Source organism: Notolabrus celidotus, chromosome 12 (assembly GCF_009762535.1).
Source record: "Notolabrus celidotus isolate fNotCel1 chromosome 12, fNotCel1.pri, whole genome shotgun sequence".
NCBI lineage: Eukaryota > Metazoa > Chordata > Actinopteri > Labriformes > Labridae > Notolabrus > Notolabrus celidotus.
In genome coordinates, this window is record NC_048283.1 from 2,061,183 (window position 1) to 2,205,361 (window position 144,179).

At 40.9% G+C, this 144,179-nt stretch overlaps 3 protein-coding genes and 1 long non-coding RNA gene across 7 annotated transcripts; 3 read left to right on the forward strand and 1 right to left on the reverse strand.

The window, feature by feature from the left end:
* Window positions 1–2,157: 2,157 nt before the first annotated feature.
* hormad1 (HORMA domain containing 1) lies at window positions 2,158–15,085 on the reverse strand. Of its 4 annotated transcripts, none has more exons than XM_034697144.1 (15): window positions 14,920–15,085; window positions 12,407–12,551; window positions 12,243–12,306; window positions 10,102–10,138; window positions 9,948–9,968; window positions 9,793–9,819; window positions 9,652–9,719; window positions 7,973–8,121; window positions 7,460–7,617; window positions 7,186–7,287; window positions 4,998–5,058; window positions 4,696–4,748; window positions 3,332–3,415; window positions 2,880–2,933; window positions 2,158–2,530 (listed from the first exon to the last, which is right to left on the reverse strand). In XM_034697144.1, the coding sequence occupies exons 1-15, from the start codon at window positions 14,950–14,952 to the stop codon at window positions 2,429–2,431; spliced, it is 1,158 nt and encodes a 385-aa protein (XP_034553035.1). In that variant the 5' UTR covers window positions 14,953–15,085; the 3' UTR covers window positions 2,158–2,428. The 4 variants fall into 4 exon arrangements, with proteins under 4 accessions (XP_034553035.1, XP_034553036.1, XP_034553034.1 ...); XM_034697145.1 differs by having other exon boundaries at window positions 7,219–7,287; window positions 7,973–8,124; XM_034697143.1 differs by having other exon boundaries at window positions 7,973–8,124.
* A 310-nt stretch (window positions 15,086–15,395) lies between these two features.
* ensab (endosulfine alpha b) lies at window positions 15,396–30,251 on the forward strand. The gene is made up of 3 exons (XM_034697147.1): window positions 15,396–15,659; window positions 21,844–21,966; window positions 26,744–30,251. Exons 1-3 carry the CDS (start codon window positions 15,411–15,413, stop codon window positions 26,912–26,914), a joined length of 543 nt encoding a protein of 180 aa, XP_034553038.1. The 5' UTR covers window positions 15,396–15,410; the 3' UTR covers window positions 26,915–30,251.
* Window positions 30,252–33,049: 2,798 nt separating this feature from the next.
* Window positions 33,050–36,101, forward strand: mcl1b (MCL1 apoptosis regulator, BCL2 family member b). The gene is made up of 3 exons (XM_034697634.1): window positions 33,050–33,720; window positions 34,867–35,117; window positions 35,265–36,101. The coding sequence occupies exons 1-3, from the start codon at window positions 33,237–33,239 to the stop codon at window positions 35,379–35,381; spliced, it is 852 nt and encodes a 283-aa protein (XP_034553525.1). The 5' UTR covers window positions 33,050–33,236; the 3' UTR covers window positions 35,382–36,101.
* Window positions 36,102–55,248: 19,147 nt separating this feature from the next.
* On the forward strand, window positions 55,249–103,288 carry LOC117823299. Its single transcript, XR_004633361.1, has 2 exons — window positions 55,249–55,324; window positions 103,067–103,288. It is a non-coding gene; the product is annotated as an uncharacterized LOC117823299 (long non-coding RNA).
* The last annotated feature ends 40,891 nt before the right edge of the window (window positions 103,289–144,179 follow it).

Below are 144,179 nucleotides of genomic sequence, written 5' to 3' on the forward strand. Positions count from 1 at the left end.
GCTACTTTACAGAATCTAAAATATAAAACATATTCTGCTTTGTTTAACACTTTTTTGTAAATTAAATAATTCCATATATGTTCTTTCATAGTTTTGATGTCTTCAGTATTAATCTACAGCAGGGGTGTCAAACATGCGGCCCGCGGGCCAAAACCGGCCCGCCAGAGGTTCCAATCCGGCCCGCATAACGACTTTGCAAAGTGGAAAAATGACAGAGAAGACATTAACTGGAAGTTTTCAACAAAAGTAACTACTATTTCAAATTTGTCCTCTGGGGGTCGCATATAATCATAATGCTGACGGAGCGCCCTGAACGGCACTTTTTTTCTCAAAGTGAGAAATCAGATGACTTGCTGTTTGCATATTCCGTTTGAGATTCATAAAGACTCTTTAGAGCACTATAAGATGATCCACTAAATACTAACACTAGCACTACACCTCTGCATACAACAACTGGGGGGTCAAAAATAATAAACTTTACCTTGTTCATTATTATAATCTCTGTTCTTCTGTCATTACACTCTGGTGTCAGGTGAATGGGTAACCTGTGTGTTTGGTGTGTTAGAGTAAAATATTCTGCCCCACTATGAGACTCATCATGGCAAAAAATACAACAGCTGTTTTTGTTCAAAGATTTAGTTCATTAAATGTGAACATTTTCAGAATGTACTTGTACTTTTTTGCACTAAAACAAAGGGGAAAATGTAGAGTTGTTGTTATTTATAGGTTATTATGTTGTGATTTTACTGGTCCGGCCCACTTCAGATCAACTTGGGCTGTATGTGGCCCCTGAAGTGAAATGAGTTTGGCACCCCTGCTCTACAGTGTTTACAATACTTGAAATAAATAAAAACCCTTGAATGAGAAGGTGTTTCCAAACTTTTGACTGTAGTTAAAGGGGACATATCACGCTTTTTTCATCAATATATATTGGTCTAAGAGGTCCCCAAAACATGTCTTTAAAGTTTATGCTCAAAAAAACACTTTGAAATCAGATTTTGGTCTGCCTGAAAAGCCCTCTTCTTCAGTCCTCCTCAGAACACTCTGTTTTCTCTCTGACCACGCCCCCTCAGGAAGTGGATGTGCCTCGGCTCTCCAGCACGTTGATCTAATGTTTACATGTTGGCTGAATATACACGGCTGCTCAGAGATCGCGTTACTTCAACCCTCTGAATCTGATCCAGAATCTGATCCTGACGGAGAGGCGCCTGCAGCAGGACCTTTCTGAAGGATTGGTCACAGATTTAGTGTTTCTTGTTGTTTTTATTTATCAGTATGTCGACGTGTGTCTTGGTACACAGCTACAGCTACAGCTATGAACATGTAGCTATGTAGCTATGCTAACTAGTGCTAGCACTTATCCATGACAAATAAAAATCATCCACTAGATCTTCAAATCTGCAGACGTGGGGAGTAAAACCGACCTTTGTGTTTATTAAGACAGCCTACAACTAGCATGCCTCCCTCCTAAGCTCCTTGTTAGCACACGTGTGCAGGTAATGAAAAACGGAGGAGGGGTTGAGTTGTATTTTATACAGTCTATGGGCTGAACAAGCTCCGAGCTCTGACTCCGTGACAGACCGGATATTGTTGTTACGTAACAAAAACACTGAAGTCTGAAACGGCTCGTTTTACACGCATTTACAGAAAGGTGGAGAAATCAGAACAGGGGCAGAATGGATTCTTTTCATTCTCGGGGGGTTTGTAGACAGGGACACATATTTCAGGTAGAGAACCTTTAAAAAGTCCATTTTGCATGATATGTCACCTTTAAAATACAAACATTTTGGTCTGAATAAAAACACTTATTTTTCTTTGCAATACACGTGAAAAAATGGTAGAATCTTATTTTCAGAGCCTCATATTTTTAAACACCAATATACGTTCAAGATGTAGCTGTGAAGTACCACATTTTTTACGTTCACACGTCACATTTTTGCTGCTTCTGAACTGGTTTCAGATCAGACACTGGCTCCAAACCAGCCCTGGATCTGACTTGGAGGAAAAGGAGTAAAAGTGTGGTTGTTCTGACAGAGAGCTTCAGTTTGCCTTCAGGGTATTTGATGAACACAATAGACTGTAAATGAAGCCAACCTGGATTTAATTGAATAACTGCAACACCTGATTTATTTTAGCACTTTATTCAAGTATGAAATCCTTCTTTGTGAATATATAACTCTGACTTGTAACATGTAAACAAGTGTAATTGTAAATTGTAAGAGCAGTTCATCAGCATTTGAACTCAAATCTGTAAATGGTTCATTTTAATGTATTTAACTAAACAGTAGAGCAAACAACCTAACAAAAATAACACTAAAATGAGTCAAACTCTTTAAAAAAAAAACAGTCTGGAAACTTGAGATCCAAAGCAAAATTTAAAAAGCACAAATGTGAACTAAAGCAGCTGCGGTAATGGTTTCCTGTGAGGTCAGATGCGTCCTTTGGGTTCGCTGAATTTGCGCTTCTTCGCGGGGGCTGCGACGCTGGAGGACGTCGATTCCTGGCTGGTGGGGATGTCGTACTGAGAAAACTGAAAGCAGCAGAGGAAACATTCAGCTAACAACAAGCTAACCACTGAATTTTTATGAGTGTACCGACAGACAACATCCCACTCAGAAACCAAAGTGATCAGCGCTGACTCATCTGTGGAGCAAACGGGGATCCTACGCAGTTTCCATTTTAAGACCCATCTCGGTAGAAACACTCTATTTGTTGAAGAACAGCTGTTAAACCAGCAGAAATCCAAAACACACAGGCTGGGTTTCAAACCAACTCATGCAAGGGAACCAAACTGAAGCTCTTAATAATTCATACTTTAAGAAGTGTCTTTATGTTACAGCTGCAGGAACAGATTCGTATTTATATGTAGAGTTTCTCACCTCCTTGGACCTTGTAGCCATCACTCTGTTGTTGTTCACAGTCAGGTTTGTCTCCTGTCCACACACACATTCACACTCATCAACACAGTTATCATGAGAGGAAATAATCTGCTGCATTTATGAGCTTGTGTTTATTATTTTATCTTTAAAACCTGAATTTCTTTCTTCTGCTGTTCATAATTCTAGAGATATTTCCACTTCAGCTCTCACTGAAACCACAGAGGCTCTACTCATGTAAACAATACTCAAATAGCCAGCTGTAGTGTGCTGTATTAAACAAAACAAATGATGCAAAACAACTTAAGTGAACCCCTTGTTTTATTGCATAAAAGGTCTCTCACTAACAGGTCACAAAAGACCCAAATTCAAAGGGTCAAAGGGTCTCAGGTTGTCTAGCTGTCTGTTCAAAGAGAGAATAAGTAACCCCGTTGAGGTGTGAGAGGCTGACTGACCGTGGTGGATTTGATGACCCGTCCACTCCTGGTCCTCTTCAGACCCACCTCCATGCCGGAGGCCTCCTTCACCAGAGTGTCCATCTGAGAGGGGACAGATGGTCCGTAACGCCTTCGACCTTAAAGTGCACTTAGGGCTGCTCTCTGCTCCGTGTTTACACAGAGTCTGCAGTCACTTCACTTATTTAAGAAGACCTTTCAGAGCTTTGAAGTGGGCTCAGTTGTGTCTCCATATATGACTGTGTGCTCCTTGTTTTTTATGTAATGTTGCATGATAGTGCCTGTGTTGTATTGTTCTGTTGGTGTCATTGTTAAGTTTGTTTATTTTGCATCAGTTGATGGCTTTTGTGTGTTTTTAAAGACCCATCTAGGAGCAGGCACTGCAAGCTTAACCTACAAATGCTGTGGAGTGTGTGCTTCATACTTGTTTCTATACAAATAATCAATAAATGATTACATTCAAATGTTTCTATTTTTATTTTTGCTGTTTCTCCATCTTGTGTGGAAACTAACTACAACAAAGTGCATTTAACTGAATGTTTAAAACCCTTTCAAAATGTTTTCTGCTCTTAAAATAAGCAATAAATCTTTGGTATGCCAAAGCACAAAACTGCAAGCAAAAATTGTGATCCCTTAAAAGGTACAGCGTAGAAATGGGAATATTCAGGGATATCTAGGGGACAGATTCTAGACTGAAGTGCTCCCCTGCTCACCACTCCCATCAGTGAAGCAACAGTGGCATTGGAGGGCAAGAAGCTCCTATGATTATCCATAGACTGTATAAATAATGGACGTAGTATCCTATCAATCTCTACAAAGAAACTTAAACCATGAGCGGTGGTGATGATAGCAGCAGGGTTCAAAGTTGTGACATTAGTTTATTTTTAAAGGTGTGTGAAGCGCAGAGCTCAGAGAAGAAGGAGAGCTGGATGAGGACAGTTTCATGTTCAATCCACCGCAACAGGCAGATAAGAATCCATCACCATGGAACGCTAACTGGCGGGTAATGAGTGGAATAATGTATGGTTAGCAGGTTGTTATGGAAAGAAGGAACATGATCCCTTACTTAAAAAAAAACTCCTCCTGTATCTGGGTTTGATACAAACTGATTATAAGTAAAATTCTAATTACAAGACGTTATAACTGAAAGCCTGTGTCAAAGGCTAACACTGTGTAGAGCGGGGAAAGACGCTGCAGCGGAAACACTCAGTGTGTGTAAATCACAGGCTTGCAAAAAGCAGCCGTTAACTGAGGCGGGTGCACACAGTTGGAGGTTGGCAGATTCTCCCGTCTTACCTTCTGCAGCAGAGTGTGCACACTCGTTTGATATGCGTTGTGGTCAGTGTAGCTTATATCACACCTACCTCTGTGACTTCTTCACAGCTCTCGATCTTCTCTTGGTGACTCATCTGGATCTCTGCATGTAGAGAAAGAAAGACGCTCTCATGTTTGCACAGATTCACAACTCCAGTTCAAGTATCTGAGGAATGTTTTCTGGATACTGAAGATTTCTAGAACTTAAGGAGGAAACTGTTGTGTTATAACGTGATCTATTTTGTAGGTTTTAGGTCCAATCTTTTATATCTTCACGATCTTCACTCCAAAATCACTGATAAACACAAACTTTGAGGAACAAACAAGCAGGAAGTGAAGTGTGAAGATTTACCCGTGTTATCCAAGTCAATGCTCTCATTGTCAGGCTTCTCCACGTCCTCAATCACATGGCTCTGAAGATAAAAACATAACATCATGATGTGATAACACGATGTAAAGACACTGACATCAACTAAAAACTATCTGTCTGACCTGAAGCCTGCAGGTCAACGTTTCAGCATTTCCCAACTCCAACATCAATAATGAAGCTAATCAACACACTGCACACTGAATAAAAATCAATAAGAGATACTAAATCTTGGGAATTTCCCTCAGTGTGTTGTTTCAGTCTGCAGCTGTGCAATGTGATGTAACGGCTGCAGGATAATCCTTAATACAGCTAATCAAAGTACGCTGAAATTTGAGATTACAGACCGTCACAGATTTCTACACCGTCAGTTGTGATCTTCAAATACTCCAGACTTCACTGACAATTTTTTTTTTACCTTTTAGATAAAGCTGCTTGAGTCTTGATCTATTTTTTCTTGGTATTTTGTGAAACATGTCACATATTTTCAAGCCTAACAAACTATTTAGACTCAGAAGTAGGGGTGACCCCAAATAGTCGAATATTGGACGATTCGTTCTAAGGAGTCTTAGTCGACTGCCAATCTCATAGTTGAATATTTGCATATGAAACGTGGATCATTCCATTCAAACCATGGGGGTGCTCAATGTCTAATTTTACATTATTTTCCTGTTTTCCGTAAAAATAGTGTCTCATTTATCCTATTTTGATATAAACATAAACTTATTTAATGTAATTCTGAGAGCATCTCTTGAAGTGTTAAATCTCCTTAAAGTGGTAATTAAATCTCCCCTGGTAATTAAAGGTGGACTCTCCCATTTAGCAGGACCTGTGGAGCAGACGTACCTCAGCTGGCCTTTAAATCTTTCTACGTTCATGGCAGCTCAAAATGTCAGGAAATAAAACTTCAGTTCATCCTAAAAAATATTAATGAAGATGAGGAGCAGCTTCATGAAGAGGTCTGTAAGATCAAGGATTACCGGACCACACAAAAACTGTACGGGGCCAAAAGAACCAGGAGGGATACCCAAAGCTGTCTGAAGCCTCAAAACAATCCACAGCATCCCATCCACCTCCACATCATCAGAGAGGATATTCTCAAAGACAGGATTTACAGTCAACAAAGCAAGGAGCACACTTCTGCCCGTACACACGATGGTTTTCCTCACGTTCAATTTGAAAAGACTCAAGCAGACAAAGACGAGATGAAAGAATGTTTTAAAAGGTTCTGTTAAGAGATTTAAAAACCCTTTAGCTGGTTCAGGTTTGATTTTGAACATTATACAAATGTTTAGTCTTAAGTTGGACAGACTACCCTCTGCAGTGCTGCTCTCTGCTGTGTGAACACTGTTTAAATATCTCCTGATTCCTTTCTCTATAGTGGAGCGTTGTTCCATGTTTAACTGATGGTGGCCTTATTTGAGTTTTCTCTCCTTCATCACCTCGTTGTTTTTGCAACATAGATTTAAAAAATCTAAGTTTTATACTTATAATATTCTGTTGTCCCTTTTACTTTAAGCTATGAGTCTCTTAATTGTAAATGGTTATGCGTAATATTGTCATGAGGTCACCATCATGCAGACTTTGGGTCAATAAGGAAAAACAACAAACACTCCACTATTCGTCGACTATGGGCAGAATCTGATGAATCAGATTCGACTAAGCAAATCCTTAGTGGGGCTCACCCCTACTCAGAAGCAAACCAATGACACATTGATCCGGGGTAGATCACAGACTCTGATGTTCTGCAGAGAAGAACAGAACGATGTAACGCTTGTTTTGGGGTAAAAAAAAAAGGTTGTGAGACCCTTGAGGAGCAAAAATCATCATTAATACAGAGTGCTATGTGTCCTTTTAATCTTGTACTGTGATTTTATTTCATTTAACTGACTGTCCTCGCCGTACAGCAGTCTGGTCAACATGAGTTGTTTATAAATGTGCTTTAAAGATGAATCTGTTTCGACCTGATTGAGTTTATACAGGAAATACTTTGAAGAGTGCATAATCCTGCAGCTATCATAGTCTGACTAATGAAGCAAACTTCAGGGGTTATTCCAAAACCTTGAGATCCCAGCATATGTGTTAGAGGACCCAGCAGTTAAAAAAGATGACCCTGGTATGGAGCACATCACTTTAAACTAAGAACAAAGCAGTAAATATGATGGTAAATTACTTTTCCCATCTTTCCCTGTGTCGGCGTGCTGACCTCCGAAAAGACGCCCCCCTCCTCCATTTTCAGAACCCACTTCTGTTTCACACAAAGACTCTCCTCCACCTGCAGACATTTAACAACATGCACATGTGTCATTGACAAATCAGCTCCCAGAGGTGCTGACTGCAGGGAACCTTGTTACCAGGAGACAAAGGTCAGAAAGCTGTCCACTTAAGACGGTGCATATAAAACTCTGAGACAGTGAACAGGACTGAGTGTATATAAGGTTCAACACCTGCTCCAGTCGCTGTCTCTCTGTGGTCATGTCCAGCTCCAGGGTGTGGAAGGGAGTGACCACCTCGCCCATGGTGAGTCGGACCGGCTCCCTCTCGAACTCCATGGTGTCGCCATCGGCCTCCTTGAAGCCCGGCGGCTGGTAGTCCTGAGGAGTGACTGCAAACAGCAGAATAAACAGAGACAGAGGGAACAAAAACTTAAGTTTAAAATCATCTGGAAGAAGAAAAAGTGACATTTATCAGATTTAATCTCAGTTTAAAAACACTAAAGATACAGTCCATACAGAGAAACTTGTCTTTAACATTTTAAATATTGTAAACAATGAAATATAGCTTTGCAGCAACTCTGTGAATCTTAACAAACTCACACACAAAGAGCCCGAAACAAGCTCAGGAGAAAATAAGCATGTTAACTTAATAAACTGAGTGGGTGATGAATTTATATAAATCATCATTATGTGACATTCGTGTGTGTGAGTGTGTGTGTGTGTGTTTGTGTGTGTTTGTGTCACCGTTTTCATAGTAAGCCAGCTTCATGTTGAGGCACACGTTGTCCGGCAGAGGTCCGAGGTTCTGCATCAGCATGTAGAGCTTCCTCACCAGCAGGATGCTCGCCTTCTTTGTGCTCCCGCTCGACATCGACATCATGTTGTTGTTGTTGTTGCTGAAGAAATAAATAGGACAGTTTGTCATTATTCAAAGCAACAGTTAGCCAAGATGCCAGATTTTTTAAAACATCCTTAAATGCTGTGAAATTATTTTAGTGTGTCCTTCTTTGTTTGTTTGATATTATTTGTTTCTGTATTATAATTATTATTTTTCTTTATTTTATTTTTTGTTAGGTGCATTCTCTGTTATTAACTTTGCATAAATGTACTAATTTGCTTGTCTCTGTTTGTCTTACTGCAGTTTTTAAATGTTAAAATGAATAAAATTTGGTTTAAAAAAAAAAAAATATATATATATATAGTTTAGTGGTAGCTTTTGGTCATATCATCAGCCAGTATGAACTTTCATTCCATTCTTATGCCGACGACACCCAGCTGTACATCAAAACCAACTCAACTGCTCCATCACCTCTCTCAACACTCACCACCTGCCTGGAGGAGATGAAGGCGTGGATGAGCCAAAATTTCCTTCAATTAAACTGCTCCAAATCCGAAGCCATACTTATTGGCACCCCCCACCAGGTCCAATCATCCCCCATAACCACCATCACCTTTTCTGGACAATCTATCCCCATTTCATCTGCTGTCACCAACCTCGGTGTGAGACTGGACCCTCACCTAACATTCGACAACCACATCAAACACCTGTCCAAATCCTGCTTTTTTCACTTAAGGAACATTGCCAAACTCCGCCCCTCCCTCACCGTATCTGACGCTGAAAAGCTCGTCCACGCCTTCATCTCCTCCAGGCTCGATTACTGCAATGCCCTCCTCATCGGGACCCCCATCAAAAATCTCCACAAACTCCAACTAATTCAGAACACCGCAGCCAGGATCCTACTCAGAGTCAGAAAACACGAACACATCACCCCAGTACTCCGCACACTTCACTGGCTTCCCGTCACCGCAAGAATCAACTACAAAATCGCACTCATCACCCATCAGTGCATCTATGGAAACGCCCCACTCTACCTAAAAGAACTCCTCACCCAGCAAACCCCAACCCGGAACTCACGCACTCCACATCAGAACCTCCTCCACCCTCCCAGAACCAAGCTCCGGACCATGGGAGATCGGGCCTTTTGTGCTGCTGCACCACGTCTGTGGAATTCCCTGACCAGCCACCTCAGAACCCCACAGACTGTGGATGCTTTTAAAAAACATTTAAAGACCTTCCTCTTTAAAGAGGCTTTTAACTGATTTTAAGTACTGCTTTTAAAAGTTTGTTTTTACTGTGTGCCTGTAGCACTTTGAGATTTCTAGAAATGAAAAGTGCGTTATAAATAAAATTTATTATTATTATTATTTATGGCTATACATTTACTTGTTTTTTTTGTGCAGATAAATTGACCTAAGTATGCTAGCAGCTAAAATTACATCAAGATGAACTGACCAAAGAAAAAATACATAATTGTCTGTGTAAAGTCAACTTTGTTTTCTTGTCCTGCATTGATTTGAGGTCACATCAGTGCATTTCAAAGACATGTTCATGAGTGTCAATTAAACCAAAAGGGAAAACCCACCTTTCAAATTCCATCTGCGCTCCTTCATCGGTGTACTGGATCTTAAACTGATAAAACTCAGTCACTTTCTGAAAGATAAGAACACATGAAACCTCAGCGCTGTTACACATCAACAAAGACAAGAGACGGCCTGCACATCACCTGAGGGTTCTCCTGGTTGGTGTAGATCTATAAAAAAAAAGCCAAACAGAATAAATATGATCAACATGAAAAGTTCTTTTAGTTTAAGTTCTATTAAAGTGAAGAATAAAAATCACTGAACATAAGAGGATGACACAGATTAAAGAAGTACTTACAGACATGATCACCGCCCGCAGCTGGAGAGAGTAGAACAGGATTAAGTTTGATAACATTATTAAATATGAGGCACAGGATAATGTATATGAGGCCTGCTGTGGTCTACCTTTATGAAGCATACATAACTAATCATCTGACTCAGGTGGGACTTACATATCTCTTCTCGATGGCCTCAAAACAACCCTGCATCCTGGAAGCACAACAGTGACTACGGTAAGAGTGAACTTAAAGTCATTGTTTAAGAGTTCTGGCATCTCAGCAAGACGATACTGCATGACATTAGACACGATATAATGTTCAGTAGAGAAGTGATTTCTAGGTATAACTGGCTGTACGTGAGCTGCACTCGATGGTATATAAAAGCCTTGCTGAAGACGTGACAGATGCACTCCAGTTTCTCCAAAACTCACCTCGGACATATCCCTCATGGACTGAGTAAATACGATGCTTACCTGCAAATGATGAAGCCAGTAAAATATATTGGCTTCAGAAAAGCTGCCCTACCTCTGGCCTCTTCATCTAAATATTCTAAACATCTATATATTTTATAACAAATGATCTATTCCATATACGTAGCTCCAAAGAACACCAGGGGAGAACTGAGTATTTATTTACCCAGTGAAAAACATCTTTCATGATTTAGTATATATATCTCACTTGAATGAGGCAAAAGTTGCTTTCATTGTTAGGATAACTTTATGACCTCATGTCAACTTGTTCCCTGTTTTTTTTCTCTTCAATCTTTATAAGAACTATGATTTAATTTAAAAAGTTCATAAAGTTAAAAACAAACAAACAAAAAAAAGCTGTTATGTAAATCTTTCCAGTCATAAGACAAACCGGACTTTCCAAAAGGTTCCCAAAAAACTGCTCAAGTGTTGCAATAAATCAAGGATTGTTACAGCACAAATGATCATAGTTATCATCATTGTTACATGTGCCATTCATTTGTTTTTGTACCTCTGTTGGTATTGGTTTAATAAATTCGTTTTGATCGCACATGGTCTGAAAAGTGTTGGAACTTGTTGACCAGATTTTGGCCAGAGGCATAAAAGTCAGGCAGCTTCATCTCCACTACCAGTCAAAAGTTTGGAAACACCTTCTCATTCAAGGGTTTGTATTTATTTTAATTATTGTAAACACTGTAGATTAATACCAAACACATCAAAACTATAAAAGAACATATATGGAATTATTTAATTTTAAAAAAAGTGTTCAACAAAGCAGAATATGTTTAATATTTTAGATTCTGTAAAGTAGCCCCCTTTTTCCTTCATGACAGCTTTGCACACTCTTGGTATTCTCTCAGTCTGCTTCATGAAGTGGTCTCCTGGAATGGTTTCTAATTAACATGAGCCTTGTCAAGAGTTCATTTGTAGAATGACTTGCCTTCTTAATGTGTTTGAGACCATCAGTTGTGTTGTTCAGAGGTAGGGTTAGTACACAGTGGATAGCCCTATTTGACTACTGTTGTAATCCAGATTATGGTGAAACCAGATTATTTCATAGTTTTGATGTCTTCAGTATTAATCTACAATGTTGGAAATAATTAAAATAAATAAAAACCATTGAATGAGAAGGTGTGTCCAAACTTCTGACTGGTAGTGTACATTACATAGAAAACAAAATAATAATAACTCAGAGTATCAGACTTTGTTTGGATGCATTGAGATCATTTTTCAAGACATAAATATAGAATTACAGTCTAAGAAATTCTCCTCTGCTTAATTTGACTCAACTTTGAATAACAACATGTATCATTTTGTGTTTCAAAAAAAAAGTTTCTTCATGCGGCACAAATACGGATTGATTAGAGGTTGAACGGATCATAATATCACCTGCACCAGAGTTCAGAAGGGCACCAATACACCACTGTATGTTTGAAGTGACGCCTCAAAGATATGATTCACAGCCTTTTCGTGTTATATCTGTGATTGAATGCATTGCTGTAGCAGACTGAAGTGAACAGTGGATGTTTCTAGAAGGCTGTTCATAATATTTACACCACTGATATTCTTATTTGACACAATAGGACCATGTACGGCTATTATATGAACGTAATTAGCCTTGCAAACTGTCATATAACTCTTATAACAGGCATGTTGATGGTCAAAGTTGTGCCAAAAATGCTGCGTTGTATATTCAGTGTCTTGACTCAATGAGACATTGTTTAATAATAGGTATTATTTCCTGATTTGAACACTAAAGGCAAGACAAAACCAGAACACTGCTTCCCAAGTGGAGCTGATTCATGACTTTGTCTAGTAAGTGGTTATTAGGTTGTTAATATTTACCACTCGACAATCTGACTGGCCCCAGGACAGCTGCGCTCCTCTCTGAGTATCATCACTTTCTGATCTGTGGGAAGAAAAACAGCAAAGAAAGAATCTCCTTTGTACATATTTCCACATGTAAAAGTGGAGCTTGATAGCCACTGTTAGCCCATCAGTAATCTAACCTTCAACATATTTGCTCCCATAGGCTTTCTCTGGGAACAGGCCCCGGAGGTAGGTGATGCCAGACACTGCAATGGCCAGCAGCTTCTTCATCAAAACCAAAGACTGCTGCTCGGAGATAACCTGATTGGGTAACAGCTGAGTATCCTGCAGGAGAGAGACGGATGAATCACATATAGGGAGGTCTGCTTACTCATTACAGTCAACACAAACAGCGGAAATGAGCCAACAGCTGCATCTGAAACATTGACACAACACCTCGACTGTTCATGCAAATAAAGTCTGCAATGTTTGCACAACTTATGTAAGCTTTTATCTCTGGAAAAAAAACATCAACAGAATATTTTAAATGACTGTCTTTTGCGTATTTACCCACTCAACTTTATGATGCATGTTTATCCCACATATTTAACTATGCTGCAGGAGTCTGAAGGTTTAAAAGACTCCAAAAATGTAGACACTGTGCAGAAAAGAACTATGCAATGCTTTCTGGGGGTTCAAAGATTTGCTCTGATGCCAGAAATTCAGATTCAAATGATCTGACGGTGGAATTGATAAAAAAAAACAGAGGACAAAATAAACAAGAATGCATTTATGTGGAGCAACATTATATCTAAAGGAATAATCTGTGCTCTAATGTTGACTCCATGAAAAATAAGCTTTTCTGACATTTAAAGAAAAATGGTTTGACCACTTTCTGTGTGAACATATGTACAGATCAAAAGGAATTTGAGCTCTGAATCATGTGTAACATCTCATGTATCTAGAAGCCAAAGATTCCTGGTGGAGCAGGTAAGGTCTGGTGTTTTTCCTCTGACCTTTAAAGTCAGTTGATTTTATAAAATATTCCAGAAGAAAACAGACTTTGAGATGTGGGATTTATTCAGTTGTTGTTTCATGAAGTCACTCATCAAAACCCTGGAATATCATGGAGTCCAGGTGAGCAAAAACATGAATGGCTGTCTAAGTTTGATGTGTTTATACTTGCTATGTTTGTCCCAAAAGGAAGATGACAAGATATTCTCTTTAATTCATAGATATTTCGTTTATATTGTATTATTCTTCCTGTTCCATCACAATGAATAGACCTGCTATGGACCTTTGACTGCTGGCTGGGCGTATACACTGCAAAATCTCAAAACTCAGAATAATAATAATACCTTTATTTCTAAAGCACCTTTTAAAAACCATGGTTTACAAAGTGCTTGACAAACAACTGGGCACATATGGAAAACAAACACAAAAGACCCAAACAATGATTCAACCCAGGCAACACAAGAACCCAGCGATATTTACTGAGACCAGAAGGACCAAGAAAGTAGGACCATTAAAAATATAAAAGGAAAGAAAGAATAAAAAGGGGCTACAAGCAGTAAAAGAGGGGTAAAAGCAATAAGGTGAAATAATGCAACACAGAGATAAAATCATCAATATAGATAAAGCATTTAAAGATAAAAGTAATAGAATAAATAAAAGCTAAGAAGCTAAAAGACAATAACAAGAGATAAAGTAAAATAAATAAATAAATCAAGATGAATAAAATCAATAAAGGCTGTAAATGAGATATTAAGAGAGTAAAACAATTAAAGGAAAATAAGATGGGATAGAAAGTGCAATGATAAGATAAGCAGTAAGAAGACGACATCACATAAAAGCAAGTCTATAAAAGTGAGTTTTAAGAAGTAATTTAATATGTTAGAAGTTATTTTGTCTTACACTAATAAGAAATAGCTTATAATGACTAAAAAAGCTACCTATGAACAACTCATTTTTAAGGTAAATAACAGACAGGAGATGTTTTTTATGGATATAATAAAATACGGAATAACTACCTTTGTTTATGAGTGTAATGAGAATGTGTGAGTGGTTGCGATGCACTGAGCTCTTGTGAGAAATTAGCTTGTTGTTTGTTTATTTTATTTTATTTATTTACTTATTTTTGTTTTTATTACTGTTTGTTTGGTAGTGTTATGTCTTTCTTTTGTCATTGGCCTTATTACTACCTTTTATGTGAAATGTATTTGTTTTCTGTATTGTTTTATTTCTTCTTGAATTTTTCACTTTTTTGAAAACAATAAAAAAAAGTGAATTATATAAAAAAAAAAAAACTCTTATAAGGCTTAATATGAGAAAAAAAACACCTTACAGGACGAAAATAATGGAATAAGACTTAAAAAGATTATTTTTTAGCATTTCAGGCCTTATTTTTTTTACTCATAATACCTTGAAATAAGACATTTTTTCTGGTTTGTGCCTCAAATGAAGTCTAACAAGACATTTAACCAGAAAAAATATTTTAAAAAACACTAGTTTGTTTTGAGTTTTTGCATCAATCATTATTCAAATATTACTAAAACCATTCAACTCTCTCTCTGCATGCAGCATTAGCATAATTAGCATAATTGGCATAATTTGCATCATTAGTATCATTAGCATTATTAGTGATTTGTAAACTTAGCTAACAAGCTTTTAAAACACTGATTTCACATTAGCAAGCAATCTAAAACATATTCACCTGTGAAGTTCGCACTTTTTGAACACACGCCATTGCTTTGTTGAAAGATAAGACGAGAAAAAGCAGTAAAATAAAAGATAAATTGAGTTTAGATAATGTTAGCTAGCTAGCTGTGAAAACTTGCTAACACTCGTTCCCGCTCAACGTTTGATTAGTGGGCGGGGCCATCTTCATAAAGCAGCCAATCAGGGAGCAGAGTGCTTGTTCTGAGTGTATAACAAAAAACAACATAAATGACAACTATCACTGTTTGACGAGCCTGAAATGTATTAATGTGTTGCAATAATGTAAACTGTGTTGAATAAAATGCACACAAGTTTCGTGGTTAGTGTACATTTTGTGTCAAAAAGGTGCTTTGTGTTGATGCAGTGCGGCCATACATAAAGAACGCTGATTGGACAACAGAGCTGTCAATCACAGGGCTCGAGCTCCCATTGGCTCCGAGCGAACGGCTGCCTCTCTCCTATTGGTTACTGTAATCCGTCAATCACATGCAGGGAAAACCTACCCTAGCTGCTGATGTCACAGCTCGTTACGCCATCTTTGTTGGGGAGCAGCAGCAGCAGCAGTCGTGTCTAGAAAAGGAGGATTACAGTCCAGGTACATCTAACGGTGCCTTGTGTTCTCATCTCTGTGAGCTGTCCGTTGAACGGGACACTTGCTTTATCTCACACACACACACCATGTCGACGGAAAACCTGGACTCCGACACGCAGGTGGACTACGAGGACGAAAAACAGGTGGGTTCCTTCTCTCTCTGCTGTCTCAGTGTTGTTGGCTAACCACCGAGCATGCTAACACCAGCTAGCTTAAGTAAACTGTGTTTGCTCAGCAGAAGCAGGGGAGACTTTAAAGCTGGGGTGAATATATATGTGTGTCTGAAATGTCACCACTGTGTCTGACCCTGCTGGAAGAGCACCTTGCTAGTGTGTCACTTTGTTTTGTCCCCTTGCCTTGTGTCATTGGCTGGGAAGTCCACAACAGCTCGGGGCCTCATTGGTCTGTCCTGGAAGGGTCTGAAAACATGCCATGACAGGCCGAAAGTCACTAAATAAAGGCAGTAATGTGGCTAATTAAGTAAGTGGTCTTCGATCCAGTGGAGACGCATGCATCAGGGAGGCCAGTTTAACTCTTAGTCCTGGCTGTCACATGGCCTGAGACTCCAGATGGTCTTCCCCCCCTGTCTGTGACAACATCTGCAATGTGACAGAGGTAGTTCCGCATTTCCACAGTGTCATAACAACGACAGAGATGTGCACTTTTTTTTTATCAGACTACATTATGGGATAGAAAATGCATCCAGTAGCATAGGGCCTGCTATTTATGTCTGCTGTTTTTGTGTCGTAGGATCAGTTTGCACAATGCGAAAACAGGCTAACAGGATCCAAAAGTAAGCTAGTCTGCAGAACTCTGTGAAAAATCTGGAAGAAATTGGGCCTGCAATATATTATACAACATAGACTGCATTATAATGATGCAAATGTGATGATAAATTGATGCATTACTTGTGTTAACAACTTGTTTTTCCAGGCATTTTTCTGCACTTATTTGCACAAATTGATAAACTTCACTGATAGCTACCTTCATTTTTTTATCTGACTGCTTCAAAAAGCATGCTCACTATCCTGAGGCCTGTCATATGCAAGCCTGCATGCATGTTTTTCTCACCTGCATGCATCACATCAGATCATTTTCAATCCAGATGCCCTTCTTAATGTTTATTTTGAGCCTTTTTATGTCTTTATTGGAGGATAGGACAGTGGTTACACTAGGAACTTGGAAAGAGAGAGAGAGAGAGAGGGGGGAATGACATGCAGTAAAGTGCTGCAGGTTGGAATCAAACCTGTGCCGCCCATTTGGAGGGCGAGGCCAAACCTGTGCAGCCCTGAAGCGCTCCATAAAACTGTAAGATATCAGATAAGGCCTTTAGTTGCTTGATAATTCACATATCTTTATTGCCAGTCTTTAAAAACACCTGGATGTACATGACAGATGAATAACACATGTGGATGTTACACCTTGTCCTTGGGTTTACTTTACTGGTTGCACAGCAGGTTACAGATTGGCGCGTCTCCTCACACACCTATTGGCCATCCCTTACCTGTTGTAGTGTGAAACAGGTTTGATGAGGCACTGGGAACAAGCAGAGGCATTATTGAGCGACACTCGACAGCATGGAAGCAACATAAACTCTCAGATATGATCACAACACGTCCATTCGGTCGGCACACGCTGTACAGGGGGTGAGGGATTTCATAACGCTGTAATTTCAAAGATATTGAGATTACTAGTCTTCCAATGAGAGGCACAGCTGACTTGACTGACAGGCGGGAACACTGTAGCCGTTGGCGAGGAGGCTCAAAGCCCGCCTCTTTACGTCACAATCGCACGACATCAGCAATATGGCTGCCACCGACTATTGGCCAGATCCCAGAAACAGATGGGCGACGTCACGGATACTACGTCCATATTTTATACAGTCTATGCATACAGCTAATGTGAGCTGCTTCTCTAGTGTGCGACCAGACTTGCCAAACACTCTTCCCATTGATGCTGGAATGAAAGAGTCGTCATGTGGGTTCAGTTTCTTTCCACAGGCTCTGGAAAATCTGTGGACAGGTGTTAGCTTGAGGTCAGACTCTGCAGGGCCTCAGCTCTTTCAGAGCGTAACAACTGAGGACACTGAAACAAGCAGGAAGTCAAACTTTGAAACTACCTCAGGTTTCTTTTTTCTCCCCCTGTTCTGCCATTAAAAACCGATCCACTGGTTTTGGGTTCTGCCGCCTCCCTGCATTGGGGTCAAATATAGTATCTCATAAATTTCTCCTCATGAACCCAAGTGAATCAGCACACTCAGTACCACCACCCCTCCACCCCCTTCTCCTGAGGGACTCAGTTCATTGGCTTCCATGTCCTGAGTCACATTTTCGCCCCGGCCCTGGCAGGCTGTTCCAGGCTGAGTGCCCTATCTCGCCTGCACCGCGTGTTGCCCGGGAGCTCCAGGTGTGTGTGAAGAGAGTGCAGAAATGGCCTCTGCTGTAGCTGTTCATGCCTGTACACCTTCTTTAACCTGACAGAGTGTGAATGTGCAGTCAGAGCCAATGATTCACATTCACCTGCACAAACAAGGTGTGTTCCGATGGCTTGAATTACTGACTTCAGTTTACACCTGTCAGGGACTTGAATGGCTGGTACCTTCCAGTTTGGCTGGTGGTGTTAACGAAGAGCAACACAAACGTCTGTTGTGTATACAAAAGGCCACCTCATGCTTTTGTTATTGCTTCCTGGCGTCTTAAGAACCAGAATGCTTTGTCAACTTCATTCTTTGTGACCTCAATTTCAGGATTCTTTATGAGTGATCATAAAAACGTCACCAGTGAATGCAGATGAGAAGACAGCAGGGATTAAACTGTGAACTTTGTCATCAATGGCTTCTTAAGTGTTACACCGAGGACACAAAAGGCGCTTTTCAACCGGAGGAACTTTACCCCTGAACTACGTGCGTTTTGACCGGTGGAGCCAGGTTCTAAATTTAGTTCAGGGGTAAAAAATCTTCCCCCTAAAAAGCCTCTGCTCTGGGGTAGTACTTTTCAAAGGTCCCAGGACTTTCGGGGGGGCAGGGCCTGCAATGCTGAACGTGTCTGATTGGTAGATTAACCGCAGTGTTTTTATTCCGACCTCCGTCCACAATAACATCACACACATCTGTGATTCTCTTGATTTCTCTTTCTTTCATTAGTTTTTATTTGTTCTATCTTTTTTGTATGTGTGTGTACTTTTCAAAAGAAGAAGCTGTGATTCTCTTGATTTAGCAGCTTGTAACAGTAGTCTTCTCTCAGCCCACCGTGAATGCGTCTCTCCTCCCGGTGTTCCGGTTTTAAAAGTGACCCTGTAAACTGTAGACCTTCAGCTGAACGTGTCAGTGTTTGTGGAGTTTACACAGCTGTTGAAACACAGAGGGAGTTCCTGGGAATGCAAACTAGTTTAGTTTTTATTAAGATTTCCAAATATCCTCATCAGATATTTAATGATCGTCTAAAGACGTTTATGAGGGATGCATCCGGCTGGGAGTCTCCAGTTAACAGGGTCGCTGTTTAAACCAAAACGCCGGCCGATCTCTGCCACGGCTTTTTGAGTTCAAAAGGATTTTAAAGCCGTGTTGAAACGTCTTTGCTACTCGCGCTTATCTCCTCTCTCGTGTTGATTCATTCATTGCTTTTTCCATGTTTTAACCGCAGGCGCAAAATTTTCAAATCTTTTCATGTTTTTCTGCTTTTGGAGCACAATTTCAAATTTGAGGAAAACTATTTTTTTTCGACAGGCTCCGGGTCAACTTTTTTGTCAAATTTATTTTTGTGAAAAAAAAATGTAATTTTTTTTTTTCAAACTTTTTTGCCAATTTTTTTTTTTATTTTTTCAAATTTTGTTAGTCAAATTTTTTTTTTCAAAATTTTTGTCAATTCTTTTTGTCAAATTTTTTTTCCCAAAAATTTTTTTTTCAATTTTTTGTTTTTCAATTTTTTGTTTTTCAATTTTTTGTTTTTCAATTTTTTTTGTCAATTATTTTTTGATAAATTTTTTATTCAAAAGGATTTTAAAGCCGTGTTGAAACGTCTTTGCTACTCGCGCTTATCTCCTCTCACGTGTTGATTCAGTGAATCCATCTGTGATGAAATATAGCACCATCTAAAACAGACCAGCTGAGTCTCTTCATGCTAACAGGCTAACTGTTGTGTTGCTCATAATGATACCTGCCTGTCCGTCTGCTTCTATGGTGTCATCTGTGATGAATGGCATTCGTCTTTGTTTTACTGCCCTCTACTGGTCTGGTGGTGTAGTGCATTTACTATTTTTCCCCTCCATACATCACTGGCCTGATTTGCACAATCTACCCAGGACTTCAGCCCACGGTCGAAAAGCAGACAACAATGGGGGCACAGGAACCTTTTAGGTCCGGGTAAAGTAGTTCTGGGGGCTAAAAGACCCCAGAACTCTTGGTCGAAATGCACCTTAAGTCTGACACCTAGGACACAAAATAAAGCTTGTCATGTGGAAACTTATCAAGAAGAAGAAGCGGTTTACTGCCGTCTTGATTATCACACTGAAAGGCATGACGAGCTGCTCTTTCAGGTTTCTAATGTTAACTGGCTCCAGTTTATTATTGTTAAAGAGTGATTATGATTGCCTCATATTATTGCTCCATGCATAGATCATTTGCAAAGACAGATAAGACGCTGTCATTTAGAAAAGGAGACCAGAAAGCGAAGTAAACACAAAGATCACAGATGAAGTGATCCCTGTTCATGTCTGAACATGCTCTGGAAATAGAAATAGCTTATGAGCGTTAAATTATACAACCATTCCACTCTGCCGTATGTCATAGCTGCTTTCAACTCTTCATATCGGCAATACAAAAGTAGAAGGTGAGTCATTCTCAGGTTGTCCTTATTCCCGTAACCTGCTGACCTCCTTCATGTTTTTATTTGTGATCTGACGTTAATGTCAAAGGATGGGTTCTGGTATTCCCCGTGTGACTGCAGCACTTTGAGTCCTTGCTAACTTTGCTCTATCATGACGCTCGATGCCACAGGCAGAGGACTTGTGATGACATGTGTGGATCAGTCTGCTCTCAAATGTTAATTAAAGACGCAAGCGGCAATGAACGGGCCCTCGCACACCTGCAACCACCACCTGATGTGCGCCACGGCCTGATGAGCAGCAGGTGTTGCTGTGTACCGTAAAAGTATGCACCCCTACTTGGGGGGGCCATTTTTCACATTCAAAGCTAGGTGGCGCTCCTTCTGTTGGTTTTAGGATATGGGTGCAAGAGGCTTTTTTGTGCGCCCTGATGCCCTGAATATGCATATTCCAAATCGTGCACATAGCTCAAAAAAAACTCTATGGGGAGGTTTTTTTTACCCTTTTTTTTAATCCTTAAGGGGGTGCTATGGAGCAGATATAGAATTTTTTGGACAAGAGTTCCAAAATATATAAATGGGATGCGCGGCCGATGCGTGTGGTCGATTTGGTGAGAATCTGTGCATTTTAAAGCCCCCAAAAATCCATTTCCTGTTTATGGCGAGATATGTGCATTTGATGCATCGCCTGAATGTCTGCCACGCCCACAATTTTTAGATGTCTTGAAACTTTTCGGATAACTTTGAATCTTCAATGTGTCTACTACAAAATGTGCGTGGTTTGGACTTGATCAGAGAAAAGGACTAGGGCCAGATCTCTTAAATACATACCCTTGCCAATCAGGTGAAAAACTGAAAGAAAAGAAAGATGGCCGACTTCCTGTTGGGATTTCACTAAGACATTATGGATCTTTTTTGTAGGTCTTGGCCTGATAGATATGTGAAAAAGAATGTCATGCATGTAAGTTGAACCGTGTTGAAGGGATGCCCAGTTGGAAAGAAGGGGGCGCTATTAAGCCATTTTTTGGGACTTTTTGCACGGGACCAAAAGAATATCAAGAGTTGTTGAATTTCAGTACAAGCTTCTAAAAGTCCTTTTCAGGTTTGTTTGTTCCAAGCTTTGTCCTCCTTTTAGAGGTTTCTCCTCTCAGGCATGATGGGGAGAAGAGACTCTGTAATGAAAGAACAATCACACTGTGACTCATGCTAACATAAAGTAGCTCCAGTTCCCACCAGTCACTGTCGTAGCTTTAAAGCCCGGCTCACAGCAGAGCGTTTCCAAGTGCTGTTTTGGAGTGTCCGTGTTTACCCCCCGGTAGATGTTTCTGCAGGAATGTCGGTGTTTCAGCATTTCTGGGATTGCAGGCTTGACCGTAAACGAGCGCCTGTCACACAAGCATCTGGTCCAGCTGTGCTTCCTGAAGACGTATGATGAGCTGAACATGTGAAGGGTCCCTGTTTGCTGCAGAGGAGAGGTGTTTACCTCCGTTTGTTTTTGTCTCCACAGGACTGTCAGGAGAAGAATGCGAACCCAGTGAAGGCGGAGGAGGCCAAGCTGAAAGCCAAGTACCCCCAACTCAACCACAAGCCCGGAGGATCAGAATTTTTGATGAAGAGACTACAGAAAGGGGTGAGTGACCATGAGTATAACGTGGCCCGGGATGAGGACAGGGAAGTGACGAGGATGTGTCTCATTAAAAACTACAAACATCACGTATTTGAAAGTGTTTCAGCTCGTGCTCTGTGATCATTTAAAGGGTGATTCCACTATTTTTAAACTTGAGCTCTACCTTTACATCATTATGACGACTTCATTGAAGTAGGCTCTCTAAAGGTGTTTGTTTTTGCCTCTGACAGGCTCAGTCTGTTACACGGGACTTCCACCAGATCCGTGTCTGGTCCGTCTCTGATCCGCAGCAGTCATGCTGGAGTCATGTGACCGAGGTTTCCCGCGATAATTACTGCATTAATTAATATCCGACTCCTCTCCTCATCCATGTTGTCTTTCTGGTCCTCTGAAAACCTCTGACCTGATGACTCCAGGCCTGGCTCTGACAGTTTTTTTGTTGTAGTTAAAGGTGACATATCATGCAAAATGGACTTTTTAATGGTTCTCTACCTGAAATATGTGTCCCTGTCTACTTTTTGTTACGTAACAACAATATCCGGTCTGTCACGGAGTCAGAGCTCGGAGTTTGTTCAGCCCATAGACTGTATAAAATACAACTCAACCCCTCCTCCGTTTTTCATTACCTGCACACGTGTGCTAACAAGGAGCTTAGGAGGGAGGCATGCTAGTTGTAGGCTGTCTTAATAAACACAAAGGTCGCTTTGACTCCCCACGTCTGCAGATTTGAAGATCTAGTGGATGATTTTTATTTATCATGGATAAGTGCTAGCGCTAGTTAGCATAGCCACATAGCTACATGTTCATAGCTGTAGCTGTAGCTGTGTAACAAGACACACGTCTACATACTGACAAATAAAACAACAAGAAACACAGAATCTGTGACCAATCCTTCAGAAAGGTCCTGCCTTTCTGGCAGAGGTCGGTTTTACTCCACACGTCTGCAGATTTGAAGATCTAGTGGATGATTTTTATTTATCATGGATAAGTGCTAGCGCTAATTAGCATAGCCACATAGCTACATGTCGTAGCTGTGTACCAAGACACACGTCTACATACTGATAAATAAAACAACAAGAAACAATAAATCTGTGACCAATGGTTCAGAAAGGTCCTGCTGCAGGCGCCTCTCCGTCAGGGTCAGATTCTGGATCAGATTCAGAGGGTTGAAGTAACGTGATCTCTGAGCAGCCGTGTATATTCAGCCAACATGTAAACATTAGATCAACGTGCTGGAGAGCCGAGGCCACATCCACTTCCTGAGGGGGCGTGGTCAGAGAGAAAACAGAGTGTTCTGAGGAGGACTGAAGAAGAGGGCTTTTCAGGCAGACCAAAATCTGATTTCAAAGTGTTTTTTTGAGCATAAACTTTAAAGACATGTCGCTGATGGTCTTGTTTGCTATTGAAGGTCATAAAGAGGCATCGGTATCATTTTCAGTCTGTTTCTTAGCCAGTTCAAAACTCCTCACAGGGCCTTTAAGGACTTACAAAAGATGTTTTTTCAAAGTCACATTTGAGGTTAAAGAGCCTAGAAAATGCCTGTGCAACACAAACAAAAAATGCATGGCTTAATCTCAAATCCAAAGAGAGAAATGTTACAACTGTCCCGGGTCTCCCTACTAATAATTGGCATAATCATTTATTTGGGTTTTCGGCCTTGGTTTCCTCATTTTTGGTTTTCGGTTGCAGCCAAGAGTTTTCATTTCAGTGCATCCCTAATTACAACCAGACACCAGTAAAAACAATGAAAAATTTTACTTTTAAAATGAGAAAATATTCAAAGTAACTCTTAGATTTTTCCTCAGTGAAAAAAAAACAATAGGGTTCAGGTTTAAGAATCCTAGACTTACTTTTGACTAAAAACCACAGAGACAAACTGACAGTGTTGTGTTCAAAGCAGCCCGGAGAACATCCTGTTTTTATTTTACAGCTCCTCTGTATACTCTGTTTTATAATGCTGCAGGTATCTGACTTCATATGAACACATTAAGATGTTTTTAGATCATTTAAAATGTGATATGAAGAGTAGAAAGCAGAGGTGTTCTCCAAAAGTTGGCATCCTGTAGTCCTTTCAACAATCCTCCGAGGCGAGATCAATCGAAGCGGAGAGGAAAACCTCTTCTGAACACGGTTCATCCTCTTTGGTGTTCAGAACAACAGATGATGTTTTACCTGTAATGTGAACAGCAGGAGAAAACACACACCGCTATCTTTCTCTCTCTCTCTCTCTCTCTCTCTCTCTCTCTCTCTCTCTCTCTCTCTCTCTCTCTCTCTCTCTCTCTCTCTGTCTCTCCACCTCTCTAACTTTCCTTCATTTGAGAAAAAAAAAACCCTCCTCCTACGCCGACTGTATATGGCACTGAGAACTTCCACCTCTGGAGATTGTTGAAAGTCATTGTGGGAAATCACTGACGAGGAGGAGGAGTAGCTGAGGCGGGCGGAGGGGAAAGCCAAAAAGTAAATTCCGGCACTTAATCACAACAAAACTTCCAGAAGGAGGATCAGAGAGTGATGAAATCTGAGAGAGGACATTTCTGTTTCTCTTTCTTTTTAGTGATTGATTCTGCACAGTGCAACCTGATTGCTCCATAAGATGTTTAATATCACAATCCCACTTCTTTGCAATAATGCACCTCAGGGGAGTTTCCTTCAACATGGACTTAAACGCTGGAACAAAAGATCCTGATTGGTCCTGAAAGCCTTCAAAGTCGCTCTGATGTCAATCAATCAATCTTTATTTGTATAGTGCCAGATCACAACAAACGTTATCTCAAGACGCTTTTACAAACAGAGCAGGTCTAGACCACTCTATGTCAAATTATGGACAGAGACCCAACACCAAGACAGGGTAAGACTCAGTCTGACCCCACCTTAATCCACCATGAGCATTGCACATCGCAGTATTTAGCTAGTTACTAACCTGATTACTGAAATGAAAAAAGTGTGCAAGAAAGGCTCGTAATGAAATAACATTTAAAAAGAGTTCATACTCACTATTATCTAGCTTTTGGCAGAGCTACTTTACCACTACATCCAAAATCATCTTCTTCTTCTTCTTCTTCTTCTTCTTCTTCTTCTTCTTCTTCTTCTTCTTCTTCTTCTTCTTCTTCTTCTTCTTCTTCTTCTTCTTCTTCTTCTTCTTCTTCTTCTTCTTCTTCTTCTTCTTCTTCTTCTTCTTCTTCTTCTTCTTCTTCTTCTTCTTCTTCTTCTTCTTCTTCTTCTTCTTCTTCTTCTTCTTCTTCTTCTTCTTCTTCTTCTTCTTCTTCTTCTTCTTCTTCTTCTTCTTCTTCTTCTTCTTCTTCTTCTTCTTCTTCTTCTTCTTCTTCTTCTTCTTCCTCTTCTTCTTCTTCTTCTTCTTCTTCTTCTTCTTCACACTCCTGATTAACATTTTCACATCATGATAAAGACATTAATTTGAAAACCTGTCAGCTTTAAGAGTTCTTGTGTTTCTTCTTTATTGCCGTCTTGCAGAATTCCCAGTGCTGATGATTCAGAATGTGATTAATTTCTGTGCTATAATTAACACGTTTTAAGATGGAAGCTTGGGGCCATAGATAAATGGATCTTGGGCCGCGATTGGCCCCCGGGCCATACTTTGGACATGCCTCCACTAGATCTTCAAATCTGCAGTCGTGGGGAGTAAAACCGACCTTTGTGTTTATTAAGACAGCCTACAACTAGCATGCCTCCCTCCTAAGCTCCTTGTTAGCACACATGTGTGCAGGGAATGAAAAACAGAGGAGGGGTTGAGTTGTATTTTATACAGTCTATGGGCTGAACAAGCTCCGAGCTCTGACTTCCTGTTACAGACCGGATATTGTTGTTACGTATGCAAAACACTGAAAACTGAAACGGCTGGTTTCACACACATTTACAGAAAGGTGGAGAAATCAGAACAGGGGCAGAATGGATTCTTTTACTTTTCAGGAGGTTTGTAGACAGGGACACATATTTCTGGTAGAGAACCATTAAAAAGTCCATTTTGCATGATATGTCACCTTTAATATTTTTGTACTTCAATACTTGGGATGCACAGTATTCCATTGTAAAAGTCACTCACTATACATCTCTTATCTGAGTTCTGTGACTTCTAGTGTAAATTTGCCATATTTCTGTCTGAGTCTGGTCCGTCTCTGATCCGTCACGGCACCAGATCTGATAGGTTTCTATTCTAGTCAATGTGTTAACTTCCACGTGACTCCAGCTGTCCGCCGGTCCTGCTCCGTGCTGCGTTCTGAAACCGTTGGGTGTTGACGGACAAGAGAGCACGGAGCCAGACCGCAGAGGATCGGAGATGGACCGGACACGGATCTGATGGAAGTCCTGCGTCAGATCATTGGTTGCCTGATTGTTCCAGGGTTTAGAGACTTCTGGAAACACTTTTGACCCAGAATAACTTTGAAAACTCCAGAGTTGCATTCCAGTGAGTGCTTCAAGTACAGAGTTCATCTTGTATAAATGATGAAGACTTCGCTGATGAGGGGTTTTTAGTCGCCGCTTGTCCTTCTGTGGTGTCACACGCCTCTTATGTGAGATAAGGAGATGAAAGCCTCTTTGTACGGTAAACACAGAGGTGTGCCACAGATTGATCAAGCTTCATTTCTACTTTGCTCTGAATTCCCATGACGTGATCCTCAGAGTAGGGCAGAGACTGAAAGAAAGACTGCAGACTCATGATGCTTTCATTCTACATGTGTGTGTGTGTGTGTTTTGTAAGAGAGACATGTTGTGTTGTTTTCTTTGTCTCTAAAGCTGTCGGCGTCTTTTATCTCCTCCGCAGCCAAAGTACTTCGACTCGGGCGACTACAACATGGCCAAAGCCAAGATGAAGAACAAGCAGCTCCCTGTGGCGGGGCCCGACAAGAACCTGGTGACCGGCGACCACATTCCCACGCCGCAGGACCTCCCCCAGAGGAAGTCCTCCTTGGTGACCAGCAAACTAGCGGGCTAGCTGTCCGCCGTCTGAGAAGCAACCCAACCCCCTGGGGCTCCCGGCAAACGTCCCTCCTCCTCCTCCTCCTCACCCATGTCCCAAATATTGTCCACCCCACCCCCCCTCTCCTCCTTTTTTATCCCCAGGCACCACTGGCTTTAACATGTCAGGCAGAGTTGTATAAGTTTAAGAACTCCATTTTGCTTGTATGTGGGCGGGGCCGGGTGGGAGGGATGAAGGTTCAGGCGATCCCACGAGGTCGCGGCCTTCTCTGCCTTCCCACCACGCACAGCTCTGCCCCCTCTGCGCACTCTGCTCTACCGCCTCCTTTATATCTTGGTTTTCGGTGTTCCAAGATGCATCACAGTAGGTGTGTGTCATCAGGCAGGGGTTGGATGGGGTGAGTTAATGCACTTTGTAGTCTGTATAGTATGCCTTTTGTTCTTTTTTTTTTTGCATCCTAAATGACACCAAAATAATGTGCGAAAGGGAGTTAGGAACCATAATCGCAGCACGCTCTTTTGGTTTTACGTCCATGTTGGTGGCTTGCTTCAGCGGGGAGATGTTTAGGGAAGAATCATCGCTTGCATACCAAATCTGTGAGTGGGCAGCCGCCTAGCTTAAGTTCTTTATTATTCACTGACACCACATTGGGAAGTGGTGAACGTAGGATCGCTTTCATCTCAACTTTTACGTCGAACAAAACCTGACATCGTCTGCTGCCGCTCAGTCAAACAGGGACACGAAAACCCCCACGCTTTGTTTCCTCCTCTCTCCGCTCATGTTGCTTAAATATCAAAACATGCTGCATGATTGTAACTAAAGAGAATTTAATTTTCTAACAGAAGTGGAGCATCTTCTTTGTGCGAGGAAGTATTAAAAACACACACACACACAAGCCCCTAACACTTCCTTCCCTCCTTTCCTGTTTGCTGTCCTGACAATCCATGTGTACACACACGCTCCGGTTAGGGGGCGCAGGGCGAGAGCCAGCTGAGTATATCCTCATCTTATTTTTAATGGCCGGGAACCCTGCCAATACCTGAGCTCCGTCTTAGCTCAGCCGCCGTTGAGTTGCATCAAGATGTGTGTTTACTATGAGCCTAAAAGATTTGCAGGGGGGGATTGAACTCCCTGCGTAGAGTATATATATATATATACGCTTCTGTAAATAAACTTCTAAAAGCACGTCATTTGTGATAAGCTTGGCACTTTGAGGCCCAGACCTGCTAACATGCCTAAGAGATGGTAGTGCTAAATACACGCATATGGGATCGGATCTGGAAAAATGTCTGGCTTGGGGAGTTTTTCTGCTTGAACCATCAGAGCCAAACTTCACATTTCACACTGCAGCTATCATCGTCAGACTGTGGGGAGAGTCGTCGTGAGGAAAGCTGGAGCCTTGAGCTGCTCCGGCTCACGCAGGGTTTACCCGCCGCTCATGTAACTTACTTTGGGTCATCTTTGAAACACTGGTCTCACACGCGAACAGACTTAAGTCCCTTTTGAAAAGTAACCACAGTCAAAGCCTTCACGGACAGTCCGGCGATGCAGTGAATGTTTTTACACATTTGGGACTTCCCAAAGAATCTCTTATTTTAGCTGCTTGACAAACTTTCACTTTCCACTTTCTGTTGGAGTTTCCTCAACTTTCAGAATCCACTCGGCACAGTTTTTGCTGTCGTATTCAAAACACTAACTCAAGTAAAAGAATACTTTACTCCCCTCCAAACCTAAGTTGCAGTCTAGACCTACTTTACAACCAGCAGCATCCTCTGAAAGCATTTCCTCTTCACAGACACTGCTCAGACTGATTTTTGATCTCAGAGTAAACAGCAGGCAACCTGATAACCACAGGTGTCAGCACAGCTCCTAAGCTCATCATCACAGGCTTAAAGTGGGACACTGCATGCCTGAAGAACACGCCCACTGCACCCTTGGCAAAACAGCAAGAGATTTTATAACCTGTTTAGTGAAGTTTGAGCCCGTGCTCTGCACTCTGGTTCCATCGTATATATGTGGTTCGACCTCTGTTATTGGGGGTCCTTGCTGTCGCAGCTTTGAGTGCATGCGGTCCATGCATTCAGGAACTTGAGAATCCGCCTCCTTGTATAATAACGCTTCAGGGAACCTTCACAGACGCACACTCCACCACGTAGGCTAGGTGATAGGGTGCATGCACCGTCACACTCTCCACCCTCCACCTTCGTCTTCACTCAGACTTTAAAAATGTGTCAAATTAGCAGCGGGCGAAAAAAGAACTGACCTGAGCGTATGTGCTTAATCTGGTGTTGTATGAATGCATCGCTGTTCTCTGTTTTAGCCAATGTAAATAGAGTTCGACAGGAAGGGACGTTTGTGTCCCCCCCCCCTCCTCCCGCCTGCTCTTCACTGTCTCATAGATCAATGGTTCCTCTCTCCTTTCTGTTAACACTACTTCTGCTCGATCTCGGTGAGGTGCAGAGGATATGTGAATCTGTATCATATGAAAATATGTGTAAATGCTGCTGATTCAGTCAAAGACAAATCTAAGAGATGATACCCTGTAAAGAACACCTGTCCTCTTGATTCTAATAGTTCAACCCTTCTCCTCCTCCTCAAGCGTCTCTGTCAGAGTCCTAAACCAACCGCCTGTTGTAAAGTCCATTAATTTGGGACTGGGGTAAACCTCAATGTCAATTCTGCCACTATGTTTTTATGATTCGTTGTTCAAAGCTCAAAGAACACTCTGGAGAACTCTATGTCACTGTAAACGACATGAAAACACTATTCGGCATCACATTCTGTTGGAAAAAACAAATATTGCTTTAAAAAAAAGGGTGATAAAGCTGCAACATGTTTATAGAAACAACAGTGGACAGGAGGTCTTGAATGCTACTTGATGTTTGGCTTTGCACGGAGCAGTTCAACGAGAGGAATTAGCAAGGGTGTGTTTGAACCCCGACTCACAGGGTGTCTCTCGTTCAGCTATGTTAATTAAACACGTGCCAGAATGTATAAAGAACTGACAGGCTGTGTGCTCTGAAGTACTTTTGTGCTGCTTTTACCTGACCTGTTCTCTTGTTGTTTTTTTGCAAAAAAAAAATTGTTTCTTTTTTTTTTTTTTTTGTTTCTTGTGTTCTCTTATTGCATTATAAATAAATGTCATCCTGGCCCGAGTTAACTGCAGGGAAATCAGAGGAACCCTAGCTTCCAAGAAAAAAAAAAAAGGGTTTACATGGTAAAGAGGATGACTGGAAACACAGGAATGATTTTAAGACTTCAGAAAGTACTCGAGTACTTGGAATGTTTCAGTTGTGTGGGAGTAGGTGAGAGGATTTTTGTCAGTATTTGAAATAAACTTTTACATTAATAAGATGTCTTTGTATTTTCTTTTAGTACTTTGGACAGGTCTATTTTGGAAACACAGGGTGTACTACCCTACATTAACCACAAGGGGGAGGCACTTTATTATTCTATCATGACCGGATGAGAACAGAAGGTTCCTGCTTTTTCAACCAACAATTGAAAGTTTTGTTTATGTCTCAATCAATCAATCAAGCTTTATTTATAAAGCATCTTTCATACAAATCAATGCAATTCAAAATGATTTACAGCAATTGAAAAATAATAATAATAATAACAATCTAACATATCATGACTAAACAAAGCAGAAATGGATATAGAAGTATAGCTAATAATAATAATAACAAAGTTTAGAAAGTGCTTTCCATAAGCAACAAATCAACAACAATGCAAACATATCAGCATTCATATATGAGAACAGACATTTGCTATGATACTGAAAAATAATAGGATAAAAGGTACTCAGAGATTATTTATATAAAAGCTCGTTTATAAAAGTGTGTTTTGAGAAGAGATTTAAAAGACAATACTGATTGGGTAAGCTTGATTTCCTCTGAAAGGCTGTAAAAAATAATGTATATAAATAAACAACAAAGGCAAACAGTTAAGAAATAAGTAGATATAGGATAAAACATGACTAATTAAGACAATAAAAAAGGTAAAGATAAAAGTCTAATATGGATAAAAGCATTAAAATAGCAAAAATTACAAATTAAAAGAAGTTATGAAAATCTAGAAAGTAAACACAAAGAGGTGACAGACAAAGACCCTGCTGTTCTTCAGCCTGAAGAAGCCTGTCAATATATCTTTGTGAGATAATAGAATTGATTAATCACAATCTATACTTACAACCCTTAAACTAAACAGATTGTATTGTTAAAGGGAGGCTAGATGTGTCATTCATATATATGATGTTTTATCACAATCATGTGTGATTATTTGTAAGCCAGGTTGGTGTTTATTTTTTGTTCCTCTATTTTATAGCCAGGTCAGAGGAAGTTCCCAATTATTGATTCATATATCAGGAGAAGAAGAAGCTGTATTAATTCCACTTTATATATCAATATGCTTTTCAAGATTCAAGATTCAAGATTCAAGAAAGCTTTATTGCCAAGTGAGCTCACACACACAAGGAATTTGACGTGGTGATTGGAACACTGGGATGGGACTTAGAAGACAGTAAGGACAAAACAAGACAGTAAAGACAAGAAATACAAATATTAGATAAATTCTAAATAAAAATAAAAATACTATCTGTACAAAAAATGGTATTAAACTCAAATGAAATACAGTTTTATGGTTTTAGAGCAAAATCGTTAAAACTGTACTTATGGGTAAAACTATCGACTGTTTGTCTATCATTTGCATATTTCTGTTATTGTTGTGCCATTTCTCATTGTTTATGTTGTCGCTGTGGTGACTGATTGATTGTTAGACGTGCTTCCGGTAATGTGCCGCATACTATTCATAGCGTTATTGATGTCATGGAAAAATACAAAAATATCTTGTTAATTAATCACCGTGTGTGAACTTCCGGTTTTATGTTTGAGCTTCAGAACAATCATGAGAACAATAAATAAATAATATTATATGTTTATAAGGGAAGCTTGTTGAAGAAACAACTCAACTTTATTTATAAAGCACCTTTCATACAAAAAAAAACATGCAGCCCAAAGTGCTTCACAGAATAACAGAGACAGAAAAAAACAGCAATAGTAAAATAATAAAAGGCATGATAATAAATAAAATACTTAAAAATGAAATAAAATTAATACTGTGAAATTAATAAAACAAGTAATAGTGGAAAGAAAAGTTAAAAATAAGGTAGTGTTAACAAGATCAGATCAATACAAGATAAATATATGTTAAAGCAATAAGTCAAATAATTATGATTAAAATAATTAAAATAATAATAAAAAAGACGTTATTTTTTTATTTCAAGATTTGTTTTTTTATTGGCAAAACGCAAGCTTTACAATACAGGTCCAGAATTTCAAACATATACATATATATACACATACAAAAAATAAATACATAAATAAATAAATAATATGTTCATACATGAAATTAAATAATAACTATATATATACTGTATATACATACATACATACATACATACATACATACATTACATACATACATACATACATACATACATACATACATACATACATACATACATACATACATACATACATACATACATGCATACATACATACATACATACATACACACACACATGCATACACACACACAAATAAATAAATATAAATGATAATAATGTTAAATAGAATAGTTGTATTTATGTACTTCTAATGAGTAAACAGGTAAGTCATTTTGTTATTGTTTTTATTTTTTCCTACCACTTTGTCAATTTATATTGTTTTCATTTTGATTTTGTTTCCTTTAATGTAAATTCGTGTATGTATATAGATATATATATATATATGTCTGTGCGGTGTCCTTGAGTGCCAAGAAAGGCACCTTTAAACAAAATGTATTGTTATTATTATCATTATCATTATTATTATTATTATTATTATAAGTAGCTGAATAAAGCAAGACGTTATTTTAGAAAGACGTTATTTAAAAAAAATAAAAATAAAATTTTTAATCAATGAAGGTAATTTAATTTAAACATTAAAAGTGTTTTTGAATAAAACTTTATTGTATGAGTAAATAATATTTTTAATGTAATAATAAAAACCCAAAAACCGAAAATGAGGAAGTTCATTTTGAAAACGGTTTGTTTGGGGGAAGTTGTTCAGGACGTTGCTTCTTACGTAAATCGATGACGCTGCACGCTGACGTACCGGGGGCGACATTTGGTTTATAAGGCAGCTGTACTGACTGCCTCCACCTCCGTTTGAAAAGTACCCTGCAATGCAAAATGAGTAGAACTAGGCTAGCATTTTAAGTAACACAGGCTAGCTTTAATTCTCTACCACTAAATTTAATCAAGTAACAGTAACGGAAAGAGAGATTTGAGACAAAATGAATATAATTCCTACGAAGCGGGCAGCCTTTAATGTAACCACCGGAGTCATGAGCGTTTATTTCCCACAAAATGGCGGCTTGGAGGGACACTTGTGCCCAGGAGCGTCCGCGCCTCAAGTCGACATGGACTCGTCTCTAGACTCCCACAACGTGAACGTGGAGGCTCCAAAGCGACCCAAGGACCTGGTAGTGACCTCGGGGAAGGGGTTTTCAGCACAAAAGAGGCTCCTGGAAGATAGCCAGGACATGGAGGACGGCTCTCTGCCGTGTACTCCCGAGCTTCAGTCGGACAGTGAGGCCGACGTGTCGAGCTGTCCGTCCGGGTACGAGGTGCTGGAGAACGACACAAGGCAACTCCTGAGCCGGTTCTTCAGAGAGTATTCTGGACACTCCAAACCAGGGTGGAATGAAAGCAGGGAACTATCGACGCTGAAGAGAGTCGTGGAGGGGGTTTTGGAGAAGCACAGATACGCATACAATGGTGAGTGGTGACGGTTTATTGTACCAAGGCTTCATGCAGGCAGCTGCTGCTAGCTTTAGCATGTTGCAAGCTGCATGCTAGCTTCATTTAGTGTGAATATTAGTGCTGCAAAGGGGGGGAAAATTACAGGTAAATTTCCATTGGAAGTTAAGCTGGAGAATTTATGGTAATATTCCAAATTGGAAACTTCATGAATGTGAATGAATCCAAAATAATGCAATTAAAACAGATTTATTTGTAAGTAGAACTTTATCAAGTGTTAAATATTGTATTGAGCAATCAATTCTTTAATTGAAGAACAAAAACAGGAATTTTGAGGTTAATATGACTCATGCCCCCCAGACCCAGCCTATTCAAAAATTAACAAAAATGCAATCCCCAAAAATGTCCCATTCAACATGCAAATAAAAAAAGCATGATCTCTGAAGCTTCTCAAGCCTAGCCTGTGCAGGATTCTAGAAATCCTCTGTGCATGTGATTGAGGAATAGCATAGATATTCAACTTTGCATGAAATGTTTGTTTTAGTCAGGATTATGTTAAATATTTAAGTTCCATATTCTGAGCCAACCTACAATTAAGTAACTTCCTGGTTTCTTCCCATGGAAAATTCCTGGAATTTTGCAACCCTAGTAAATAATCCCCACAAAAGAAGTGCAATGCATTTTTTTAATGATAATTTGCACGTTTGCACACCTTCAATGCATTTTTAAAAATATTTCCTATTATCTATGTTGCTGATATCATCCCCTTGCATGCTCTTTATTAATATAAGTCATTTCAATGCTGTCTTTGTCCTTCCTGCTGCTGTAAAACACATTTCCTCTTATGGGAAAATATCTGAATCTGCATAATAATTTCAGGGAAACAGAACCTGAGTATTTAAGGTGCCTTTCATTTCCTCTTATGAGGCCAAACTACTTCTGGATGAAACTAAGGCACTATTTTTGGAGGAAATGGCACACACAGGCTTTTTAATTCACCATTTATGAGCAAAATGCTCCACAATAAAGTTTTTTTCCTTTTATAAATGCCTGTCACTTAAACAGTGCAATGTTTCATCCTCTTTAAAGATGCATCCTGTTTCACAGAAGTGTAATTGCACAGACAAGATCAATTATTTATGCATGTCTTCTTTCTTTTTCCAGGTATGATCAACAAACTGTCTCTGGACGACAGAGGGGAAGATGCCAGTTTTGTCAGTGCAGTAGCAAAGAGTCTGTTCGCAGATGGCACAACGAACTGGGGCAGGATTGCCAGCCTGATCGCGTTTGGAGCAGCTGTGTCTCAGTATCTGAAAGAGAAGGGCAGGGGGGACTGTGTGGAGCTGGTGGGACAGGAGATCTCAACATACCTGCTGACAGACCAGAGGGACTGGCTGGTCAAAAACAACTCCTGGGTGAGTTATGACTAAGAGCTGAAAGACCGGATGTAGAAGAAAGAAACGGTTGCATAACTGCCCTCGTTGTGCAATGTAGTCTACGTGTCAGGCTAGAATGAGTCCTCGCCCTCTGATTCTAATTTTGTTTTAATCCCTTGTTTCCAGGATGGCTTTGTGGAGTTCTTCAGAGTAGCAGATCCAGAGTCCACAGTGAGGACGACACTCATGGCCTTTGCAGGGTTCGCAGGAATCGGGGCAACACTGGCCCTGTTGATCAGGTGAACTTAAGGACACATAGAGACTTTCTTATTTTTACACCTGGAACAAGAAACAGAGGAATCTGAAGCCAAACTGCTTGGATGTCCAAGTCAGAAGTGGCACCTCCTCTTCTTGGACCCTCTCCCTTCCACACCCATCCTCACAATAAGAGACTCTCTGACATCAGCCAACTTTAAGAATTAGGATTATTTAATTTAAAAAGATTTTATTTTTATAATAAATGTGTAAATGTCTGTCGCAACAAATTAAAGTGGTTACAGGCAGATTCTTGCTTGATTGCTTTTTCAATACAATCTTGTGCTGATGGTGTTCGGAAGACATGGAAGGGAAAGCTGCCGTGCCCATTTGTCCATTCGTGACCCCTGGCTGGATCCCTTTGTATGGACACCTCTACTGCGCGCGCGCCCGAGAGAGAGAGAGAGAAAGAGGGGTGGATTTGCATTAATGTTGCGCTACTTCCTTGTTATGAAAATGTTGGATCTGCAAAGAGATGGAGCACGCCACATGCAGGACTTTTTGTCTGGAGAGTTTGAGTCCGTCGTGGAAAAAGGAAACGAGGACTGTGAGGTGAAAGGATGTAGACTGTGTTGAATGCCTGCACCGAAAGCTGAGACTTCAGTTTGTGGAAGTAAAGAGGGGATTACAGACGATGAAACATAGTTCAAATCCAGCTGTAAGCTAGCACAAATCTGTATAAAACAATAAAAAGCAGTATAAATCACATGTTTTGACCTTTGGATATGGTCTCTCTGTCAGGGGTTGAAGGTTATACACACACACTCTGTTGTCATAAATGGAGTGACCTCGTTTTAAACTAACTTTAACACCTCCGCACATCTAGGTCTTTGATGTTCATTCACACCACGCCCACAACACAAGGCCACAGCTTTCGTTTCCTAGAAATAAGATGAGGCTGTGGTCGCGCCTCTCTGAGTCGCTCAGCTGCATATGCAGGTTTTTTTTTTTTCACGAGCTGCAGTTGAACGGGTTGTTATCTGCAAAGAGCTGGTGCACAGCAGAGAAAAGCAGCCGCACAGGCTCTGTTGTGAAACTAGGTTAAAAAAAAAGAAGTTGACAACAGCCTGAAAGTTTCACAACAGTGCTCTGTGTGAGTCTTAAGCTGCCTGGAGACCAGTGAGAGGTTTAGAGGATGGTACTGGACTGTCTGTTTAAAGTTTTATGAGTCTTGATACTAAAGTTCAGTCACATTCTCTCAAACTAAATTAAATCTATACAGAGGAAAGTTTCTAGACTGGACTGTCCTTGCGGTAACATGACCCTGTTCTCTTCTGCTGCGGCTTGTAACATAAACATAGAAACACATCTACATTTTCCATTCACACTCTTCTTCTAAATGTCATTCAAAACCTTAAACCTAAACCACTCCAGCCTCAGTCAGCAGGATCCCCGGTGATGCTGCTTCGCGGCTGCACCCTTGTTTATTCAGATCCTCCCTGTTGTCTCGGGTTACAGGACAAACACAACACTCAATCGAAGCCTTAGGAGGAAATAGAGAGGAGCTCCTCTCCATGGTGATGATCCACAGCAGACCTCCTGGTGTCCTCTCCTGCTGCTAATGATGTTAGCAGCCACCACCCAGGTTACCCTGGCACAGCTCGGTGTGTGGAGCATGCTGCTGCTGCTGCTCTGAGGGGAATTCAGGCTGAGGCAATTTTCTTGAGCGGTTTGCACCATCCACCGGTGGATTGGGGGGTGTGGAGAGCACAATGGTGTCTTGGGGCTGAATATGCAAAGTGCATATATCTCTGAACGGCTTTGATGTTGCCAATGTGCTTATTAGAGACATACATTATTGAAGTGGTTGCATACATTACTCTATTTTCTCCTCCAACTAGAGCCGTAACGAGTTTACTTTGTTTCATCCATTTGTATTTAAAGTTCATTTTATAGGAGCTCAGTGAGAAATGCAAACAACAAAACAATGCTGCAAAACACAAAGCATTCCCGCAAGCACTGCATGACTTCTGCATGACTAACATCAATCAATAAATCAATCAATCTTTATCAGTAAAGCGCCAAATCACATCAAATGTTATCTCAAGACACTTTCACAAACAGAGCAGGTATTGACCGTACTCTCTGAAGTCATGAACAAAGACCCAACATCAAGACAGGATCAGATCCAGTCCCATCTTACAGACAGGACTTGGTCTGGTCTCATCTTGATCCACCATGAGCAGAGCACTTTGCAGCATTTAGCAAGTTACAGTGGCAAGGACAAACTTCCTTTAACAGGCAGAAACCTCCAGCAGGACCAGACTCATGTTAGACACACATCTGCTGAGACCGTGTTGGAGAGAGGGATAGAGGGAGATGAAGAGAGAGAGAGAGATGATAGTGGGGAGACGGATAGTAGTAGCTGGAACCTACGAGACAAGGGAGCTCAGGGACTCCAGAAAGGTCTATGGTTAGTAACTTTAATGGGACAGGAAGAGTGAAAGTAAGTGATGAGGGGGTTGGGGGTGATATAGGATCCCAGTGTGTCAGTCTAAGCCTATAGCAGCATAAGTAAGAGCTGGTCCAAGTCTGATCCAGCTCTAACTATAAGCTTTATCAAAAAGGAAAGTTTGACTCTTAAAAGTAGAGAGGGTGTCTGCCTCCCGGACCCTGACTGGTAGATGATTCCAAAGGAGATATGCCTGATACCTGGAGGCTCAACCTCCCATACTACTTTTAGAGGCTTTAGTTATGAGGAGCAGGCCTGCATGTTGGGAGTCTAGCAGAGCACTTTGCAGCATTTAGCAAGTTACAGTGGCAAGGACAAACTTCCTTTAACAGGCAGAAACCTCCAGCAGGACCAGACTCATGTTAGACACACATCTGCTGAGACCGACATCCACACCGTGCATTTAAATCTGTCTGCTGAACTAGTACAGTTCGACTCATGACCAGCATGGTGATTTTGGTGCCATCGTATGTTTGCACTTTTGGAATTTCAAAGACTTAAAATGTATTTTAAAGGTCTGTTGTTGCAAATTGCATACAATTGAACCAACAGCATGCAACTAGAAGGAAAACACAATGACCAGAAACTCTCATCCGCTTCCAACTTGGATTTCAAAATAGATTACTCCTTAAATCAAATGTGCAATAATAGAAAGAAACAGAAAGGGCGTCGAGGTGCAGGTCACACGTGGAAAAATTAAGATTATCTTCACTGCTTGGCCTCAAACCGAAAATAAAACATGCAGCTGGAAATGTCAAAAGGGGAATAACAGTGGACTTGTTGGACAGATTTCCAGCAATTTTTCGTGGCAAAGAAAAAAACAAGGTTGAATGAGGAAGCTGAGAGACAGAAGCAACACTTAAGCTGTCACAAAAAGAAACGAAACAAAGGAGTTAAAAACGTGTCAAACAAACAAACATAAACACAATAATCCTGCACCAACCCATAAAACACACAAACACAGGACGACAGCAGCCTCTCCTCTGCCTTTGTGCATATTTAAGATCATGTTAAAGACTTATATGGGTCACTCTGTGTGAGAGAAGCCGGTTTGAGCCAGCACAACAAACATAAAAAGTGCATTTCCTTCACATTTGGTTAAACAAACTTAGATGTGAAAGAGACTCTGCAGAGACTGAGCTGTACAGTAACACTGGAGAGCTGGTAGAAACCCTCGGGCAGGTGATCACATTCCCATCATGGGATAGTTAAAGGAGTGGTTTTAAAGCTATTGTCTGTACACATACTTCACATTCAGAGAGTTGGGAGTATTGATTATATCAAGCTGCTGCCCAGCCCAGGAGAAACCAAGCATGATTCAGGGCCAGCTTATGTGAGCAAGTTCCTGAGTGTTAAACTCTTTCAGAGTATAACTCAGTCTGTGAACCTGTATGAGGATGTGGGCTTTCTGGTGGCTCCAACAAGGAAGTCTTTCTTCTTACATAAGTATGAAAAACTCTACAGGCAACATAACAAAACATTTCAGCACTGTATAAAGTTGATTTCATCACGATTCGTTACTCAAAGCTTCCTTCATATATGCGCCTCTCAAACAGAACCAGCCTTCTGCACTTTATTTGCAGTTTGGTAACTTGAGCTCTGAGGAACGGCCTTTTCACGGAGTCACAGCATTGGCTGTGGGCCTCTCCACTTCCTCGTAGCAACAGCCCGCCCCCTTGAATTTAAAAAAAGCAACAGTTTCTGGGAAGTCAGCTGACGCACAAGTTTATCTTTAACAGAAGTACTCATGAGCCGAGGTACTTGTTAAAGGCTGCGAATACTCAGAATTCAGACCCTGAGATGCAGAGATAGGCCTGGTCTGCGTAGTTTGCAGCAGCGCTCTGCTAAATGGTGAGATGAGAAGTTAAATTAAGAAGTTGGGTAAAGTTTTTTGTGTTTGCAGAAGAGAATAGAAAGTGCCAGAGAGCAGGTCTAAACTCCCAGAAGTCTCTAAAGCAGCTTCATGAAGAGTGTGTGTTTCCATCCTGACCTCCAGTCTTTGCTCTTTAAGTCAAACACAAACTTTATGTAAAGAGTCCTGAGGCTGTCTGCTCAACTCGCTCCTGTAATAAGCAAATCATGTCTTAGTCTAGTCTCTCTAGTGTCTTAGGGCTGAAAGGTATAAAATTCCTGTTTTTAGACCACATGTATCTCCGTTTCCCAGAGACCCACTGTCACTAAATGTAGCTAAAACCTCACACATGTATCAGGGTTTATTGATTACTCCCTGCTGGTGAAAGCTGTGGTCAGGGGCATCCTGTTTCCAGGTTCTCCTGCTCCAGGGTAATTTATTCTATCATTCATTTTGCACAAAATCCACTCAGACCATGCAGCAACCTCCGGCCGTGAGAATTGAAGCCAATGCAGAAGTGGCAATTTCAAAGATATTAAGATTACGAGTCGTCCAATGAGAGGCACAGCTGACTTGATTGACAGGCGGGGACACTGTAGCTGTTAGCTAGGAGGCTCAAAGCCCGCCTCTTTACCTCACACTAGCTCGACAGCAGTTTTATTGAGTTCAGCATTTCCAATATGGCACCCGCCAATAATTGGCTTCAAAACAGCGCTTCAGAAACAGATGGGTGACGTCATGGAGACTATGTCCATTATTCATACAGTCAATGGCTCAGACTCAGAGTTGATCAAACTAGACTTTGGTGGTCCTGACACTCCCTCCAACCCTCGCACAGAACACGTATCCCCCTCAGTTTGTAACCAAAAAACCACTAATAAGTAGTGCTTACTGATCATAGACCTAGTCTCTTGAAGCGCTGTTTTGAGGCTGATCGTCGGTGGGTGCCATATTGGAAATGCCAAACACAACCAAACTTCGTCAGAGCTAGTGTGAGGTAAAGAGACCAGGCTTTAGCCTTTTTGCTAACAGCTACAGGGTTCCCGCCTGTCAATCAAGACAGCCGTGCCCTTATTTAGGCAAAACTCTTAAAGGTGACATATCATGCAAAATTGACTTTTTAATGGTTCTCTACCTGAAATATGTATCCCTGTCTACAAACCCCCCGAGAATGAAAATAATCCATTCTGCCCCTGTTCTGATTTCTCCACCTTTCTGTAAATGTGTGTGAAACGAGCCGTTTCAGACTTCCGTGTTTTTGTTACGTAACAACAATATCCGGTCTGTAACAGGAAGTCAGAGCTCGGAGCTTGTTCAGCCCATAGACTGTATAAAATACAACTCAACCCCTCCTCCGTTTTTCATTCCCTGCACACATGTGTGCTAACAAGGAGCTTAGGAGGGAGGCATGCTAGTTGTAGGCTGTCTTAATAAACACAAAGGTCGGTTTGACTCCCCACGTCTGCAGATTTGAAGATCTAGTGGATGATTTTTATTTATCATGGATAAGTGCTAGCGCTAGTTAGCATAGCCACATAGCTATATGTTCATAGCTGTGTACCAAGACACACGTCTACATACTGATAAATAAAACAACAAGAAACACTAAATCTGTGACCAATCCTTCAGAAAGGTCCTGCTGCAGGCGCCTCTCCATCAGGATCAGATTCTGGATCAGATTCAGAGGGTTGAAGTAACGCGGGTCTGTGAGCAGCCGTGTATATTCAGCCAACATGTAAACATTAGATCAACGTGCTGGACAGCCGAGGGCACATCCACTTCCAGAGGGGGCGTGGTCAGAGAGAAAACAGACTGTTCTGAGGAGGACTGAAGAAGAGGGATTTTCAGGCAGACCAAAATCTGATTTCAAAGTGTTTTTTTGAGCATAAACTTTAAAGACATGTTTGGGGAACTCTAAGACCAATATATGTTGATGAAAAAAGCGTGATATGTCACCTTTAAGTTTAATATCTACGAAAATACAGTGTTATAAAAAATTCTTTATCTGTACAGTGTGTGCCGATAGAGTAAATTAGCTATTCAGACTAAACTCGTCTTTTGAACCAGGTTGTAAACATGTTTATTTCTGCTGCAAAGATCGTCTTCTTTGAATTGGTGTGTATGTGGTTTCCTGTGTTTCTGCAGCCAGCCTCAAGTGGACACTCGAGGAACTGCAGTGTTTAGCACTTCTGCATGGGCTTCATATTTTGAGAGCGGATGTTGCCGCTTGGTACTGGTTTGCATTACTGTAACACTTCTGACCAAGAAGCAGAACTGTACAGAACACCGGTTGCTTCGTATGAATGTTATCATACCCCTTGATTTTTCCTGCAGATTCTTCACATGAGCTCACCTGGGGTTTACCCCCACATTAGGGAGCGGACAGAAATATTCTGGGTAAAGTTGGGGCGTTGTCTTGTTTGCGTTCACACTTGAAACTCACCTGGGTAATTTTAGGAAGTTTTCAAGCATTTTGGTGAAAGTGTGAAAGCAGGTTTTGTGTCAGCCTCATTGAATCAATGAATACAAACAACACTCCTGCTCAGATGAAGACTTCTTCCTCTTATACGCTGGATATAACATAACCAATGTGGTCCCATTAAACAATGTTGGTAGGAAGTGGACAATATGACTCGGGAACAGAAGGGGAAATAGTGACTGCATTTCACATCTGGTCGGATATTGCATTGGAGTCAAAGATCTTGAGGGCTCACTTTCAGATTGAGGTGATCTCTTGGTCCTCCTGTCTCAATATCTGGGGGAAGAATCTGCACTCTACTTCTTAACTCCTTTGCAGCATTGGTTATTTGTGTTCTGTGAGAACCAGGCAGCATTTGAGAGAAGAAGAACTGCAACTAAGTCGTACAACCGAAACCACATTTTCTGATCAGGTGTTAAAAAAGTGGTGCACTTGATTTTCCAGCACCTCAACTCACCTGAACTTTTCTATTCATGTCTTTATTCTGTAATGAAAAGCAGTTATGAACCTGGAACCAACACTTCTTTGTGCAAACACCATTTTCCCCTGGACACATCAGTTGGACAACAGAAGCAGAATTCATGACATTTATGCAAAACAATATGATTTGCATATTCATCTCCCTGCTTTAAAATAACTCGGTGGAAACTTTGATCCCTGTCATGCCTGATATTTGGAAAGACACACAGAGCTTACCCTCTGTCTGCGCACTTCTTTGTAAGTCTGTTTGCTTTCCCTGGAATAGAACAAGGTTGATATTTACACACCTCTGAGTTTTATCATATTCAAATCTGTGGCGATATGGAGATCTGTGGCGAGCTTCCAAGTGTCAATGCTCCAAACTTTAGACCAGTTCAACATGAGATTTAAGAAAATCATTAGAAATGAAGAGATGGAAATAAACATGTCAGACGTGACAGAAAGTAGACGATGAGCTGTTCTCCAGACATGTCTGAGACGTGTTGATTTTTCATTCCTAACTCATGAGAACTCATGCCTGGATTTATGCACCTTGAACTCTTTTCTGCAGACTCGAACATTCCTCACACTTTATTCTCAAAGTTTAAAAATAGTCAGAGATCAGAGGTCAAAGGGCTCTCACTCATCAGCACCCCAGTCTGAACTCTGGTCTGAAGTTCTTCGTGGTGGGGATAGTTATCACGGATCAAATTTAATCCATCGTGTGATGTATCGTGTTTCTGTCCTGAGTCATCTCTACTTTTAAAACTTTAGTCCCTGGCTGGTGACTGCAGTGTCACTCTGTATTAAGATATGGCTTATCCCTGGCAGCTCACTATCGTTTCTGTGCAGCGGCCTGCAGTTGATGACCTCAATAAACCTTTGCTTTGCTCAGTCGTAATGATATAAAAAACATGACTTCAAACCTTTACAGCATCTGATTGAAAATGTGTACTTTTGCAGTCAATGGAGGAATCATTTAGACTCATATACTTCTGCAAAATGTTAAACTTTCAGTTAAAGCAAAGAACTTCAGTGAAATGTAAGACAGTGTTTACATAAAAGCTGCATCTGTGATTCTTAAAAAAGCTGGGACAGTATGAGAATTCCAGAAAACCAATGTATTTGTTGTCAGACTTCAGAGATGCAGCTTCTACCACTTCATGTGCCAGCCTGCTCTGGAGTCCAGCAGTGACCTTATTAGGACGTGAGAGTGGAAGTGAAGAGCCGCGTGCTTATCCTGGTTCTAAAGATCACCATTGTCGTGATAAGTCAATCACATGGAAACAGCCCTGAAGTCTCACATGTTGGTAAACGGGAGTCTGCTGTACTAAAGAAGACTTGGAACTATTGATTGAGACAATTTATGTAGTTGGAAACTCAAGTAAAACAACAGGATCAGTTTCTTGAGGATTTCTGGAGAACCAGGCATGTTTGCAACATGTAGAGTCGCCCCCTGTTGGCTGTTTGAAATCATGCAGGTTTTAGGTGCTATGATATTGGCGTTACCTTCCTCTTTAAATGAGCAATCAATCAAATCCACTTTATTTATAAAGCACATTTAAAACAATCAAGTTTTGCAAAGTGCTGCACAGTGAGGTAAAATAAGTTCAAACACACAGAACATAAAACGCTGTCAGAGAATCAAATGGAATAAAATAAAAGAATTGTAATAAAACAAATAAAACAATTTTTAAAAAATAGTTAAAAAACACAAAAAATTAATAAAATAACTGATAAAAAATAAAATAAAAACACTGTATAAGCAAATAAAAATCCAATAAAGTAATTGTAATAAAACACTTAAAAAAATAGTTTAAAAAAACACACACAAAAGATTAAAATAAATATTACAATAATAAAATAAAAACACTGTAAGAGCAAATAAAAATCAAAGAAAAGGATTGTAATAAAACACATGGAACAATTTTAAAAAATGGTAAACAAAATAAAAAAATAAAATAAATATTAAACACTAAAAGAAAAATACTGTAAGAGCAAATAAACATCCAATAAAAGAATTGTAATTAAACACAGAACAATTTTAAAAAATGGTAAAAAAACAAACAAAAAACAAAATAAAATAAATCTTAAAAAATAAAATAAAAACACTTTATGAGCAAATAAAACTCCAATAAAAGAATCGTAATAAAACACATAGAACAGTTTTTAAAAATAATAAAAAATAAATAAATACTAAAAAAATAAATAAAAACAATGTAAGAGCAAATAAAAATCCAATAAAAGAATCGTAATAAAACACAGAACAATTTAAAAAAAATAGTAAAAAAAAAACAAAGCACAAAAGAATAAAATAAATAGTAAAAAATTAAATAAAAACACTGAAAGAGCAAATAAAAATCCAATAAAAGAACAGACAGAGACAGAGACCATCCAACTCTCACGCTGGGTTAAAAGCCAAGGAGTAAAAATAAGTTTTAATGCAGGATTTAAAAGTCTTTAATGTTGGGGACAATCTAACATGGTAGGAGCTCGTTCCACAGTTTGGGGTGCCACTGCCAAGAAGGCACGGCCACCCCTGGTTTTCAGCCTGAATCTTAGGGACCACAAGAAGCTAATGACAAGTAGACCTCAAAGACCTTAATCCTAAAATGAATCCTAAAATGAACAGGGAGCCAGCGGAGGGAGGTGAGGATGGAGGTAATGTGCTCTCTCTCTCATTGCTTAAAGGGCTGTTATTGTGTGTGTCAACAAGTGAACCAATAGGAAAGCTGAAATGATGTGAGCTGGCATGTGATTGGTTCATGAATGTCACTTACAACAACAAGATGAAGACACCCTGGTATGGTATGGGCTGTGTGTGTGTGTTTCATGTTTCATAACACTGAAGGAGTTTGAAAGAAAGGTTACAAAATCATGATTTTACTGTCAATCGGTTTGTTCTTATCTTGTCTTTTTCTAGGTTAAGTTCAGTTATTGATTCTGCATGATCTGTCTTTTTCAATCAATCAAACACAAGCAACACTCAAGAAGCAGGATCAAAGTCTATCTTGCATTGAAACAGAAAAAAACATTTGCAGAATTTTAAAAATGACAGATTAAATTGGATGAATGAATTGGTTGTGTTTCTTTCATCATCCATTCTAAGTGTGTTTTCTACCCTGCTCATGACTCTGCTGCAGTATCCTCCCCTTTCAAACAACCGCTGCTGCCGTCAGACGTCAGCTACGTGTCCTCTCCTCGCCCATGCAGATGTTGTTACCGTCTGCTCTCCCTCTCAGAACACTGTGTTCCCTGCGCAGGTTGTTGACCCTTCATTAGGTCACTGGAGTGCTGCCTTGTTTTGTTTCAAAGAGCAGGGAGGGAACAGTTTGGTAACAAGGCAAGCATTCACTCTGGAAGAGGAGAGATGTTTCTAGCAAGATTCCCAGCCTGTTACAGACGGGAAGGAAGTACGAGGACATTGAGTCTAAGAATAAATTCTGCACCCCAGTGGCGTTCACATGGCTCTGCTAAAACTGGAACATTCTCAGTTATTCTTCTGCTCCATCAAGACTGAACGTGCCCGTGTTTTTCTTCCTCCCTCCTCCTTTATATTCTTCCTTATTCCTCTTAGTCCAGACTGCAGATCTGAATAAGAGTGGAAAAAAATGAGCAAATAATGTCTTTCAACTGCTTTGAGTTTGTTTTGCATGGAAACAAAAGTGCGCAAGAAATCCAGTGAATACAGTTTGTGTATTCATTTACAGGACAAAGAAGAATTTCCTCTGATTGTTTCTGTATTCTAAAAGATAAGCAGGGGCAACATTCTGCCTTTGAGTCAGACATTACAACAGAAATAGACATTTTCACACTTTACCAGTGTAGTTGAGCAGAAAATGAAAGCTCTAAGTACAGCAGAATGTGACTTAATGCTCTAAAAAATGTGGTTTTACCTTGTTTTTCAACTCAGTGTCTTAATAGTCTAATATCTGATTTACTTTGGGGTTTGTAACCTGCAGAGCCGGCCCTAACCGACTTGGTGCCCTAGGCAAGATTTTAACTGATGCCCCTTGTATTATAACCAGCCATCACATGCACACTGAAAGACAGCTGACATCCAGCTTTATGTTTTACAGGTTTCCTTTGTTTTAAAGTAAAAATGACTTCTAAAAGAACATTAATAAAATGGTAATAACTGATATTTAGCAGGAAAATAATTATACAATTTCAAAATGCATAATGTCATAGTAGTAGAATTTATCCAGTCATTATATAACACCATAATTTTCCCAGTGCAGAAACTTTGAACAAAGCAACAGTCATGTATTAAGTGATGACTGAAAAGGCAGATGCAAAATGCTTATTGAAGCCTAGCCTACATTTTCTAGCTAATTAAGCTAACAGCTTCCAAAGTGTGAAGAAAACAACAACAACAAAACAACAACAAGTAAATCATGAACACTTACAGACTTCAAAAACTGATTTGCATATCCTTATTTTTAAAACCAAAAGTGAATCACAAGCTTTTAAATGTTTACTGGTGTCATTCTGCAATTTAATCCGAAATTAAATGAAGTACAAAAATATAGTTTTTCCTATTATCTTCAAATTTTCTTCCTCACTCATTTAGAGGCGCCCCCTATGGATGGCCAGCGCCCCTAGCATTTGCCTATACTGGCCCTGGTAACCTGTTGTAGAGTGTTCTTGTAAATGCGGTGTTTCAAAGAGACCTGATAAGAGTGAAGGGCAAATTGACACAGCGGATCAAAAGCATGCACAAAGTTGTTTTTGTTGGGCGGATATCAAAACTACCAAAGCCTGTGCCACGTCTATGACCCTGTCACTGAGTCCCCTTTGAGTCCAGCTCAACCTTTGTTTCTACAAACTTAATTCATGGTGACAGGCAGTTATTCATTGACTGTTTACTTCAGGTTCTATCCCATAAAATACACTACCAGTCAAAAGTTTGGAAACACCTTCTCATTCAAGGGTTTGTATTTATTTTAAAGGTGACATATCATGCAAAATAGACTTTTTAATGGTTCTCTACCTGAAATATGTGTCCCTGTCTACAAACCCCCCCGAGAATGAAAAGAATCCATTCTGCCCCTGTTCTGATTTCTCCACCTTTCTGTAAATGTGTGTGAAACGAGCCGTTTCAGACTTCAGTGTTTTTGTTACGTAACAACAATATCCGGTCTGTCACGGAGTCAGAGCTCGGAGCTTGTTCAGCCCATAGACTGTATAAAATACAACTCAACCCCTCCTCTGTTTTTCATTCCCTGCACACATGTGTGCTAACAAGGAGCTTAGGAGGGAGGCATGCTAGTTGTAGGCTGTCTTAATAAACACAAAGGTCGGTTTTACTCCCCACGTCTGCAGATTTGAAGATCTAGTGGATGATTTTTATTTATCATGGATAAGTGCTAGCGCTAATTAGCATAGCCACATAGCTACATGTTCGTAGCTGTGTACCAAGACACACGTCGACATACTGATAAATAAAACAACAAGAAACACTAAATCTGTGACCAATGGTTCAGAAAGGTCCTGCTGCAGGCGCCTCTCCGTCAGGATCAGATTCTGGATCAGATTCAGAGGGTTGAAGTAACGCGGGTCTGTGAGCAGCCGTGTATATTCAGCCAACATGTAAACATTAGATCAATGTGCTCGACAGCCGAGGCCACACCCACTTCCTGAGGGGGCGTGGTCAGAGAGAAAACAGAGTGTTCTGAGGAGGGCTGAAGAAGAGGGCTTTTCAGGCAGACCAAAATCTGATTTCAAAGTGTTTTTTTGAGCATAAACTTTAAAGACATGTTTTGGGGACCTCTTAGACCAATATATGTTGATGAAAAAAGCGTGATATGTCAACTTTAATTATTGTAAACACTGTAGATTAATACTGAAGACATCAAAACTATGAAAGAACATATATGGAATTATTTAATTTTTATAAAAGTGTTAAACAAAGCAGAATCTGTTTCATATTTTAGATTCTGTAAAGTAGCCCCCTTTTTCCTTCATGACAGCTTTGCACACTCTTGGTATTCTCTCAGTCTGCTTCATGAAGTGGTCTCCTGGAATGGTTTCTAATTAACATGAGCCTTGTCAAGAGTTCATTTGTAGAATGACTTGCCTTCTTAATGTGTTTGAGACCATCAGTTGTGTTGTTCAGAGGTAGGGTTAGTACTCAATGGATAGCTCTATTTGACTACTGTTGTAATCCAGATAATAGGAAAACCAGATTATGTCATAGTTTTGATGTCTTCAGTATTAATCTACAATGTGGGAAATAATTAGAATAGATAAAAACCATTGAATGAGAAGGTGTGTCCAAACTTTTGACTGGTAGTGTGTTTTTTCAACCAAGTGTCTTAATATGTAGTCGAACCTCTGATTTAATTTGGGGTTCGTAACCTGTTGTAGCGTGTTTTTGTAAATGCGGTGTTTCAAAGAGACCCGATAAGAGTAAAGGGCAAATTGTTGTTGTTGTTGAGCAAATATCAGAACTCCCAAAGCCTGTGCCATGTCTGTGACCCTGTCACTGAGTCCCATTTGAGTCCATCTCAACCTTTGTTTCTACATACTTACTTCATGGTAACAGGCAGTGATTTCATTGACTGTTTACTTTATAAAATATATAAATACTGCAGAGCCTATTTCATCCTTTAATTGTTATTTTGGGGCTTTCTTCCAGATATGAAATGTAGGACGAGAGGGGAGGACGACATGCACCAGATCATGTCAGGTCATGTCAGGGAATTGATCTGATAAGTGTGATGAGATCTATAGCCTCAGGGGCGGATCCAAAAGGTGGCTAGAGGGTGTCTACGCCTCTGCCCTCTGGGATCCAATTGACCACACCAATATCCAAAACGATGCCCGTCTGTCTGGAGGAAGGGGTTTTTAAATCAACTCTTAAGGCGGTGTTGTGACAATAGACTGTATGAATACTGGACGTAGTATCCGTGACATCACCCATCTGTTTCTGAAGCGCTGTTTTGAGGCAATTTGGCAGCGGCGGCCATATTGCTTCTGTCGAGCGAGTGTGACATAAAGAGGCGGGCTTTGAGCCTCCTCGCCAACAGCTACAGTGTTCCCGCCTGTCAGTCAAGTCAGCTGTTCCTCTCATTGGAAGACTCATAATCTTAAAGGTGACATATCACACTTTTTTCATCAACATATATTGGTCTAAGAGGTCCCCAAAACATGTCTTTAAAGTTTATGCTCAAAAAAACACTTTGAAATCAGATTTTTGGCATTCCTGAAAAGCCCTCTTCTTCAGTCCTCCTCAGAACACTCTGTTTTCTCTCTGACCACGCCCCCTCAGGAAGTGGATGTACCCTCGGCTCTCCAGCATGTTGATCTAATGTTTACATGTTGGCTGAAAATACACGGCTGCTCACAGACCCGCGTTACTTCAACCCTCTGAATCTGATCCAGAATCTGATCCTGACGGAGAGGCGCCTGCAGCAGGACCTTTCTGAACCATTGGTCACAGATTTAGTGTTTCTTGTTGTTTTATTTGTCAGCATGTCGACGTGTGTCTTGGTACACAGCTACGAACATGTAGCTATGTGGCTATGCTAACTAGCGCTAGCACTTATCCATGATAAATAAAAATCATCCACTAGATCTTTAAATCTGCAGACGTGGGGAGTAAAACCGACCTTTGTGTTTATTAAGACAGCCTACAACTAGCATGCCTCCCTCCTAAGCTCCTTGTTAGCACACGTGTGCAGGGAATGAAAAACAGAGGAGGGGTTGAGTTGTATTTTATACAGTCTATGGGCTGAACAAGCTCCGAGCTCTGACTTCCTGTTACGGACCGGATATTGTTGTGACGTAACAAAAACACTGAAAACTGAAACGGCTCGTTTCACACACATTTACAGAAAGGTGGAGAAATCAGAACAGGGGCAGAATGGATTTTTTTCATTCTCGGGGGGTTTGTAGACAGGGACACATATTTCAGGTAGAGAACCATTAAAAAGTTGATTTTGGATGATATGTCACCTTTAATATCTTCGAAATGACTGTGTTATGAAAAAATTCACCCCCTGTTCAGTGTGTGCCGATTGAGAAATGAGCTATCCAGACTACACTTGTTTTTTGTACCAGGCTGTAAACATGTTTATTTCTACTGCAAAGATCGGCTTCTTTGAATTGGTGTGTATGTGGTTTCCAGTACTTCCGGAGCCAGCCTCAAGTGGACGCTCGAGGAACTGCAGTTTTTAACACTTCTGCATTGGACTCATATTTGTGGACCGGAGGTTGTCGCTTGGTTGGGACAGGCTGTTCGTTGTTGTCCTTGCACCTTCATTTTATCTTGTGACGTTAGACACATGAATCTGTTTGAGCCATTAAAAATGTAAGATTGGAAGACTTGTTTGTTGCCATCTTGTTGTGTTCCATGCATAATATGCACATGAATCAAAAATACATTATGCATGTACACTTAATGCCTCTTCACCCACTGCAGATAAACACATCTAGCTCCGCCCCTTCCTGCTCAACCAACCAAGTTAAACCAGTGTCACCTGCAGGACCAATCTCAGTTGTTTTTAAGAGTGCACATTCTCAGACACTGGGTGAACTCGTACCCTTGGGGCTCCTTGGGTTATGATAACCTTGGCAGTGCAATATAGCCTTCATAGCCTTCATCCAGGACTGGAAGAACATCTCTGATAAAATAACTCTGCTTTCCTGTCTGCATTCACGACTGATAGTGTCCTAAAAGAGACAGCAGTGTTGTGTTATGAAAGAAAACAAGACAAAGACTAATCATGAGCTCTGGTAACCATGACTGTCCAAAGATTTCCAGTCTACATCAGCTATAGTTGTATTTTCCGCGACAGCACTTTTAGGCTTTAATTCAAGGAATCAAACTCTTCAAGCCTCTTTGAGTCCCCTCACACTTGCAGCATTTTTGCTTTGGTTTCAAACTGTGGTTTGTGTCAAATCATCACACCACCACATGTTTGACAGTTGCACAAAACTGTGCACTGCTGCCTCAGCCAGATCTCCCCTAACAAGCTGGTTTAATCAGCCTCTGGGATCCAGGAAAGACAAAGAAAAGCATGAGCCACTGCCTAACCTTTACAGGACACTATGCCCTTTTTGTTGTCAGTTGTCAGGGCAATATGAAACCATGAAACTGGGTGACAAACATGTGAGAAGTAGGTCACCCAGTTCCTTATTAGCCACTGAACCTGTATGAACTGCAGCAGGAGTTACATCCCCTCTGTGTGTTGTTTGCAGAGGCACTGTAACTCGGCTGCAAGGCGTCTTCTTCCACGGGCCGCTGGTATTTCAGGGCCACACTGCGACAGGCCCGGGCTTGTTTGACCCCGATGCTCCAAGGTGTGATGTTGTTATGTCTGGTGAAACCATCAGGTGGGTGGAGGGTCAGATGGTCAGTGTCGGTTACAGCCTGTAACCCCCCAGCCCCCCACACCCTCAACCCTTCTGTCTTTTGTTTGAAAAGCACATGTTTGCAGAGCATTGATGGCCGTTTGTTGACGTCTGTAGCCTCCAACATTCCTCTCAACAATCCGTGGATCTGTGGAGTTCAAAAGCCGGTTGGAAGCATCTCAATGGGGGGTATTGTGCTGAAAGCAGCAACAACAGTGCTGCTGACAGTCACCCGTTCGCGTGGTCATTTGGAGAACCTCAACATGTGGCCGCTTGCAATTCATATGACTGATAATCACTCCGACGGCGAACATGAAGTCATGCGTCTTTAAATCACATGTTTTTGCGACGCCGCTGTGAATAGATGACTTTGTGGAAACCCATGTGTTAGCCTGAGGATGACTTGAGAAGAAGTTCAAGAGATGACTTCATCCTCAGCAGGATGATTATACACCCCCTCTCTTTCCCCCCCTATGTGGAGCCTTGGATCAGCACTAAGTCAGCAGAAATGAACACAGAGCTTTCAGGAAATGAGTCACGGAGAGCATCTCCCAGGGCTTGGGATCAAAAGTTACTATTCAACAAAACCACTAATTTTTAGGTGGTCAAGCAAAAGTGTTGCTGGGAGGACAAACATGATGACTCGTACTTGAATAATGCCTGCAATTTGGACGCATGACTAAAGTGGCTTTTATTGTGGTCCGTTGTGAGATGCACGTCCACCTCCCCTCGCTGATATCAAACAGCCGCTCACACGACAGGCAGCACATTCAGAGCTGAGGTCTATGAAGCAGAGATCAGCTGGTGGAGCTTCCATATTTAAGTCCGCCCCTTCTGATACTCAAAACACATTTCAATGACACACTTTGTCATGCTTCCTCCAGCTGTTTCTCCTCTGCTCTGCTAATCAGGGGCTGCATTTGCAAACACAGCTGCTAATCATGTCTCTCGGCTGCTTGTAGCATCCAATAACTGACTAAAACTAAACATCTCATAAAAACAAACACTCAGACATAAATCTTTATAATGATAACTAACTTTAACGACAAACACCAGATCTGAGGAATATATATTTGATGTGTCTTTTGGTTTTAAAGTTGGAGCCATTTCCCATCTGTTCACATGGAGGGAAGAAGGCTTTATGCAAGTACTGCAGCCAGTCAGAAGGAAGAACTCTTGATCTTTTGCCCTCACTTTTGGGGAGCTATTGCATTCTTTTTGCAATCTAGTTTCAATCAATCAATCAATCAATCAATCAATCAATCAATCAATCAATCAATCAATCAATCAATCAATCAATCAATCAATCAATCAATCAATCAATCTTTATTTGTATCGCGCCAAATCACAACAAACGTTATCTCAAGATGCTTTTACAAACATAGGAGGTCTAGACCACTCTATGTCAAATTATGAACAGAGACCCAACACCAAGACAGGGTAAGACTCAGTCTGACCCCACCTTAATCCAACATGAGCATTGCACCTCGCAGTATTTAGCTAGTTACAGCGGCGAGGAAAAACTTCCTTTTAACAGGCAGAAACCTCCAGCAGGACCAGACTCATGTTAGACACACATCTGCTGAGACGAAGTTTGGGGTCTAGTCCAGACAAACCTGTGCAGTTTGTCCCAGCACGAAGGTCTCTGGCATTAGAAGGCTTGTCAACACTGAAAATTGAACTTATCAGAGCTTAAACTCCAGCTGTAAATAGACTCAAATGTGTCTCAATGGGATCTGCACCTTGATAGGGAGGACACAAGTTTTTGTAAGGTGCAATAAAATTGTGATATCAATCAATCAATCAATCAATCTTTATTTGTAAAGCGCCAAATCACAACAAACGTTATCATAAGACGCTTTTACAAACATAGGAGGTCTAGACCACTCTATGTCAAATTATGAACAGAGACCCAACTTCAAGACAGGGTAAGACCCAGTCTGACCCCACCTTAATCCATCATGAGCATTGCACATCGCAGTATTTAGCTAGTTACAGTGGTGAGGAAAAACTTCCTTTTAACAGGCAGAAACCTCCAGCAGGACCAGACTCATGTTAGACAGCCATCATGCCTCGACCGAGTTGGATCTGGAAAGACAGATAGAGGGGAGTAAGAGAGAGAGAAGATAGTGATGAGACGAGTCGTAGAAGCTGTTGCCGCTGGAGTCCAGCACGTCCGTATCAGCTGGAGTCCAGATCGTCTGCAGCAGGAGGACGTCTACGGCAGCTCAGAGGAATCTACGAGACAAGGGAGCTCAGTGACTCCAGAAAGGTCTATGGTTAGTAACTTTAATGGGACAGGCAGAGTTAAAGTAAGTGATGAGGGGGTTGGGGGGAAGGGGGTGAGCTAGGATCCCAGTGTGTCAGTGCACCAGTTCCCCCGGCAGTCTAGGCCTATAGCAGCATGACAAAAGCTGGTCCAAGCCTGATCCAGCTCTAACTATAAGCTTTGTCAAAAAGGAAAGTTTTAAGTCTACTCTTAAAAGTGGAGAGGGTGTCTCCCTCCCGGACCCTGACTGGTAGATGATTCCAAAGGAGAGGGGCCGATTCCAAAGGAGAGGGGATCTGATTTCCCTAACCAGATTTGGAGGTGTTGTTTGTCCACATTGGGTTCGGGTCTTCCTACCGATGTCTTCATCCTACTTGGACAACTGAATGCATGTTATTTCAAGAGGATGCAGATCTGAGCTCAATAAGAACAACAAAAAAGCATTAAAATATTGGTGAAGGGGTGCTGGTTACAAGAGGTGAAGTCCTCTAAGCACTGATTGCAGGTTAGACTCTCAACCTGCGACCATTTGGTGCATCCAAGCTGACTCCCCTCAGCCATCCTTTCTGATAAAGACAACAAAGCAAGATTGACTTCCTTGTTATCCAGGTTACAAGTCCAGCATTTTAACAGCTGTTGTAAATGAGGTCAAAATGGACTGTAGATCAGATTTCTTTGTCTGGTTTCTACCTGTAGCTCCATGCACACATCAATGCAGCTACCTTTGTTGCTCTAAAGCAGGCATGTCTCTGTCTGAGGGCCTGCAAAGTCTGTCAGCTCCTGGATGTTTTAATTGTGCAATTTATAACATCAAGGTGTCCAACTAGCTGCAACATAAAAACTGTTACTGGGCTAGTTTGCCAAAAAATGGCTCTTTAAATGCAACTGAAACATTAGTGCACTTCCTAAGAGTCTGACACTGTTGATTGAAATGAGGTTTGTGAGTTTGTGTGATAATCAAAGATTCTTCTCTCTCTTCTTCCGATCCAGTCATTGCCAACCGATGCCACCAGCATTCATGTGAACAGAGGAAGTTGAGCAAACAGGAGATGTACGTTGCAATGTAAGTGAAGATCTTGTGCTTTTCCATCCACAGTTTGATGCTTTTTATAATCTATGTTCACAAAGAACTGCTTCACAAAAAGGGCTGCACTCTTTTTAAACCAGCTGTTTGTTTTATGGGCATGGTCAGAAAGGAGAATATGTGAACCTGAAGGAATTCAAGGGGAGTTTTCCATGCACTGGGAAAGTACTAACTGGGGAATCAAAACCAAACATAGACTAGTAAACAGAAATAAACAGGGGAGTACCGGCGCTACCATCTTGTCCAAAATGCAAGGCTAGTGTAGAAATACGAGGCTCGTGTTTTGAGTTTTGTCAGCAGAGAGTGGGACGCTGTAAAGGCAAGGCAAGGCAGCTTTATTTGTATAGCGCATTTCATACACGAGGGCAACTCAATGTGCTTTACATTAAAACATTAAAAGCATTGGAGACATTCAGACAGGCATAAAAGAACACAATTAAAATGACAAATATGATAAAACAGAAAAGAAAAGGAATATTAGAAATATATTAAAAATTACATTAAAATTTTAATTTAAAGTGAGTTAAAATAATCTAAGATAGGAAGGCAGTGGTAAAAAAACGTCTTAATCTTTGATTTTAAAGAGGTGAGAGTTGGAGCAGACCTGCAGCTTTCAGGGAGTGTGTTCCAGATATGTGGAGCATAATGACTAAACACTGCTTCACCATGTTTCCTTCTGACTCTCGGGACTGAAAGCAGACCAGTACCTGATGACCTCAGAGGTCCAGGTGGTTCATAAAGTAGTAGCAGATCAGCCTAAACCATTCAGTGCTTTATAAACCATCAGCAGGATTTTAAAGTCTATTCTCTGACAGACAGGAAGCCAGTGTAGAGATCTAAGAACTGGAGTAATGTGGTCTACTTTTTTGGTCCTTGTTAGGACTCGAGCAGCAGCATTCTGTATGAGCTGCAGTCGTCTGATGGACTTTTTAGGGAGTCCTGTAAAGACCCCGTTACAGTAGTCTAGTCTGCTAAAGATAAATGCATGGACGAGTTTTTCTGCATCCTGCTGAGACATGAGTCCTTTAATCCTTGATATATTCTGAAGGTGATAGTAGGCGGACTTTGTAATTGTCTTAATGTGGCTGCTGAAATTAAGGTCTGAGTCTATGACTACACCAAGGTTTCTGGCTTGGTTTGAACAAGTAAAGTCTCAAAGATACATAAGAAACAGACAGACAGGCAGGACTCAACCAGGACGGGGGAAACCCAACAAACCTTAATTTGCATCTCCTCTACCCACGTACAGACAGCATCGGAAGAACATCTAGGTCAGGTTTCAACCAGAGCTTTTGTTGTGTTTTGCTTTTTCTTCTTTTCACTTGACACCTAAACCCATCAACTCCATCTTTGTTGATCATCGCCAATCAACGTCTTCCTCTATCACATCTCTGTGCTGAAACTGTGTTAAAGAATTAACTTAATCCCGTTAACCCCGACTCAGCGCCGTCACACGGAGACGTTAACAGGATTTCAGAGACAGCAGGGTATCTCCTCCTCTCAGAGCACGCCGTGTGACCTTTGGAAAGACAGAACATGTTGATGTTTTCAGCGCCTTGATCCTAACACGCCGGAGACAACAACGTCAGCCAATGCGGAAAATCACATTCAAACAATGAGCGTGATCACACCTACTGTTTAATCTGTTGTTTTAAACAAACCGGGGTTCATAAGTTTATATTTTCCGTCAGTGTTTATCGGGCTCACACTTACCAACCTCGCATTAATCTTAAAGCGGCGTTAGCGTCAGATATAAGGCGTAGTTGTGAAAAGATGTGGTTAGAATACCAACGTCAGGCAGATTCAAATTCAAGGAAGAACAGTCAAATGTTGAACAGAGTTCCTGTTATTGGTGTAAAGAAATGGAACATTCAAATCTGTTGTGTTTTTGGTGAATTTATTTAAGATAAGATAAGATAAGATCCTCCTTTATTCGTCCCACAACGGGGAAATTCATAGAGTTACAGCAGCAAACAAAAAGGTGTACAGAACAAGAATTCAACAAGAATATATATAGAAAAGAAATGTCCATCAGAGGCGACAGCTTGGCCATAATTCTCCTGTCAGCCACCACCTCCACAGGGTCCAGGACTGAGCTGGCCTTCTTCACCAGTGTGTTCAGTCTTGCTCTCCTGTACCCTGTCCGCCCACAGCAGGTGAAATCCTTCCAATGTGGCGTTCATGTCCGGTGTTAGCTCTGTTAGCATGATGCTACTCTGCCAGTATTCCCTCTGGTGCTGGGTTAGCTCGTCCACCTTATCATAGATAGATCTTACAGTCCCCTTAAAGGTGGGTGGAAGGACAGGTCCATGTCGTCTTTTTTAGCTTGCACCTCAGTACCAGCACGTCGTCCTCGCCTCCTTCTCCTCAGCTCGCAGGGAACATCGGGCCTAGCATCGTTTAGCATCGACATGCTACAGGCTGCTAACAGCTGATCTCGTATGTAAACAATGTTACCATGGATACACTCAGGATCTCCGGAGACAGACAGGAACAAAAATAGTAAAAACACCCCTGCAAATTTAGCAAGTTTGGTGTCTATGGCCAACAAATGAGTCATTAAAAGTCCTGACAGGCTCCAAATACAAAGAGAACTAAACAGATATAAGAACAACCAAGAGAGAGCTGCTGCAACAAATATCAGTTCCTATTGGCCCAAAGTCAACTAGGATGGGAGTAATGGGCACAATATAATAATAATAATAATAATAATAATAATAATAATACATTTTATTTAGAAGCGCCTTTCAGAGCACTCAAGGTCGCTTTACAGACAGATAAAAAACACAATAAATAAAAGAACACGATAAGATAAATAAAAACAACAAGCAAAGTAACACCAAGTTAAAAATGAAGCAGTGGAAATTAAGCAGGGAATGCAGTTTGAAACAGATGGGTTTTGAGTTTTGATTTGAAGAGGGGTAGTGAGTCAGAGTTTCGGATGTCCGGTGGGAGTGAGTTCCAGAGTTGGGGAGCAGAGCGACTGAAAGCTCTGCTCCACATGGTGCTGAGACGGGCAGGGGGCACAGAGAGGTGGAGGGAGGAGGAAGACCTGAGGGAGCGAGAGAGGGGGTGACGATGTGGAGGAGATCAGAGAGATACGGGGGGGAGAGGTTGCTGGTTTCATAGGCAGAAATGGTCCTCATCTGTATATATGCTGTTTTTAATGACACAGAACATTTTTATAATTTATTAGAAATGTATTATAATTATGTCACGGACCCCCACACTATGGTACTGGGACCCCCATGGGTCCCAGGACCCCACTTTGAGAACCACTGGTGTAGTTACCCCGTTTGTTAATCTCTCAAAGGGAAGAAATAAACGCACCCTTTCACAGAGTCCATTCAATAAGCATTCAAACATGAGGGTATTAAGTGTATTACTTTTTAATAAATCAGTGCCAGGGATGCCCCAGCTAATGGTCGCGTCAGCTCGGGCTGAAGTCCCTGAAAGCTGTGCTGAAGAGCGTCAGAGACACATCTGTTCTTTAAAACAGCTTTCAGTTTAATCAGTTGTAATCAGCAGTTTATTTGTTTTTCAGAAGAACAGAGCTCTACCAGTAATTCAGTTCCTGTGAAAAACATCTCAAACAATAATCATTGAAAGGGTTTTTTTTAAAGCTTGGCTCGGCCTGCGTTGAAACCAAAACCAAAAGTCCAAAAGTTCAACTGACAAAAAACTGATGTGGGGTCTTCACAACTGATCTGTTTTCAGGGGACAGCCCTGGGAGTCTCACTGAAGCTCAAATGTTTTGATCAGAGTGACACCAGATCAGACGCTTAAATCCTAAAGCTACAGAAGAAGAGAAAACATTCCTCAAGATTAAGAGTTAAAAACACTCTAGCTCTGAAAAACAGCTTTTAGGTACTTTCTAAAAAACCATCTCGGGACGTTTCTGAGTATTAACGGTCTACTTCTGTTTCACATGCATACGGTTACACCAGGGAGCCCCACTTTAACCACAGTGAGTTGAATGAGTCTCACTTCAGGGGCCCAGGAAAGCACTTCTGGTTCAGTTCCCAGCTCAGATTTTATCAGGTTTCTCCAGACCCAGACCTGGGGCAGACTTCTTGACTGATAGCAGTTCAGCACACACTGTTCAGCTCTATAATCTGCAGATTTTCTAAATGACGTTGTGTCAGAGTGTGACGTGTGGCCCCGGTCTGATAAATGCTTTAACCCTGCTCATGAAATTACTGTTTTCCGTGCGTGGCTCTCCTGATACACGCCACAGAGCGTACCTGCACACCTATGAAAACCGTAATTAGGGGCTTTTCTGTAATCTGTGCTATTGTTTTGTCTCTCAAGGCCTTTCTGTGAATTTGGGTCAGGGCTGAAGTTCTTTTATCCTCCCCCATGGATGACGATGGGGGGGATTACAGCAGAGACAAAATAAGCGCTCAGCTGATAACCAAAGAAACAAAGAGGGCTGCCAGCTCCAGCCTGTCGCCCTCATATTACCAAAGAGAGATGTTTGGTAAAGTGTTGATCCCTGTGTTTTTTGCTCCGTCTTTTCACAGAGACAAAGAAAAGGCTGCTGGGAAAAACACTATTTGAGGAGATAATCCTCTCAAATTCTGCCATGAATGCCTTTCAAATGGATTTTAAGATGGAATATAATAAATATTTGAGGTATTTTGTGCTGTTGGTGGACAGCTTAATCCAGTGTTTCAGTATCTTTAATCCTACTGCGCTGGAATTCAATCAAGTCTTTAAACAGCGTTGAGTTTAATCTGTTTAGAAAGACTGAATGTGTCCACAAACAGACAGACAAGTTCCTTTCAGCAGCTTGTTCTTTATTTTATTGACATCAAATCATGAAAAGTAAAAAAAAAACAGAGCATTAATCGTGCAAACTGACACATGGTGTTTTATCCGTCTGCGATTCAGAGCTCCATGAGAACCATCAAACATCATTGAACGAGCTGAACCATCATCACCATGGACATGTACCCTTAAGTTGACTTTGTCTTAATCCCACAAACAACACTTGTCCTCTGAAACATACTGGACAAAAGAATTGGATCTTAAACTGTTTTTTTAAAACCCTAACCTCCCCCCCCAAAACCACATAACATTCCCAGCAAAATAAAAGTCTGTATAAACAAGTACAATGGAGCGCTGCTGGACGAACACCCTCATTAGGAAAACAGAAAAACACTTCATGAGGAGAGCTGGCGTCAGACGACTGTTGACTGCTCCAAAATGTGGCTTAAAGCTCACGTAAGGAGATTTTAGCTGGTTTTGAAACACACTGAAATAAATATTAACACCTTTATATGACAAACAAACACAAACAAGTCCATCAGCATCAAGATCAACCTTTAATTTTGACATATATGATTATTTAGAATGCTTAAACTCACTGTCGTGTCAGCCAAAGTGATTCAAAGCACGCTTCAGAACAAGCCTTTTACATACATGTGCAAGTCAAAGAGTGAAAGTGACAGATTTGACTTTCAAAGCAAAGGATGCTGGGTTTCACCAACGTAGATCCAAGCCATAATGAATGCACAAAGTCTCCATGACGCCACCTGTTTGTTTCTCAAGCTGAGTTTTGAAGCCTTCAATCAATTCGATCAATCAATCTTTATTTGTATAGCGCCAAATCACAACAAACGTTATCTCAAGACGCTTTTACAAACAGAGCAGGTCTAGACCACTCTATGTTAAATTATGAACAGAGACCCAACTTCAAGACAGGATAAGACTCAGTCTGACCCCACCATGAGCATTGCACCTCGCAGTATTTAGCAAGTTACAGCTTGCAGTTTGAAGCCTACTCTTAAAAGTAGAGAGGGTGTCTGCCTCCTGGACCCTGACTGGTAGATGATTCCAAAGGAGATGTGCCTGATACCTGAAGGCTCGACCTCCCATACTACTCTTAGAGGCTTTAGTTATGAGGAGCAGGCATGCATGTTGGGAGTCTAGCAGAGCACTTTGCAGCATTTAGCAAGTTACAGTGGCAAGGACAAACTTCCTTTAACAGGCAGAAACCTCCAGCAGGACCAGACTCATGTTAGACACATATCTGCTGAGACCGAGTTGGATCTGGAAAGAGGGATAGAGGAGAATAAAAGAGAGAGGGAGCGGTGATAGTGATGAGATGAGTAGTAGTAGCTGTTGCCGCTGGAGTCCAACACGTCCGTATCAGCTGGAGTCTGGAACATCCACAGCAGGAGGAACCTACGAGACAAGGGAGCTCAGGGACTCCAGAAAGGTCTATGGTTAGTAACTTTAATGGGACAGGGAGAGTTAAAGTAAGTGATGAGGGGGTTGGGGGTGATATAGGATCCCAGTGTGCCAGTCTAAGCCGATAGCAGCATAACTAAGACCTGGTCCAAGCCTGATCCAGCTCTAACTATAAGCTTTATCAAAAAAGGAAAGTTTGAAGCCTACTCTTAAAAGTAGAGAGGGTGTCTGCCTCCTGGACCCTGACTGGTAGATGATTCCAAAGGAGAGGGGCCTGATTACTGAAGTGCTCTACCTCCCATACTACTTTTAGAGACTTTGGGTATGATGAGCAGGCCTGCATGTTGGAAATCCTGAGCCCAGTAAGAGGCAAAGAGGTGGAGTTGAGGCAGGCTTTTTTTTTGCTGGTTGTTTCTGCATATCTGTAAAAGTTGTTAGCAATGGTGCAGACTTTTAGATTCAACACAAACTACACTATCAGAAGTCAGGCAGGCTGTATGTGCACTTAAATTTGCATTGATACATATTTGTTTGCGTTGCCTTTTCTGAAATGGAAATTTTTCTACATTCTGCAGAAGTTTATCAGAGCTGTAGATCTGATAAATAGAGAAGGTGTGGGATCAAACTACCTGAGAAATGAGTGCGTGGGCGGTCAGTTTATTATGTTCAGGGTTTGTCAGCAGTTATAAGTCAGTTATAAATTAAATGATTGACAGGTTAGACTTTGGTCATTTTACACTTTTCAAAAACTGTATTTCTCCATCAGACTCTGACAGGTGTGTTTGCAGCAGTGCAAGTAAAGAGAAAAAGAATCCTGCAGACAATGAGGAGGATTTTATACCACAAACACACAAACACCCCGGTCTCAGGTTATCTCTCTGTGTTATTGAGCACCTGGTCTGTTAATCTAACCCATGTGCCTCATGAATAATACTGAGAGTCTGTGCCAGCTGCTATCCGGTGCACAGTCACATGAAATGTGTTCATATTTATGCAGGATATTTGCTGTCGGCCTTATAGTGTGTCATCTGATCATCTGTGTGTTTATGCAGGAGTTCTGTTTGCTCACTTCATCATGAGCTAAGGTGCATTTACGCCAAATTAGCCGGCACACAGGAAAGCCTTTCATTACCAGTGTTTTTGGGAGAACATCACATGTGTTCCTGCACAGCCTGACCCATCAACACACTTTGTTTTTAGCAATGTGCCAAGGATGGAAACCACACGCGTTTTAATCAGCTGATCGGAGGTCTATTTACTCACGTAGCTGTGATCACATTCTGTACTGCACCTTGTGTTGATTTAGCAGCATTGCTAATGCACTTACCCAATGTTCCCACAGTCCTCGTGTACTTTTCAGAGGAACTAGGAAGTCAAGCAATTTAAAATAAACCAAGTCACCTGGGGAAGAACCCAGACGTTTGGTTTCTGTGCTCCGAGCAGAAAATAGAGGAATGAGAGGAATTAGTTTTCTGTGTGACAACACCTCATGAGGAAGAGATAACAAGTTTCTTGAATTGCTGCCATGAGAAGAAAATGAGGACATGATCAAATCTAAGATAGACTTTCAGCTGAGAGGAACAAAATGGTTTTGGATTTGCTGCATTAGATGAATCGACCTGTAAAGTGCAGCATTAAAGTTGGGGTTGGTAATCAGATTTAGATACACTTTTTGTCATACTGGTTGAAATGATCTTTATGTCCTGATGGTAATCATTACATAATGTGTTCTTAAAAAAGAGTGAAGAAAAGCTGCTATCTACAGCCGGAGTAAACCTGGGAAAACACCAACCAATCACTGTTTTATGGGTCCCCAAATTTTAAACCAATCAAATCCCGTCCAGCCGTTCTGCCCGCCTCCTGCACGTACATTTCCCCGGCGTTCACTCCGAGTCCCCGTCTCCTGCCTCTACTTCCCCTGACTCTATTTACTGCCCCTCTCGCTCGTCCTCGGGCCTGTCCCCTCTGACCTGATGAGGTGCTTTGCTCAGGACTGTAGTCCGGATCAGAGTCTAAAAAGCTCTCACCAACAAGCAGAATAATTAATGACGTTCAGTAAGTCCTACAGAAAATGTAGATGTACTGTAGCGTCCGTCCGGACGCTGTAGGGATGACGAGCCGATTCGTGAACACGTTGATCTTTAATAACCGGTCACTGTCGGCCGTGATCACGCCAACCAACAAAACAACAATCAATGTTTGAATGAATGAAGAACTTCTCCTCTTGTCTCTCCTCTCTCCCGCTCACACACTCTACACCTCTCCTGATGCCTTCACTGACCGTCAACACTGTAGGAATTAAGAACATCTACACTGAACACGTTTAACAAACAGTAGAGCTGTTACAGTATTATATATGTGTTATAACTTTTCTCCTGATATCGTGTCACCATGACAACTGGATAATGCTAGAATGACAATTGTGAGTACTAACAGCAGCCATGTTTGTTTGTGTTTTTAACTTTCACTATGATAATGTTTTGGTGAGGACTGGTTTTGAATCAGTCACCATCATATGGTCGCAAGTCAGCGCGCTCGTGCATGTGAGTGGGGGGGGGGGGGGGGGCGGCGTTTTAGAGGAGCTCTGAGGGAGGAGGGGAGGGGTTAGACGGAGTCCTGAAGATATGCTACATTCAAATTCATGCTGGTTTTCCGAGACTACCAACCCCAGCTTTAACTGCGACTCAATCCCTGTTGATCTATCCAATGAAAGTGTGTCCACTAAAAGTGCTCATTTTTGAGGAAGCTAAAAAGCACTCCAGAAGTTCCTGGTCTCTCCCGTATGTCAAGGCCACCTCCCATCAGTGTTAAGAACCCAGAGGTTTGGCAATCACATTTTTTCTGTACCCGAGGAATGAGAGGAATTAGCTTCCCCGTGACAACACCTCAATGAGGAAGAGATAGAACATTTCTTGAATTGCTGCACTGAGAAAGAAATGAGGACAGAATTAAATGACAGAAACGTAGAGACTATGACAAATCAAATCATGACTTTTTAACTCCAGAAACTTTGTCTCCAAACTGTGAATCCTCCTGTAAACAGAGGATGTTGTGATGTGTGTTTACAGTTTGGGTCTTCCTCTGTGACCCAAACAAAGATGGCTGTGCACATGTGAACTCCAGATCAGAGGAAAGAGCATCATGGTGTTAACTCTTTGCACACAGAGTCAATAAGGTTTCAGGAATCGCTTTAAAACAGTTGCAAATAGAGCTTCATGACCTCTTGTGTTTTCTTTGCTTCTACAAACACAGAAGCTTTAAGGAGATTTCAACGTGACAGAAAGTAGATTAGTTAGCTTGCTTGTTTGATTTAAGTTACTTTAGAAAGTTGGTACCATCCTGAATGATAAATAAGGAACAGGAAAGAGATCACAATGCTTAGCATTACGCTGAAAATACGCAAATACGCCTTGAACCACCTCTTAAGCTCATTAATAAATTAGTTCCAATTGGTTTGAAAGAATTATTACATTAACAGAGTGTCAATTTGTGTTTTAGCAATGGTTTGAACCGACATCTCTTTCTCTGGGCTGGGGGAAAGATTTTGTACATCGTCTTGTCCTTGTAAGATAGACTTTTAGCTTATAGGAACGAAATGGATAAAGAGTTATTATCAGTTCAGCCTGTAGTCACAAAAGTGTGGCAATGACTACGACTCAATCCCTGTTCGCTGATCTATCTAATGACAGCATGTCCTCTGTGCTGGGTTTTTTGAGAACTCAAAAACAAGCATTTTTTCCACATTTCCATGCCCACCCCCGTCCAAGTCCTGTGTTGTTGTTCTCCTGGGACTCTAACAGTCCAACCTCATCAACACAAGTTTGTCTGTATTTTTAATCAGAGATGTAAAAGTTGCCAAGTCCTCCATGACTCACGACACACAACAACATAAAATATAAACACCTCCTTCCCCGTGACATGGTCATTTACATTATTTAAGGGGTGTGTTTGTGGTTCCTCTCAGCGCTCAGGTGAGAGAACAGTATTCTACTCACCTGCCATCTTAAGCAGAGTTGGACAGATCGGTGTCAATTTATAACCCTGAGTCACCTCCATAGTTGGCATGTATTCAGTCAGTGTATAAAGTTGATGTTAATCTAGGACACGGTGGAAAAACAAATTGAGCCCGCACGTGAGCTCCAAATGGTAAAAACCCGGTAATGAGGCACACGTGAAACCATTAAAGAAACCTGTTTTAACCACAGTTATTACCTTTAAGGTGTTGTACTAGTTATTTATGAATGTTAATGTTGACTCATGAAATATCCCAAAGCACTATTGCTAACTTGTGATTGATTCTGAGAAAAATCTGGGTCACTTTGCCCCGGAACATGAATACAAAATAATTCAGCGTGTTTATTTATTGACTTACTTCATACGGCAACCTGCCACCCCGCCGCCACCGCCGCCACCGCCGCCCGCCGCCGCCGCCGCCACCGCCGCCACCGCCGCCATAGCCGCCACCCGCCGCCACCGCCGCCACCGCCGCCACCGCCGCCACCGCCGCCACCGCCGCCACCGCCGCCACCGCCTGTATGAAACCCTAATGTTGGCAGGTGTTAAATACATACTGTATATTTAAAGGGGACATATCACGCTTTTTTCATCAATATATATTGGTCTAAGAGTTCCCCAAAACATGTCTTTAAAGTTTATGCTCAAAAAAACACTTTGAAATCAGATTTTGGTCTGCCTGAAAAACCCTCTTCTTCAGTCCTCCTCAGAACAGTCTGTTTTCTCTCTGACCACGCCCCCTCAGGAAGTGGATGTGCCTCGGCTGTCCAGCACGTTGATCTAATGTTTACATGTTGGCTGAATATACACAGCTGCTCAGAGATCACGTTACTTCAACCCTCTGAATCTGATCCAGAATCTGATCCTGACGGAGAGGCGCTTGCAGCAGGACCTTTCTGAAGGATTGGTCACAGATTTAGTGTTTCTTGTTGTTTTATTTATCAGTATGTCGACGTGTGTCTTGGTACACAGCTATGAACATGTAGCTATGTGGCTATGCTAACTAGCGCTAGCACTTATCCATGGTAAATAAAAATCCTCCACTAGATCTTCAAATCTGCAGACGTGGGGAGTAAAACCGACCTCTACTAGAAAGGCAGCGGGACCTTTCTGAAGGATTGGTCACAGATTTAGTTTTTCTTGTTGTTTAATTTGTCAGTATGTAGACGTGTGTCTTGGTAAACAGCTACAGCTACGACATGTAGCTATGTAGCTATGCTAACCAGCGCTAGCACTTATCCATGGTAAATAAAAATCATCCACTAGATCTTCAAATCTGCAGACGTGGGGAGTAAAACCGACCTTTGTGTTTATTAAGACAGCCTACAACTAGCATGCCTCCCTCCTAAGCTCCTTGTTAGCACACATGTGTGCAGGTAATGAAAAACGGAGGAGGGGTTCAGTATTATTTTATACAGTCTATGGGCTGAACAAGCTCCGAGCTCTGACTCCGTGACAGACCAGATATTGTTGTTACGTAACAAAAACACAGAAGTCTGAAACGGCTCGTTTCACACACATTTACAGGAAGGTGGAGAAATCAGAACAGGGGCAGAATGGATTCTTTTCATTCTCAGGGGGTTTGTAGACAGGGACACATATTTCAGGTAGAGAACCATTAAAAAGTCCATTTTGCATGATATGTCACCTTTAAGGTGTTGAGCCCGCACGTGAGCTCCAAATGGTAAAAACCCGGTAATGAGGCACACGTGAAACCATTAAAGAAACCTGTTTTAACCACAGTTATTACCCTTAAGGTGTTGTACTAGTTATTTATGAATGTTAATGGTGACTCATGAAATATCCCAAAGCACAATTACTAACTTGTGATTGATTCTGAGAAAAATCTGGGTCACTTTGCCCCGGAACATGAATACAAAAATAATTCAACATGTTTATTTATTGACCTACTTCATTCGGCAACCTGCAACCACCGCCACATCTCTCCCACTGATCTCCACTGACAAAATACTTCTTTTGCCTTAAAAATCACTGGATGCACCAACGTCTGACAAACATGCAAAGTGGATGGCAACTTCAGTGTCAAACTGGGAAATGGCAGAGAGTTTGTATTTGGTAGAAACACCCAAAAACCATGACATAATACTTTGGTTAGACTTTAGAAAGGTACGCAACACAGATTGGTCCAAAGAAGTCCACAATGGTTGCCGTGAAGTCGGCATTGACTGGTTCGTCTTGGAGGGGGGGAGCAGTAAGCTTTCATGGGCTTGTCTCTTCTTTCGTACACTCAGTAGGAGTGAGGCTTGGTTGATATTAAGCTGTCCCTTGATTAAGAGCAGCAGAATTACAACAACTTAATTGAATAGACCAGTCCCTCCAGGATTTCGCAGGATTTTTTTGTGATTGTTGCGTCCCCAAAAAGCCTGAATTTGCGACAGCTTTTTGAAAAAATTGCGGTGAAAGTTGCGATTTTTTTTTTTTTTTGCTTTTTCCCCCCAATAACATCTCAGAGGCAAGTAAACACGCTAAATTACAGTTGTTTTTAGAAAACATTCTTGATGTGGCCACTGACTGTATTTTGATTCTCTTGATTCACAGAAAAATGCCATGAAAGGACCGTATCGCACATTTACGACGGTCCCTGAATGCACCTCGCAGCGACTGATGCACAGTCAGTTCACGGCACTCTGAAATGAATCTGAATCTTTGATGACGAGGAGTTGATCCAAACTTACTGAATGTGTCTGATGTTTCACCAAACTGGATTAAATCAAGCTGTAGATGCAGAGCTTTTTACGGTAACCACGGCAACGACGTCAAACATCAAATAGTAAACAGACGTCCCCCGGGTTGTGTCTTTGTCACTAACGCACACCGGGGGGTAAAAATCCTCAATGAAGATGAGACAGATGCATGGAGGTGAGGAGAGCTGGTTCATAAAGCACACCTGCTGCAGGTAGAGACCAAGCTAACACTGAGCCCCTCAATCTATAAATAACAACGTTGTCATGGTCACTTGTCCCGCCTGCTGTCCCCTCTTTTCACCCGTTCTCTGTGCGTGTTTTGTTGTTGAAAAGTGCCGATCAAGTGAGGACTTACGTTTATGTTCCAAGGAAGTCAAATTGATGACAAAACCGATGACGTGCAGGGGCTGAGATTGAGGTAATTGGTCAAATTTTGAGGAGAGAGGGGTGTGAGGTGGAATAACATCTCTTTGACTCACAGCTCTTCTGATTACATTTGTAGCTGCATGTAAACACCAGACCTGATTCAATCACATACCATGAATCTGTATCTTCATCACTATGAAGATGTGACTACTGATGGCTGCATCTTGCCTCTCATTATTAACCTGGGGATGTTTCTGAAGTACAGTATGTTGCTAATGTTTGTACTGAAAACACAGCAGAAGGTTTTAGGAAATCCCACCATGTCTGACAAACTGCTGGATTCCCTTACGCAGATCACAAACTCCTACACGACACCGACACAGGAGTTTTACTGGTTAAAACGCACGTCGGAAACAGACTATAAACAACAGCCTCCTACTCATGACTTCATGTGAGTAAACAGTGCCGCTCAAGTCACCATATACCACCTCTCTCTCACACACACACACACACACACACACACTCTGACAGTCACTTACGCTCAAGGACACAGGAAGAGAATATCACACCTCCCTCAGCGGTGATGTCGTCACTCCTTTCACAGGGTCTATTTTAAACATTTATGACCAGAGACAAGTGTTCAAATCTGTTCAGCTATTTGAATATTAATCCATACATACAAACTTTATCATAACATGTCATCATTTTTTAACACTTGTTGAGTTACAAACATTATCTGCCACATTCATATATCCTCTGTTAGAACTCATAATGCAGCTTTATTGCAGCTCCTCCTGCGACCTTGTTTGCTGCCTGAGAGCAGAGTCCTCTGATAGACGTGTGATAAGTTATCTGACCTGTGTGAAAACAACCTGCTGTTCTGACTCTTTGATCTTGACTGTATTGAATGCAGCATATCTTGTCCCTCTCAGTTCTCACCACACCCCTCCTCTGGGTCTCTGTTGGTTTACAGGCTGACTCCTTTGTGATGCATGTTCCTTATTTTGGCTTTCATTGTGACAGGCAGTTACTGTGAGAGCAGATTACAATCTAGTGTGAGCAAAAGGGAAACTGAAAGAGTGCAAGAGCTGTTTGTTTACCTCGGGTTAAATAGTGTAATTATTTACTCGCCAAAGAAGGCGTGGTCATCCGGGAATTTGAAGAAGGCAGATGAGGAAGACGATCAGATATGTTGTGTTCAGTTTTAACAGATTACATTGACTTTAATTTCAATTTGGGAGGTGCATGTTTAGTCCACTACACATTCAAACGTTGTCACCCTCACTTCTTGACACCTTAATGTAGGCCTGAAATGTTTCTGATCTTTAGCACTATACCTCTGGTTGTTGATGCCTACTATCTGGTTGTAAACAAGCACAGCACAGCTTGGCATGGTTTCTGGCATGTGAGCGTTATTGTGCAAGGTGGATCCAAGGCTGGTGGTGCTAGCTCTGCAAGCCTTACACGGGACTTCCACCAGATCCGTGTCCGGTCTGTCTCCGATCCGCTGCAGTCCAGCTCCGTGCTCTCTCATCTGTCAACACCCACTGGTTGCATTTTCAGAATGCAGCACTGAGCAGGACCGCCGGACAGCTGGAGTCATGTGACCGAGGTTTTCCAACGGCAATCACTGAATCAAGGATTCTCCTCCTCCTCCTCCTCTCCTCATCCATGTTGTCTTTCTGGTCCTCTGAAAACCTCTGACCTGTTGACTCCAGGTCCTGGCTCCGCTCATCATGACTTTGGTTTGTTGTTGTAGTTAAGTGAAATACGATCTGGTGATAACACAGAGTGTTTTATTCTGAAAATTAACCAGATGTTTTCATTTTGTTTTGGTGAAACCTGACTTCCTGTCCCGCTCCACCTGCTCTAATAATAATAATAATAATACATTTTTATTATGGGCGCCTTTCAGATCACCCAAGGTCACCTTACAGATCATAAAAGCATACATCATTAAACATCATAAAAACAAACAAACAAACAAACAAACAAAAAGTAATAAATGAAAACTAAAAACTAATGAAGTGCAGAGAGTCCAGTTTAGAGTGAATAAGCCAGTTTGAAAAGGTGAGTTTTGGAGTCCCACTGTCTTATGTGTGGGGGGAGGGAGTTCCAGAGTCTGGGTGCTGAGCAGCTGAAGGCTCGGGCACCCATAGTAATGAGGCGTGATGGTGGGATGGTTAATAGTCCAGCAGAGGTTGAGCGGAGGGAGCGGGAGGGAGTGTATTCATGAAGGAGGTCGCAGAGGTAAGTGGGGGCCAGGTTATGAAGAGCTTTGTAGGTGAGGAGAAGGTTTTTGTAGTGGATGCGGTGTTGGACAGGGAGCCAGTGAAGTTGGATGAGAACAGGAGTGATGTGGTCAGATGATTTGGTGCGGGTGATGATCCGGGCGGCCGAGTTCTGAATGATGAGTTTGGTGGGGAGTCCGGTGAGGAGGGCGTTGCAGTAATCGATACGGGAAGTGACAAATGAATGAACCAGGATTTCGGTGCTGGATTGGGACAGTGAGGGGCGGAGATTGATTTGTCATCCTCCAGCATCCAGCAAAAATAGAAGTCTTGCAGATCAGAGACCCAGCCGGAACGCAACAGAGTGGATCCAGTGGAAGTTAACACATTGGCTAGAATAGAAACCTATCAGATCTGGTGCCGTGACGGATCTGAGACGGACCAGACACCAGATCTGATAGAATTCGCCCGTTAGCCACAGTCAGCAAACCTGTTGACATCATTTACCTGCAGACTCTGGTATCCTGTGCTCAGTTTAGACCTTTTATTAACTTTCTTTAAGAGAGTTTAAACAATGCAGCATGTCCTCCTAATGAGCTTCTCCCATTGGACGAAGGTGTCTCTTGTTGGAGCACAGTTTCCATTTCTCTTGAAATGCACATTAAGAAACTTTGGGTGGAGGATTTGAGTTTCATTATTTAAAAGTTCTCCTTTTGTTTTCTCTTAAAATACATTTGTGCAAGGCTTAAAAGTCACGAGCGTTCCCCCTGTGGGCTGCCAGGGAGCAAATAGGGAACTTTGTCCAAAGTACAAACAAAGGTCAGTCACTGAGGATGACGAAACTTTGAAAACAAGTCCGCAGGAGAACAAACAGAGATGATGTTCAAACCTTCAGCGGAGAAGATGTTTGAAGGTGCCGCCAAAGAGAGCCGAACAGATCTTTTATATCCTTCATTTGAGTTAATGCTGCCTATTCCAGATTTCTGCACTTATGTTAATGAGTTAAAACACTGGAGTGGTTATTTTGCATTTCCTTGCAAAAATCTGCTACACACGACTCAAACCCGTCAGCCAATGATGTGTCTACAAACTGTGGTGATCCACACCTCATTGCAAATATTGACACATGCTAACATAGTGCTCGTCTGTCAGTCACAGAGTTTAATTTTACTCGTTGGTCGCCTTGCACCCTAACAGAAGCTTAGTTAAAAATGACCCAGTCTAGGGTGTTTACAAGAATAAAACCAACCACACCATGTGTTAACTTCAGCCAGCGTGATAGGTCACTCATTAGGTGTCTTAAATATCCAAATGATGGTTTATTTTGATCTAAGATGTGGATTAACTCGGGTCTGCAGGGCAGGTTTTAGCCCAGTGTTTAATTCAGGTCTTGGTAGTTCTCAAAGAAGTCCGCCTGTGTTTTTGTGCTCTCCCTCCCACACACTCTGTTCTTATTAGATCTCATTCATTCAAACAGTACTCTAAATTGAGTAAAGTGATCACAGGCTTGTTGATATCATCTCTTTGTACTCTGCAGAAACATAAACAGATGTGGTGCAGCATTCCAACTCTGTATCTGCAGAACAAGAGCAAAAATCAAACATCCAAAGTTCCCCGACGATCATTAAAGCTTAGATTTTCTTTATCAGTTATTAACGTAATTAAAGAAATGCAAACGCATACTGTACTCCATCCTGCATCCCTTTTATTGTGAACTCAAGGAGGTCAAGAAGGACTCTGAGCGGCCAACAAAAACATCCTGGAGGGACGGTCTGACTTGAGGAAATAGAAGTGTCGACTGAAACTGTATCAGGTTCTGGCGATGAAACATGATAGGCGTGAGACGGACGGGGAAGCAGCGTTCCTGAGAGAACATTCCCGTGTGACGGCGTGGTGTAACGTGCACTGATTAATAATGGAGATAAGGATAAGTTCTCAGGGCAGTGTCAGCACGTGATCAAAGACTCCCACTCAATGTCAAAGTGAATGACTCCTCAGAGCCGAGACCTTTATGTCCACAAACCTTTAGAGCTTCTTTTTACGGACTGAAAATAAACACAGAGACAAATGTTTTCTGACCCATTTCCTCTTCTTGTTTACTTGTTGTACAAAGCAGCTTAAGGAGGTTTGAGTAGGCTAATACTGTGTTTGTTAAAGTGCACAGGGTTAATATTTGAGAAAAGCATTAAACATGTTAAACTGTGTTTTTAAAGCTGGAGGCATGGAAACACGTGTTCCTTCACACATGTTGTTCTGTGACTTTCCGGTTTCATCTGGTTCACACAGAGAAGCTGACTTTACCTTCATTATGTCTGGAGACAGATGCTGACTCCACTTGATTCTTCTTTTCGTCTTAGGTTCTCTTCGTGTTTGCATTCTTCATGTTTGAGTTAAATTGTTTCTTCAAGCTCTTCTTTCTGTTGGCCTCAAAACAGCACTTCAGAAACAGATGAATGATGTCACGGATACTACGTCCATTACTTATACAGTCTATGGATTTAACCAAAGGCAAAGAATAGAACTACAAATTTGACCCACTGCACCTTTAGTAGAGTTTGGTATCATTAATGTAGTTGCCAGTAGTTTGACCATAGACTGTATAAATAAATGGACGTAGTATCCGTGACATCACTCATCTGTTCCTGAGCGCCGTTTTGAAGCCAATCGTCGGCGGGAGCCATATTGGAAATGAGTGCGAGGTAAAGAGGCGGGGTTTGAGCCTCCTAGCCGACAGCTATGTGTTCCCGCCATAGACTGTATATATAATGGACAGCGGTCGCTCCGCCTTTTCCCATTGTACGGTTTTGAAGCCAAAATATCCTGTTCCAGAAATCTCAGTCCCAGTCTGCGCAGTAGGGAATTTGTGTCTCCACGGTGACAAGCTCCGCCCTACAGCGTACCGTCCAGGGGTCCTTACAGAGTTTCTTCCTACAGCAGCTGTCAATCAAAGCAAACTGGGATGTAAAACCTCAGATATTCATGGTTTCCTGAGGATGAACCCTGACAGCGATATAGTGGTGGATCACACTGAAGCACATGGAGGCATTACAAAGATTAACACCACATTGTGATCATACATTCAGAGTCCCACTTCTTGTTTTTTGTCTTTCAGGGGGGGAAATCCTCAAACTGTTCAACTGCTTGCCCTAACATTTAAAAGTGATATGCATGATCCCCAGAGGTTGACTTCCAGCCACTTGGTGATCCGTTGACTTTTCTATTAGCACTGCAGCAGGTCAGCAGTTTGACTTATCCAAACCAACTTTCTGCATATTTTCTACTGCAGCGATACTTGATGAGTGATATGTTGGACTTGTAAAGCAGGGGTTCTCACACTTTGTGGGACCAAGGACCCCTTACAGGTGAGAACATTTTCCAAGGACCCCCTCATAATTGTAACATAGATGTGGAACACATGCTTACTACCTCTTAGATGCCCTTGGAACTATTTGTAGTGTAAAACTGATCAATCTAAATACTCCAGACCTGTTCCATAGTGATAAACAGAAAACACTTCACCATCTGTGTTTCCTGGCGGATGTGTTCCTCTCTCTTTCCATGGAAACAGTATTTAGTTCTGTCCTTATAGTCCAGGTGATCAGATATCACTTTAGCTTGGCTGGCTTCATAGCTTCATTCGCTAGCACCTGAAGACACATGATGCATTTTGGTCTCCCGTCACTGTTCTCAATCAAACCAAACTCTACATACCTGTCGTCATATTGTCTTCATTTAGCTAGCTTGGGCTTAGCATCACTTGACAATGTGAACTGATTTAGAAATGGCTCCATTCTCATGAGCTAGCAAGCAAAGCTAAGTAGTAGATGGAACAGTGACCAGAGTGAAGTGTGTATAAGTGACAGATTGATGTAATGTGTCACAATCACATCAGTTTCTATTGGCCTTAAAGGTGACATATCACGCTTTTTTCATCAATATATATTGATCTAAGAGGTCCCCAAAACATGTCTTTAAAGTTTATGCTAAGAGAAACACTTTGAAATCAGATTTTGGTCTGCCTGAAAAACCCTCTTCTTCATTCCTCCTCAGAACACTCTGTTTTCTCTCTGACCACGCCCCCTTAGGAAGTGGATGTGCCTCGGCTGTCCAGCACGTTGATCTAATGTTTACATGTTGGCTGAATATACACGGCTGCTCAGAGATCGCGTTACTTCAACCCTCTGAATCTGATCCTGACGGAGAGGCGCCTGTAGCAGGACCTTTCTGAACCATTGGTCATAGATTTAGTGTTTCTTGTTGTTTTATTTATCAGTATGTAGACGTGTGTCTTGGTACACAGCTACGAACATGTAGCTATGTGGCTATGCTAACTAGCGGTAGCACTTATCCATGATAAATAAAAATCATCCACTAGATCATCAAATCTGCAGACGTGGGGAGTAAAACCGACCTCTGCCAGAAAGGCAGCAGGAACTTTTATGAAGGATTGGTCACAGATTTAGTGTTTCTTGTTGTTTTATTTGTCAGTATGTAGACGTGTGTCTTGGTACACAGCTACAGCGCTACAGCTACAGCTACAGCTACAGCTATGAACATGTAGCTATGTGGCTATGCTAATTAGCGCTAGCACTTATCCATGATAAATAAAAATCATCCACTATATCTTCAAATCTGCAGACGTGGGGAGTAAAACCGACCTTTGTGTTTATTAAGACAGCCTACAACTAGCATGCCTCCCTCCTAAGCTCCTTGTTAGCACACATGTGTGCAGGGAATGAAAAACGGAGGAGGGGTTGAGTTGTATTTTATACAGTCTATGGGCTGAACAAGCTCCGAGCTCTGACTCCGTGACAGACCGGATATTGTTGTGACGTAACAAAAACACGGAAGTCTGAAACGGCTCGTTTCACACACATTTACAGAAAGGTGGAGAAATCAGAACAGGGGCAGAATGGATTTTTTTCATTCTCGGGGGGTTTGTAGACAGGGACACAGATTTCAGGTAAAGAACCATTAAAAAGTCAATTTTGCATGATATGTCACCTTTAAGTCAACTAGGGTGGGAATAATGGGCACAATATGCTGGTTTCATTGGCACAAATAGTCCTCATCTGTATAAATGCTGTTTTTCATGACACAGAACATTTTTATAATTTATTAGACATTTTTTATAATTATTTTAGGACCCCCACACTATGGTTCGTGGACCCCCAGGGGTCCTAGGACCCCACTTTGAGAACCACTGTTGTAAAGAAAGCAGGTAGAGCACTCATCACACTTGCAGAGGACAAAATCAGCTAAGACTGCTTTGTCCACAGGGGGCGCCAAATTAGCGTGAACCAAAAGTTCCTCACTGGAGCTTTAACTCGAGTAAACTGTGCTGTTTGTAATCCTGGAAGTAAATCGTTGCAGTTCTTGAAGTCTGCAGAAATGTGCTTCTGTTGTGTCAATCCAACAGAGGAGTGAGATTTTACTGCAGGTGTGTTTACAAACATCAGGTGTGGGCGTCCTGGACTTTACCTGGCTGTGTCAGGTGCTCACATGTGAGGCCTTGTATTGTAAATGACCTTTTGCTGCATTAGCTCAGTGATCCAAGGTGTTTTCAGGCTTCACTAACACGGAGCCAGGCCCCTGCGAGTCCAGAAAAACAAGATCTTAGCGTGAAGGAATGCAGAAAGCCCCTCACTGGACCCTGAAGGGGCTCTGCAGCTCACATAAAGACAGCTTCAGAGTGCACTCCTCCCAAAATCCAGACAGCCTCTCTGCTCTCTGCTTTTCTACTGAATCTTCAGTCAATAGTTAAACAAGCTTTCTGACAGTCTTTGAAGGAGAGGGAAGAAGATGTCAACAACCTCAGATATAGGAGGACAGGAATCTGCTAAGACAGCCCAGGAATTTGCAACACTTTGATGGAAATGCAATCTTTTTCTTGCACATGCAACCCATGAAGAATGCAAATGAGTCTTCTTTGTTGTCTGGAGGATCATTTTCTGTCTCTGGCATTTGAGGTTTTCTAAAAACGACCATATTTGTGGCTGCTTGGATAACACCCATCAAATATCAGAGGCTTCATCCAAACCATGTCTCAAGCACAAGGCATGCCCCTCAGGCGGCTAGCATGTAAACACGAGCATCTTAAGACGATTTGTTTACCGAACATCTTCTGTTTCTCTACGGTGTCACGTTCCTTTAAGTTTCAGTCATTTCCTCATCGTGGCCCTGGAGTCATATCTTAAAAAAAGCATATTTTTCTGACAGCTTTCTGTGAGATATGTGCTTTATCAGCCCACTCAGAAGAAAAATTCCCTCCTGTACCTGCAGAAAATCTCATACCTTCAGCGCTTGTGAAAAGCTGGCCAACTTTGGCCTCCCACACACACATCTGACTTAATTAAAGGGCCTGACACTGGAGTCTGTGGACACGGGGAAACACACGGCTGTGTTTAGAAAATATGAGGCAGAGTTTGGCTGTCTCCTTCCCTCTGCATTCTTTCTCGCCCACGCTCTTAAAGAAACACTGCTCAATAGTTTCACATTGCAGCTCCCACTCCTACACAAGTTTCAGTGTCTGCCTGCGCTGATAAGAGCGTCTGGGTAAAAACTTTGATTCAGCCTGAAACATTTCAATCTGTCACACCGAACGCAGATTCATGCAGGGTGGGATCAGAACTACTTTGGTTGTTTCTCAAGAGTTAAAAAAAACAGACCTCTGACTGGAATCCTTCAAAGTAAAAGCTTATTCTGCACCAATGGCTGCTTTCAACTTCAGCAGTTCATGAAGTGACTCAGACCAGACAGCACCGCCTGTACAGGAAACGTAGGAAAAGACACTTACTCATTTGTTTTTGTGCAGCTTTGGTATTTTAGCTGTCCCACCTTGTTTAACAGAGTCAGATATCAACATACACTGGAACAGATAGTGAAGCTGGAGAGGTGCAAGAGGTTTCCCAATGCAAAGTTATCAGCTTGCCTCAGTGCCAACTTGATTACCATTCATCATGCACAATAAGTCATATTGATGGGATGCTAATTTTGCAACACCTCCTGCAACAAGGGTCAAATACGACAGCTTAACATGCTAAACAGAGCTAAAACTACTGTGTTTTCACTTTTCCCATTGTCACAGTCCAAGTTGGACTGACTAAGTCTCTTAGCCATGGTAAATGTATTCCCTGTTACAAATCAAGCTAAGCAACATCTCTGTCCCTGCCCTGATCTGATCATTTTAATCTCCAAGCTCCCTAAAGTTCATTGCTGTGCAGCTAGCTCTGAAGCTAAGTTAAGCTGCATGGTTACCAAGCAGAGCGATCCATTCATAAGAAACCAGTTCTTAATTAAAGCGGGCACGGCCATCAGAGACACTTTGCTCCCATTGCAAACACAGTAACGTTGCATGAGAGTCCTATGGAAGCGCTCATATAAAAGTAATATGTGTGCACAGCTGTCAGATCGCATGTCTGGCTGTTTGACTTGTGTGCATGGCTCGTCTATATCCTTGCACAGTCATCTCATTTTGCTCTTGCAGAATTTAGCATTACATTAACACCATACTCCATCTGTGTCATCTTGCTTGGATTATTGTAATTCTCTATTTACATGTCTCAGCAATGCTTCCTTGAACCGCCTACAAGTGGTCCAAAATGCTGCTGCTTAACTGTTGACCAAGTCATCCAGGAGATCTCATGTTACACCGATCCTCATGTCTTTGCACTGGCTTCCAGTTAAATGTAGGATCCAGTTTAAAAGTCTTGTTGTTGTGTACAGAGTGCTCAATGGTCAGGCTCCAGTCTACATCAGGGAGCTGCTGAAGCCTTATAACTCCAGCAGGACTCTGAGGTCCTGATCAGGGTTTACTGGTTGTGCCTCATACCAGGTTAAAAACTAAAGGAGACTGTGCTTTCCAGGTTGTTGGTCCTAAACTCTGGAACAGTCTCCCTCTGGAACTGAGAACTGTGGACACTGTGGACAGGTTTAAAAAGCAGTTGAAGACCTATCTGTTTAGACCTGCCTTTGTTTAATCTGTCTGTTTTTATGTCATGTTTTTGTATTTGTATTTGCTGTTTTGCCTTTTAATGTTTTTCTATTGTTGTTGTTGTTGTTGTAAAGCACCTTTTGACCTCTGTTACTAACGTCCATAGGGGTGTTACAAATCAGGGATTGAAATGTTCTTCTGGAATGAATCTGATAAGTTAGAGACAGTTGATGCCTCCTCCATAGTTTTTAAAAGTCTCAGATCTGTACACCCATTTTCAAACCAGTTAGCCTCAGTTAGCCTATAAAATAGCAATTATTAAAAAGTTATTAGCAATTAAAATGAGATGGAAGTAACAAAAGCATATCTTACACAACTAAATATATACAAAACCAGTGATGCAAAAATGTGCACAGACTAGTAACAGGTTAAAAACAATGTACAGAAATGAGAACATGGGTAGAAAAACATATTGCACATGTTTAAAAGTGAGATGAAGTAATAATTGCATGTTAATGGACGGGGGAGATATTGCACTTGAGTCCGTTTGGTGAGGTTATTGTTGTTGATTGTAAAGTCTGACCACTGCAGGAAGAAAAGACCTGCAGTATCTCTCCGTGAGGCACTGCAGTTGAAGAAGTCTGTCACTGAACGAGCTTCCCAGTGTTGTTATGGTCTCCTGCACATAGCCGACACAGACCTCCTCCAAAATGTAACTACGCTTTGAATCAAGGTGGATTGCAAGCCTTGTGATTGGTCCGCTCTGTGGCATTGTATTTCCTGCATTTACAGCACATTTACAGGAGAATTATGGCCAAGCTGTCGTCTTGGATGAACATTAATTTCCTACAGCAATAAAATAAACAACAATAAACAATAAAGCTGATTCTGATTCTGACTTCCGATAGCTGCATTTAGGACGTATATAGGCTGTGAACACTATATTACCAAAAGTATTCACTCACCCATCCAAATGATCAGAATCAGGTGTCCTAATCACTTGGCCTGGCCACAGGTGTATAAAATCAAGCACCTAGGCATGCAGACTGTTTTTACAAACACTTGTGAAAGAATGGGTCGCTCTCAGGAGCTCAGTGAATTCCAGCGTGGAACTGTCATAGGATGCCACCTGTGCAACAAATCCAGTCGTGAAATTTCCTCGCTCCTAAATATTCCACAGTCAACTGTCAGCTTTATTATAATATAATGGAAGAGTTTGGGAACAACAGCAACTCAGCCACAAAGTGGTAGGCCATGTAAACTGACGGAGAGGGGTCAGCGGATGCTGAGGCGCATAGTGCAAAGAGGTCGCCGACTTTCTGCACAGTCAATTGCTACAGAGCTCCAAACTTCATGTGGCCTTCAGATAAGCCCAAGTACAGTACGCAGAGAGCTTCATGGAATGGGTTTCCATGGCCGAGCAGCTGCATCCAAGCCATACATCACCAAGCGCAATGCAAAGCATCGGATGCAGTGGTGTAAAGCACGCCGCCACTGGACCATAGAGCAGTGGACACGCGTTCTCTGGAGTGATGAATCACGCTTTTCCATCTGGCAATCTGATGGACGAGTCTGGGTTTGGAGGTTGCCAGGAGAACGGGACATTTCGGACTGCATTGTGCCAAGTGTGAAATATGGTGTGGGGTTGTTTTTCAGGAGCTGGGCTTGGCCCCTTAGTTCCAGTGAAAGGAACTTTGAATGCCTCAGGATACCAAACCATTTTGGACAACTCCATGCTCCCAACCTTGTGGGAACAGTTTGGAGCGGGCCCCTTCCTCTTCCAACATGACTGTGCACCAGTGCACACAGCAAGGTCCATAAAGACGTGGATGACAGAGTCTGGTGTGGATGAACTTGACTGGCCTGCACAGAGTCCTGACCTGAACCCGATAGAACACCTTTGGGATGAATTAGAGCGGAGACTGAGAGCCAGGCCTTCTCGACCAACATCAGTGCGTGACCTCACCAATGCGCTTTTGGAAGAATGGTCAAAAATTCCTATAAACACACTCCTCAACCTTGTGGATAGCCTTCCCAGAAGAGTTGAAGCTGTAATAGCTGCAAAAGGTGGACCGACATTATATTGGACCCTATGGGTTAGGAATGGGATGGCACTTAAGTTCATATGTGAGTCAAGGCAGGTCCTCTCTATTCTTCCCTGTAATCGTTACTGTATGATAAACAGCCACATGTGTCAGCTCTAAATGGATGTAATATGTTCTGAATCGCTGTGAAACAGTTAACAGAAAACATAGCAGGGCTGGAATGCATGCAGAAGTATAAACCAGCGTCTAAGTCTAACAAATTGCAAATTTTAAAGAGTTTGGGAATTAAATAAAAGTGTTATAAGGTTCAGAAGTCCTTCAGAAAGTCTTGCTCAAAGTGGGTTTCTTTTTGAGCTTACAGCAGCATCAATCATCAGCCAATGAGAGCGCTGAGACAGAGCAGATCACACCAATAAATTAGCAAATGCTCGTTCTCTTGAATTTGCAAACCAGTTCTCGTGACAGGGTGATTCATGCTGAGGTTTCAAGTTCAAGTTTGACTATATTTCTAACTTTTATCCCACCATGAAAGCTGTTGGATTTATTGTCTTTGCTTTGATTCTCAGCGTTGTCTTCTTTATCTCAGAGAAAACAAACTGCAGCCATTTTTTAAAAAGTCCTCAGAGATTGAATTATATATGACCTTGTATTAAATTGGACTCCACAGAGGAGCTCATGATTCACCTCTGACTTTCTTTCGGGTAAAGGATGAGTCAGGTGGTTTCCATGTGAAATGAAACCTGCTCAATAAGGTTATCAAAGTTCTTTAGTCATGTGCAGGGGGTTTATAAAGTCATTGACCTTTGCCCAGACTGCCCCTTCCAGCTGAATCACAGTCCCAGACCCGGTGAGAGGAGGAAATGATTACTCTGTGCCTCGTCAGTATGAAGTCTGACTTTTCTGCTTACTTAACTCGTCATTGTTCCGTTGGACTGAGCAGCTAATTAAAACTAATCTGTCTCAGTTTATTTTCTCTTCCTTGTTCCTGTTGATCCTGCGGTCCCGTCAGATCGACTTTGAATGAATTGAACTTCCCATGATTGTCTTAAAAATCAATAATCACTTCCTGTTTGCTGACCTTTACTCCCTGATGTCACAATCATCGACTTTTCAAGCTTACACGACACCGCAGACACGCCGGCTACATGATTCATCCTGTGTCCTTCTCTCTGTCACTTATTTCTACATTTACTGTCAAACCTTGATGTCATTTACGGCTTCAGCATGTCCGGCCTTCACTGGGCAGCGATCCAAAGAAGCTGTTTGCTCTCCATCAGCTGACTGTGTTTGCTTCCTCCAAAAGCAAATTTACTCAGTAAGGCAACTCACAAGAGCAGGCTTGTCATCAGCTAAGTCATATATCTGTCAGTCCACAGCTCCCTCTTTCATTACCTCTGTTTTATCTTTCCTCTTCAGAACACAGCACCTTATTTAGCTTTTCTTCACTTTTTCATGTTGAATATCTTCACTGAAGCATTTCTAAAGAACATAAGAGAGCTACAGAACTTTAACATGGAACAGAGGAGTTTGTGTGTTAGAGTTAAAGTAGAGCAGAGGGAGGAAAACATGCAGTGTTTGTGTTCTGGTAGGAATGGGTGGAATGAGGCTCAGGAAGCAGGCAGGCGTCGGTCCAGAGGGCATAAAGTGAAGAAAACAGAAGCTTTGGGAACATTGAGTACATCGAGTAGAGGTGCATTCCAACCAAGAGTTCCAGGGTCTTTTAGCCCCCAGAACTACTTTACCTGGAACTAAAAGGTTCCTGTGCCCCCATTGTTGTCTGCGTTAAGACCGTGGGCTGAAGTCCTGGGTAGATTATGCAAATCAGGCCAGTGACGTATGGAGACAAAGAGGAATGCCACTCATCACTGATGACACCATAGAAGCAGACGGACAGGCAGGTATCATTGTGAGCAACACAGCTGTAAATCGCTTCTTCTTCTTGATAAGTTTCCACATGACAAGCTTTATTTTGGTTCCTAGGTGTCAGACTTAAGGTGCATTTCGACCAAGAGTTCTGGGGTCTTTTAGCCCCCAGAACTACTTTCCCCTGAACTAAAAGGTTCCTGTGCCCCCATTGTTGTCTGCGTTTTGACCGCGGGCTGAAGTCTCGGGTAGATTGTGCAAATCAGGCCAGTGACATATGGAGACAAAGAGGAATGCCATTCATCACAGATGACACCATAGAAGCAGACGGACAGGCAGGTATCATTATGAGCAACACAACAGTTAGCCTGTTAGCATGAAGAGACTCAGCTGGCGCTGTTTTAGATGGTGCTATATTTCATCACAGATGGATTCACTGAATCAACACGTGAGAGGAGATAATGACGAGTAGCAAAGACGTTTCAACACGGCTTTAAAATCCTTTTGAATAAAAAATTTGACAAAAGAAATTTTGAAAAAAAAAAATTTGACAAAAAAAAATTTGACAAAAAAAAATTAAAAATAAAAGTGACAAAAAATTTGACAAAAAAAAATGAAAAAAAAGTTGCCAAAAAAAAAATTGAAAAAAAAAAAAATTGAAAAAAATTTTTGAAAAAAAATATATGATTTTTTTTTTGACAAAAATAAATTCGACTAAACAGTTGGCCTGGAGCCTGTCGAAAAAAAATAATTTTCCTCAAATTTGAAATTGTGCTCCAAAAGCAGAAAAACATGAACAAATTTGAAAATTTTGCACCTGCATTTAAAAACATGGAAAAAGCAATGAATGAATCAACACGTGAGAGGAGATAAGCGCGAGTAGCAAAGACGTTTCAACGCGGCTTCAAAATCCCTTTGAACTCAAAAAGCCGTGGCAGAGATCAGCCGGTGTTTTGGTTTAAACAGTGACCCTGTTAACTGGAGACTCTCAGCCGGATGCATCCCTCATAAACGTCTTTAGACCATCATTAAATATCTGATGAGGATATTTTGAAATCTTAATAAAAACTAAACTAGTTTGCATTCCCAGGAACTCCCTCTGTGTTTCAACAGCTGTGTAAACTCCACAAACACTGACACGTTCAGCTGAAGGTCTCCAGTTTACAGGGTCACTTTTAAAACCGGAACACCGGGAGGAGAGACGCATTCACGGTGGGCTGAGAGAAGACTACTGTTACAAGCTTCTAAATCAAGAGAATCACAGCTTCTTCTTTTGAAAAGTACACACACATACAAAAAAGATAGAACAAATAAAAACTAATGAAAGAAAGAGAAATCAAGAGAATCACAGATGTGTTTGATGTTATTGTGGACGGAGGGTGGAATAAAAACACTGAGGTTAATCTACCAATCAGACACGTTCAGCATTGCAGGCCCCGCCCCCTGAAAGTCCTGGGACCTTTGAAAAGTATTCCCCCCTAACAGGGGCTTTTTAGGGGGGAGATTATCTACCCCTGAACTAAATTTAGACCCTTGGTACACCGGTCGAAACGCATGTAGCTCCAGGGTAAAATCCTCCTTAGTACTACTCTTTTGCATGAATTAAGTTGTGCATGCCTGCTTCTGGAGTTCCAGGTTACAATGTACAGAGGGATTGAGTATTTGTTTAGAGGCTATTTGAAGCCTGCATGGTTAAACAGGAATAGCAAGAGCTTTTAGTTCAGCTGCGATTCATTAAAGCCTCTCAGCCTTGGCCTTTGTCCCTGCTTTGAATAGCAAAGGTAGGAGCGCTGCAAAGAAAAGACAATTGAAACAACCAACAGCTGGCAATGCAACCGCCGAAAGCATCTCTTGAGTCAAGATGAAACCTGTTCTTGTCATTTGGGAAACCAGAAGCTTGGATTTTCCGGTTCTTCTTTTGTTTTTGGTCCCACAGAGAGATGTGTGTGTGTCAGCGTGTGTGTGTTTGTGTGCGATTCTTGTGCAGTGTTAGGCAACAGCCGGTTTATTGTGAGGCTTCAGTCATAATATTCCCACGCATTTCTGTGGAAAACCTCATAAGCAAATCAGCAGCATGGAGATAAACAAAGTCAGCTGACTGTGCAGGAGCGCTGCAGCTCTGAAAGACAACACCATCCTCAGTGCTCACACCACACCTACTGTAGGCCAGTGGTTTAGACCCTGTTTACTTCCAGGATTAGCTCCAGCTTTAAATATAAACTGAGGCAGGCAGGGTTGTTGATGGCATCAGCACAATAAGTATCTGTCGAATATGCACTTTAAGTGTCTCATGCAACACCTCCAAATTAAGATGTCTGGAAAACGCTGCACCCTGTTTATACAGCGTGTTGATTTGTTTTCCCATTATTCACATGTTCCCACGTGTTTACAGCAAAGTTAGTTTATCTTTCACATGTAGAGGAATTCAAAGTGCTTTGCAGAGTTAAAATCAGAGCATGAAGAACATTAAGAGCCTTAGAAAGAATATAAAACCAAGCAAAAGTAAAACATTAATATATAACATTTATTAAAACAGTGTAACAGGTTGATTGCAATGCTACACTATAATGCTGCTTCTCCAACTCCTGCAATGATGGAAAATAACAACACCTCTACACTTTTAGTACTATTTCTCCTCATCTTGACTCTCTGCCCCCTCCATGAAACCTCATGCAAACAAACCTTGGAGAGATATTTGATTCAGGATTCAAATTTGACAAACAAATAAATCAGGTAGTTAAAATACGTTTCATGCAGCTCCATCATCTCCAAACTCAAATCAATTTTAAGCACCTAAGACCTTGAAAAACCCTCCCACCCTTCTCACAGCCTCTTCAGCCTGTTGCCATCAGGAAGGAGACTACGCAGTCTCCAGGTTAGAACCAGCAGACTGAGGGACAGTTTTATCCACCAGGCAGTCAGGATGCTGAACTCTCTCCCTGTTCTGTCCCCTCTTCCCATAGTGCCCCCTTCACAGACTTAACCCGGTCACTGACCCGCCAATCAACTGGACTGAAACGCACACACTCACTTTGATTTTAAATTGCAGTATAGCAAAGTTTTTGCACTGTTTTAAACTGTATTTTATTATTTTCATTAGCTTACTCTTTTTAATTGTAGCTTATCTTCTTATAGCTTTTTCCTATGTTTATGTGTTGTTGTCGTAGGGTCTGAGAGAGAAACGTAATATCAAATCCTCTGTATGTCTGGTGCATACTGCAGTTTTTGGCAATAAAGAAGACTTTGACTTTGGCATTGATTACTGCAACTCCTTGTACTTTGGTATCACTCAGTCTTCCTGCTCTCGCCTTCAAATAGTCCAAAATGCAGCAGCTAGGATTCTGACAAGGTCAAAAAAGTGAGACCACATAACCCCAGATCTTGCCCGCCCTACACTAGCTTCCGGTCAGTTACAGCAGTGGTTCTCAAAGTGGGCCATAACGTGGGGGTCCGTGAAATACTTAGAATTAATTTCTGATAAATTATAAAATTGTGCTGTGTCATTAAAAACAGCATTTATACAGATGAGGAACATGTGTACCAATGAGACCATTACTCCCACCCTAGTTAACTTTGTGCCAATTCACAGTTTGAAGTGGGGTTGTATGAGTTTTATGTCACTAGTAATTGTACTTCAGTACGACAACTCACGTTCACTTAAGATAAAGTTTATTGCAGCATACAGTATTGTGTTTGGCGTATGGGCTCCGAAACCTCATTACTCAGCATACATTATTTAAATGCAGACATTTCGGGGCAATGAGATAGGACTAACCCCCCTCGGAGCCCGCAGGTGGATGCCGGGGAGGAGGTGGGTACAAAGTTTGCACACAGCACTGAGCAGGACAGCAGGAGCACTTGCAAAGCAGAGGCAGAGACAGAGACGGGGAGACATGCAGCTTAAATAGACCGCCAAATGAGGATGTTGAGATCAGCTGATAGGGAGGATGATGACGTGTCAGTATGACTGAGCGCAGCTCGAGTTGTCTGCCTGAACTAGCTTGCAGGCGGCGCTCCATTAGCCTCAACAGATGCCGCTGAGCCCGGCCCTTGTTGTGAGAAACTGCAGGGAGAAACAGAAGCTAGGCTACAGTTTCTGCAGAGCGGGTCAGTCCTACCAGGTAATTCAGCCGAGCACTCATTCCGGTTTAGGTGTACTCTCCACTTATGATTTTATTCAGCACTTCACTGTGACACCAGGAAGCCTGTTGGAAAATGTTCTCACCTGTAAGGGGTCCCTGGCCCCAAGAAGTTTGAGAAGTTACAGAATCCATTTCAAAATCCTTCTCTTTGCTTATAAAGCACTCCATGGTTTGGCCCCCTCTTACATCACAGATCTCCTGTCTCTATATCACTCTGTCAGATCTTCTCACCAAAACTTCCTGTTATAGTTTACATCAGTTTACAACGTAAAAACCTGCTGAGATCTATAATCTTATTTAAGGTAACTTCATTTCATTCAGTCATGAAGGAAACATGGAAAGCACCAAACACACGTCACAGAGAGAGTTAAGAAGTAGGCTGGTTATCTAACGTAGCTAGCCTACTTCTTGACGTTTCATTTGATTTAGATGTGGTTACATAACACCGTGAAACTGAGTGTTAATAAAAGTTGAACGCATCACTTCATCTGTTAACATCATAACTGCGTGAGTCACCACATGGATTTTTTATTGGCAATTCTGGATCTGAAACTACGAAGACTCCTTTGATGCACAGCACATCGTAAAGCCATCAAAGTATGTGTTTCGTAACTGTGCCTTCGACAGACCCCCTAGTGGCAGAAGTAACACACTGCATGTTTGAGGTACTTTAAGTTTCAACTTTATGGAGATAGAAATGTGGTTCATTTTACTCCACTGTGTTTATTTTACAGCTTTTATAAGTGCAAAACTCTTCATACAACTTTTAAACACTACTGGTTTGGGCTCCTTGTCAAGTCTTTGAGTTCATGGTGTGTTTGAAGCCCAAACTAAGATCTCAGATTTCTTTTCAGACCCTTGCAAACATTTGGAGCAGCCCATATATGTCAGACACCACTTTACTGACTTACCTTAATAGATTTGAGGTGGTAAATACGTCACATTCACCTCGTCTGTTTACCGTGTTTTGTGTTTCCGCCATGCTTGTGTGTGAAAGTGGTTGTGATTGGGTGCGGAAGTGGTGGGAACGTAGCTGGGTGGAATGTTCACATGGGAAAGCCCACATGTTTCCCACAGTCCGTATCATGCCGGCGTCATATCTTTCAAATTTAAGGAAGTGGCTCGAATAACAACAGAGGTTATCTGTTGTTCCAGCTTAGTAAATGTAGTTGACCATCAGAAAACAACTGATAGACACAGGAACAACAGCCATGCATGAGCGGCTCACAAATAGAATCATATTCTTTTTTTTTTTTTTTTTTTTTTTTTTCTTCTTTTTTTCTTTTTGAAAAAAATTTAGGAAATAATATGGGAAATTAACATGAATAAATGTATGCATGTGGTTTTACAGTGTCATAATAACATTGATATGAAAAATGACACAAATTCTATACCTTTGTAGTGCAATATTTTTCAGAAATGGTTAAAGATTAAGGCAGCTAATACCTTTGATTGCCCAAGGAGCACACCAGTTTATTTCTGTCAAACAAGAAGCATTTCAACCAGCTGTCAATTGTTATCCTCCTGGCCGCGCTTTTATTAGCATGCAAATATATGTGATTGCTCGCTGAAGGCTGTCTGGTCCAAGCGGTTTTGCAAATGATATGTTATGAATGAATATGCTCACTTTGGAAATAGTGCCCTATTTGATGTTGCATTGAAATTAAAATGAAATGCTGTTGATAAAGTTGTTTTTAATCAGATTTCTGTTTTATTTGTTGTGATGCAACTTTTTGATTTTTTTTTTTAAATTTGTCACATACCCCTTGAGGTACTCACACGTACCTCTAGGGGTATGCGTACCCCCATTTGAGAATCACTGGGTTAAATTACCAACAATTGAATAAAGTTTGTAGTTGCTTGAAGGCCTACTCCTCAAGTTGTTTCCATTGTCTGTCGACCTTTTAGTGTATTTCACATTAAGGGGTTTGTATCCCATGATTCTTTGCCCACACTGTTCCTTTTTTTACCCCCAAAATATAGGTGCCAAAGATTTGTGACCCCTAATGTCCCTCAAAGTGATATAATGTGACTTAATTTAGCTGGTCTGCAGAAAGTTTGCATACCTATATGAGCATGTGGCTGTGTTTCCTATGCCTTTATGAATTGACCTACTGCTACTGATGCTATCCATAATTAACTGTTTACTAACCCTGTGTAAGGCGTCATCTGGCAAGAAGAAAGGCAGCGCACTACTGCACCACAATCTGCCCCCCCCCCCAGTATAAAACCGGTCCACCCAACCCACACCCCCCACCCCATGTCTTTACCTATATCAGTATCTAGTGAGGTGCATTAAAATAAGGGGGTGGAAGGGAGGCGGGAGAGGGGGGGGGAGAGCCATATGAATCATATTCAATCAATCAGACTTTATTTATAACTCGCTTTTCATACAATGACTCCCAACCCCAGCCCTGACCCCAAACCAAGCTCACAATCCAAAGGTTAAGAACACAATAAATGCAACAACAATAATAATAACAAGGAAAATAAAATAAATGAATGAAAAATAAAAAAGAAGTTGTGGAATGAACTGAGGAAACATTCTCATGATATCTTAATGAAGAAACACTGGAGGTAAAATAAGATGTTAAAACTCAACACAGGAAATGAAACTCACCAAAATAAAATAAATTTCTAAGATAATAAAACACTAAAATATTAAATGATTAAAATAAAATAAAATGCTATACTTAAAATAAATAAATAAATAAAATAAAACTTGTCTAAAATTTGAGCTAGATAAATAAATAAATAAATAAAGTAAGGGGAAATAAAACTGTTATGAGAATAAAACTCAGTTAAAAGTGAGATTAAAAAGGTTGGTCTTGAGTTTGCTGCCTCACTGTGGGTCTTTGGGGATATAATATTGGATTTATATTACATTATTAACTTGTGTTTTCTATAAAAATAAGAATGGGTTTGATTAATGGGAAAAGAAAGATTAAAAATGAATGGTTGTTCATTTATTATATCAACAATATAACAACGACTAAGAGTTCAGGCTTTGGTTTTTCCATCCATTGTTTGATTCCTGGTTGAAAAGTTTATTTTAAATCATCAAGGATCCCTTTACTCTTAAAATGTTTATAACCCAACAAGGAGCAATCACAAATAAAGTCTAGAATAAACCAATTATTTTAATAAATATCAATCAATCAATCAATCAAGCTTTATTTATATAGCACCTTTCATACAAATAAAATGCAACCCAAAGTGCTTTACAGCGATTGAAAACAAGAAAGAAGCAGAAATGAAACAATGCTAAGACATTTTAGTGGAAGATAATAATAAAACTAATAAAAATACAAATTAAAAATAAGAACAACATAAAAATAAAATAAAATAGAGACCAATGCACACCAAAATAAAATGTGTGTAATTAAAATAAGTTAAAGCATCAAAATTAAGACTAAAAATAGTTAAAATAAATAGATTTAAAAGGTAAGGATAAGAGTTAAAAAATAAAACTAAGGCTGAAAAATATCAATAAAACTGAGTAGATAAATAAAATTAAATAAATGAATGAATAAATACATAAAAATAGAATAAGATAACAGTTAAAATTACTAAAATAATAAAGCAACATTTAAATCAATATTCTAATAAAAGGTAGGTAATAAAATTGTTAAACCCTACATAAAAGCCAGACTGAATAAATACGTTTTTAGTTTACGTTTAAAAGTCTCAATATCTCCATCAGCTCCTCTCAGATCCTCCGGCAGGCTGTTCCATAGTTTGGGAGCGTAGTGGCTGAAAGCAGCGTCACCAAATGTTTTAGTTCTGCTCTGAGGAACAGCTAAAAGAGAGGAGCCGGAGGATCTGAGAGACCTACCTGGTTTATATACTAAAAGCATCTCTGAGATGTAGTCTGGTGCAAGGCCATGCAGCGCCTTAAAAACTAGTAAAATAATTTTAAAATCAATACGAAAAGCAACAGGCAGCCAATGTAAAGATTTTAAAATAGGCGTAATGTGTGCTCTCCTTCTGGTCCTCGTTAAAACTCTAGCTGCTGCATTTTGTATTAACTGCAGTTTGTTAATTGTGTTCTTTGGAAGACCAGAAAGGAGAGCATTGCAGTAGTCCAGCCTGCTGGTTATAAAAGCGTGCATTAGTCTCTCTGTGTTGCTCAGAGAGAGAAACGGCCTCACTCTAGAAATGTTCTTTAAATGATAAAAGGCTGTTTTGGTGATAAAACGAACATGTGGTTTAAAATTAAAATCAGAATCAAATAAAACACCTAGGTTTCTGGCTTCTTGGCTTGGATTAAGTCCATGAACATTTAGTGTGGAGGCCAGTTTCTCTCTCTGAGCCTTTGAGCCGATGACAAGTACGTCCGTTTTTTCCTGGTTGAGCTGTAAAAAGTTATGTGACATCCAGGTTTTAATATCTAAAATGCAGTTAAAAAGTGAGTCAATCGGCCCAGTGTCATCAGGAGACACGGCCACATAGAGCTGAGTGTCATCAAATATAACTCAATAGATAATAAACCTCTATTCTATGAGTGTTGCTTGATCAGATTTTATTGGCAATGACCTGAAGTGACCTTTTCTTGGCCTGTCAGCAAAGTGAAAGCCAATGTTGAGATACCTTAAATCTGTGTTCTACCTAATGGCCACCAGGGGGCGACTCCCCTAGCTGCAAAACGTTGTGCGCTTGCAAAAGGCATAGAGAAGTGTAGAAATGCACTTGACTTATGACTTCAGTGAAAACTTTAATCGTGACTTCATGATCTCAACCGCTGGCCTCAAGTGTCACGTTCAGGGTTTGGATGTATCTGTTCCTCTTCCTGGTAATCACACTTCTTGATGGTCCATTTCATATTCCAAGTAATATCACATCATTCGCCAACCTCTCTATCCTCTTGTCCAAATATGGTCACGCCAGGCTCCAACAAAAGCCAGATGCCAGTGGTCGAAGTACCCAACTCAAAGCTTTCAAACATCCACAAACCGGCCGATGACGTCACGATGAAGCTGTCACTACTTTGACATCATTTTCAACGACCCAGCATTGTCATCAAAATGTAAATATTGATAGTTGATTGACGTAGGCTGATGTTATTACAGCTTGAAAACAATGAGGGACACACAAACAGAGAGGACTCCTGGAAAATTACCATTTATAGACGGCAGGTCTTCATAATTTAGAGACACATTGGTTTTTAAGGCATGTAGGTACTCTCATCACCATTATCAGCTCTTACAGTAATGGTTTCATGTATTTTAAATTCTTCCACTTCATTCAGCGTCAGCCCCTAGACACAATGGTTGAGTTTCACTTTGACTTTTATCAACCGCAGTGTTTCAGTTTGACGCAACACATATATTACTGCTGATGTGGCTTCTGGTTACATTGTCTGCCATATCATGGGAAAGCAGACTACAGTGGAAACTTTGGGCAACACTTGTGTGCATAAGCTATCAAGCCTTCACCAACAGCTGAGCAATCATGGCTCAGAACAGACTGTCTTTGTCTCCATGATCATATCTGAGTGGTTTTAATGGGATATTGTGTCTCAATCCAACAAATGTTTCAGCAGGAAGTCATTCAAAAGTGCATCTACATATCAAAGACTTCAGCAGAGACACATAATGACAGACTGGATAACTATCCATGTGTTCTTATATTCAAAACAAAGTCAGACTGAAAGTGAAACAAACAAGTCTAAAGTTTCACCATGTAGAGGTTACTAAATTGAGACACACTCTGGGAAGTCAGAAGAAGCTGTTCTGGTTTAAGCCCCTCCAGTTATTTGCACCTCTTTCTTCAGGGTGACAGTAACCTCAGGTCAACATGAGCTGACTCCAGACCTTTAGACGAGGCTGGAAACCACTTAGTCCAAGCTGGAGGTCACAGATCATTGAAGCAAAGAGCGCTACATCGTCAGCAAAAAGTAGAACTAGAGGTCAACGTACTTTACATGCCTCGGGGAGTCTGTGCATGAGTTTAAAACATGGAATTGAGTGCAGCAAATGTCCTCTAAATATAACCTTTCAGCCCCCAAAATATAGATGCCAAAGACTCACGACCCCCACTGTCTCTCAAAGTGATTTAATATGACTTCATTTAGCGGATCTGCAGAAAATTAGCCTATATATGAGCATGTGTCTGTGTTTCCTGTGTTGTTATGAATTAACCTGCTGCTACTGATGCTTCTGATAAACTTAGGAGTCATCTGACAACAAAGAAAGGCAGAAAACTCATTACATTTTCTATTTTCAAGGTTTTATTTTAAGTTAAGCTTCTATTTTTGTTGATATTTTTTACTATAAATGGGTAAAATTTACTATTTTTAGATAACTTTTGTCATTCAACTTTTTTTATTGCATTTTTTCAGTATTTCTGTCTTCACCACAAGTTAACAAATTATATAGAAGTAATAGAAAACCAACAAAGAGAAGAAAAAATACATAAATACAAAAAATACAAATATAATAATGATAATAGAGGAATAATCAGAATTAACAGTACAAACAAAAAGGAAGATGAATATAAGAAAACAAGCTAAATAAACAAAATAAATAACAATAATAAATATTTTTAGATTAGACATTCTGGATGCCATCTCGTGACCCCTTAGGTGGTCCTGACCCACACTTTGGGAACCCCTGCTCTAAATTATAATGTGATTGACTTTTATGTGATTGTGACACTTTTAAGAGTAGGCTTAAAACTTTCCTTTATGATAAAGCTTATAGTTAGAGCTGGATCAGGCTTGGACCAGCTTTTGTCATGCTGCTATAGGCCTAGACTGCCGGGGGAACTGGCACACTGACACACTGGGATCCTAGCTCACCCCCTTCCCCCCAACCCCTTCATCACTTACTCTAACTCTGCCTGTCCCATTAAAGTTACTAACCATAGACCTTTCTGGAGTCCCTGAGCTCCCTTGTCTCGTAGATTCCTCTGAGCTGCCGTAGACGTCCTCCTGCTGTGGACCATCTGGACTCCAGCGGCAACAGCTTCTACGACTCGTCTCATCACTATCACTTCTCTCTCTTACTCCCCTCTATCTGTCTTTCCAGACCCAACTCGGTCGAGGCATGATGTCTGTCTAACATGAGTCTGGTCCTGCTGGAGGTTTCTGCCTGTTAAAAGGAAGTTTTTCCTTGCCGCTGTAACTAGCTAAATACTGCGATGTGCAATGCTCATGATGGATTAAGGTGGGGTCAGACTGAGTCTTACCCTGTCTTGAAGTTGGGTCTCTGTTCATAATTTGACATAGAGTGGTCTAGACCTGCTATGGTTGTAAAAGCATCTTGAGATAACGTTTGTTGTGATTTGGCGCTATACAAATAAAGATTGATTGATTGATTGATTGATTGATAGATAAAAAATAAAAAATAAAAAAACAAACATGATAATAAAATGTATACTGTGTCCTTATTAGTTAGTAATGAAGATCTGGTAACTCTTCCACTTTAATAGATAATCGTTCCACCTGTTAGTCTGTCTATAGAAAAGTTGTTCATATGAGGCCACCCTGCCTAGTTCAAGGAACCACTCTCAATATGAGGGGGATTCTGTTTTTCTCCATCCTCTTAATATAGTCTGTCTGCCCATCATTATGGCTGATAGAATCAGGGACACAGTTTCTTGACTGGATAAACATGAGCCTAATGTCAGCCTTAGCTTTACATGTGCTCAAACATGATCTTGCAAGAAAAAACACGTGCAAAAATGTGTATATGGTCTCAAGAGAGGCTGATCAGAATAGTGTGCAAATTACAAACAAATGCTGCATAGAGTGAACAAATGGAAAAGCAATCTTAGTTAAAAAGCATGCTTAATTTTGGAACTCTTTAAAATGCATGATTAGAGGGAGGTAAATGGACATTTCAGAGTTGAAACAAAGTCAGCACTTCAGCGTTCTCGAGTCGATTTGACTGATGTTTGAAAGCATTGGGGTGGAGTTCCTGGCTGGTTAGTGGCCCATATCGCTTGGTGTGGTTTTTTTTCTGGCAGAGTGGAAAGTACCCAAATGTTACCTTCAGTTTTGAGAAGAAAAAAAAAGACCTGTGCACAGAAAACTGCAACCAATACAGCACTGTTGACCTTTCTGACCTTGATTTATTGATGGGAGTGAACATATCTGAGAGCGCTGCCTGCAGCTGTGGCCCTGACAGACTTGGCTGAGAGGACCGGAGGTGTGTCTCTTCCTGTAACTCAAAGTAAATTCAATAAATGAAAGAAGAATGGAAAGGAGTGGATAAAAGAGTTGTGCCCGGCTTCATGGAAGACTTGTTTACTTGTTTTGTTTTTGTGTTAACTTCAGTTGCCAAGCGTTCGTTGCTCCTGTGACTCTGCGTGGACTTCCCAAAAAAAACCTGTCGATCACACAGTTTGTGTGTGACCGTGACATTGAGTTTTTTTTAAGGGTTTCTTGAACTTGGGAAATATGAATGCACCACTACTTCCTGCATGTCACAAGATTGTCACCAAAGCAGGGTCACGGCGATCATTTGTCCAAAAATCCCCTGCACAACTCTCGGACAGGTTCCTCAAATTCATTCAGGATCTTTAAGATATCTGAATGTAAACTGTGATCACTGTCTCTCAAACTTAATGTCATAACCTGGTGATTCATGTTTTGTGTTTGACCTCTCCTTGGGCCACAGTTTGAGCTCTTACTGCATATTCAATGTTGATCTTGTGTCTTGTATCGTCTCTTATATATTTGCGGTTGATGTTTGTGTACCCACCCAAAGATTGCATTGCAAATGAGCCCAAACTTTAAAGACTTTGATGGATGGTATCAGACTACATGCATATTCGTCCATATTCAAATTAACATGACACATGCAAATATACAAAGTATGCATCGGCTTCAGTTTTGCAAAGAGAATAAAGTGCAGCACAGCTTCAGAACCCAGAATGAGATCATTTAAACATGTCTAATTGGTGTTTTTCATCACTTTAAGTCCAAATAAGGTCCTGTTTAGACTCAGGTATGTCCATGATTACAGTCCGTACTCATGATCTCCTCACTTGAAGTGAGTAAGGTTTCGGTTAGGTTTCATTTTGACTCTTGGGTTGTGTCACTGCAGCTGCCTCTGTGGTGGAGCCCGACAGCTGAGAGCGGATCAAGCCTCTGAAAAGCTGGATGACAACATGCAGCCTAAATAAAGGGCACATCATGAGTAATTGAGATTGCACAACAAGTTTGAGACCACTTGTGTGAAGTGTTGGCTGTCATCTCAGATCCACTGAAGCCTATATTTAGACGGGAGAGGGTTTGCTGTCTCCTCTGTGATACTTTTTTGATTTACATTAAGCTCACAGAGCAGATGGAGTTTAGTGTTAGACATAAAGCAGACCCAGAGAGGGAGGAGGTCGGGTTTTATGAGCTTTAGGGGGGCACACAAGGAGAGACGATGTCAACATGCTCTGCATCAGTCTGATAATTTGATATAAACCACGTCTGGCAAAGCTGCAGTGTGCCAGTCTAATTCAATAAAACACTCAAACTATATTAACAGATTCTATTTATACATGCAGAATCTGCAGGCAGGGAGGGGGGGCAGTTTTTAATGTTGGAGGCATTTTGGTTTCTGTTTACGAATACAATCATGCTCCCATCAGTGGTCATTTGATGACAGTTAGCGTTGATTGATCTCTATAATCAGATATCAACATGCAGCTGCTGTTACTCTGCTCTTGTCCTTAAACTCTCGCTTCTCAAGTTGCTCTTAAACTAAAGCAATGCATGGAAAAGGAAGCTTGACAGGTTGTACTTCTGGTCCAAATGCTTGCAACTCTTGAAGACCTGAAAAGTTGACCGTCACTCCAAAAGGCTTTGTCGATGCACTGTTAAAATGAAAAAGCTGTGAAAACAAACAAAAAAATTTCAAGGCAACAGTCTGCACTAGATTTTTGAGTTTTGAGGCTAACTAGAAATCTTACATTTGAGCCAACTGGTTAGTTTTTGTTGAGATAACTTATCATTCATATGTAGTGTAACTTCAAGTGTTGATTAGAAGTGAAAGTTGTGCCAACTTATTATTGTTTGTTCAGAGAATGTCCCTTTGTTACTGCATGTTACTGCACCGTTTTCACACTTGCAAGGTAGCTAGCTAATGTTCAAGGTGGCTAACTGTTGTTTATGACCACGCCTTATTAAACTAACTAACTAAACAAATTAATAATAATAATAATACATTTTATTTTGGGCGCCTTTCAGATCACCCAAGGTCACCTTACAGATCAAGATAAGATAAGATAAGATATTACTTTATTGATCCCCGGGGGGGAAATTCAGTTGTTACAGCAACCCAGACATAAGTACAATCAAGAAAGAAGTTTCAATAAGTACAAAATAAGTACAATAAGTACAAAATAAGATAAAAAAAAATAAAAGATAAGTAAAAAATAAAAATAAAAATAAAACAAAAAAAAATAAAAACAAAATAACAGGGGGGTCAGTGGTCAGCATGGTGCAGTCTGTGGCCTCCATTACTGTTCAACAGTCTGATGGCGGTGGGCACAAAGGAGCGCCTGAAGCGTTCAGTCTTGCACCGTGGTGGAATGATGCGCTGACTGAACGAGCTCCCCGTCAGCCACAGCTCATCATGGAGAGGGTGAGAGGGGTTATCAAGGATGGCTCGCAGTTTGTCCATCAACCTCCTCTCAGCCACTGACTCCAGACTGTCCAGTTCTAGGCCAACCACAGAGCGGGCCTTCTTTACCAGCTTGTTGAGCTTGCTGGCCTCACCCGTCTTGATACCTCCATCATCATAAAAGCATACATCATTAAAACATCATAAAAACAAACAAACAAACAAACAAAAAGTAATAAATAAAAACTAAAAACTAGTGAGGTGCAGAGAGTCCAGTTTAGAGTGAATATGCCAGTTTGAACAGGTGAGTTTTGAGTTGGGATTTGAATGATGTTTTGGAGTCCCACTGTCTTATGTGTGGGGGGAGGGAGTTCCAGAGTCTGGGTGCTGAGCAGCTGAAGGCTCGGGCACCCATGGTACTGAGGCGTGATGGTGGGATGGTTAATAGTCCAGCAGAGGTTGAGCGGAGGGAGCGGGAGGGAGTGTATTCATGAAGGAGGTCGCGGGGGTAAGTGGGGGCCAGGTTATGAAGAGCTTTGTAGGTGAGGAGAAGGTTTTTGTAGTGGATGCGGTGTTGGACAGGGAGCCAGTGAAGTTGGATGAGAACAGGAGTGATGTGGTTAGATGATTTGGTGCGGGTGATGATCCGGGCGGCCGAGTTCTGAATGATTTGCAGTCTGTTGATGAGTTTGGTGGGGAGTCCGGTGAGGAGGGCGTTGCAGTAATCGATACGGGAAGTGACAAATGAGTGAACCAGGATTTCGGTGCTGGATTGGGACAGTGAGGGGCGGAGTCTGGAGATGTCGCGGAGGTGGAAGAATGCAGTCCGGGTGATGTTTTGAATGTGTGGTGCGAATGAGAGGGTGCTGTCCAGAATGACGCCGAGGCTCTTCACTTGAGGGGAGAAGGGTACAGGGAATCCGTCGATGATGATGGGTGGGGCCGGGGTGTGTTGAGATTTGGTGAGGGTGGATTTGGAGCCGATGAGCAGGGCCTCGGTTTTATTCCCATCGAGTTTCAGAAAGTTCCTGCTCATCCAGCTCCGGATGTCAACTCACCAACTGACCAACTGTAAAGCTAGAGTTTCAATACAATACTCAAACAAAACACTCACCTTTAGGGCGAACAAATCCACACAGGACAGGAGAGATGGCGCCACATGTGGGGGATTGAAAGTGTGGAACACCCCTGCAGATTTGAGGTGGAGACCCCGTTCTTTGCCTGAAGCGTACTCAAACAATTTAGCCGAGCCTCAAACCCAGAATTTTAAGTTTTGTCAACCTAACTTATGAAATGAGACCAACTTTACCAACTTAATACAGGTAGTTGAGATAACTACTTTGATGGAGTTTGCAACAATTTTAAGTTTTCATTTTTACAGTGTGGTAGATGGTAGGAGATGGGTCAGAGACTGCAAGTCTGAACAGCCTGTCTAGCCTTTCTAGTTTTACTTGTTGAGCTTAATCAGCATGCTAACAGGCTAACAATAGGGAAAATGACTCAGAGTAATGCTGGATATTGCAGTCTGGTCTGTTGCAGGTTGCAGTGGACAGGTATATCGCATATAGCCATGCTCTAAAGCTTCCTTTCCATTTATTGTACACTTAATGGGACCAAAACTCATGAAATGAACATCATGTTGCATTTAAACAACTCAAAACTAGAAATGCAGACCTTAAACTCCATAACCAAAACTGAAGATTAGACTCTTTTCCCAAGACACCCCCAAGAGGGTCCCCCATTTATCACAGTCTGCAGTCTGCAGCCATGTTGTCATGGTGCCATTGTGCACCAACGATGTCCCTGCAACAACTACATCTGATGTATAAATATGTTATGGTCTGTTGGAAAGCAACAGCAACCTCTGCAGTCTCAACCCTTAGTGTTACTTACTGAGTTATATCAGCATGCTAACAGGATGCAAAAGCAAAAAAGAGCTCAGAATAAAGCCAGATATCATAGTTTGGACTGTTGCAGGTTGCAGTTGACTTCATCGCACACTAAATTGGACCATAACTCATCATGTTGCATTGAAATAACTCAAATCTAGCAATGGAGATCTTCAACTCCTTAGCCAAAACTGAAGATTAGACTCTTTTCCCAAGAGACTTATAATGAATAAGGAAGATTTTCCAATGGAAACCAAGAGGAACCTCATTTATCACAGTCTGCAGTCTGCAGTCATGGTGTCATTGTGCACAGCACCTTGTTGTTGATGATGGATATTTTAGCTTTAGTACCACTGACCAGCTGACCAACGATGTCCCGACAACATCTGATGTATAAATATGTTATGGTCTGTTGGAAAGCAACAGCAACCTCTGCAAGAGCAAACATTCCAGTCTGCACAGTCCTGGATCAACCCCATGTTTGTGTGATGAGTGTTTTAACTTTGCATGGCACAATGTCCTCAGGGAGGCACCGTGTCCTCAGGTAGGCATCAGGCTGCATGCAGGACTATAAGGAAAGAAGTGAACTCATGATGTCTGAGTGTATACTTTATACCGGATACAGTCTGAAGTGTTATTTGCATTGATGCCTCCACGTGTAAACTCTGGATGTTTTATAACACTTGTTTGTGCATGTTTGTTTGGACTGCTCATGGTTTGCTCTAAGTCTAATGTTAGGGCTAATTCTTCACACCATTAGATTGCTGCCCACACACACACACACCTTCCTGCACACACACACATACCTTCCTGCACACACCCTCAGAGCAATCATTAGGATAACATTTCAAACATAGCCACGCCAAGTGTAATTTGGCTCTGGTACAGAACACTATAGCTGTAAACACAGGAGGAGCGATGGCTGTATTGATTCTTAGTCATATGTGTGCAGCACACCCTCTCCATTCGGAGCAGCTGCCAAAACAAAAAAAAAATCCTCCTTCACCTTCATGCTGTGTGCAGTTCCAGCAGAACCCGGATGTTTAAAAGGCTGATCGGCTTGATAAGTGATTGGCAGCAGAGCTGTGGGAGTTTTACTCTGTGGTTTCACTAAATAGGTGCCAGTATTTCTAGAGAAAACACACCTCAGATCTTATCAAAGGTTTACAGCCGTGGGTGAATTATTTATCTCCAACTGTTAGAGTATTGAGGGTAATTCCTGTATTTTGAAACTGGGCCTTGTTTTCAACTGTAAGAGTCTGAGTTCCTGAAAGCTGTGTTTAGATCGCCACAGGCTGGAATGGATGCAATGCAGGTCTTAATCCACATCTGTGTGCAACCTCTAGAAGTGCTTGTTGTAGTGCAACTCTTGTTTTGTGTCTTGCAACATTGCAGAAAGGTTCCCTGAAGAAACTGCCTTTAAAATGAGGAATGATGAACTTTTCGTAACCAGAAGCACATGATGCATCATTCTCCTCAAACTCACCAGACTTCATTGACAAAAGCTGTAAAGAGGCGGGGTTGGAGCCTCCTAGACCCCCGTACAGTGTGTGCTGATAGAGAGATGAGCGACATAGACTGAAGCTGTTTTTTGAACCAGGCTGTAAACATGTTTATTTCTACTGTAAAGATCGTCTTCTTTGAATGGGTGTGTATGTGGTATCCGGTGTTTCTGCAGCCAGACTCTAGTGGACACTCAAGGAACTGCAGTTTATAACACTTCTACATGGGTTTCATATTTCAAGACCAGAGGTTGCCACTTGATCTTAATCACCTTCTGTGTGTGACCTCTAGAAGAGCTTGTTGTATTGCAATTCTCATTTTGTGACTTGCAACATTGCAGAAAGGTTCCCTAAAGAAACTGACTTTTTAAAAAGGGAATGATGAACTTTTCATAACCAGAAGCACATGATGCATAATTCCCCTCAAACTCACCAGACTTCATTGACAAAATCTGTAATTCTACTGCAGAGGACATGAAAGTTTCTGGTCTACTGCTGCCTCTAACATCAGTTCCTCATGTTGTTATTCTTGACACAGGTATTGTGTTGAAACCATACACTGTATAAATAATGGATGTAGTATCTGTGACGTCCGCCATCTGTTCCTGAGCGCTGTTTTGAAGCCAATCGTCGGCTGCAGCCATATTGGAAATGCTGAACTCAACCAAACTTAGTGTGAGGTAAAGGGGTGAGGTTTGAGGCTCCTAGCCCCCCGTACAGTGTGTGCTGATAGAGAAACTAGTGACATAGACTGAAGCTGTTTTTTGAACCAGGCTGTAAACATGTTTATTTCTACTGTAAAGATCGTCTTTTTTGAATGGGTGTGTATGTGGTTTCCGGTGTTTCTGCAGCCAGCCTCTAGTGGATGCTCGATGAACTGCAGTTTATAACACTTCTACATGGGCTTCATATTTCAAGACCAGAGGTTGCCGCTTGGTCTTAATCACCTTCTGTGTGCGACCTCTAGAAGTGCTTGTTGTATTGCAATTCTTATTTTGTGTCTTGCAACATTACAGAAAGGTTCCCTAAAGAAACTGACTTTTTAAAAAGGGAATGATGAACTTTTCATAACCAGAAGCACATGATGCATCACTCTCCTCAAACTCACCAGACTTCATTGACAAAATCTGTAATTTTACTGCAGAGGACATGAAAGCTGCTGCCTCTAACGTCAGTTCCTCATGTTGTTATTTGTTACACAATTTGCAAACCAGGAGCCTGTGTTCTGTTAAAGAACTCAATTTGGTATGAAAAGCTCAGATGTGTGCCAGTATAATTATATTTTGTATTTTGTATTTTTTATGTATTATTATTATTATTATTATTTATTTATTTATTTATTTATTTATTTATTTATCTATTTATTTATTCATTTATTTATTTATTTATCTATTTATTTATTTATTTATTTATCTATTAATTAATTAATTAATTTATTTATTCATTTATTAATTTATTAATTTATTCATTTATTTATTTATGTATTATTATATTTTTTTTATATAATTTTATTTATTGTAAGTTTCATCTGGAATTTTCTGAAAATGTACTCTCACAATTTAAGCAATACTCCTATTTATTTATTTATTTATTTACATTTTCTGTATGTGTTTTCTGTGTTTAATAATCTGCCAATATTTGGGGTGTTTTCTGTATGTTTTGATACATTTTGTGAATACCCTGTAAAACATGAAAATCAATAAGACATATGTTTACAAAGAAAGAACTTTATTCGTCAATGGGGTCTGGTATCTTTGAAGAGAGCAATGCAACAACCGTTCAGCTCAAAATAAAGGATTTCATCTTGTAAAATGATTTATTTCTGGAGGGATCTTTCTGTGTCTTTGTCAAACACTTAGAATAAAAACCACAGCCTGTCAGAAACAAACACTTCATGATAATCAAGAACAGTTTCCCAAAATTAAAGCGCCTTAAAGCTCAAAGCTGATGCAACTTACAAGAACACTTTGTTTGCTCTTCATTCTGAGTCATTTATTCATGTAATTGGAGTCATTTAGTCACTTAAATACCAAAGTAGGACCTGGGTTTCCAAAAATGATCCTCTAAAGATATAACTGAGCCTATAATGAAGGATTCATAAGTTGCCAAAACAGTCAGAACTTCCCAGAGTTTAACCTCCAGTCCATTTAACACTGAAGTCATTTAACAGTGAAGCAGTGAGCTCAGTCATTAGCTGAGCTCCTCCAACATAATGATGATAGTTTAGTTCAGAGTGTTTACTGAAGACTGATGTCATTGTTTTCTGTGTTTCTTCAGTTGCTGTGACGTCATGTGAGAACCGGCGGCACTCCCTTCTGAAGTAAAACGTCTGATTGGAGGGAAGATCATCATCCTTTAAAGACTGTCACCGTCCTGATCCGCTGCACCTTCAGTTACTTCATCCTCCAGCAGCGTCTGATTAAACATGTCTGTCTCTTTATGTTTCATGAGTGGGTGTGAAAACCTCTGGGTGGATTTGTACATAAATAGTTAAACCAACACTTTCAGTATTGTACACTAATATTTATATAGACGTGTTTATGCTCATTTGCATTTTGAAGTATCCTTGAAACAATAACCTGGAAGCATTTTTTTTTCTTGTTGTGTACGGATGATGATTTAGGCATTGTGAAAGAAAATTAGTGTTTGATATTTCATGCCTAAAACACTGAATTCTCATAATTTAAGTCCCTTTTTTTTTTTACATTAATAACTTGAAACATTTACTTCCATCTGACGTCATTTAAAGGTGACATATCACGCTTTTTTCATCAATATATATTGGTCTAAGAGGTCCCCAAAACATGTCTTTAAAGTTTATGCTCAAAAAAACACTTTGAAATCAGATTTTGGTCTGCCTGAAAAACCCTCTTCTTCAGTCCTCCTCAGAACACTCTGTTTTCTCTCTGACCACGCCCCCTCAGGAAGTGGATGTGCCTCGGCTGTCCAGCACGTTGATCTAATGTTTACATGTTGGCTGAATATACACGGCTGCTCACAGATCGCTTTACTTCAACCCTCTGAATCTGATCCAGAATCTGATCCTGACGGAGAGGCGCCTGCAGCAGGACCTTTCTGAAGGATTGGTCACAGATTTAGTGTTTCTTGTTGTTTTATTTGTCAGTATGTCGACGTGTGTCTTGGTACACAGCTACAGCTACAGCTATGAACATGTAGCTATGTGGCTATGCTAGTTAGCGCTAGCACTTAACCATGACAAATAAAAATGATCCACTAGATCTTCAAATCTGCAGACGTGTGGAGTAAAACCGACCTCTGCCAGAAAGGCAGCAGGACCTTTCTGAAGGATTGGTCACAGATTTAGTGTTTCTTGTTGTTTTATTTGTCAGTATGTCGACGTGTGTCTTGTTACACAGCTACAGCTACGAACATGTAGCTATGTAGTTATGCTAACTAGCGCTAGCACTTATCCATGATAAATAAAAAATAAATAAAAATCATCCACTAGATCTTCAAATCTGCAGACGTGGGGAGTTAAACCGACCTTTGTGTTTATTAAGACAGCCTACAACTAGCATGCCTCCCTCCTAAGCTCCTTGTTAGCACACATTTGTGCAGGGAATGAAAAACAGAGGAGGGGTTGAGTTGTATTTTATACAGTCTATGGGCTGAACAAGCTCCGAGCTCTGACTCCGTGACAGACCGGATATTGTTGTTACGTAACAAAAACACTGAAGTCTGAAACGGCTCGTTTTACACACATTTACAGAAAGGTGGAGAAATCAGAACAGGGGCAGAATGGATTCTTTTCATTCTCGGGGGGTTTGTAGACAGGGACACATATTTCAGGTAGAGAACCATTAAAAAGTCAATTTTGCATGATATGTCACCTTTAAACATTTTTTCTTTTGTGAAATCTGCATTTATTTTATTTCTTCCTTCATCCTGCTTCTCCTGAAAATGTATATTCTTTCTTTATTTCCTCAGAATGAAGAGAAAGCTAATTATTTTCCTACATGAGAACACATTTATTTATTTTTTAAAATATTTTTATAACAGAATTGTTGATTAAAATTTTTTGATTTGCAAATAACTCCAGATTTTTTCCGTTTTAATCCTCAAGCATCTTCCTTAGCACAAGTTTTTATTTTAATAAACTATTCCCAAATATTTTTTTAAACATACACTACCAGTCAAAGTTTGGAAACAACTTCTCATTCAACGGTTTTGTATTTATTTGAATTATTTTCAACATTGTAGATTAATACTGAAGACATCAAAACTATGAAATAATCTGGTTTTGCCATAATCTGGATTACAACAGCAGTCAAATAGGGCTATCCATTGTGTACTAACCCTACCTCTGAACAACACAACTGATGGTCTCAAACACATTAAGAAGGCAAGTCATTCTACAAATGAACTCTTGACAAGGCTCATGTTAATTAGAAACCATTCCAGGAGACCACTTCATGAAGCAGACTGAGAGAATACCAAGAGTGTGCAAAGCTGTCATGAAGGAAAAAAGGGGGCTACTTTACAGAATCTGAAATATAAAACATATTCTGCTTTGTTTAACACTTTTTAAAAAATTAAATAATTCCATATATGTTCTTTCATAGTTTTAATGTCTTTGGTATTAATCTAGTGTTTACAATATATTAAAATAAATACAAACCCTTGAATGAGAAGGTGTTTCCAAACTTTTGACTGGTAGTGTATGTATTAGAATTATAAGAGTAACTATCATATTGTACATTCTTTTAAATCTTCCTGCCCTGGGACCACAGATGAAAATTAGCTTATAGCTAACTCTGGCTTGACAGTTTTTGTTTTGCATGGTCCCTGTCAAATAAACTAATAAATAAACTAACAAATAAATAAAAACTCTAATTCCTTGAATCATATCTTGTATATTTTTTTCCTTTGTTTTTATCTTTGCATTTTCCTGAAGCTAATTGTTCTCTTCCTGATTTTGTATCTCTGGATGTCTGAGTTATTTAATTTTTGCACCGTGTTTAGTTGATATAAAATACAAGCTGACAGTATGACTCAAAATGAAGATGATGATCCAGTCTTTAATAAGCATTTGAAGCTGCTATCACTACATAGGAATAACTTTCTGTTTGCACTTTTGAACTCTTGAATGTTTTTATTTTGAACCTTACAGACGACACCGAGCATGTGCAGCATTTTTGTTGCTGATGTGAAATGTTTTGTTTACTTACTGAGAAAGAAAGAAACTGGTTCAGTGTTTGTGGATGAGTATTGCACGATGCAATCCCATGTTTTTGATTTCCAGTATTAAATATACCTCTTAACGTTTGGTTTACGGACTGTGCCTTTAATTCCACATGTGTGTAGGTGGATGTCTCATTTTGGAATAAAAAACTCCTCAGCTCTTTGTTCTCGTTCGTGTTTCCTTACACATGCAAATGAGGTTTTATCCTGACTTCAACGCCATCCTCCATGTTTTCACTCCTTTAAATCCGCTCTACGTCCTCCAGCTATGATTTCAGAATCAGACATGTTCCCTTAAAAAGCTTTTCAATTGCTCTAAATGCTTTTCAATAGAACCACAGGCCTGTGGGCGGGCGGGCGGGCAGGCGTGTGTTTCCCCCCCCCCCTCTCTACAGTTGTTGGATGTCTCTGGGGAGTCTGCTGGATTATGGAGGGGATTTCTGCAGGATTTCAGTGTTTTTTTTAAAACCACTGAAGAGCTCTCCTGTTGCGTCAACCAATCACACGGCTCGCAGACCTGACGTACCCTTAAGTGCTGTTTGAATGCATTTTTAACAGCAGACATCTCCGCCTGTAAGCTGTATATAATGGAGCATTGCATCATGAGGTTGGTTGGAGAATGTCTGTGAGGGTATAAGCCTTTTTTATTACAGCATTGACCTACTTTATTTTATCTAAAGGAGCAGCGTTACACAACCTATGGGGCTCTTTGTCTGCGAGGAGGGTTCCTTCAGGAGGCAGGCGAAGCCACCAGCTGATGACGATATGATAGGATGGACTTTGAGTGGAGAGATAGAAGGATGCATGTTAGAAGCATGATGGAAAAGTCAGACAGCAGAGAAGATAAAAACACTCAAAGGGGAGGATTAACTTTTAGATAAAACAAAGGAATATGAAGAAGGAAGTATTTTAATGCAGTCTCAAACATGCTGATGCTAAGGTGTTACAACTGTTTGCAGATGATCACAGTTTCAGTCCATCATGTGCTGCATTCATAAAAAGACTACATTCAATTCAAAAAGTTAATCTACAGTATTTTAATTGCATCAGTCACATCACTACATTAAACATAAGGCCAAATGAGGGGCGATTTGCAGCTACTCTATTAAGACTTTGACTCTGCAGCCAGTTTATCTCAATGTATGGTGAGTTCTTAATACAGATTTTTATAAGTTGGAGTTTGGGTAGAATTTGACACAGTCCACTTCAGAGAGATGTCCGGCGAAGAGCAGCAGCGAGAAAACGTCCAGAGGCGAGACGTGCGGTCATGAGAGATGCTGGCGAAGAAGTAAAGGCTGCAGGGGCTGACGTCCACATCCCACACCGGGTACACGTGACCCTGATACAGCACCGTGTTGGTGAAGCTGCCCAGGTCCCAGTAGCATTTTAGCATTTTATTTTTTGCCTTTATTCTTTTAGCTTGAAGAGAGACAAGAAATATGGGGAGCGGAGAGTGTGGGAAGACATGCAGGAAATGGTCGACCGGTCGAGAATTGAACCGGCGACCCCTGCAACGAGGACTGTAAGGCAAGGCAAGGCAAGGCAGCTTTATTTGTATAGTGCATTTCATACACGAGGGCAACTCAATGTGCTTCACATTAAAACATTAGAAGCATTGGAAACATTCAGACAGGTATAAAAGAACACAATAAAAATGACAAATATAATAAAACAGAAAAGGAAAATTAGAAATATGTTAAAAATTACATTAAATTTTAATTTAAAGTGAGTTAAAATGAGCTAAGATAGGAAGGCAGTGGCAAATAAAAAAGTCTTAATCTTTGATTTAAAAGAGGTGAGAGTTGGAGCAGACCTGCAGCTTTCAGGGAGTGTGTTCCAGATATGTGGAGCATAATGACTAAACGCTGCTTCACCATGTTCCCTTCTGACTCTAGGGACTGAAAGCAGACCAGGACCTGATGACCTCAGAGGTCCAGGTGGTTCATAAAGTAGTAGCAGATCAGCCTAAACCATTCAGTGCTTTATAAACCATCAGCAGGATTTTAAAGTCTATTCTCTGACAGACAGGAAGCCAGTGTAGGGATCTAAGAACTGGACTGATGTGGTCTACTTTGTTGGTCCTTGTTAGGACTCGAGCAGCAGCATTCTGTATGAGCTGCAGCCGTCTGATGGACTTTTTAGGGAGTCCTGTTTTTAGGGAGTCCTGTAAAGACCCCGTTACAGTAGTCTGTAGCCTTTTCATGTGGGGGCGCTTGGACCGCTAGGCCACCTGCGCCCCCCCCCCCAGTAGCATTTCTTTAAATGTGTATTTATGTTTTGCACAATTAAAATCAGAGTTATTAAAAAGATCTGAGACACTCAGAGGATGATGGTGCTAATGGCTGAAATGTGTAGGTGTTTGTTTGTGTGTGTGTGTGTGTTAATTAGTGAGTGTCTCAGATGTTTTCAGTAACTTTAAGCTCGGGTCCCGACCTCAGATGGTCTAAACGCAGACTCTCTCAGTGACATCACTCATTGGTTTCTGAAGAGGGGTTTTGAAGCCAAATGATGACTATCCTCGTATTAGTCATCCTAGAAACAGGTAGAGGTGTGGAGCTGATAACTCTGAAAGCCAAATTCCACCTGATTCGTGTCCGATCTGTCTCTGATCCGTCACGGCATCAGATCTGATAGGTTTCTACTCTAGTCCATGTGTTAACTTCCACTGGATCCACTCTGTTGCATTCCGGCTGTGTCTCTGATCCGGCAGGTCAGAGCCCTCCGGATCAGATATACAAGACTTTTTCAAGACACGATCAAAGTAAATATGACACGTAAATAGGTTTCCAAAATCACTCCACCAGCTGGGAATCTGTTGTAATGACACCTAACAACCAGAATAATCACACAACAAGCGCGATGTCTCACTCCTCTGAGAGAACAGAGAAGTCTCACTCCTCTGCTGTAGTTTCTTCCATCACTTGATCCTGTCTGGAACAGAGGGCGCGCACAGATTACACACACACTGATGAGACACAATGTTCTCATGCAGGATGACGGGTGACCGCTGCATTCCTGCCACACAATGTGTCAGTGATCCTTTAAGAGACCTCAGACTTTTCAAGACTGGAAGTTCCTGTATTTGTAAATCTGGGCCCGATTTGAGACCTCTTCAGGGGACAATATCAAACATGAGCTTGCAGGATTGAAGCAACCTCCAATGACTGCAACGTGATCCAATATGAGACACGTGATATTCAAAGTGTGTGTCAACATTATAATGAATCGTGACAGATCGACCTTCCATTAAGGTAAGATCCAGTTTAAAGCAGAGGCAGCTGACACATAGCTCTCCTCAAATCCACCCGACTCCATTCACAGGACCAGTAAATCTACCTTCCAGCACACTGGTGCTGCTGATTCAACTCTTACCCAATAACTCAGTCTGTTTATTTCATTGTGTGTCTCAGGATTGAGTTTCAAAGGATTAGCTTGAGATCAAGGTGTAACAATGACACATACAGAAGACCAGTAACTCCCATGTTCTGTGTCTTAACATTAAGACGTTTTCTGGCTTCTCTTGTTACAACAAAAATGTGCCTCTTATGTATTTCCACACATCTAAAAAAAACTTTCAAGGGACTCGACCGGGACAGGGATCTGGTGGAAGTCCTGTGTTATTGGGAACTTCCACTTGATCTGTATTCAGGTCTCCACTTCCCCATGGTACCCGGGCTTTTCCACTCCAATCCAAGACCTCTATTTTCTGAAAATGAACATCAGAATGAAATGCTCTGTGTTGATGCCAGATTGTTTTTCACTAAACTTCATCAACAAATCATCTTAATGAACGAAGCCAGGCCTGGAGTGAACAGGTCAGAGGTTCTCAGAGGTCATGGATGACGATATGGATGAAGAGAAGCTCATCTAGTGGTAGTTCGTGACTCCAGCTGTCTCGCGGTGAGACTCTGTGCTTCGTTTTGGAAACCGGTGAGTTCTGACTGACGAGCTTTAGTCATCAAAGTGGTATTTTCGACCATGAATCAAGATTGCAACTGGCTCTGTCATACCTCAAAGTTTCAATCCCTTTATATAAATCCCAAGTAGATTTCACTCAGTGTATACAAAGCGGGAGATTTAGGTTGTGCCATGTAATTTGTTGAGACAGTAAAAGCACGCATGCGCCAATAAAACCTGTATCGGTTGTCAAATTGGGAAAACATCTAAACTCTAGCATCAAAGTGGTCCCAGTCTGAGGATTGATAAGACTTTATGGACTTGAGTCACACAGGATGAGCAGCTTCAAAGTCTTAGATAAGATATGAATCATGTCCTTTAAAATCTGAGGTAAAGCTCAAAGTTTCCCTCCAGGCAGATCTCACATTTAACGCTTTTCCTGCCCATAGGAAAATAAATCTAGAGAGGAGATCTCAAAAGTGTTTCATTTCTGTCTCCTAGACAACAATGAGATCTGTTTGAAAGCGAAATGAGACTATAACTTATGTCTCCTGTTTCTCATTCTTGCCTCCAGAAAAAAAGTTGCAAAAAGTCTCAGCTTAGTCTCCCTTTCAGGTCAAAAGGAGATCTGGTCAGAATCTGAAATGGTTCTCAGGTATTTCTCAGGTGTTGTGACTCCTTTTGAGCTCAGGTGGAGAAATCAGGGAGCTCTCTCAACTGTCTCAATCTAACCTCATCCATTTGTTTTTGTCAGACTCAGTTTTTGTGTCTCAAGTTGAGCTCAGATGGAGCAAAGAAAGAGCCTGAGCTCATCTTTTCATGAACATTTATAGTGCCCTGCAAAATTAAGATTTCAATGAAATTGTGTACAAACTTACAATTATCATTTAAACATTTGAACCACTTCAAGATCAGATATTTAGATGTGACATGATCTCTTCTTTGACTTCACAGTATGGTCCTTCCTTTAAAAGTCTGTTTGGAACAAAACAACTTCACAAAGACTTAGTGGATTTAAGAGAAACTGCAAAAGATAGAGATTTCATCCCAGGTATGACAGACCATTTATTTAAAATATGGGCTGCAAAAGGGCTGACCAGATTTAGCCAGATTATTACAATTAAAGGGGTGGATTCTGTTGCGCGCTGGTGGCCTACCGGTCTAAGCGCCCCACATACAGAGGCTACAGTCCTCGTCACAGGGGTCGCTGGTTTGATTCCCAGCCAGTCCATCATTTCCTGCATGCCTTCCCCCGCTCACTACTCCCCACATTTCCTGTCTCTCTTCAGCTGTCCTGTCAAATAAAGGCAAAAAGGCAAAAAATATGTCTTAAAAAAGAGAGGAAAATTAGCCATTAATGAGATCTCTCATTTAAGTCTCAAATAAGACTCAAGTCATGGTCTCAACTATTTCTCCTAGTGAATTTTAGGAGAAACTAATGAGAAACTAATGAGAACAGTTTGAAACTTGAATGAGGCTGAAGTGAGAATCTCAATTTTGTCTCCAAAAGCCTTGAGCAGTAAAATTTTCCTCTGGGTGCTTCTAACATTTACAAGGCTGTAGCATCACGTGATAAACTTACACAAGAAGTTTGATGAAGTTGCCACTCAAACTATGTCATCATGAAAATATGAAGGTACGGTTTGTTCTAGATACAACAATGATGGGAGAGTTTCTCATGTGGATTAATCACATCTGGGTCAAAGTTTGATATATCTGTGGAGCAACATCTCAGGATTCCTGGGTGTGTAGGCGCACCCATGATGCAGCTGAGGCTGTTGGGAATTTAATTAGCTGAGCAGGAATCTGGTCAAACACTCCTGCATGAAACTAATACAAAAGTTTGATTCTGATTCTGGCACCAGAGGGAAAAGTATGAGGCTTTTAAAGTCATCCTTAGGGCTTACATAATGCACCAATGCTTCTTTATCCAACTGCACCCAAGAATGTTACCCTCATGGTGGCACTAGGGAGAATTCAGAGGGTCACGCCTTATTATGTAAGATTCACTGTACAAACATGTGTTTCAGTGTGAGTACAGGAGCAACTGGAGCTGACTGTAAAGTGCCTCAAATATACAAAGAAAGCTTTCCTGCTGCAATCAAAGTGCAGAATAACCTTTAAAAGAATCCATTTGGAAGTAAACAAAAGCTCTCCCACTGACCTGAAATAGCTCTATGTGCAGCGTGGGCTACAAGACGAGACGTGCAGAGCTGCAGGTTGTTTTGTTGCTTGCCTGACATTCCTCATTAATGCTGCATCACTTCTTGGGAACATCTTGTTCTGAACTGCAGATTCCTGCACAGGGCTGAAGTCAGTGGTGAGAAGTGCATGTCTGGACTTGCCGGGTCTTACATAAGAGTGGATGTAATCCCATCAGACGTGACTGGGCCTTACAATAACAAGGGAGGCTCATGAGATTGAAGGAGGTCAGAAGCTGGCGCGACTCCCAGTCTTCCTGATGACACACTACAGCAAGAGAGCAGGGCAGGGAGATCTGAAGGAGAGCCGCCGGACGTTTTCACGTCACGGAGAGTCAGCCTCAGCCACAGCATCATTACACATACATGAGCGTACTGTACGGACTGAGGGCTTTAACATTATGTCAGCAGTCACAGTCAGTCAGCTGCTCTCAAAGATTAAACTCCAACACAAGTTAACATAGCTCCCTGTTAATGCCATGCATATGATCCGATTTCTCCTCTCAGTGAGGATTTGCCCGGTCTTTAAGAAGACTCTCTGAGAAGGAACAGATGAAGCCACGATACACAGCCTCCCCTCCAACACCTGTATCCTATATCCTCACATGTGATTGGCCGCATGGCCGCCATGCTGACCAATCAAAACAAAGTTCTGCTGTGAGCAGAGCTGGGGCTGAGCACTGAGAGAGCTAAGCAGGGAAAGGAACAAACTGGGAGCCGGCTCTCTCTGGATATGAGCCGGCTCTTCTGATTCACTATAAAGCATCGACTCTCAGAGCCGCAGCTTTTGATCATGACATCACTTAGGGTTAGGGTTATGATTAGGGTTAGGGTTAGGGTTAGGATTAGGGTTAGGGTTAGGGTTAGGGTTAGGGTCATGATTAGGGTTAGGGTTAGGGTTATGATTAGGGTTAGGGTTAGGGTTAGGGTTAGGGTTAGGGTTATGATTAGGGTTAGGGTTAGGGTTAGGGTTAGGGTTAGGGTTATGATTAGGGTTAGGGTTAGGGTTAGGGTTATGATTAGGGTTAGGGTTAGGATTAGGGTTAGGATTAGGGTTAGGGTTAGGGTTAGGGTTAGGGTTAGGGTCATGATTAGGGTTAGGGTTAGGGTTATGATTAGGGTTAGGGTTAGGATTAGGGTTAGGGTTAGGATTAGGGTTAGGGTTAGGGTTAGGGTTAGGGTCATGATTAGGGTTAGGGTTAGGGTTATGATTAGGGTTAGGGTTAGGGTTACTAGTTACAACTTAAGCAAACAGAACCAGAACCAAACTCAAACAAACAGAACCAGAACCAAACTCAAGCAAACAGAACCAGAACCAAACTCAAGCAAACAGAACCAGAACCAGAAGCAGAACCAAACTCAAACAAACAGAACCAGAACCAAACTCAAGCAAACAGAACCAGAACCAGAACCGAACCCAAGCAAACAGAACCAGATCCAAACTCAAGCAAACAGAACCAGAACCAGAACCAGAACCAAACTCAAGCAAACAGAACCAAACTCAAGCAAACAGAACCAGAACCAGAACCAAACTCAAGCAAACAGAACCAGAACCAGAACCAGAACCAGAACCAAACTCAAGCAAACAGAACCAGAACCAGAACCAAACTCAAGCAAACAGAACCAGAACCAAACTCAAACAAACAGAACCAGAACCAAACTCAAGCAAACAGAACCAGAACCAAACTCAAGCAAACAGAACCAGAACCAGAACCAGAACCAAACTCAAACAAACAGAACCAGAACCAAACTCAAGCAACAGAACCAGAACTAGAACCAAACTCAAACAAACAGAACCAGAACCAAACTCAAGCAAACAGAACCAGAACCAGAACCGAACCCAAGCAAATAGAACCAGATCCAAACTCAAGCAAACAGAACCAGAACCAGAACCGAACCCAAGCAAACAGTACCAGAACCAAACTCAAGCAAACAGAACCAGAACCAGAACCAGAACCAGAACCAAACTCAAGCAAACAGAACCAGAACCAAACTCAAGCAAACAGAACCAGAACCAACTCAAGCAAACACAACCAGAACCAACTCAAGCAAACAGAACCAAAACCAGAACCAAACTGGAGCAAACATTATTAATGTCCTCAGGTTGGCATTGAGAAAAATCAGATGCCTCAGCTTAGATGGTCTGATCCGGTTTCTCCTCTCAGTGAGTATTTGCCCGGTCTTTGAAAAGAACCCTAACCCTAACCCTCTCAGAAGGAACAGATGAAGCCACGATACACAGCCTCCCTCCATCACCTGTATCCTATATCCTCACATGTGATTGGCCGCATGGCCGCCATGCTGACCAATCAAAACCAAGTTCTGCTGTGAGCAGAGCTGGGCTGAGCACTGAGAGAGCTAAGGTTAGGGTTAGGGTTCAGATTAGGGTTAGGGTTATGATTTGGAATAGGGTTCAGATTAGTGTCAGGGTTAGTAGTGATGGGAAGTTCGGCTCTTTTCAGAGAGCCGGCTCTTTTGACTCCCCGAACGGCTCTTCATTTAGGATCTTTTGTAGTCGTATGTTTTACCTTAACTTTGCAAAAACTAATGGTTTGTGTTGAAAACCCTGTACATACACTGTTTTTATGAGAAGACTTATAATTGCCCAATGTTGTGCATTTATTCTGTTACAAAACCAACAGCCAGGCTCTGTAGTAGAAGAGTCCAGGTGCTGAACCAGCCTGCCTGCAGTCCTGACATGTCACCCATTGAAAACCTTTGGAGCATCATGAAAGGAAAAATATGACAAAGGAGACTTTGAACTGATGAGCGGCTTAAAGAAAGGGACCACATTTCACTTTCCAAACTCCAGAAACAGGTCTCCTCAGTTCCCAGACGTTTACAGTGTCTCTTGGGAAATGTCCCACAGAAACTGACAAGCTTTTTTTTCTAGGTTTCTGGGAAGACTCAAGGGGTACATTTCTGTTGTAACAAGAGAAGATGTTAAGACACAGAACACAGGATGAACTGGTCTACCACTGCCTCCACTGTTAATTTTGTATGTGTCATTGTTACACGTTGTACTCAAGCTAATCCTTTGAAACTCAATCCTGAGACACACAATGAAATAAACAGACTGAGTTATTGGGTAAGAGTTGAATCAGCAGTACCAGTGTACTGGAAGGTAGATTTACTGGTCCTGCCAATGGAGTCGGGTGGATTTGAGGAGAGCTGCAGCTGTCTCTGCTTTAAACCGGATCTTACCTTAATGGAAGGTCGATCTGTCACGATTCATTATAATGTTGACGCACACTTTGAATACCACGTGTCTCATATTGCCCACGGGATCACGTTGCAGTCATTAAAGGTTGTTTTAAAAGTCCTGCAAGCTCATGTTTGATATTGTCCCCTGAAGAGGTCTCAAATCGGGCCCATATTTATAAATACGTGAACTCCCAGTCTTGAAAAGTCTGAGGTCTCTTGAAGGATCGCTGACACATGGTGTGGCAGGAATGCAGCGGTCACCCGTCATCCTGCATGAGAACATCGTGTCTCATCAGTGTGTGTGTAATCTGTGCGCGCCCTCTGTTCCAGACAGGATCAAGTGATGGAAGAAACTACAGCAGAGGAGTGAGACTTCTCTGTTCTCTCAGAGGAGTGAGACATCGCGCTTGTTGTGTGATTATTCTGGTTGTTAGGTGTCACTACAACAGATTCCCTGCCTGGTGCTATTTGTGTGTTTGTGTTTTCATTGAGTGATATCATCATGTCTGCGTCTGACGCACACTCAACAAGCTCCGTAATGTCTGTTTCGACACCTTGAATCTGTCCTCATGCTTTATCTGCATACTTTCTTTATCCGGTCTTTTTCTGTCTTCACAAAACTCTCTGGGATCACAACACAACAAGGCATGTTTTGCTTCTGCTTCAGGGCCTTCTGAATGCCTTTCCTGATATTTGCATGATCTGAACTCTGATCAAGAACATTTGCCAGAGGCTTTGAAGACGAGCTGTCTCTTTGTTTGTTCTTTCCAGAGTTCCCTCCTTTCGCTTTCATCATCGCTTTCTCTTCTCCTTTTGAATCTCTCTGTTAGAGTTTATCTGGTACTCTTTGTGCCATACTTCACCCGCTGGGAAAAGTCCCCTTTTCATTCATCTGCTGTGTGCTTATCAGTGAAACATCAACGTGATCGTCGCTCCGGGGATTTCATGTTTTATTGCAGTTATTCTGTTCTGAAGTTTCTGGGAAATTCAACATGAATATGTTGCTTTCTTTTCATGATATCAAAGCGTGTGACATTAAGATACATGCTGTATAAAAGCACATATTAATACAACAGAATTTCAAAGAAAATCTGCTCCCTGCATAAAGTCAGCAGCGAGCAAAACGGACAACCCACCAACACGTTTGCAGTAAAAAGACTGAATGCTGAACCACAGAGTTCCTTGAGCTTCTTCTGTGGAAAGTCCATTTTAGTTTTAGAGATCAACAAACTCAGTTTTTTAGTTCTAAATCTGATCATACAAAAGGCCCAATTCCACCGGATCCGTGTCCGATCCGTCACGGCACCGGATCTGATATTATTATTATATTATTCTAGTCAATGTGTTAACTTCCACTGGATCCGCTCCGTTGCGTTCCGGCTGGGTCTCTGATCCAGCAGGTTGGAGTCCTCCGGATCAGATACACAAGACTTCTATTTGTTGCCGGATGCCGGAGCACGACGCATCAATCTCAACAGAGCAGATGGAGCGGAACAGGAAGTCAGGTTTCACCAAAACAAAATGAAAACATCCGGTTAATTTTCAGAATAAAACACTCTGTGTTATCACCAGATCGTATTTCACTTAACTACAACAACAAACCAAAGTCATGATGAGTGGAGCCAGGACCTGGAGTCAACAGGTCAGAGGTTTTCAGAGGACCAGAAAGACAACATGGATGAAGAGAGGAGGAAGAGGAGGATCCTTGATTCAGTGATTACCACTGGAAAACCTCGGTCACATGACTCAAGCTCTCTGGCGGTCCTGCTCCATGCTCCGTGCGGATCAGAGACGGACCGGAGACAGATCTGGTGGAGGTCCCATGTTAGGGACGTCACCCATTGGTTTCGGAAGCAGGTTTTTGACGCCTGTTGATGGCGGTCGCCATGTTGGAAAATTCAAGTTGACCTGGCAAAAGCAAAGAGACGAGTTGAGTGAAGCCTTTAGCCTCCTTGCTAACAGCTACAGTGTGCCCGCCTGTCAGTCAAGTCAACTCATCTTTACCTTTCAAATCTTCTCGGGCAAACCTCAATTTGACTCTGATGTGCCGCTCTTTGAGCAAAGGGGTTCTTCTGGGACGATGGTCCTGGAACCCACTACGATGAAGATCCCTCACAACTGTGCTCCTTCAAACATCAACTCCAATGGAGGTAAGGTCAGCAACAATCACCTAGGAGGATCCTTGATTCAGTGATTACAGAAGGGAAAACCTTGGTCACATGACTCCAGCTGTCCGGCGGTCCTGCTTCGTAGCAGATCTGGTGGAAGTCCAGGGTCAGCTTAAATGCAAGTTATCCTTTTAGCCAAAGAATGATATTGTCACACAATTTCTGTGGACACTTTCTCACAGATATACGTTTGGAATATAAAACTTTGATTTCAATAGTTTTAGATTTTAATTTCTGGCTTTTGACAAGCAGATAAATCTTGTAGTCGTCAGCATAGAGTGAAACTGAATATCACACTCTGGATGTTGTGGCCTGATGGGAGTAGATTGAAGAATGAGACAACTTGTTTGTGACCTTGGTTGGGAGCAGGGGTTGCATTGGGGTCAAATGTCACCCTGTCAGGACTTGAGTTTCTTGTAATGAGTGAAAAAACAATCAGCCAATGAGGAAGGTAAAATTCCCATATTAAAGCTGGGGTTGGCAGTCTCGGGAAAACTAGCATGAATTTGAATGTAGCATTTCCTCATGACTCCGTCTGACCCCTCCCCTCCTCCCTCAGAGATCCTCCAAAACGACGCCCCCCCCACTCACATGCACGAGCGCTGCTGATTTGCGACCATATGATGGTGACTGATTCAAAACTGGTCCTCACCAAAACATTCTCATAGTGAAAGTTAAAAACACAAACAAACATGGCTGCTGTTAGCACTCACAACTATCATTCTAGCATTATCCAGTTGTCGTGGTGACACGATATCAGGAGAAAAGTTATAACACATATATAATACTGTAACAGCTCTACTGTTTGTTAAACGTGTTCAGTGTAGATGTTCTTAATTCCTACAGTGTTGACGGTCAGTGAAGGCATCAGGAGAGGTGTAGAGAGTGTGAGCCGGAGAGAGGAGAGACAAGAGGAGAAGTTCTTCATTCATTCAAACATTGATTGTTGTTTTGTTGGTTGTCGTGATCACGGCCGACTACAGTCCTGAGCAAAGCACCTCATCGGGTCAGAGGGGACAGGCCCGAGGTCGAGCGAGGGGGGCAGTAAATAGAGTCAGGGGAAGCAGAGGCAGGAGACGAGGACTCAGAGTGCACGCCGGGGAAATGTACGCTCTGCAGGAGGCGGGCAGAACGGCAGGACGGGATTTGAATGGTTTAAAATTTTGGCACCCAAAAAAGGCTGATTGGTTGGTGTTTTCCCAGGTTTACTCCGGCTGTAGACAGCAGCTTTTTTTCACTCTTTTTTAAGAACACATTATGTATTGATTACCATCAGGACATAAAGATCATTTTAACCAGTATAACAAAAAGTGTATCTAAATCTGATTACCAACCCCAGCTTTAAGTCTCTTGCAGCTTTTGTTTAGTCATTACAAGAAACCCAAGTCTTACTTTTTGCATGTAAATGTAAATTTGGCCTATATTGAGTCTAACTAGATATACTCATGACTACAAATAACAAAAAAAAACCACTGGCTTAGTTTTGTGTTTTTGTGTTTTTACTAAAACAAGTTTTTCATTGAAACATTTTTAGTTATTTCAAACGCTTGTGATGAAAATTTGAAGCTGTGTTGAAGAAGTTTCAAGAGACCCTGATGTGTGAAGCAGAAGAATTCACTGAAGCATGTTAGAGAAGATCTACAAACAGATGCACACTTTGTAACGGCGACAAATTCTTACTGATTCTGCCTTTAGAAGGAGTATTAAACTTTACAATACATGTAGAGATAAACATGTCCAAATAAGGTCTTCCTTTCATGACCTTATTTGGACATCCTAAAGATATATAAGGATTCTGTTGAATACTGGATTCTAGTTCATTCAAATTCATGCCTTCCTGCTCTGAATGTAAATTGCAAATCAAAGACAAAACAGTGGAAGTGGTGCAGAGTCAGAGAGAGGGGGGGTTCAACATATCTGTGCGTGATGTCTGTCTCCGGGGAGATGGTGCAGGTTCAGCATGATCAGGAGAGCTGTAAAGCTGAACAGGCTTCATGGAGACAGTAAAATCATCTACTGCTTAAACTAGACAATCTGTAACTTTACAATGTTAGGTGTGAAACTGGCCTGAACCTTTCAAGGACATCAGGTATCACGACTTGGAAGGAAAACATGGTCACAGGTCTCGGTCCTCGCTTTGTGCTGGCTCAGTGATTGTCTCTGTCTGACTGCCAGTTTAACACCTTGAGTCAGGTGCAAACAGTTAGAGCATAACAAACACTGAAATAGAAAGTTGGCACAGAGTGAACTTCTGAAGGTGAGGGGGGAGTCTGCACGGACTGCATTTAGCACTAGCTGCAAAAAGTTCACCTTTAATCCTGCAAAATTAAGATAAAAGCTTCTGTGGTATTGCTTTATTAGTTTTACATGTTGCACCTGATCCCTCTGCCTTATGGAGAATACAAACCTTAGTTTGCACCGTCCAACATCAAGACTAGATTTAGCCATGATTTAGAAGCACAGAAGAATGGAAATCTCAAACACTCAGTGGAAACCGCTGAACACAGAAGTATAAAGTTGAGGGAGATTACTGTCCTGAGTTGTCCATAGTGCAAGGCTGTCCTCCAGTGACTGTGTTTATTGCAATTCTCCTTGCTTGTTGCAAAAACCTAAGATGGATTTTAAAGGTTCAAAGTATAACTGCATGACTTGAAGTATTATATGAAGTCATTTGAGTTTGTTTGGCACCAAGAGTCCAGTCTAGAATGAGGTGTTGAAAGTCTGGTGCAAGATTTATGGATCAGATGATAAAAAAAAACCTGCTTCCTGTGGTTAAACTTTTAGAATAATCTTTAACAGGACAGGTTGGGAATGTTTTTAGTGCAATTTAAATGGACTTTTACTCAAACATCAAATATGTCTTCGAACTCATCTGCTGGCATTCAAGAAGTCTTGCATGTTTTCTTTTCCCCTCTCCAGAAACCAAACAACATAACTTTGTCTGTAATTCCTCAAACTGCTCCTTAGAGTCTGTTTTCTCGTCTGTTCCTTCTCGGTCCTGCACCGTCCCTCTCTCCCTGCCCCCTCGCTCCGTCCCAGGCTGTGTGTGTGGCATGTGGTTTGGATTCTTGCCCAAGGACTATTCACTGTGGGAGAACAAGGCCCCCCAGTGTGCTCTGTTTTGCACATTCCTGGGCCCTGACATCAGCCCGGCTGCAGGAAGGACGCTGCCTCAATAGCGAAGGGGCTGTGTGCGGGAAGAGGCCTCCCTGACCCCGGCAGTCTGGCTGGCGGACCCTGGCCGGGTGTGGGCCCCCGCCATCTCTGACAGCACAAGCCCCCATAACAATACAATCAAAGGGATGCTTTACATACCACATGTTGTTTTGAGGCATAAATTAGATGGAGATACCCGGCGATCGTTAAGATGGATTATCCCCCCATAGACGGCCATATGGAAATTTAGGTCACTCTCTGAATGTAAATATTTTGCTCTGCAAAATTGTAGTGTGACGACAGCAGACAGCTGATGGCTTGTTTAGTTCCTGCTTTAGTCTGTGGCATTTATTGTCCTGGACAAATGTTGATGACATCACATATCCTGTTACTAGATCATGAAGAAGAACATGTGTTCATATCAAACTGAACATACAAAGCCTTTCCTCGTGCCAAGGATTGGTTTTATGATTATTTTTTACATGAAACACATGATTTGATCTATGAAAGGTGCAAATCAAACATTTAATTAGAAAGGTATTGTGTTTATTTGTCAGATGATTTCATGTTAGAGACAATAGACTACATAAAACATGGATGTAGTCTTACGGCCAAATTCCACCAGATCCATGTCCGGTCTGTCTCCGATCCGTCACAACACTGGATCTGATAGGTTTCTATTCCAGTCAGTGTGTTGACTTCCACTGGGTCCGCTCTGTTGTGTTCCGGCAGGTCAGAGCCCTCTGGATCAGATACTCAAGACCTAACAAGACAAAGTGTGTCACTTTGGTCCTATAATGCTGTGTTTTGCTCACTCTGTCTGGTTGGAAGTTTAAAATCTGATCACACTAAAGGCTGATTTATACTTCTGCGTCTCCCCTACGCAGCAGGGGCTGACGCGGACATGAGCCCCACATACTTGTGCGTCGGTGTGTCCGTGTCGCGCAGCAATTCTCGCCGAAACGCCTGAGGGCAGTGCGGTCTCTCTGATAGCCGGCCGCCTGCTTCCGGTCCCGCTACGATCTCTGTTTACTTTTCCACAGAGATTCAGAGCGTGTTCTGTTAATCTACAGCTGATACATGTTGCTGTTTATCATACAGACATGATTACATGAAGAATAGAGAGGAGGAGATGAAATGCACGGCCGATGTGCGTCCGATGTCCGGGATCCCGGAAGTGTTGTAAATGCGGGAAAGACAAAGCCGCTGAGCGGACCAATCACAGAGCTTGCGGTCCGCGTCGGCTCTATGGGAGTTACATTTTGGAGGAGGTGCACGTCAGCTACGTGCGTAGGCCACGGCGTAGGTACGGGAGCTACGCGGACCCCCGGCGTAGGGTACGCCGTTGATTCAACGCAGAAGTATAAATCAGCCTTAAAGACCAAATTCCACCGGATCCATGTCCGGTACGTCTGCGATCCATCACCGCACCAGATCTGATAGGTTTCTATTCTAGTCAATGTGTTAACTTCCACTGGATCCACTCTGTTGCGTTTCGGCTGTGTATCTGATCAGGCAGGTCAGAGCCCTCTGGATCAGATACTCAAGACTTCTATTTCTGCCGGATGCCGGAGCACGACGCATCAATCTCAACAGAGCAGTTGGAGCGGAACAGGAAGTCAGGTTTCACCAAAACAAAATGAAAACATCCGGTTAATTTTCAGAATAAAACACTCTGTGTTATCACCAGATCGTATTTCACTTAACTACAACAACAAACCAAAGTCATGATGAGCGGAGCCAGGACCTGGAGTCAACAGGTCAGAGGTTTTCAGAGCACCAGAAAGACAACATGGATGAGGAGAGGAGGAGGAGGAGAATCCTTGATTCAGGGATTACAGCGGGGAAAACCTCGGTCACATGACTCCAGCTCTCTGGCGGTCCTGCTCCGTGCTCCGTGCGGATCAGAGACAGACCGGAGACAGATCTGGTCGAGGTCCCATGTGAGGGACGTCACTCATTGGTTTCTGAAGCAGGTTTTTTGACGCCTGATGATGGCGGTCGCCATGTTGGAAACTTCAAGTTGACCTGGCGACAGCAAAGAGTAGAGTTGAGTGAAGCCTTTAGCCTCCTTGCTAACAGCTACAGTGTGCCCGCCTGTCAGTCAAGTCAGCTGAGCTCCTTATTATGCAAATCTCATAACCAGTATCTGCAAAACTAAGGAGTCATGAGAAATATTCAACCCCTGTACAGTACAGTGTGTGTGGATGGAGAAAATGAGTGCCAAATTGGCTGCTTGCATCAAAATAAACAGGGATGAATGTACTCTTAGTGGGTCCATAGAGTAACATCAATCTTTGCACAAGGATACATAACATCCCCAACTATATTCTCAAATTATTTAGCTCAAAACCACAAATAACAACCAATTTTGGAAGACCAGAATCTGTAAAAGTCTCCCTTTTAGTTATTTAAATGTATTAACTGGAACAACACACCTCAACATACCACCATCATCATCCACGTGCTTCCATCTCTGTGATGAGAAAAAGACACAGCTCTAATCTTCACCTAAGGCAGATAAAAAAAAAAAAACTGCATAAACAAAGTTTATCAAAGATGAAATACCAAGAAAAGCTAAAATAGACACTGTACAGACGATTAAAGGGGACCTACCGCACACTAAGAGCCTGTTATCTTTGACCTGTGATAAGCCCTGACCTGATCTGACTGTAACGACATGAAGGTTTGGACAACATGGAATATAAGGAAGGGGTGAGGGGCAAAATTTAACCCTTTATTGACACCCATCTGTGTGCATTTTCCAGTGAAAGTAAACAAAGTGATAATCAGGATCATAAGACCTCAACTGTGAAGAGATGTTTTGGAGATTTAAGGCTTTAAAGGATTTTCTGGAACCATCAGAGGTTATCAAGTTTTTGTCTATATCTGCAGGACTCTTTTTTAGAGTGGCTCAAAACACATGTTTTACCTGTGGAAGTCATAATCTTGGATTTCAGTGTGATTGGTTTCTCCACCTCTCACCTGTTTACCCAGCAAACCCACCTGATCTCACTTCCCCCCATCAGCTCCTTGGTACACTCACCAGTCCATGCCCCCTCCAGCTGAATCTTTGAGCACATCAGCTCCACATTGTCTTGTGTTTCCTGTTTTATTTTGTTAGTCATCTTGTTTCTCATTCCAGGTCTCTTGACTTCCTGTTTCCCCGTGTTTCCTGCTCCCTTGATTAACCTTATGTGACTCGCCTGTTATCCTCACTCCATCAGTGTTTTTAAACTTAGCTTCCCTCCTGTGCCACTTCAAATAAATAGTCTTGAACTCTTGCTTGTGTCATGCTTTTGGGTGCTTTGTTAGTTCAGTGTTACAGAGAGCAGAGAAACTGGCAGCCTGTGCAGACTTCTGCAAACTCTGTTTGTCCTCAGCTGTTGAGTTCAACTTCATAAGATGAGTAACGCTCCTATTTTAGTACAGGGGACATGCTGCTCTGTTTAATGCCCCCCCTATCAGTTAATACCTACTTAATTAATTTATTAATTAATTATCCAAAAATGTACAAACTCTTTCTCATAAATTTAAGACTGCATCGTTGCCAATTAAGGGATTCAATCTTGTAAATTTGCACCTTTTTACCTTCAATAATGTTTAAATCTTGTAGCCTATTTTGAAGACTTTACAGGTCAAGACAAAAAATACAATCAAACAGGGGCTCAGACATGTGAAATGAAATGAAATAGATAATATTAAAAATAAAAGAAATAAAGTAAACAAATAAATAAATTAATGGAAAACACATGACGACAATTTTAATTGAAAAATAATTTTAAAAGACAAAATAAATGAAGAGAAATAATAAAATGCATTTTAAAAAATACATATATAAACACACATGTGCACACACATGCATATGTATGCATACACACACATACATTTACAGGTGTAATCTTCTACATTAATGGCATTTTTTCATAACTTTACTTTTGTAAAAATATCACGTTATTTTTGTAAAAATATCACGTTATTTTTGCAAAAAAGGGACTTTAATTTCTTAAAATAAGGACATTATTTTCATTAAATTGGGACTTTTTGGAGGTTAAAATTATGAATTTAGTTTCATAAATTAGAACTATTATTTAGTATAATTATGGAGTTATTTCTGTAAAGTTCTGACATAATTAAAAAATGTGTATATGACTTTTAATTTTATAAAATGATGCAATTTCTCACAAAATGTCAACTTTATTCTTGCAATAATACAACTTTTTTTTTGCATCTTTTCATACTTATTGTGACTTCCCAATCCTCTGTTGTAGTTTTCTGCCTCCTGAGTTCAGCTCTTGAGTTCATTTCACCTCTAACTGGAATAAAACTTCATATAAATGATAGCTTTAGTGTCTCAAAAGCAAAACAAACAAGGGAAATCTTGCATATTATATTATCATGGAGTATTCTCCTTGAACTAACGCAATAGTCTTTATGTTTTATCCATGATGATGGTGTGCAACAGTTGGAAACTAAACATTGTTATAAAAAAGCAAATAACTATAAGTGGAAAGTTTGTTTCTAAGATATGTAGACTGCCTCACGTCATTCATGGATTCATCCTTTGCTCTGAAAGTTTTCCCCTTATAAGGCAAACTTTGTGCAAGTTTCCTTTCAGCTCTTCCTCCAGAACAGTTATCTCTGTTCTGCATTTGGAGAAATGAAACTGCAGACAAATTATTAAATGACTGCAGCAGCAGAGCCCATTAAACTGTAAGTGATGGTTAAAATATATTCAAATGTGAGGCCTCATCTGCTTATTTAAGAGACAATGTGAAGGACTTCTACTGAAGAGGAGTTGCTTCTGTACTTTTCTGCTCATTATATGTTCAGTGATGACACAAAGCCAGCGGCGTCTTCTGGCCTGCAGTTTATTCTCTCCTGAATATTTTCCTGATGCAGTCATCCAAACGAGGCATTCAAGCACATGGTCATGCATTCTCCCCCAGATGCAGCCTTGTGTCAAGTTTCCCGTAAGCAGAAGCCGATGCCAAGTGTTTGAGTGTGTCTGTGTGTGTGTGTGTGTGTGGGGAGGGTGACTGTGTGGGAGGGCGAGAGGGGGGAGGAGAGGGTTTAAGGGCTGAAGAGTGGAGGCGTGGAAGCGTGGGAGGAGGAGACATCAAAGACGAGGGGAAATCGGATCCCCTCGTTCAGACAAAGCAGACTGTGGGGTTCAGAGACAAAGGAAACGCGATCCACCACGTGACCGTGAACGCCACGCATGCCTCCCCTGTCTGGCTCCATTCAGCTTTTCACTCATTCAGCTTTATCAGGCCCCAACGCCACCACAAGTGGCCTGGACCAGACCGCTCTCACAGTCACAGAGGACCTTCTGATTGGGTGTTTTCTGTCTTTTGTTGAGTTGAACGAGGTTCATGATGCTGCTTTTGTACCGTGTAGTATATTTTGAATTTGTTGGAGATACTCGTAGTTTTCACTTTCATTCTGTGTTTGCAGGAAACCTCATCTTTTTGTGAAATGCTGCAGAAAAGTCACCCTGAAACACACCAAGACAGTTTAGACCAGACTTTAACATCACAACCTTCTGAAGACACCAGCACTAGACGATTCCTTAAGACTGCAAAGCCACATACTCTTGTGATAACGATATCACAGACATGAGATCTCACAGAAACTTCCCTGATTGAACGTGACTCCAGAAGCTAAACAAACACATTGTCAGGGAAAAGAAAGCCCAGAGGAATATTTTACTGCTCAAGGCTTTCTCTTCTAAGTCTCTGGAGACAAAATTGAGATTCTCACTTCAGCCTCATTCAAGTTTCAAACTGTTCTCATTCATTTCTCATTAGTTTCTCCTAAAATTCACTAGGAGAAATAGTTGAGACCATGACATGAGTCTTATTTGACACTTAAATGAGAGATCTCATTAATGGCTAATTTTCTTCTCTTTTTTTAAACATTTTTGGCCTTTTTGCCTTTATTTGACAGGACAGCTGAAGAGAGACAGGAAATATGAGGAGTAGAGAGCGGGGGACGACATGCAGGAACATCAGGGGCGTTGGTGGCCTAGTGGTCTAAGCGCCCTACATACAGAGGCTACAGTCCTAGTTGCAAGAGTCACTGGTTCGATTCCCGACTGGTCGACCATTTCCTGCATGTCTTCCCCCTGCTCTCTACTCCTCATATTTCCTGTCTCTCTTCAGCTGTCCTATGGAATAAAGGCAAAAAGCCCAAAAAATGTAACTTTAAAAAAATCTAAATAGGAACATCAGAATTGTCTGAGTAAATGTTAGGCTGGCTACTCACTTCACAATTTTTACTCCAGATTAAGAGCCTAATTTGCTTCCATAGACTGTATAAATAATGGCTGTAGTCTCCGTGATGTCACCCATCTGTTCCTGAGAGCTGTTTTGAAGCCAATCGTCGGCGGCAGCCATATTGGAAACACTGAACTCAACCAATCTTAGTGTGAGGTAAAGAGGCGGGGTTTGAGGCTCTGAGCCAACAGCTATGTGTTCCTGCCTGTCAATCAAGTCAAACTCGTAATGTTAATATCTTCTGAAACATCGCGTTGGAAAAAAATTCACCCTCATACAGTGTGTGTTGATCCAGAAACTAGCTAGACCCAAGCCATTTTTTGCACCAGGCTGTAAACATGTTTATTTCTGCTGTAAAGATCGTCATTTTGGAATGGGTGTGTATGTGGTGTCCTGTGTTCCTGCAGCCAGCCTCAAGTGGACACTCAAGGAACTGCAGTTTTAACACTTCTGCATGGGCTTCATATTTTCAAACCGGAGGTTGCAGCTTGGTTTGCAGACGTGTTTGAGACCTTTAAAAGTGTGCAACATGCAGTTGGTGACGCTCCCCAGTCTGCTCTTGTCATTGGTTATGTGAATGTTCAGTCTGCAGCAGTCTGACCTGGAATCATAAAACATAAACATGTTTGATATTTACGATCCAAGCTCAGGGAGGCTTTGATGCGGTCAGAAGCAGTAACAGTCATATTGACACCACACACTTGAGAGTTATATCAACTAACAAGCGGTAACGGCATGCCTCTTTGATCATTGTGGGTAACAAACCGGGCCTTGAATCTGGAGTCAAAATGATGGAGTGAGTGGCTGACCTAACATTTCTTCCAACAAGTCTGATGTTCCCATTTTAAATAATGATTGACTTATGGAAAGCTGAAGTTGCTAACTTCTAATGAAGCAAAATATTTATATTTTTTAAAGATTCATTCAGTAATGCTTGAGAGGAAGAAATCACAATGATAATGTTTGGGATGAGAGAGGTTTTGTACCTTGTCTCTTTGGAAAAGACTTTGTTTCCAGACTTACAGGGAATATGACTTTAGGATTCTTGGTTCCACATTCATACACATCCTTTTAAAAATAAGAATTAAACACTGTTCTGTTAATGTGTATTCATTACAAGTTGAGGCCTCAAATGCGACAGACAGACTTTTCATACATGCATAACACCTGTTGCGTTCTGTCAGCCTGGACTACGGCTGTAATGGATCAAACATTTTCCACTTGATGTCTTTGTTTGGCTCAAAACATCTAAAACCTGCTGGGTTGGAAAAATGTGTGTGTTTGTTTGTTATCTATTCAAGCTTCGTCCCATGATTTCTGAGTAACGCTCCTTCAGCGTATCTCTGCTCCCCCCCGAAGTAACTGACTGTTTCCACAATCCATGAAATCGACCAGACAGCTGAGATCTGCGTTGATGATGATTAAAACAAAGACAAATCAATTCAGTTCAGTCGATCTGTAGATAGAGGATCCTCCTGACTCTTTTGTAATGACTTCATCTTTGGTGAACTTTGACCCACAAGCATGGTCTGCTGACCAACAACAAACAGTCCCACATGGCTGAACAGTGAGAGGAGGCAGAGCTGAGTGAGATGTTGTTTCTGTCAGTGAGTGGAAGCAACGAGTGAAAGATGGGAAACATTAGATGGGTTTTCTTTAGAGTAGTCTTCATGAACTCATCTCCACATTGCACAGTTAGCATTGAGGTGGACTCAGAGCTAATCATGTACATCATGTTCTTTCCACATTATTCAGAACATTTTTGAAGGAAGGTATTTCCAGCAACCGTGACTGGATGCTATTTTTGGTCACTAGCAAAAAGGTGGGTTTGACTTATTCTACTACCCTAAAGAGTTGAACAGGTGACTTCTCAGAGGGCATATGCTTCCTCCTCTCTCCTCACCTGACTTAGAAATCTATTCCCCTCCTTCATGGTGATCCTTAAATACACCAGGAAGAGAGAGGAAGCTCAAGGTGGTTTTATCCTCCATAGAAGTCTTTTGATCAAAGATGCAACATGATTGGTGCACATGCTGCATGCCATACCTCTGCACACATCTGTTCTTACATTTCCACACGTTACTCTCATAGTTCTGAGCTGCTGGAAATATTACAACAATACACAGAGTAATTTCATACCTAAATGTGGTGGCATTATTCAAAGCAGCAGTTTCTTCACACAGCTCTGTGGGTTTGTCATGCAAACTGCATCCATCTATATGTGAAATACATTAAAAGTGCTTCACAAAAGAACAGAGACAAAAAACAACAAGATAAAAAATCTGATAAAAAAAGACTAAAAAAGGAAAATGCAACTCAACTTCTCCGTTTTTCATTCCCTGCAAACATGTGTGCTAACAAGGTGCTTAGGAGGGAGGCATGCTAGTTGTAGGCTGTCTTAATAAACACAAAGGTCGGTTTTACTCCCCACGTCTGCAGATTTGAAGATCTAGTGGATGATTTTTATTTGTCATGGAAAAGTGCTAGCGCTAGTTAGCATAGCTACATGCCGTAGCTCTAGCTGTAGCTGTGGCTGTAGCTGTGGCTGTGGCTGTGGCTGTAGCTGTAGCTGTGTACCAAGACACACGTCGACATACTGACAAATAAAACAACAAGTAACACTAAATCTGTGACCAATCCTTCAGAAAAGGTCCCGCTGCCTTTCTGGTAGAGGTCGGTTTTACTCCCCACGTCTGCAGATTTGAAGATCTAGTGGATTATTTTTATTTGTCATGGAAAAGTGCTAGCGCTAGTTAGCATAGCTACATGCCGTAGCTGTAGCTGTAGCTGTAGCTGCGGCTGTGGCTGTAGCTGTGGCTGTAGCTGTAGCTGTGGCTGTGGCTGTAGCTGTAGCTGTGTACCAAGACACACGTCGACATACTGATAAATAAAACAAGAAACACTAAATATGTGACCAATCCCTCAGAAAGGTCCTGCTGCAGGCGCCTCTCTGTCAGGATCAGATTCTGGATCAGGGGTTGAAGTAACGTGATCTCTGAGCAGCCGTGTATATTCAGCCAACATGTAAACATTAGATCAACGTGCTGGAGAGCCGAGGAACATCCACTTCCTGAGGGGGCGGGGTCAGAGAGAAAACAGAGTGTTCTGATGAGGACTGAAGAAGAGGGCTTTTCAGGCAGACCAAAATCTGATTTCAAAGTGTTTTTTTGAGCATAAACTTTAAAGACATGTTTTGGGGACCTCTTAGACCAATATATGTTGATGAAAAAAGCGTGATATGTCACCTTTAATGGTCCAGTAGCTACCACAGACACCAAAGGTATTGTGGCATGTGCTGCAGTGAGCTCCTGCTTGTCACATTGGGGGAAAGCTTAAGGAGGACCCAAGTGCAGATTTTAAAATGAAAAGGTTTTGATAAACAAAAGATACAAACACAACTTACTTAAATGTCCAAAAACTGAATAAAAAAAGAAACACAGGGAAAAATAAAACGCAAGAGAGAAGCACAATGATCCAACACAGGACAGGGGGACTAAATATACAGAGTGATTAACACAGGTGTGAACACAGGACACACACAGGTGCAACTAATGAGGGTAATCAAAAAGGAGGGAAACACACAAGAACAGGAAGTAAAACTAAACTGGGAACACAGGGAGCGAGAACTACAAAATAAAACAGGAAACACAAAAGACTAGACTAAAACACAAGAAAACACAACAAGAGACATGAATCACTAAAAACACAAGGAAGACTGAAGATAAATAATGCAGAACAAACACAGGGAGGAACCAAAGTAAGAAAGACAAGGAAAAACTAAACTGAACATCAACTCATGACACTGCTAGCATAATTGAGCTAGCTCTTTCTTGAAAACGATAGATTCCTCATTTTGAAAACACACCTCCCCTCTCCTCTCGGCTCTCTTTTAATTCCTTCACAGAAAGAGCCAAGCAATGCCGCCAGTGAGACACACATGGAGGCAAGTTAACTAAGAAGCAGCCAGAGTGTCTGTTAATTTACCCAGATGCTAACCTATAGGAAAAGAAATTTAGAGAGGAGATCTCAAAAGTGTTTCGTTTCTGTCTCCTAGACAACAATGAGATCTGTTTGAAAGCAAAATGAGACTATAGCTTATGTCTCCTGTTTCTCATTCTTGCCGCCAGAAAGAAGTTTCAAAAAGTCTCAGCTTAGTCTCCCTTTCAGTTCAAAAGGAGATCTGGTCACAATCTGAAATGATTCTCAGGTATTTCTCAAGTGTTGTGACTCCTTTTGAGCTCAGGTGGAGAAATCAGGGAGCTCTCTCAACTGTCTCAATCTAACCTCATCCATTTGTTTTTGTCAGACTCAGTTTTTGTGTCTCAAGTTGAGCTCAGATGGAGCAAAGAAAGAGCCTGAGCTCATCTTTTCATGAACATTTATAGTGCCCTGCAAAATTAAGATTTCAATGAAATTTGAACTACTTCAAGATCAGCTATTTAGATGTGAAAGGATCTCTTCTTTGACTTCCTTATATGTTCCTTCCTTTACAAGTCTGTTTGGAACAAAACAACTTCACAAAGATTTAGTGGATTTGAGAGAAACTGCAAAAGATAGAGATTTCATCCCAGGTATGACAGATCATTTATTTAAAATATGGGCCGCTAAAGGGCTGACCAGATTTAGCCAGATTTTTACAATTAAAGGAGCGGATTCTTTTGGGCGCTGGTGGCCTAGAGGTCTAAGCGCCCCACATATAGAGGCTACAGTCCTCGTCGAAGGGATCGCCGGTTCGATTCATGGCCGGTTGAACATTTCCTGCATGTCTTCCCCCGCTCACCACTCCCCACATTTCCTGTCTCTCTTCAGCTGTCCTGTCAAATAAAAGAAAAAATAAGACTCATGTCATGGTCTCAACTATTCCTCCTATTGAATTTTAGGAGAAACTAATGAGAACAATTTGAAAGTTGAATGAGGCTGAAGTGAGAATCTCAATTTTGTCTCCAAAAACTTAGAAGAGAAAGCCTTGAGCAGTAAAATTTTCCTCACCTGGACGTCTTACAGGGTGCAATGGTTAATTGTTTGCCATGCGGCCGCCACGCCCAAAACCACACTAATTTAAATTCTGAACATCCTGATAATGACTCAAAACTGGAATTTACTAATTGAGATAATAAATGAAGTTTCTATTTTGACTCACGTGCAATCAGACTTCTTTTCGTCGCCTCAGAGGTCGCCCCCTGCTGGCCATCTGAAAGAACGCAGGTTCAAGCACTTCACGACTTCATCAGTTAACTCTTCATCCTTCGGCAATACAGAGATTCATGTGCAGCTTTTGATGTTTTGTATGAGCATAAAGTGCTTTTTTCTTTGGGAGTTAATTTCTAATAAGATGAAGATATGATGAGTTATAAAGAGCAGGGAGGATATTGAGTCATCCTCTTTATTAGAGTTATGTAACAGGCCATGTAAGTACACACAGAGAGGTGATATAACTAAACACATTTTTTAGAGCTTTGCAAAAAGTCAACAAACTCACACACAATGAAGTCTAAATCTCGAGGTGTTTTTACAAATGTGTTTCATCACAAGATAAACTAGATTGATTTTTGTGTTACCATGGTGACATTAACGTCATGCTGGATGACAGGCCCTTTGCACATCACTCAGGCGTCTTAGTAATGTGGTCAGGTAAAAGGTTCATGTCACAGCGAAACATCATTGGGGACAGTGTTCGCCTCAACACGCCCGGCATCTCCGGCTCGCCCAGATGTGTTTGATCTCTGATGATGACCTAGTTCCCTCCTTCAGGGTCACACCTTCACCTGAGGGGTGAGCACTGATTTGGTCACAGCTGTTTGAGTTGTGCAAGATGTTTTTTTTTTTCTATGAGCGAATGTCTGGGAGCTGTGGATTTAAACAGCACTGACACAAAATGCAGGATAAGGAGTCCCAGGTTTAAGTTTTGCCTCAACTTTTAGGACTTTTCTTTGGATACAAAGCTGAGAATGAAGGAGAGCTGGTGGTGTTTGCCTTTAGGAACAACAGAGGCTACCTTTGTCTTGAATTCATGAAATTCCAAATATGTGAAGTCTCAAACAGACATCCTGAATGAAACCAGCCCAGCAGCATTATTCACCTGTTTGCGGCAGTATCTGAAAGATCAGTGCGCCGCATTCTGATCGTGTTTTCGTTAGCGGTGCTCGTACTTTCTGTACTTGTAATCCGGATACTACAGAGGACTTACGAATCCTTCTGGACCTTGAGAGAGTTTCTATCAGGTGCAAATCAAACGCCACGATCCCAGAAGTCACAACCAACCAAGTGTCACAGAAATATGTGAAGTTATAAAGAACTTTTGAGACCACATTACACACAAAAAGGTGTTTTCAAGACTGATTAAATCTGTTAAATGGTCCCAATTTTAGGCACAAAGACCACTTTGTGTTAGTGTTCATTTAAGATAAGATAAGATATTACTCTATTGATCCCCCGGGGGGGAAATTCAGTTGTTACAGCAACCCAGACATAAGTACAATCAAGAAAGAAGTTTCAATAAGTACAAAATAAGTACAGAGTAAGTACAAAATAGGGGGGCAGTCTGTGGCCTCCATTACTGTTCAACAGTCTGATGGCGGTGGACACAAAGGAGCGCCTGAAGCGTTTAGTCTTGCACCGTGGTGGAATGATGCGCTGACTGAACGAGCTCCCCATCAGCCACAGCTCATCATGGAGAGGGTGAGAGGGGTTGTCCAGGATGGCTCGCAGTTTGTCCATCAGCCTCCTCTCAGCCACCGACTCCAGACTGTCCAGTTCTAGGCCAACCACAGAGCGGGCCTTCTTTACCAGCTTGTTGAGCTTGCTGGCCTCACCTGTCTTGATACCTCCACCCCAGCACGCCACAGCAAAGAAGAGAGCACTGGCCACCACAGACTGATAGAAGGTCTTCAGAAGCCTGCTGCAGACACTGAAGGACCTGAGTCTCCTCAGGAAGAACAGTCTGCTCTGTCCCTTCCTGTAGATGGCATCAGTGTTGGTGGACCAGTCCAGTTTATTGTTTATTTGGACCCCAAGGTACTTGTATGAGTCCACCCTCTCCACTTCCTCCCCCTGGATGAGGACTGGGGCTGGGGGCCTCCCGTTCCTCCGGTAGCTCACCACCAGCTCCTTAGTCTTGCTGATGTTGAGCTTCAGATGGTTGCTGTCGCACCACGCGATGAAGCTCTCTATCAGTCCTCTGTACTCCTCCTCGTCATCTTCACTGATGCGTCCAACGATGGAGGAGTCGTCGGAAAACATTTACAACCCTTAAACCTTTGTTAGGTTTAGAAAGCAGGTTAGTCAAAACAAGCACTGAACTCAACTCATCTTTATTTATAAAGCACCTTTCAAACATATAAAGAGCAGAGAGACAGAAAACAACATAAAAGGGTAAAATAATAAAAAGATTACAACAAGACAGAAGATGGTGATCATAAAAAATACTTAAAAATAAAATAAAACAAATAAAATAAGTGAGGGTAGAAAGTAAGATTAAAAATCTGTTGAAGTTAAAATGATCAGATAAATATAAGAAATAAATAGATTACAAAATAAATAAGATAAACCTTGTTAAAAAATGATTATGATAGCTTCTTACTTTCTCTCTACTCTAACTTACTTCCATAAAGCTCCATATATTATGTCATCTTCAGTAAATGACTGACATAACTTCACATGACTTACATTGAGGATATGAGTAAAACTCAAAACTCAGCAAGTTTTTTTTTGTCTTATTCTAATAAAAAGTGTCTCATAAGATTTACTGAGTCACTAACACATGATGAGTCCAGAAAAATGTCCCGTGTTTATTTATACAGCACCGTTCATACATTCAAGCATGCAGCCCAAAGTGCTTCACTAAAGAACAGAGACAGAAAACAGCAGCAATACTGAAATGATACAAGGCTAAAGACAATTGAGGAAAGTGATATGAAATACTTTAATATAAATATAAATAAAATAAAATGAAATAAATTAAAATAAAATAAGTCAATTAAATAAAAACAAATAAATACAAGATAAATTAAATAAATTAAAATAAATAAATTAAAATAAAATAACATAAAATAAATAAATTAAAATAAAACAACATAAAATAAATCCCAGAGAAATAAAATAAAATCAATTAAATAAAGTCAAATACATACCATAGAAATAGAATAAAATACAACAAAGAAGTTAGAAAAGAAAATAGAATAAAAATAAAATAAATAATAACAATGCTATATAAATGGTCTGCTAAATGACATTGTAACATATAAATGGTCATAATGATGATAATGTAGTCCAGGGCTCTTCTGGGGGACACATGAGAAACATTTAAAATCTGCCAATAGAATAAGAAAAATGTACATCTTAAGGTGACATATCACGCTTTTGTCATCAATATATATTGGTCTAAGAGGTCCCCAAAACATGTCTTTAAAGTTTATGCTCAAAAAAACACTTTGAAATCAGATTTTGGTCTGCCTGAAAAGCCCTCTTCTTCAGTCCTCCTCAGAACAGTCTGTTTTCTCTCTGACCACGCCCCCTCAGGAAGTGGATGTGCCTCGGCTGTCCAGCACGTTGATCTAATGTTTACATGTTGGCTGAATATACACGGCTGCTCACAGACCGCGTTACTTCAACCCTCTGAATCTGATCCAGAATCTGATCCTGACGGAGAGGCGCCTGCAGCAGGACCTTTCTGAACCATTGGTCACAGATTTAGTGTTTCTTGTTGTTTTATTTGTCAGTATGTCGACGTGTGTCTTGGTACACAGCTACCAACATGTAGCTATGTGGCTATGCTAACTAGCACTATCACTTATCCATGATAAATAAAAATCATCCACTAGATCTTCAAATCTGCAGACGTGGGGAGTAAAACCGACCTCTGCCAGAAAGGCAGCGGGACCTTTCTGAAGGATTGGTCACAGATTTAGTGTTTCTTGTTGTTTTATTTGTCAGTATGTCGACGTGTGTCTTGGTACACAGCTACAGCTATGGCATGTAGCTATGTAGCTATGCTAACTAGCGCTAGCACTTATCCATGACAAATAAAAATCATCCACCAGATCTTCAAATCTGTAGACGTGGGGAGTAAAACCGACCTTTGTGTTTATTAAGACAGCCTACAACTAGCATGCCTCCCTCCTAAGCTCCTTGTTAGCACACATGTGTGCAGGGAATGAAAAACGGAGGAGGGATTCAGTATTCGTTTATAAAGTCTATGGGCTGAACAAGCTCCGAGCTCTGACTCTGTGACAGACCGGATATTGTTGTTACGTAACAAAAACACTGAAGTCTGAAACGGCTGGTTTCAGCACACATTTACAGAAAGGTGGAGAAATCAGAACAGGGGCAGAATGGATTTTTTTCATTCTCGGGGGGTTTGTAGACAGGGACACAGATTTCAGGTAGAGAACCATTAAAAAGTCCATTTTGCATGATATGTCACCTTTAAGTTTCTTGAAAGAGGATCACTGTCTTAGCTCAAGAAACTTAAAAAGAGGATTTTTCTTATTCCATTGACAATTTTTTGTTTTACTCAAAGCAATTCAGGTCTGATTTTTGTCTCATAATATCTTTAAATAAGATATTTTACCAGACTTGTTAGGTGAATGTGACTTAAATTAAGTCTATCAATGTATTTACCAGAAAAAAAATACAAAAACTTGTTTATTTTGAGTTTTTTCTGTGTAGGTAAATGTCAAATCTGAGGCTAACAGGACTCTTTAATAAAAGTCTTGTCCCTTGGTGACCTCCATCGCCTGGCCTGTCACCTCTAGTTGACTTTTGTGCTTGGATCCTTCTTCTCTTAACATTTTCATCAAACCTGTGGAACAAACATATTATACCGAACCATGATGTAATGCTGTGTTTAAAAATCCTGTTTATTTGATCAGGCTCTTTAAATCAAGAATAAGCAAACCCAAAAGGAAAGTGTTGAAATGGCATGTTTGATAATACCCCCCTCAAATAATGGTGTTTTAACCCATTATAAGGGATTGGCCTTCAGAGTGGGACAACATGTTAACATATCAACTTCACTGTGTTTGATTTGGTCCTTCATTCAAGAACTTCCTGTGTGAATCAGCAGAAATCTACTGGTCTAATCTGACACACCTCAAAGTGACGCAGCAGGAAGCAATGATCCCAGGTGCCCCGCATGGCACTCGTGTGCCTCGTGTCCTCATCTTACATTGATGCTGGGGTGTGATAAGAGCCGACTGTAAACTTGAAACCAGTTCAGGTCCCTGCAGCAGCAATGCAGGTGCAATGCAGGAAGTGTTTCTGAGAACCAGCAAGAAACGTGACCAAGCAAAATCCTCTGTTTCACCAGAGTCATTGTGAGATAGGTATTTATTTTCTACTGAATGACATTTATGTATCACACTGTACCATGACTTTGCAGATTAAGATGACATTTGTCTGCTTTTTAAATGTGCATGGTTTCCAAAGTGTCACAGGGAAGCTATATTTCTCCTAGCTGTTGATTGACTGAAGTGACGACCAATTAGTGCCCAATTAAAAAGGATCGGGGGCGCCATTGGCCAAGCAGTTTTTAGCGCCCGCCCTGTTTACAGAGGCTAAAGTTCTCTTCACAGTGACTCCCAGCCATGACCTTTCCCTTCATGCTCTCCCAACCTCTACTTCCTGCTTCCCTTCAGCTGTCCTATCTGATAAAGGTAGAAACGCCCAGAAAATTACATAAGCAAAAAAAGGATATTAAATCATAAATGGATAAGGTGTGATCATAAAGTGTCATTTACATTTACAACAAGATAATGCAAGCCTCACCTAGGAGTCATAAAGACTGCGTGTACACTTACTGTACTTGCACTAGATTGTGTGCCTCTTGGAGAGGGGGTTGGCTCTTGTCCTTATCGTAATGTATAGACCTATACATAAAGCAGTTCCGGTGGTGTGATCTATACGATCCGTCTTTATCTGGATCCTAACTGTGTAAGCTGAATGCTCAGAAGGTCTTAGGGTGAGCCAGAATCTTCGTGTGAGCTCCAGTCATCCTTATCACTGAGAACACGGCGATAGGGACACGCACTGCTTAGTCATAAACAATAAAACATCTTGGTTACCTCAGTCCAAAGAGTTTCCGCTCTGAGTGAGTGCTTAAGTTCACCTTTACCATCTGCAGAGTTTGAATAATGCATACCTGTCTGTGCACACCTTAATCTGTGAGGATTAAGAGTTGGAGGACATAACTAGACATGCAAAGGCTGAAAGGACCAGTATGTAAGAATAAGGAAATGTGATGCAATGTTCCTTTAAAAGTTAAATTGAGTCTGTCTACAGAAAGCCTGCTTTGTCACCACATAATATAATATTAAATATTTTTAAAAGCAAACTCAAGCCTGACATTTTTAGTCTTTATTTCACCTTACTTTATTTATTTATCTATTTGAAGAGTTAATTTGCAAAAACAGATAACTCTGTTCTTTTACATTTTCAAAAAAGCATATTTCTTTATAATATAGATTCATAATTAAGTTAAATTTTCAAGATATCTCTGATTAGTAAAGTCATTTTGAATTAGTAAAAAGCCACCCAAACTCAAATGAATGATAATACCAAAAGCAAGAATTAGAAAAAATATGTTTTTTGAAACATTTTTAAAATTTTTCAAAAGTGTGTTTTGCAAATGAACTTCAAATTTTTGTCACTTTTTATTTATTTTTAATTAATTAATTTATTTTAAGTACAGCATCTTATTTTCTTTTAATGGTTTAATATTTTAGTGTTTTATTATCTTAGAAATGTATTTTATTTTGGCGAGTTTAATTTCCTGTGTTGAGTTTTAACATCTTATTTTTCCTCCAGTGTTTCCTCATTAAGATATCATGAGAGCCTTTCCTCAGTTTCTTCAGCAACTTCTTTTTTATTTATCATTTATGTATTTATTTTATTTTCATTGTTATTATTATTATTATTGTTGCATATAATAGGGTATTAACCTTAAGATTGTGGGGTTGGTTTGGAATCAGGGCTGGGGTTGGGATTAGGATGGGGGGGTCTTTATAATTTTATTGATTGATTTTTTCTATTTTAAGTTGTTTTTTATGTACAGCACTTTGTGTTACAATGTCATTGTATGAAAAGCACTTTATGAATAAAGTCTGATTGATTGATTAATTGATAAAATAGTAAACCAGTAAAAGAAAATAAGATGGTATACTTAAAATAAATTAAATTAAATTAAATACATTTTTACAAAGTGACTTAAATATGAACTAGATCATAAATGAATTAATAAATTAATTATTTAAATAAATAAATTAAATTTAAAAAAGTGACTTAAATTTGAACTAGATCATAAATGAATGAATAAATAAATGAATTAAATAAATTAAATAAATACATTAAATTTTAAAAAAGTGACTAAAATTTGAACTAGATAATAAATAAATTAAATTAAATACATTTAAAAAAAGGACTTAAATTTGAACTAGATCATAAATGAATGAATAAATAAATGAATTAAATAAATTAAATAAATTAAATAGATAAATGAAATTTAAAAAAGTGACTAAAATTTGAACTAGATAATAAATTAATGAATAAATAAATAAATTAAATTAACTAAATAAATTAAATAAATACATTAAAATTGAAAAAAGTGACTAAAATTTGAACTAGATCATAAATAAATAAATTAAATAAATTAAATTGAAAAAAAGTGACTTAAATTTAAACTAGATCATAATTGAATTGAATTGAATTGAAAGCCTTATTGTCATTGTACATAGCACAAATGAGATTTGGGAGAGCAGCTCTTTTAAAGTTCACACACAATATAATATAACAACACAAGAGGCAGATGTAAGAAAACAAAGACAGGACAAAAAGGCAAGACAAGATATCTTTATCTTAAGACAAATAAATGAATAAATTAAATTAAATTAATTTTTAAAAAGAGACTAAAATTTAAACTACATCATAAATAAATAAACAAAGTAAGGTGAAATAGAACTGTTATAGATAATGTGTTTAATAACCTGTAATAAAGTTTCACATCCGGTGGATGACATCAGAGGAAAATGGCCGGCTTATGAGAGGAGAAAAAGACTCTGCAGAGCTGTGATGTTTCTCATATGACCCATGGTTATTAACTTTGTGACTTTAAGTTATATTTGTCAGAGCAGCTTTAAGTTAAAGACTGTCTTCCAAAGTTGCAGAGGCGCTGCAGAGTTCGAGGCCCTTGGACTTGTCAGGTGAGATCCAAAGACCTCTAACCTTGGCACACCTGACCTAATCTTATCATCAGCATACCAATCAGGTTTAACCTTTGCCACATTTAAGGCTGCACCTATTCATTTACAGTCTAATCTTAGGGAGTGGATGACAGCTGCACCACTCCTTTCTGTGCTAAGCTTATATTTAAATCAGGACATTTTAATTTGTGCATGAGTTGGCGGCAGCACTTCCTTTTTGTCTTCTGCTGCATGGCAGACATAATAAAAGCCACCACCTTATGAGACTTACCACGGGGCGCACTGTGCTCCAGCTGACAGGTTTGGGCCAGCTTTGAGGTTACAGTAGTTGAAGCAAAGCCTGACACAGTGGAATGTTTCTCATGTGGTTTGTTTGATATTCAGTCTGCGTTTGGTGCCAACTGCTCTTTCGGGAACATCACAAACACAGAGTGAAGGCAGCGAAGGACAGGGCTTGTGTTTCCTGTCAACAGAGGCTAATGTTCCCTCGCTGTGATCACGTTGTGTATGTAACACACACACAAACACACACACACAAAGGAGAAGCAGGGGAATGGTCTACATTCTTTGTAAAACAAAGCCCTTTTGTCTACATGGAAAATATCACTAGAAAGATCCCATTTACTCCCCCTAGTGGTGAAAAAATACTAGTAATCATCATGCACCCAAAGGGATTCCATTAATGTATTTCCCCATACCAGGGAATGAGGAAGCATCTCATTTGAACATCCGTTTTCCAGTCTGATGATGTCAGTAAGAGGAAACGATGCTGCGGTGGAAAGAGCAGAGTTACATTTAAAGATACTGGATATTTGTGAAATTAAAGAGAAGAGCTGTATTGTTAGTTTGGTTTCAACCTCGGGGACTCTTCAAAACAAGGGGGAGCCCCAAAGACTTCCTGTGAAACTAGGAGAAAAAACCCTCTACCACCCCAACACCCCGAGAGAAACACAGTTTTACATACCCCGCAAGAGTGATTATGACGCATAAGTAACGGGAACACAAGCCGCTTAGTGCTTGAAATGTATTTTTGTTCTTAATTGTGAAGCATCTTGTAACATCAGGTGTTATTTCAGTAAAGGGCGGTTGTGGCTCAGTGGGGAGAGTGGACCGTCTGTCAATCACAAGGTTGGTGGTTTGATCCCAGCTCCTGCAGTCACATGCTGAAGGGTCCTTGGTAAGAGATTGAGCCCCAAATTGCTGCTACTGTTGATCAGCAGTGTGTAGATGTGTATGAAGGAGGTTAGCAAATCAATCAATCAATCAAACTTTATTCATAAAGTGCTTTTCATACAATGACATTATAACACAAAGTGCTGTACATAAAAAACAACTTGAAATAGAATAAATAAAAAAAAAGAAAGACATATATATATAAAAAAGACCCAACCCCAGCCCCCACTCCAAACCCACGCCACAATCCTGAGGTTAAGAACACAATATATGCAACAACAATAATAATAACAATGAAAATAAAATAAATAAATGAAATTCACCAAAATGAAATACATTCCTAAGATAATAAAACACTAGAATATTAAACCATTAAAATAAAATAAGTTGCTATACTTAAAATAAATAAATAAATAAATAAAATATATATTTTTTAAAGGGACTAAAATTTAAACTAGACCATAAATAGATAAATTAAATTAAATACATTTTTAAAAAGGACTAAAATTTAAATGAGACCATAAATAAATAAATACATAAATAAATATATGAATAAAATACAATACATTTTAAAAAAGTGATTCAAATTTAAACCAGAACATAAATTTATAAATAAATAAAATATATATATATATAAATAAAAAAATGAAATGACACCAAAAATAAATAAATATATGAATAAAATAAAATACATTTTAAAAAAGTGACTAAAATTCAAACTAGATCATAAATAGATAAATTAAATTAAATACATTTTAAAAAAGGACTAAAATTGAAATGAGACCATAAATAAATAAATAAATATATGAATAAAATAAAATACATTTTAAAAAAGTGACTACAATTTAAACTAGATCATAAATAAATAAATACATAATTAAATAAAATACATATTTTTAAAGTTAATAAAATGTAAACTAGATCGTACATTAATAAAAAAATAAAATAGATTAAAAAAAGTGAGTAAAATTTTAACTAGATCATAAGTGAATAAATGAATGAATGAATAGATAAATAAATAAAGTAAGTGAGGTGAAATCAAACTGTTATAAGAATAAAACTCAGCTAAAAGTGAGACTAAGAAGGAGGGTCTTGAGTTTGCTTTTAGAATACTCATGGTCCCTTACTATAGCAGCCTCTACCATCAGTGAGTGACGAGTAGTGTTAAAGCACTTTCAGTGGACAGACTAGAAAATCACTATTTAAGTCCATCTACCAAAGACAAGCTAACATTATAAATGTTATGATTCGGTTAGCTTTAGTCTACCTCGTTACTGCTAATGAGCTAATGAGCTAACGAGCACAGTAGTGAAGTATGTAAACAGTCCGGTTCACATTTTGAGTGCAGCAGCATTCAAAGGGGGAAGAAACATGACATGATGAGATATATCTAAAGGAAGAGATTGTCATTTAGAGAGATAAACCCCCCTTTTTTAAAAAGATGAGTGGATGATATGTGAGTCAGATGAGTCAGATTTGGAAAAAAACATGTTGTGTCTCAGGTTTTCAGTCATGCTGTGACATGCAACATCATGTTCTGTTCTGTTCTTACTCATTTTGTTGGTATTTACGTTGTTTTTTGATAAAAAAAAAGACTTGATTACTACATATTTCTTAAAGCTGCAGCGTCCCAGGAAGTGTCTGTGCGTCACCTTAACTGACACAGTGGGTTTTTTTCTTCTGGGTTGCCAAATCTGTCTGCGCTGGTTGCCAGACTGTGGTAACCCGGAGGGTACTCAGTTCATGTTTTGTCTTTTTCTTGGTTTCTAAATTAAAGTTCAGTCTCTGTCTGGACTTGGCTAAGAAGAAGTACTCTCAGTTTTATTTTAGATGCACAGAGCTTAAATGAGTCTGTCCACCAGAACCCGGTTTTCTATCTTGATCTTACAAATATTTTCTGTTACAAACCGCTGAGCCCACTTCCCCCCCTCCTCCTCCCCTGTGGTGAGTCATTTACTAGAAACACCTACGCACTACCTATGCAAACCACACACACACACACACACACACACACACACACACACACACACACACACACACACACACACACAAACACACGCTGTCTGGTGCCAAAGGTGTACTCTGGAAATGTGTTATTTTAGTCTTATTTTGAAATGATTCACATCTTTTTAAACTTTGAGTCACACACACAAAGTGAGTAAGAGGAAGCTGACCTTGAGAGGGAACAACACATTTCAACACTAAATCAATTTGATAGCATGACTGCCATAAAACAAAGTCTCTTTTAATGGCTTTATTGCCTTTAAAGTTCTAAAGGTGTCAGATTTTATCAGAGATCTCCTCCCAAATCACTGCACATCTTGATCTCAGAGTCGTGTTTCCAAAGGCTGTATTTCAGTCCCTTTCTGCGTGTGACTTCTTATAACATGATGCACGTTGGGGTCATTTGTAGAAACAGTGCAGCCTTCAAAGTGTAGTGTTTCAGGTTTGAGTGGTTTTTTGCTCAGTGTAAACGTGATGAAGCTTCAGTGAAGAGTTGCGACACGCAGATGCAGAGGATGTTGACATACCTACAGTTGCATCAAACTTAAGAGGAAATGTAAGGGGGGAAATTAAGAGTGTAAAAGTTCATCACCTTTAAAAACAGTTGCAGAACATGCAGACATTGTGTCAGTCAATTACTTAAAGAAAGAGCAGGTCTGGATTGTGTATTATCATTGCGTCTTATGCACTATAACGCTTCGAGCGAGTATCAGGTGCAAGGAGAAGCTTCCTGTTAGCAGGTAGAAACCTCAAGCAGATCCAGACTCCCTTTGAACATCCGTCTCCTGCGGCTGTGTTGGTGCAGGAAGAGAGATGTTTCGCTCTAGGCCGAGAAATGTAAATAGTTGTGATATAATGGCCTGAGCTCTTGCAGCTGAGAAGTACATGCATTTCTCATGTGTAAAAAGAGGGCT

What these genes read in the sequence shown, in the direction of transcription:
- mcl1b (XM_034697634.1), top strand. Translation starts at nt 33,237, where the DNA reads ATGAATATAATTCCTACGAAGCGGGCAGCCTTTAATGTAACCACCGGA. An exon ending in GCACAGATACGCATACAATG is followed by an intron (nt 33,721 to 34,866) that starts GTGAGTGGTGAC and finishes TTCTTTTTCCAG; the next exon opens with GTATGATCAACAAACTGTCT. An exon ending in TGGTCAAAAACAACTCCTGG is followed by an intron (nt 35,118 to 35,264) that starts GTGAGTTATGAC and finishes CCTTGTTTCCAG; the next exon opens with GATGGCTTTGTGGAGTTCTT.
- hormad1 (XM_034697143.1), bottom strand. Translation starts at nt 14,952, where the DNA reads ATGGCGTGTGTTCAAAAAGTGCGAACTTCACAG. An exon ending in TGGGAGCAAATATGTTGAAG is followed by an intron (nt 12,307 to 12,406) that starts GTTAGATTACTG and finishes TTCTTCCCACAG; the next exon opens with ATCAGAAAGTGATGATACTC. An exon ending in GCGCAGATGGAATTTGAAAG is followed by an intron (nt 8,125 to 9,651) that starts GTGGGTTTTCCC and finishes TTATTTCTTCAG; the next exon opens with CAACAACAACAACAACATGA.
- ensab (XM_034697147.1), top strand. Translation starts at nt 15,411, where the DNA reads ATGCAGGGAAAACCTACCCTAGCTGCTGATGTCACAGCTCGTTACGCC. An exon ending in ACTACGAGGACGAAAAACAG is followed by an intron (nt 15,660 to 21,843) that starts GTGGGTTCCTTC and finishes TTGTCTCCACAG; the next exon opens with GACTGTCAGGAGAAGAATGC. An exon ending in TGAAGAGACTACAGAAAGGG is followed by an intron (nt 21,967 to 26,743) that starts GTGAGTGACCAT and finishes TCTCCTCCGCAG; the next exon opens with CCAAAGTACTTCGACTCGGG.